General features: G+C 34.7%; 1 protein-coding gene across 1 annotated transcript; it reads right to left on the bottom strand.

Annotated features, from left to right (window-relative positions):
- Positions 1-31,651: 31,651 nt before the first annotated feature.
- RASEF (RAS and EF-hand domain containing) lies at positions 31,652-135,281 on the bottom strand. Its single transcript, XM_051966453.1, has 17 exons — positions 134,457-135,281; positions 91,004-91,150; positions 87,980-88,070; positions 82,602-82,697; positions 80,889-80,966; positions 79,683-79,798; positions 76,193-76,261; positions 74,956-75,043; positions 73,724-73,815; positions 64,957-65,191; positions 64,489-64,626; positions 64,216-64,363; positions 61,500-61,581; positions 60,101-60,215; positions 50,435-50,554; positions 46,454-46,530; positions 31,652-34,767 (listed from the first exon to the last, which is right to left on the bottom strand). The coding sequence occupies exons 1-17, from the start codon at positions 134,882-134,884 to the stop codon at positions 34,662-34,664; spliced, it is 2,226 nt and encodes a 741-aa protein (XP_051822413.1). The 5' UTR covers positions 134,885-135,281; the 3' UTR covers positions 31,652-34,661.
- Positions 135,282-144,179: the final 8,898 nt, after the last annotated feature.

The raw sequence follows: 144,179 nt of genomic DNA, 5'->3' as shown, positions 1-144,179 counted from the left end.
CTGATGGGCTGTCATTATAATCAGTTCTCTTCCTTACTTTTTAAATTATATGGAGCATCCATCTCAGGCACCTTCACCTTCAGAGTGAAGGCTCTTCATCTGGAAGCTAAATTCAGATCTAGAGCCAAATCTGCATTTTTAATGGAAAAAAAACTAACTACATCAACTCTTCAAGCTATTGATCAAACCTTGATATTCTCATATGTCTTGAATTGAACCAAAGAATATTGTGCTTTAGTCACTTTCTAATAAAGTCTATCAGTTGCTTATTAAGCAGAGGAGACATAAAGAATGATGTGCCATTTTCTTCCCATGTAATTATCGTTGAAATGAGAGATATTATAAGACTTTCTACCTACCACTGGGACCCACAGACATAAGCTGCAAGAGGGCAATGAACAATGAAGCAGGCAGTTGGGGAGAGATGTTTGTTTACATATACATATGTGTATATATGTATACACACACACACACACACACACACAAAGTAGTATGACTCAATACAAACATGCCAGTTAGGAACAGCTCCAAGAAAATGGTCAGAATAATAAGAGTCTCCAGTTTAAATAAACAGGTAGGAGATTTCAGTTGAATTTTGTGAGCAATCCTAGAAACGCAAAATGGAGAGAGGTACACAATAAATCATAACTTTAAAAGTCTGTATTGAGAGGGAGGAATGGTATAATGTATTATAGTTTCTTTTGACCATTAAAGAAGAAATAGGTTATCATAAGAACACTATCTTTGTCCTCAAGAGATAAAAAGGAAGGAAAAAAGTTTTTCTTCTTTCATATGGATCCTGAAATTACTATGTGGACACATATAAGCAATTGCATTCAAGATGTGATTTGCCTTGTTACTGATTATTTTTTTTTGTTTCTTTTTGGCAGTATCTCTGATTTTATTCTTGTGGAGATTTCCTGCTGTGAAAATGCCTTCCACTGATGCAGACCAGTAATCTTAGAGAGTTGACTTAGGCACTAAAAAGTCAAATGACTTGCCCAGCATCATATAGCTAGTATGTATCAAGAACAGAATTTTAAAACAGCCTTATTGATTATAAGACAAAGTTTCTAGCCTCTAAGAAAACCTTTTTTACTTTAAGTTAAGAATTTCCATTAAGAGGAAGCATACTCTTTTTCTTCTTACATTAATTTGGCAGAACATGCTTATTTACCCTGAATGAATGGGGGGAATATTGTGTGGAAGTGATAACTAGAAATCTTTTCTTCTCCACACAAAGGAAAAGTCCTACTAAATGTTGTCCTCTAACCCAAAAAGGAAACAGAACTCTTGAAGAGTACGTGATCTATTTAAAGAAGAAATATGCCTTAATGCAGAAAATCCAAATATTTGTGAAGTTTGCAAGTTAAATCAAATTAACTGACAAATATTCTTAAAGGTTTACCATGCACTCAATGGGTTAGGTAGAAGACAGGGTACCTGCACTCACAGTGATTTATGAGCTTGCTAATCTATCTTGATAATATAGAAGCAAGGTCCTTTTAATTATGTTATATGAGCCAGTCACTAGCTAGTTCAAACATACACCTGGGGAATGGAGCAGAAATTGACCGTGCAATTTTCAGAGAAATATCTTCTGCTTATTTCAGTATTCTGCCAGCAAATTGTCTGCATCTTTCCATTACTAGCTCATCATGAGATTACATGATCACAACACAGCAGTTCTTAAAAGGGGGCAATTTCAATTATTATGGAAGGCTCAAAACATTATCATTAAGATAAAAACATAGTAGGTGGCAAAATCATAGGCTAGATGTTCATATGAAGCAACTAATTATTATCTGCAAGGTCCATATTTTCCTAATTATAACATCATGATCAGTAAAGTTAAGGTTTTGTCAGCTGTCTTTTAGAAACTCAGCTTGGAAAGCTTATGTAACTATAAAAGTGAACCGGCATAATCATAATGGATATGTCTTATGAGGAATGGTTGCTACGAAAACTGAATAAAACAGTACATGGAATTTCTTCTTTTTTTTAATATATGTTCATTGAGAAGCAATTGATTTTAGAACTCATGCAAAAAAAAAAGCATAATGAAAAAGAAAATTAAATGTAAATTTCAATAGAGAAATCTGGATCTTGTCTCATTGGGACAAAATTTTGGACTTTAAGAAGAGTAAAAGATGCTTTTAACAACCATGAGATAACTGATGCCAGTTCCAATGATCTTGTGATAAAGAGAGTCATCTACACCCAGAGAGAGGACTGTGAGAACTGAATGTGGATCACAACATAGCATTCTTACTCTTTTTGAAATTGCTCCTTTGCATTTTGTTTTCTTATTCATTTACTTTCCTTTTTGATCTGATTTTTTCTTATGCAGCAAGAGAATTGTATAAAAGTGTTTACACATATTGGATTTAACATATATTTTAACATGTATAACATCTATTAGATTGCTTGCTATCTAGGGGAGGAACTGGGGGGAAGGTGAGGAAAATCTGAAACACAAAGCTATGCAAGGGTCAATGTTGAAAAATTATCTGTGCATATGTTTTGAAAATAAAAAAGGTTTAAAAATAAACAAATACAAAAATACCCCCAGATCTCAGTATCATCATCTATGAAGTAAAGGGGCTGTACTATGTAGCTTTTAACATTCATTATGGCTTTACATCTATGTTTTTATTATAGCACTTACTCTGGAGGTATTCTCCCCAAACCTAGTCATACTGGCAAACTAGGATGCCAGAGTACATAAGCTACTTACATTTCTCCTCAAGATTCTATAGTTTACATTAAAGATTTAAGATATCTTTTCTGAGCCCTAACCAGTGTTTTCCCTTCAATGAATATCAATTGATATTAATAAGTCATCATATATTAGTTTTTGTTTTTAAATAAAGGATTATTTACTGTGGTGATATAGTTGGAATAAACTATTTGTCTCCAAAACCTTTGACACCCTCTTTTGCCAGCACATACAGAGAAGTTTGGGAGAAATGTAATAAAGCTTGATAACATGTAACAAAAGGAAAACCCACAGTTCCTAGAAGTCTTTTTGTTGGACTTCAAAATATTACCTTTAGGTATGGTATATCTTTTTTTTCTGAGCTCCATGAAGGCTGTGAATCAGCCTTTCTTTAAAACACCCAATCTGTCCTTAACCCATTATGAGATAATGCTATCAGCCATTGCTATCCCTTGACACTATTAGGATACTGATGAAAAAGTCCAAATCTCAAATCCAATGAAGTTCTTGAAATCTTCTTCTGCCCAACATAGGGGGCCAGACGGGGAAAGAAGCCATGTTCATGTTTACGATTAAGGTAATACTCCTCCCTTCTTCATTTTTTTTTCATGATTTAACTCAAAAGCTTTCACTTTGTGCTACCACATGCTCAAATTATGGGATTCTTAAATAGCTTGCTCTTTTGTAAATAATTCACAGAACCTAACCAAGTTTCCTTTACAAATCTAAACACACTTCCTATTCAACATCACTTAAGTTCATTCAGTGGCTTTCAAGGACATATAAATTGATCAAGGACTTTTCCACACAGTCTAAAGCCTATTATTGAGTCATTCAAACAAGAAGTGTTCTTACCTAGCTAAGGTATCAGGGCATAGCATCTTGACACATTAAGTTGGGTTGAGTGATTTGACTGATGGTCTCAACCATATAAGATCCTTACACTGTGATCTAGTCCTGAAATTACTTTCATACATATAAGAAGTAGGTCTTTTGCTTATAATTAAATAACACATTAGCAAGAAAATCAGATGCAATGAAAATTTGGGGGGAAGGGAATGTTTATTCATATGGGTCATTATCAGATATATTAAGTGGCATGTAATCTTGCCTCTTAAACGAGGATAAACCATAACATAAATGTGATGTTTTAAACCTGAATTCTGTGAATTAAAAAAAAATTGATTTTAGTTTATGCAATTAAAAACATTACTGTGGGAAAGGTTCACTGGAATGGCAAAAGAATGCATGACAAAAAGGCTTACAAACACTTTATATAAACAAAAGGAATTTGTATTTTTCCAAACTTTCATTTCCTAAGAAATAAAGAGATCTAATTAAAAAAAAAAAAACCTCTGAAAAACAATAAGGATAATTTACACTTAAATAGTTACTTAAAGTTTGCAAAGTACTTTATAACATAACAACTTCATATTATAAAATGTATTAGTATTATCTTATTCATTTTACAAATGAGAATTCTGCAGTACAAAGAGTTTAAAATGACTACTATTATAACATAACTAGTAAGAGTTAGAGACAGAATTTGGAAATCTCTTTCCTAATCCCCTCATCCAATAAGGTTTCTTCTTTACCACTCTTCTATTATAATGAACCAAATTTAACTGTGCAGAGTAGTAACCCTTAAGAATGACAAACTCTAGAGAAAATGTTCTATAATGAATGAATAAATGAGGATAGGAGAAAGATCTCTCTTCCTTCTTCTTCTTCTTAGAGACTTAGTGATCTAAAACTCCTATATGCCTCCATTCTCTGTTTGGGAAGTGAAGGGAGAAACACCAGTGAAAAACTTCTAGCCAAAGAGTAATTATGAAGCCAGTCTGACGTAACAGAACAAAGACTAGCCTGAAAGTTAACAGATCTGGATTCTAGTCTCACCTCTAAGTCTCAATTGCAAGATTCCTTTTTGTAAAATATAAATTGCAGCACCTGTGCTTCCTACCTTTCTAGAATTTCTTGAAGATCAGAGGTGATAACAGTTATGAAAGTTCCTTGAACAATATAAAAGGTTATGTAAATATCATTATGATTAATAATCAAAAAGATGTACTGACTTCTATTGTTATATTCATTTATAAGCTTTGTTTTGAATGTAACTTATACTAATCACATTGTGGGTGGTAAAAGATAGAAAGAGATGGAAGTTGCAGGGAATCATGATTCACTTGTGTCCCTCTCTCTCCTTCCTTTTGTATGGCAACAGACTGACCATGTGATGCTCCATCAATTCTAACCAATCTCCTATGTTCTGCTAGGTTAAAGACAGCTTTAGTGTTTAGAAGGCATCCCTAAATTTCCAAACCACATGTCTGTGGCAGCTATTAGCAACTCTCCTTACAGGATGACATTACAGTTGGCAAAGTACACAAGAGGGCAGATTAGTATGTGCTTTTATTTTTTAATGAGCAAAAGAAGAAAATAAACATTTGCTAACTGGAAAATATTAATCTGTTTAAAAATTAAACATTAAAAAATTAAACATTAAAGCTTTAAATGTTCACATTACATCTTGGTGTAAGTTACTTAGAAGTTCTGTATTTCATAATTAAACATCTCTCTACCATCTCCACCCCTAGAAATCTTCTTTTAATAAAAAAAGGAAAAGTTACTTTCATTTTCCATTTTTTTAAAGGATTAAGCTTTGCCATTCCTAAAAGGATTTAACTGTCTTTCTTTGATTTCTGCGCTCTTCCTTTCAATATGCAGAAAGGACTAAAACCTTCTTTCTTGAAAATCACATAAATAAGTTATATGATCATAAAGTCAGAATGCACCTTTGAGATCCAACCCCATTTTGTAGATGAGGAAGCTAAGTCCCAGAGAAATGAAGGGACAGAAGATGGGATAAGTACCCTGTCCATGGATTCTCAGTCTAGGACTAATGATTAGGATATTGAGAAATGTTATTGGAATAAAAGAGGTGACTAGACATTCTAAATTAAGTGAAGTAATCTTATATTTTACTTCTTAATATTCTTATTAAGGACCTATTGCCTAAAATGTTTGGCATTGACAATTTATTTACTAATATTCTTCCTTCCCTTTACTTGTCCTGTTTCTATATTTCCCTTTTTTTCATTCCTCCCCTTCTTCTCCTCATCTTTTCATGACTGTAGCTACAATCATATTTCCATAAAGCAACATTTAATTTACTTCATCATTTATGAAGCTCCAATCTTGCTCAGGGTTCTGAGCTAGTTACAGATCAAATAGTGACATGTACAACATGGTCTCAGTGACTTTAACATCTAATGTTGCACTATAGCAGGAAAAATTGGGGTTTCACAAAAGGAGATGCTGCAGACAAGATGGAAAAATGTTTTATTTCTGTTTTAATACCCTCCAATCCTAGCTGCTTCCCAGAGCAAATATATTCAATATTTATTCCTCCTTTTATACCACTCTCACAAAAAGTGAATGAAACATGGAATTAATATGAAATAATTGTTGTTTAAAAATAGAAAATAATATGAATGGAAAATGTGACCATACTAGGGAAACAAAAAAAATAGTAAAATATATCAAAAATTAACTGTGAATAATACACTTATGAATCCAAAATGAACAATGTGCCCAGCTACTTTTAGGTTCTATGAGAACCTAGGACTAGTACTAAGACCTAATGATCCATTAAAAAGAAAATAGTAAAGTCAGAATACCTGGTTTTGAATCTCACATTTATTTGCTACTTATATAGAGATGTATACTGTATATGTAGATGTAGATGTAGATGGGCTAATTACTTGGATAAGATGAGTTACACTCATCTATAAAATAAGCAAGTTAGATTTTGGGGTACAAAATCCTCTTTTTTTCCTCTAGTTATGTATCAAAATCTGTAATATATCTATCTCAAAAATATAAAATAGTCTGCAGTGAATGATTTGAACATTTGCCTTCAATAGTTCAAATGATACAATATTCCAAAGGGCACTAATTTTTTTTTGAAAACAAAGTACGTCTATTTATCAACTAACAAAACAAAAGATATTTCTATCAAATGTATTACTAATGACTATCTCAGGCAAAATGTCACTCAAAACAAAAGACCACTCATACATTATTGAGAGTATACTTTCAATATCAATTTCCTCAAATGTTTCTTAACATTTTATTTTAGGGAAAAGACATTAGAAATTTTAAAAGAGTAACTGCGCAATAAGACATTGTCATCTATTCCTTTATTTTTCATAACCCTGATCATTTTGGATGGCTATTATGCTATATTTCTCATTAGATCCAGAAATAGCTGGGAAAATTGAGAAATAACACCTGTCTTTGAGCCCCTGGATAAGTCAGAGAGCTGAAAGTGAGAACCATGATTCTAAGGATTTCTCTACCTTTTTTTCCAGGTCATTTGTTGTTTTGGTTTTCTCTTGTTTTCATATGATCCCAATTTAGTTTAATTTTTAGCATTTTAAACCCAGACTCCTTTGACATTTAAGAGAAGGTTAGAGTTCACTTTTTTCCTCCCTTTATGTGCCTCTTACAACTGAGTTTGCCTGGAATTTTCTTTACCTGAAATATAGTAATATTACCTCGTCTATTGAAAATGATAGAATTTCTTTTTTTGGTCATTTTCATATTATCACCATATTATACATGTGTTCTTTTTTTTTTTTAATTTAAAGGTTTCTTTGATCAAAGAAATGAAGTACATTGTTCATGCTAACCTATTAGCCATGGCATGTGTGTAGTTAGAGAACTTATAAAATTTGACCATTTTCTCATCTAAAAAAAATAGTAGCATGTTTAACTAATATTGGATTACTTGCTGTCTAGGGGAGGAAGGAAGAAAAATTTGGAATACAAGGTTTTACAAGGGTGAATGTTAAAAACTATCTTTAAATGTATTTTGAAAATAAAAAGCTATTGTTATTTTTTAAATAGTGGGAAAGTAAGTTCTATTGTGAAGTTTAGTGTTTTTCAACATTTATATCACTTGGTCCCCTTTCCAATTTGGTCAACCCAGCAAATTGCCTATCTAATGTCATTAAAGATTTTTTAATTGTCCTGAAGAGACAATCCCCCCCCCAAAAAAAATCCCTACCTCTTATTTGGTAGCCCATGTAAAAATCTTTCTGTACACATTCACATATTTAACTGAAAGAAATAAAGTTACATTTCAATGCAATATTAAGATTTTCATTAGGTTAATCTAAAATTTTAGAATGACCTGGAAAATCAGTTTAAATTTCAAATGATACTTCATGAAACACTGTTGTACAGAATAATGAAACCAAAGAGAAAGCATTCATTTCTATTTCATATTATTGTCTGAGAAACAATATGGCATTGTGAACTAATAACCAGGTGTGATGCCAGGGGGACTTGAGTTCCTATCTGTACAATTACTGGCTGTTTGATCTTAGACAAGTCACTTTACTCCTTCTAAATTAGAGATGTCAAACTCACTTCCAGGAAGGGTGTGTGGAGAAGGAAATTAGATGAAAATGCAATTGGGAAATAATAAAAGAAATAAAAATTCAACATATCTCATCTTTACTTGTGGGTTTTCTAAGTCAGTATGCAACCCAAAGAAATCCATTTCTTTTTGAGTTTGATACGCTAAACAAATCTAAAAATTGCAAACAAAGTGTAACTCTGAAGTGTTAGAGAGAGTGGCTTCACATGGGAGTTCTCTACACTCATGAACTCTACACTCTTTATGTTCTCATACTGTTATTTAGCATAATACATCTAAGAAGCTGTCTAATGAGCTTTCCCATATTTCACTTATTGCCTCAGTTAAACTAAGACCTGTCAAAAACCTTAACTTAAAAAGGCCAAAGTCTCCCATTGCATCCAGGACATCTCCAGGCATCCTGATCCTGATGGCTCTGGAGGGGAAAGTAAGACAGATAGCCTTGCACATTTCTCCCTCACAAATCAAATCACCTATCTGATGCCACGGTCCTCTTGAGAATGAAGTAGAAAGAGCAACAACCTTGTTTCACCTAAGAAAAATAATGACAGCAACAAGCTCTTTGATCTCACTATGAGGGCAAAAAGAATCATTCTATATGCTTTCTTTAAGTGATATATTTTTATTACTCTCCAATTGCAGGTATTATAGACAGAGAAGGGATTTTCCTTTTATATGTCTTGTTTTTCTAATATGGGGATTTTTAGCAAAAGAATATTTATTTGTTTTTACCTATTTAAGCACGTTATTTGGCATCTTGAATTCCTTGGCATCTCTCTATGCAGGGAACTGATATTTTTAAACATGCTCTGCTCTCAACATTTTGTTCTTGATACAGAGAGATAGAATACAATCTTGTGATAAGACAGAATTGAGAGTCTGTCTCTGTTATTAACAATTCTGCTACCAATCCCATGTGTGATTCTGGAGAAGCCACTTAACCTCCTAATGCCCTGATTTTCCATCTGGAAAATGGAGAAGTAATAATAAGAGAGACCTCTGTCACAGGGTAGCAATGAAGTTTCATTATTTAAACTTTTTTCCCCTCCTCACAACCAAAGTTTGAATAATAGGACTCTAAAATTAGAAAGGATTTTCAAGAGCATCTCATCAAGCAAACCTTTTCATCAAACAGGTAAGGAAACAAGGCTAGAAGGGTGAAGCAATGTGTCCAGGTCTCCCTGCTGGTTTGGAGAAAAAAAAGGAATCAGAATATGGATTCCTGACAACTAATATGTCAAATTTTACAGACTTATGATCAGCACCTAGGTGATGCCATAGTGTGTCAAGTGCAGGACTTGGAGTTAGGAAAACTCATCTTCCTAAGGTCAACTCTGACTTCAGACATTATCTATGAGACTGGGCAACTTTTAACCCTTTTGCCTCAGTTTCTCTATCTATAAAATGACCTAGAAAAGGAAATGGCAAATCCACTATCTCTCCAAGAAAACCTCCATTGGGATCCCACAATTGAAAAGTAACAAACAATCCACAACTAAGAGATCATTTAGAATTTTTAGCTCAAATGATCAGTTTGAGTGGATAGATCTGACTTATCCAAAAAAATCAACAATAAAGAAATAGGTATATTTTAGTATTTTCAACCTGTACTAAAGTCAATTTTCTTTGCTCTTTTTGAAGTTCAAAGTGGAGAGAATGTGGGTCATATAAGCCTTCTTTCCATCAACAGAAATAGAAAATACTTTGATTTTATCTTACAATATAGTTGACAGCAACCTCCTCTCCAGCCTGAATGCATCATGTAAACCTAAATGTCTTCTCTTTGCACTGAGGTAAGATCTTTAAAATGTAATTTATTATTAAGATATCTTTAGGTGCAAGGATAAGCCCAAGTATCTGTACACATAACCTGGAAGACCCAATCACTCACATTTCAAATAGTGCAACAACTGCTTCATGTTACAAAAGGAGGGGGTTTTCAATCATACAGTGCATTTATTCTACATTTGTTAAAGCTTAATTAGCCTTTTGTCTCAACCCGATCTCTTTTTAAAAAAATGTTTGCTATCTTTGCTTGCTATAAATATTCATTTCAATACATAAAATATACTAAGCAGCTTTTTGTCTGAATTCTATCAAACATAACCACTGAAGCGTGAGGACTATATAAGCAGTGGAGCAGAAGACCATGCTATTACATGGATAAATGCTTTAGAGTTACTGAGGCAACACAAAAACAATCATAGGAACATGGCAACTGTGTTTGAGGGAGGAGGGGAGGAGGGGGAAGCTCATAAATAGAACCAAGTAAATCCCTATAATATTCTATAAAACTGATATAGTATATTCAGCTTGATTGAAATGATTTAAATGAATCATTCCGCTGTGTATGAGATCCTTTTTTAAAATGTACAAGGAAATCGGGGGAATTTAGCAATTGGCTACATCTGAAAGTTGTTGTGGAACGATTCTCCTTGGCTTCAAACTAAAATCGAACAATGGTGGTTGACTTGCTTCACTAATAATATAAATCATGTTGGGGGGGGGGGTGCCCCTGGGAAAAGTAAAGCCACATATCCTATAGTCTGTTCATTGAAACGCGCAAAATATTGCCCAGCCCAAAATGTATATTTAATGTAAAAGCCTCCCTCAGTAAAATAAATACTTAGGATAATGGTTTCAGAGCTGAAAGAGATCTTAGAGGCCATATTCCAATCATTCCCTCCTCATTTTAGACATGAGGAACTTTGTTGTTATTGTTTAGTCATTTTCAGTCAAGTCTTACTCTTCACGATCCCATTTTCAATTTTCTGGGCAAAGATACTGCAGTGATTTTACCATTTCCTTCTCCAGTTCATTTTATAGATGAGGAAACTGAGGCAGAGTTAAGTGTCTTGCCCAGGGTCACACAGCTAATAAGAGTCTGGGGTGAGATTTGAACTCAAGAAGATGAATATTCCTGATCTCAGGCCAGCACTATGGCATTGACTAGCTGTCAAAGAGGAACAAAAATATTAAGTGACTTGTCCAAAAAAGGCTTTAGAATGAGCACACTTTCCACATTCCCAAAATACCAAAGTGCCCAATTTTTTTCTTAATTGGATCCATTCTTATCAAAATTTGTAGGACAAACAAGGTGAGGTGCTCACAGTTAATCAAATGCTTGCCAGTTGGTCACTAAGCAAACACATCTGATCTTCTAGTAAGCAAATGCTGCAGATACCTTTACAAACCAAATCTGAGTTATTAAAAGGCAGCTTTAGCCAGTGGAGTAAATACTGGATTGTCAATATGGACCTCCATGTTCTCGGCTATAATTACCGTGTGATCTTGGCCAAGTCATCTCAACAACTTCTTCACCGATAAAATGAAGACAATGGATGAAATTATTTTTTCTATCCTTAATTTTTTTCATTCTCTATTAGTTTGATTTTTGATCCATTATTTAGAGCTTCACATTTTAAAAGAAAAGGGATCAAAACGTTTAGTTTAACCCCAAAGAAGGTGAATCAACAATCTCATGAATTAAACATCCCATGAACTCCATGAACCCCATGAATTGGGGTTCTTTTGAAATGCATTGCTAAGCTGATGAGGTCTTTCTTCTTAATAACCATTTATTTAATAAAGCCAATTCTACCAAAAAAACAGTAGAAGGTTTTGCAAAGATCTTCACAAGTATTCAAAATAGAACAATAGAAACACAGAATTTTACAGCTAGAGGGGACAATGAATATCCTCTAATACCCTTGTTGACAGATAAGGAAATTGAAGCCACAGAAGGGAGAAAACAAATCTGAAATTGTCTAAATTATTTATTCTGTATTGAACATGTATTCACATGAGTTAATCCATATTTAATATAAGCAGGTTTTTTAATTAAATATAGATTAACTTATGTGGAACTGATGTTCTATATAGGTGATACAGAGAATAGAGCACCAGATCTGGCATCCAGAAGAGTTGGGTTCAAACCCAGTCTCAGAAATCTACTGGTTTTGTGTCCCTGGGCAAGTCACCTGTTTGCCTCAGTTTCCTCATCTGTAAAATGAGCTGCAGAAGGAATGGCAAACCACTCCAGTATTTTTGCCAAGAAAACCCTAAATGGGATCACAAAGGGTTAGATATGATTGAAAAATGATTGAACAACAGCAAAGCATTTACTAAGCATCTGCTATCTACCAGTCCCTTTGCTAGGCTCTGGAAATACAAAAGGGAAAGGGAAAGGGAAAAGGAAAAAAGGAAGGAGAAAGAGAAGGGGTGGGGCAGGGAAAGGGGAACAGCAAGGAGAAAGGGAAGGAGAATTGAAAAGTGAAGGGGAAGGAGAAGAAAAGAAAGACTGGTAGGAATCTAGACTGAAAGAGACCTGAGAAATCATCCAGCCACACTAAATTATGTTAAAGTTAAGAAAACTGAGGTCCAGCAAGGTTGAATTGCTGGCCACCATTGCACAGGTAGTAAATATCAGAAATGAAATTTAAATCCAGGGTCTCTGACACATAGGCAGCATTCAATAAACCCATGATCAACTGGTCCAGGCTAATGCTCTCTCCTTTGTACCACATCGACTCAAAGACATAATATTTTCCTAGAGAAAACATTACATGTTCCTCGATACATCAGAAATGTTCATAAATAGGGGTCTAGTTATTTAATTGGCATAGGGTACTAATAGGTGAAGAAAATTTCTCTACTATGTAGATTATATATTTTTTATACTTTCTACAGTTAAGTAAATATAAAATATGCAAAGTAAATAAAAAAGTAATTTGGGGATAGAGAAACATAACTAACTGGAAGAACAGAGAGAACTAAGAAAGACCTATTAGAGTTCAGGACTCAAAAAAAAATGTAATCCTGAGGCAGGCAAGAAGGCTGCAATGTTCCATTGGGTCATATATAACTCATTTTTATCAGGTCAAGACAGTTTTGAAGTGTCTCTAGCTACAAAAACCTATATTTGCTTCTTTGTACTGCATTTTCTAATAGCCCCAACTTATTGAAACCAAATAAAGGAGAAACAAATTGGCTTTAAGGTGGAGACCCTAATATGTCAGTTTTCACCTAAAGTACATTTTCACAGCTGAGTGGTAAATTCCTCTAAAAAGAAAAAAAGAAGAGGAAAAAAAGACAAAATCCTAATGGAAAGCTGACAGACCTTTAACTGAAGCCACATGAATGAGGCACTATAATAACCTCCTTCTTGTGATTGCACTTATTTTTTTTAATGATTATTTTCCCTTCCTGCCAACCTAAGCCATTCTCCTAAAGCCAGAGGGGGAGGGGACAGGGTGCTAAATTCACCCAACTATTCTCTTGGCCTTGGCTGCCATCTGGAGGTGTGAAGGCAGTATTATTTCATGGCAAGACAAAATAGGCAGATGAACATCTGTTTGGCTTGCTAGGAAACTTTACCCCATCAAGAATCCTTTGAGGGTATAATTGCATTAAAAAGAGAGTGGAAAAGCTTCTTTCACCCTAATACCTAAAATATCTTAATACCCTAAAATATGATTTAATGGAAAAATTTTAAGAAGAAAAGCAATGTATGTTCAAAGTAAATTATTATTGTTCCCTTACTAAACAAAAGTGACCTTAAATAAAGATGAACCATAAGGCATTGTTGAGATTTTTCTAAAAACAGGGCCTATGGAGGCTCCTTGGAGAGACATAAGTATTCTATTCTCTCCACATAGTTCTTTTCATTACAAAGGTTAGATTTGATTTGTAGCCTGAATTGCAATGACAGAAAATCATTTAGAATTGATCGTTATAAAAGACTGAACAGCTCCATATGGTATGATCTCTGATTTGATTGTAAAAATAAAGCATGTTCCAAAATGAGTCTGGCTCGGCTTAGAAGACAGTCGAGGTAGGAAGTCCTGATGGGGGAGGGTGGGCAGGAAAAAATAGAGGACAGTGTCCTACAAGGCTGCTCACTTGCTGAGTTCTGCAAAAAGCAAAATGTGACAGAATCTGCGGGTAACTATTGTCACTGTTTTGAGGGAAGCCACTTACAAAAGTGTCTTTCTTGACAAGGTCTTTCTTTGTCTGATTTGCAGTCAAGGCCAAATGATTCGTCAAAGCAAAAGAAACCAACTTAAATTAACATAAGCGACAGGTTATGGGAGCTTTCTAAATTTTACATAAATGGGAGACATTTAGCATGGTGGTAAAAGATAATTTTGACTTTTGAGAAAGTAATGATGTATTTAACATGGATAATGATCATTCAGATTAAAGATAGGTAGACAAGCTGAGAAAGAAAAATAAACTCTAATTCTCAGAAAGGAAGGAAATAAGCATGTTTATTCAGCACCTACTATGTGCCAAATGCATAACAAACATTATTCCATTTGATCCTCAAAACAATTCTAAGAGATAAGATAAGTGCTACTAACAGAGATGAAGGATTTTCCACACAGATTGCAAATATCTGAGATCACAAAGCTAGCAACTGTCTGTGACAAGATTTGAATTCAGGTTTTCTTGATTCTAGCCAAGAGCTCTATTCACTGTGCCACTTATATGCCTCAAGAAAACCCATCTGCCATTTTGTCAGGAAGAAATAAAAATATTTTCTATTATTTCTATTAGCTACTCCAGTGTCCAATATTGGCAGGTTATGATCCATAGGAATCACAGAATCCACTACTAGTAAACAACAATAATAAGGCACCTACTGTGTACTGGGCACTGTACAAAGTACTTTTACAAGTATATCATAGGGGAGGATTTTGGGAAGATGGAAAAATAAATTGGTAAATTTCTAGTTTCCATATTTCCCCCACAAATAGAACAAAGCTGCACCTCAAGGTGAACACAGACTGGAAAAAATTGAAGAATACTTTGGGCAAAACAGGGGTCTTCCAGATACAACCCAAAAAGATCTGAAGAAAGACCCCAGGGCCAGGGCTTAATTTGTGTGAAGTGCAAACACCTATGGGCTAGCTTCAAAAAAATACCAAGTGGGGAGCCCTGGAGCTACCTGAGTAAAGCTGGAGCATCACTAGGAATCACAGAAACCTTCACCTTCTAGACTATGTGCCTAGTGGAGGTCTGTGTCCAGGAAGACTGAGTGAATCTCAGCTGATTAGACCCAGCTGTGCTTTCCAAAGGTGACCCTGGATAAGAAGGAACTAGCACCTGGTGAGTGCAGAAGCAGTGAGGCAGGGAAGCTGCAGGGTGCAAGCATTTGCAGGAAGAAGGACTTCTTGGTTTGGGGTTCCAGGTCACAGGGGAAAGCTGAAGTGAAGCTAGGGGTACCATCCCTCCCCACCCCATGATGAGAGGTATAAGAATTAATAGTTCTTTTTTTAAATGAACTAGAAAAGAAGAAAGAGGCCTAGATATTGGAGAAAAGACAGGAATTTGCCCAACCTCTCCCCCAAACTGCTCTAAATTCCTTTAAGTAATGACTCTAAAGAAATTTTAGTGCATCAGAACATCCAAAAGAACAGAATAGAGAAAGGCAATTTAGAAATCCAGCAGAAAATCTATGACACCAGAGTGGGAATCCAACATAACAATCTTGGTGCAGGGCATACCAACATAGCCCTGGCCCAGGAGTTGATTAATAGCTTGTTCTATTTCTTTTTCTGAAATGGGACTATTTAAGCAATTTACTTCCTCCTCTGATAATCTGGGAAGCCTATATTTTTGGAGGTAGTCATCCATTTCGCTTAGGTTATCAAATTTATTGGCATAAAGTTGGGCAAAGTAACCCCTTATTATTTCTTTAATTTCCTCTTCATCAGTGGTAAGTTCTCCTTTTTCATTTTTAAGACTGCCAATTTGATTTCCCTCTCTCCTTTTTCTAATCAGATTTACCAAAGGTTTATCAATTTTATTGGTTTTTTCATAAAACCAACTCTTAGTTTTATTTATTAGTTCAATAGTTTTTTTTACTTTCTATATTATTAATTTCTCCTTTTAATTTTAGAATTTCAAGTTTAGTAATTGATTGGGGGTTTTTAATTTGGTCTTTTTCTAACTTTTTAAGTTCCAGGCCCAATTCATTGATCTTCTCTTTTTCTATTTTATTCAAGTTAGCCTCTAAAGATATAAAATTTCCCCTTATTACTGCTTTGGCTGCATCCCATAAATTTTGATATGATGTCTCATTGTTGTCATTATCTTGAGTGAAATTATTAATTGTGTCTATAATTTGCTGTTTCACCCAATCATTCTTTAAGATGAGATTATTTAGTTTCCAATTACTTTTTGGTCTATTTACACCTAACTTTTTGTTAAATGTAGTTTTTATTGCGTTGTGATCTGAAGAAAAAGCATTTACTATTTCTGCCTTCCTGCATTTAATTTTGAGGTCTTTATGTCCTAATATATGGTCAATTTTTGTGTAGGTTCCATGAACTGCTGAGAAGAAAGTATACTCCTTTCTGTCACCATTCAGTTTTCTCCAGAGATCTATCATACCTAATTTTTCTAATATTCTATTTACCTCTTTAATTTCTTTCTTATTTGTTCTGTGATTTGATTTATCTAAATCTGAGAGTGCAAGATTGAGATCTCCCACTATTATAGTTTTGCTGTCTATTTCTTCTCGCAACTCTCTTAGCTTCCCTTTAAGGAAGTTAGATGCAATACCACTTGGTGCATATATGTTTAATACTGATATTGCTTCATTCTCTATAGTACCCTTAAGCAAGATATAGTTTCCTTCCTTATCTCTTTTAATTAGATCAATCTTTGCTTTTGCTTGATCTGAGATAAGGATGGTTACCCCTGCTTTTTGACTTCACCTGAAGCATAATAGATTCTGCCCCAGCCTTTTACCTTTAGTCTATATGTATCTCCCTGTTTTAAATGTGTTTCCTGTAAACAACAGATTGTAGGGTTCTGACTTTTGATCCAGTCTGCTATCCACCTCCTCTTTATGGGAGAGTTCATCCCATTCACATTTGCGGTTAAAATAACCAATTCTGCATTTCCTGTCATCCTAACATCCCCAGATTATACTTTTCTTTTTCTTGCCCTCCTTCCCTTCTTCCCTATTGATCCCACTAAAGTCGCACAGCTCTCCCTCTTTAGTATCCCTCCCTCCTCCCTTGGAATCCCTTCCCCTTTCTTGTACCCTTCCCTTATTACTCTTTTTCCTTCTCCCTTTTCCTCTCCCACTTTTAAATGAAGTGAGAGAAGAATCCATGTAAAACAAACATGTCAATTGTTTCCTCTTTGAGCCAACTCTGATAAGAGTAGGATTCACACAATGTTCCTCCCCCTCTCTAAGTTCCCTCATATATGATAGGTTTCCTCTGCCTCATTGTCGCATGTAGTTTCCCTCTTTTTATCTCCCTTCTTCCCTTTTTCTGGCACTATCCCCTTTCCATTTCTACTTCCCTTTTTTATGTTATATCGGTAAAATCAAATTATACATATGATTTTTATGTATATTCACAACAGAAATACAATTCTCAAGAGTTCCTTTTACCTTTTTCTACTTCTCTTGATTCCTGTTGTTGAAGATCAAATTTTTTGTTTAAGTCTGGTTTTTTCCTTAGAAACAGATGGAATTCCTCTATTTTATTAAATATCCATCTTCTTCCGTGGAAAAAAATACTCAGCTTAGCTGGATAGTTTATTCTTGGCTGCATTCCAAGTTCTTTTGCCTTTCAGAATATCTGATTCCAGGCTCTTCGATCCTTTAATGTTGAGGCAGCCAGATCTTGTGTGACCCTTATTGTGGCATCTCGGTATTTGAACTGTTTTTTCCTGGCTGCTTGTAAAATTTTTTCTTTAGTCTGGAAATTCTGAAGTTTGGCCACAATATTCCTTGGAGTCTTTATTTTAGGGTCTTTTTCAGAAGGTGTTTGATGAATTCTTTCAACGCCTATTTTCCCTTCTGGTTCTATTACTTCTGGGCAGTTCTCTTTGATGATTTCCTGTAAAATAGTACCTAGGCTCTTTTTTTTTTCATCATAATTTTCGGGTAGTCCGATGATCCTCAGGTTATCTCTCCTAGATCTATTTTCCAGATTTGTTGTTTTTCCCAGTAAATATTTGACATTTTTTCCAATCTTTCATTTTTTTGGTTTTGCTTGACTGATTCTTGATGTCTCAATGAATCAGTCATTTCTATTTGTTCAGTTCTAATTTTTAGTGAGTTATTTTCTTCATTAGCTTTTTTTTACTTCTTTTTGTATATGTCCAATTGAGTTGTTTTGCTCTATGGAATTTTTTTCCATTTCACTAATTTTTTTTTTAGTGAGTCATTTTCTTTTTCCAATTCGCAAACTCTGTTTTTTACCTTTTCCAATTCACATTTCAGGAAGTTGTTTTCTTTTTCCACTTTATCAAATTTTTCTTTTAATGAGTTATGTGCCTTTTCTGTACTCTTTTGCATAGCTTCTCTTTCCTTTCCCCATTTTTCTTCTAGCTCTCTTTTAAGGTTTTGAATAGTCTCTTCAAGGAGAGCCTTTTGTATTGGAGACCAACAATCGTCTGGAGACTGTCTGCTATTAGTCTTTTCAGGGTTGAAAAGCTGTTCTCTTTCTGGGTAGAAACTATCAATCGTTCTTTTGATTTTTTTACTCATTTTGTTAAAGCCTGTAAGGTCTGCCTTCAGAGCCAGGAGGTTACCAGCTTCCTCTGCAGAGCAGTGAAAGGTATATGGAAGGGTAGCTGTCCTGTCGACCGGCTACAAAAAGCAGCGAGGTACTGGAGTGCTCTGGGAAAGAGTCCCCACCAGAAAGTAACTCAGGCCCGCAGGGCCGGGCTGGGAAAGTGCCTTACAAAGAACCCCAGCTGTGTGAGATAATGACTGCCCTGGGGCTAGACACTTAGCAGTGAGAGTTTCACTTCCCAAGCCAAACCCTGCCCTGGGGCTGTGGGTATTAGCAGCTGAGCAGTGAATGGATTTGCAGGGACAGGAAGTGTCTGCCCGGGGAAGCACAGTCTGCTGGGGAAGTTCTATTGCCCCAGGCCGAGCCCCCTGACACTGCCGATTAGAGGCTGCCCAGGCTGCCCCACTGTCGTGCAGATTAGTAACTCCCCCCCCCCCCCCCCCCCCCCCCGCAAAAGCCCCGAACTCCCGGATGTGGCCACAGGCCTGCGGTAAAGTCTGCCTGAGTCACTTCCGGGTTTGAGGGGTTACAGCCAGATCTCCTTAGGTTCTGGTGTTTTGTAGAGGACCCTCTGTTTTAGGCTTTAACTTCTCTGCCAGTTTACTGCTTTGTAATCAAGGCAGAGCAGTTAGCCTATAGCAGAGTGGTCCCTATAACTTCTCTAGCCACAGAGATCACCCCCGCTCCTGGTTTGCTCAGGACGCTAGCCTCTCGCTGCCTGTGCTAGTCTGTTCCTGGCCCCTCAGGACAAACCTTTCCTGGCGAGCTTCCGAATCGGCTGGTAAGTTGTAGTGCTTCTTATCTTCATGAATTTAAGCAGTGAAGAGTTATTTTTGAGGCTGGATTAAATATTTGGTTATGAGGGTAATGAGAGGAGCTTAGAGAGTCGTGTGTGCCTGCTCCGCCATCTTGGCTCCGCCCCGGAAGTCCCACTCTGTCTTTAAATGAGTGGGATGACTTCTCCAGACTCTCTTGCCAAACCTCCCTTTCCTTTTCTCATTTTTCTTCTAGCTCTCTTGTGAGAGCCTTTTTAATTTCTTCTATGAGAGTCATCTGGGTTGAGGACCAGATGATATCCTCCTTTGGGGATTCACCTGGAGACAGTCTGTTTTTAGTCTCCTCAGAGTTTATAGTCTGCTCTCTATCCATATAGAAGCTATCAATGGTTAAGGTCCATTTAAATTTTCTGCTCATTTTGTCAGAGAAGCAAAGAGGAAAAATAAAACCAAAACAAATGGATCCTGCTTTTTGGTGGGGTGAGTGGCGGGGGAGGGGAGGGGGGAGAGCTAGATGGTGTTACCAAGCTTCCTCTACAGACTGCGGGAGGCAGCAGCCAGGCACTAGCAGGACAGCAATGGTTGTGCTGCGCCTACGCTCTGAGACTCCAAGAGCATGCTGAGACAATGGGGGAGAGGTGGCCCAGTCCCAAAAGACCCTCGCTGTTTGGGGGTGTATTCTTCACCCCCTGTGTTTTTAGCTTCTCTGCTTGTCTATGGGCTTGCTGCCAGGGCAAAGTATCCAATACTGTAGTAAAACTCTCCCCACAGAAACTGCTGAGATCACAACCCATCCCCTCTGAGCTGCTCAGCTGTGAGCTGCCTGCTGAACTCTTGCTGCCACTGCTTGCCCTCAGTCTGTGCCCAATCTAAAAACTTCCCCACCCTTGAGCAAATACAGACCTTTCCTGTCTTCTCTTGGTAATTATTTGTGGGGTTTTTTTTCAGTCAAGCACTAATTCTGAGGTTTGTCATTAATCAAATTTTGAGAGAAAATGCGGAGCCTAAGCAGATGTGTGCCTTCTCTCCACCATCTTGGCCGGAAGTCCATGATTCAGACCAATTCCAATAGAATTGTGAGGGAGAGAGCCATCTGCATACAGAAAGAGAACTATAGAAACTGAATCTGTATCACAACATAGCATTTTCACTTTTTTGTCATGGTTGCTTGCTTTTTGTTTTCTTTATTTTTTTTCCTTTTTGATCTGATTTTTCTTTTGCAGCATGATAATTATGGAAATATGTATAGAAGAATTTAAATACATTTAAAAAAGATATTACCTTGGAAGAACAGAAACTTGAAGTTTTCTAGAAGTTTTTGAAAACAATTACACAAAACTCTTGAAGCTTGAGATGGTGTGTCCTCCACCCTTGAAGTAGAGCCCTACTTTCAAAATGAGTTAAAAATCAAGAAGTATACTAGAAAAATTAACAAATAACTCAAAAAAAAAATCTGCTCACAGAAAGTTACTATAAAAAATAAAAAAAAGACTCAGAAGACAAAAAAGTCAAACATCTAAAGCCTCCAAGAAAAATATGAATTGGTATCAAGTCATGAAAGAGCTCAAAATTTTTTTTTGAAAAGTCAAGTAAGAGAAGTAAAAGGAAAATTGGGAAAATAAATGAAAGTGGTGCAAGAAAATCATTTTTAAGAGAGTCATCATCTTGGTAAAAAAAAAAAAAGAAACATAAATAAAATACTGAAGAAAATAACACCTGAAAAAACAGATTATACCAAATGGTAAAAGAGGTATAAAAAAATCAGTGAGGAAAAAAATGCTTTAAAGAGCAGTACTGGCCAAATGGAAAAAGAGGCCCAAAAATTCACTGAAGGAAAAAAACATCTTAAAAAGCAGAATTGGCCAAGTGGAAAAGGATGCTAAACAAAATACTTAAAAATTAAAATTAAGGAAATGGAAACTGGCTTTATGAGAAATCAAGAAATAATAAAACAAAATTAAAAGAATTAAAAATAAAAGATAATGTAAAACATATCATTGGGGAAAAACTGACCTGGAAAACAGATCCAGGGGAGATAATTCCAAAATTATTGTACTACCTGAAAGCTGTAATCAAAAAGAGAGAGAGAGAGAGAGAGAGAGAGAGAGAGAGAGAGAGAGAGAAGGAAAACTTCTCTGATATTTAGAACCCTACTGCAAAGTAGGAGGGGAAGAGAATAAAAATGAAGAGTGATAGAAAGGAGGATAGATTGAGAAAGATAGTAATCAGAAAGAAAACACTTTTGAGGAGGAAAATACTTAAAGGTGAGAAAGAATAGAATAAATGGAGAGTGAGGAATGAAATGGAAAGGAAAACATGTAGCGATTGTAATTGTGAACAAATTTTGAAGCAAATTTCTTCAATAAAAGTATCATTTCTCAAATAAATAGAAAAATAAATCAAATTTATAAATCTAGAAATTGAAAGAAACCATATATCACTTCCTGAAAGAGATCCCCAAATGAAAACTCCAAGAATATTATAGCAAAATTCCAGAACTCCCAGGTCTAGGAGAGAATATACAAGCAGTCAGAAAGGGACAGTTAAAATATCATGGAGTCACAAACAAAACTAAACTGAATATAATCCTTTAGGGGAGGAAATGGATATTCATTGAAATAGAGGACTTTCAAGTATCCTTGATGCTTTAGCTTTCAGAGCTTTAGCTATCAAAGCTAAATAGAAAATATGACTTGCAGATATAAAATTCAAGAAAAGTATAAAAGAATAAAGAGGAAAGGGAAATAAGGTACTTAATATGGTTAAACTGTTTACATTCCTACATGGGAAGATGACACTTGAAACTCATAAGAACTTTCTCAGTTATAAAGAGTATATATAGACAGAGGGCACATGTGTGAATTGAATATAAAGAAATGCTAAATTAAAAAATAAAATTAATGGGTAATAAAGAAGAATCCGCTGGGAGAAAGAGAAAGGAAGGGGCAAAAAGGAGTAAATTATCTTATATAATATAAAGATGAGTGAAGGGGAAGATTTGAGGGGGGGGGAATGAGTAAACCTTACTTTCATAAGAACTGACTCAAAGATGAAATAATATGCACACTTGATTGGGTATAGAAATCTATCTTAGCCAATAGTAAAGTAGAAGGGGATAAAAAATGGGGGAGAGGTGATAGGAGACAGGACAGATTGGGGAAAGCTGTAGTCAGAAGCAAAATACTTTTGAGGAGGAAAAGGATGAAATAAGAAAGAGAATAGAATAAGTGGGGGATGAGGAAAAGAATGGAGGGAAATACATCTAAAATCATAATTGGGAAAAAATGTTGAAGCAAATTTCTCCAATAAAGAACTCACTTTTCAAATAGAGAATTAAATCAAATTTACAAAAATAAGAACCATTCCTCAGTTGATAAATAAACAAAAGATATGAAAAGTTTTCATATGCAATAATCAAAGCTATATACTGCCATGTTAAAAATTCTGTAAATCACAATTATAAGTTGGAGATATGCAAATTAAAGCCATACTACCTTATACCTATTAGAATGACTAATATGTCAGAAAAGGAAAATGATAAATGTTGGAGACATTGTGAAAAATGAGACATTAGTGGACTGTTGGTGGAACTGTGAACATTCAACCATTCTTTTTTTAATTAACACTTTTTATTTTCAAAACATATGCATGAATAATTTTCATCATTCACCCTTGTAAAATTTTGTGTTCCAAAATTTTCCCTCCTTTCCCCTCATGCCCTTCCCTAGACATCAAATAATCCAATATATGTTAAATATGCACAATTCTTCTATACATATTTCCACAAATATCATACTATACAAGAAAAATCAGATCAAAAAAGAAAAAAGTGAGAGAGAAAAATGCAAGCAAACAACAACAAAAAAGTGAAAATACTATGCTATAATCCACATTTAGTTCCCACAGTTCTCTCTCTGGTTACAGATGGTAATCTTCAGCACAAGACTATTGGAACTGGCCTGAATCATCTCATTGTTGAAAGTCACATCCATCAGAATTGATCATCATATAATCTTGCTTTTGTCATGTATAATGATCTCCTGGTTCTGCCCATTTCACTTAGCATCAGTTCATGTAAGTCTCTCCAGGCTTCTCTGAAATCATCCTGATAATCATTTCTTATAGAGCAATAATATTTCATAACATTCATATACCATAGCGTATTCAGTCACTCTCCAACATATGGGCATCCACTCAATTTCCAGTTTCTTGCCACTACAAAAAGTGCTGACAAACATTTTTGCACATGTGGGTCCCTTTCCCTCCTTTAAGATCTCTTTGGGATACAAGCCCAGTAGAAACACTGTTAGATCAAACAAAGGGTATACACAATTTGATAGCCCTTTAGGCATAGTTCCTAATTGATCTTGATGGTTGTGATCAACCATTTTTTAGAGCAATTTGGAACTATGCCCAAAGAGCTATAAAACCAAGCATACCCTTTGATCGGAGCAATACCAATACTAGGTCTGTATAAAAAGAGATAAAAAACGAAACCAAAACCAAAAAGGAATAGCAACTATATATGCCAAAATATTTTTTAAAGCTCTTTTCTGGTGACAAAGAATTAGAAATTGAGGGAATGCCTATCAAGGAATGGCTGAACAAATTGTACTAAGTGGATGTAATGGAATACTATTATGCTATAAGAAATGAAAAGCAGGATGCTCTCAGAAAAAAAAAAAACTGAAATGACATAAGTTGATGTCTACAAAGTAACAATAATATTATAAAGTGATCGGCTGTGAATGTTTTAGCTATTCTCAGCGATACAATGATTTAAGAAATTTGGAAGGACTTTAGAATGAAAAACAATCTCCATCCCCAGAAAAAGAACTGAAGGTATCAATACAGATTGAAGGATACTTTTTTAAACTCTATTTTTCTTGATTTTTTTTGGTTGTTTTTTTTTTCACAATATGACTAATATGGAAATATGTTTTGCATGACTCACAATATGACTAATATGGAAGTATGTTTTGCATGACTTGCACATGTATTACCTATATTGAATTGCTTGCCTTCTCAATGAAGGAATTGAGGAGGGAGAAAAAATCTGGTACTGAAATTTTAAAAATGAATATTAAAAATTTATTTTACATGTAACTGAGAAAAATACTTTAAAAAAGAAAATAGTGAATCTCCATTACAATTAAGGACATTATTTCACCATACACTATAAGTCCAATTTTCATAGATTTAATAGTCAATCAAAACACCCATTATCAAAGAATGTGCCCTAAATTTTCATATGCACCATAATGTTGGTCTATTTTTTCTCAGTGTTCAGGGTATGACATATTACACCAAATGGTTCATGTGTTTATGCAATTTTTCATGCATTTCTCTATTGGAATCATTACAATACATGGCCATTTTCAAATTTATACTGTGATTGTACTACCATTTAGATAGACTTCTCTCCTGGATTACCTTTTTCTCTGAAGAAAGAAACAAACAATTGTATAATATGACTTGCAGAATGGGAGTAAGGAGAGGGCATGATCAGCAGTCAAACCTCAGGCAAGAGCTTTTGAGATCCCTGTTCTAACTCAGTGAAGAACTGATAATTCCCTCTTTCTTCTCTATGGAAAACAAATAAAGAGCCAGCCCATGGGGATGTTTTTAGTCCTTCTCTTATGTATGCTAGAGAATTCCTACATCTTTAAAGCAAGGTCCTCTGCTTTAACTGCCTGAAAGGCTTCCTCCCTATTTAGAGGATGAGGTCTTCCAGGACACCATCTAAATGTAAATACAGAGCTCAACACAATCTGAAATGACACCAACACCTTCCTGTCATTGCAGTTCAGTGAATACAAGACAATGGGAAATACAAATATTTCATACAGTTTGGCATATGTACATCATGTATAGGAAATCTTGGACCATTTTCCCTCCATTGTCTTAAGACTGAATACATCAAGAGATCCTAAATATATAGAAAAGAGAAAGGAGGAGTGAGGAAAAGAGGGAGATAGAAAAAGAGAGTGGGAAAGACAGAGAGACAGACAGAAACAGAGACACAGAGAGTCATAGAGAGACAGAGAGAGAAGTCTGCATGTTTCATAATATTTATGCTTTCAATCCTGCAAAATACAGAAAAGAGCTTCCTTGTTATTTTATGAAAATACTGACACTGGAAATGTCATTTAATTTAGTCAAAGTAGTTTTCATTATAATCATACATAAGCTTGGTAGGCAAATAGTCAAATAGTCAAAACTGGGTAGCATATTGAAGGTCATCCAGATAACAACTTGATCAGTGACAGTCATACATGAGCACATACCTTTCACCAGGTCCCAAATTTAAAACACACCCTGCACAGTTGGAAGACATTTGGAATTCTTTTCAATTTCACATAAAAGGAAGGTCCCATATCTTTTGTCTTCCTGACCAGTACCTAGTATCAGGTTGTCCTCAACAGTATAAATGCTTTATGAATGTGCAGTTGACTATATCAAGTCAAACTCTCTATCAAAGGTTTGGACAATTAGCTATACACATTGTTTAAAATAAGACAGGGTTCAAGAAATACTTCAACACACACACAACAATCAAGTGAACATGCCTAACCAGTTTGGATGCCTACTCATCCTATCCTTCATAAATGACTTAAAAATAAAAATATTAGTCAGTAAAGTTTGGTTTATCTTTTAAATATTTTATGGTCTTCTCCAATTATCTCAATATTGTAATAACTACTCCTTCCCAGAAAGATAGAGCAGAAAAATATCTAACTCTATGGAAAAGAAAATAAGCAACAACATACATAAAGTTAGATTTGCCTGTTAGCTTTTTAACATGCACATTAAAACTTCGCATGAAAATAACTCAGAAAAATCATTGTTTTTAAAGATAGAAAAAACATTGAACATGAGTGATAATATAAGAAAATAGAGTCACAGCCAAGATTCTTTACAAACACCACAAACTAAGTCAAGGCTGTATGAATTATTTAGGGTGAATAAGTATAGAAGAGAAAGGAGAGTAAATGATATTGGAAGGAGCTCACCATCAGCACCTGGTAGCTTTATTTTTCTTAGTAGACTAGGGTTTAAACTTGTGATTTCATTGGTTTCAATAAATCCAAATAAGGAAATTCTCTTTGTTGCAGAAAATCAGCATGTTTTCTACAGTTTGGTAGTCTTAGAGAGTTGTCTAAGCTACTGATCAATTCAGTGATTTCTCCAGCATCACCAGCCAGTATATATCATAGGTGAGATTTGAACCCAGGTTTTCCTGATTTTGCAGCAAATATTTTATTCAATACTATATCAGGCTACTTTTCAAAAAGTCTATAGGAAAGTACTTTCCCTATTTTAACTAATTCATTTTGGTAATAAGGTGTCCACAGGTTCTAGGCTTATTAAGGGATCAGCACCCTCTAAATTTAGCCTTGTGAGGCAAAGTCCTAGTGACACCACCCGAGTTAAAGCTCTTTAGGAAAACTCTCCATTGTAACTATACCCTGATAAATAAATAGGGAAAAACTTACATTTTAAATTGAGAAATAAGTTGTGGCTCAATTTTTCATTAGCTCTGGACATTGGCTGAGAGTATATCAAAGAACTTTTGAAATAATGCTAGCTTTAGAATTCCAAATTTAAGCTAGAAGCTTTGGTATAAGCCTACAAGGGTCAGAGTAAACAGAGCTCTGTCCATTTTAAGTCATTTCTATCCTTTTGTACTTCCAATCCTACTGAAGACAACTCCCAAATGAAACTTTCAAAATTCATGTATTCTTTCTTACAGCAATAGGGGCTACAGGTTAACATTTAACCTTCAACCTAGTTGAGTTAGCAAAGAGTCAACGAGAACTATAGCTGTGCTAACCATTTGGATTCCACTCTCCCATCAGACTTATCTTTGAGCTCCATATAACAACAATTATTGTGTTATCCCCATAGTGTTTGACAGGAAGAAGAATGTCACAGAACATGGTGTCATGTTATATAGCACTGGCAATAATGTGGTTCCCATAAATGAGACAGAGCAAATGCCACATAGCAAAAAGGATGCATGGCAACAGAGGTAACAGGCATAACTACACATTTTCATTGTTTCAACTTCCCATAATGCTGACCTGTGCCAACTATTCCACTCACAATAAATCTTACCCCACCCTACGCTATGTCTTCCTGCTCTAATTCCATATCTTTTTGGTTTGTCCCCTACACAAAAGGTGAATAATAAAGCAGGCTGGCATTAATTAAAATTGTAATTAATGTCTGTATTCAGATCTTTCTACTCTCTGATTTTGGTGGCATAGTAAGGAGTGTCCTAGATCAAATCACTTCTCCCAAGCTTAGTTTCTTTCTTTTTCCTGAGGCAATTGGGGTTAAGTGACTTGCCCAAGGTTACACAGATGTTGTGTCTGAGACCAGATTTGAATTTAGGTCCTCCTGACTTCAGGGTTAGTGCTCTATCCACTGTACCACCCAGCTGTCCCTAACCCTAGTTTCTTTATGTGCAAAAACGCAATAATAATACCCACCTCAAAGAACTTGTGTAAGGAACAAATGAGTGAACCAGACATGGCTTTACACATTTTGAAACTAGATGCATGTTAGCTATTATTATTATGGCTTGCCTTTTATCTTCATTATTTTCCTTTTCCTTGCCCCTCAGCAGTATATTTCTTATTTAAGAATTTTGCTTGTGCATGGATGTATAAGCAGCATTATATTTTATTTTTTTAGTTTTATTTTTTATTGAAGCATTTTGGGTTTTTTTTTTGTTTAGTTATTTTTATTTAAAAAGCTTTTTATTTTCAAAACATGTGCATGGATAATTTTCAACATTAACCCTTGCAAAACCTTTTGTTCCAATTTCCCCTCCTTTTCCATCCCTTCCCCTAGATGGCAAGTAATCCAATATATGTTAAACATGGCAAAATATATGTTAAATCAAATATATGCATATATTTTATACAGTTATCTTGCTGCACAAGAAAAATCAAATCAAACAGGAAAAATTGAGAAAGAAAACAAAATACAAGCAAACAACAAAAAAAGAGTGAAAATGCTATGTTATGATCCACACTCAGTTCTCACAGTCCTCTCTCTGAGTGTAGATGGCTCACTTCATCACAAGATCATTGGAACAGATCTGAAACATCTCATTGTTGAAGGGAACCACATTCATCAGAATCGATCATTATATAATCTTGTTATTGCCATGTACAATGATCTTCTGGTTCTGCTCAATTCATTCAGCATCAGTTCATGTAAGTCTCTCCAAGTCTTTCATCTTGCTGATCATTTTCAATAGAACAATCATATTCTATAGCATTCATATACAATAACTTATTCAGTCATTCTCCAATTGATGGGCATCCATTCAATTTCCAGTTTCCTGCCATTACAAAAAGTGCTGCCACAAATAATTTTGCACGTATAGGTTCCTTTCCCTCCTTTATGATCTCTTTGGGATATAAGCCCAGTAGAAACACTGCTGGATCAAAGGGTATGCACAGTTTGATAACTCTTTGGACATAGTTCCAAATTGTCCTCCAGAATGGTAGGATCTGTTCACAGTTCCACAATATATTAGTGTCCCAGTTTTCCCACATCCACTCCAACATTTATCAGTATCTTTTTCCATCATCTTAGCCAATCTGAAAGGTATCTTAATTTGCATTTCTCTGATTAATAGTGATTTAGAGCACTGGTTTCACTTTCATCTGAAAATTGTCTATTCATATCCTTTGACTTTGGAAAATGTCTTGAGTTCTTATAAATTTGGGTCAATTCTCTCTATATTTTAGAAATGAGGCCTTTATCAGAATCTTTGAATGTAAAAATGTTTTCCCAGTTTATTGCTTCCTTGCTGGTGTTGTCTGAATTAATTTTGGTTGCACAAAAACTTTTAACTTAATATAATCAAATTTATCTATTTTGTGTTCAATAATGAGCTCCAGTTCTTCTTTGGTCACAAATTCCTGCCTTATCCACAAATCTGAGACGTAAACTATCCTGTGTTCTTCTAATTTTCTTATAATATAAATCTTTATATCTAGATCATGAATGCATTTTGACCTTATTTTGGTATATAGTGTTAGGTGTGGGCTGATGCCAAGTTTCTGCCATAGTTTCCAATTTCCCCAACAACTTTTGTCAAATAACGAATTCTTATCTTAGATTACTATAGTCATTGACTATTTTGTCCTGTGAGCCTAACCTATTTCACTGATCTAATACTCTATTTCTTAGCCAGTACCAAATGTTTTTGATGACTGAGCACACTATATTTTAAATAATATTAGGAGAAACTATTAGATTCTACCTATAATACTGAGTTCCATTTTAGATACCATATTTTGAGAGACATAAGGCATATCTATAAAAGGATGACTAAGAGGGAATTTCTACCACATCATGGTAAAAAAAAACAGTTATTATTTTACTGGAAGATGAAATTATTAAGAAAAGCATTAATATGTTAAAGAAGGAGTAGAGGGGCACCAGTCCTGAAGTCAGGAGGACCTAAGTTCAAATCTGGCCTTAGACACTTAACACTTCCTAGCTGTGTGACCCTGGGCAAGTCACTTATTCCCAATTATCTCAGAAAAAAAAAAAGAAAAAAGGACTACAGATTTGCCCTATTCCACAAGCCAAGAGAGAACTATTGATGGAAAGAAATGTTCAACTCAACATAGGAAAGAATTTTTTCAAATTAACAATGGGCCAAGCATGGAATAGTGTATGACTTAGAATGTATAAGTTCATCTAATTCAATTCCTCATTTTACAAATGAGAAAATAGAGAACCAGAAAAATGAATTAATTTGTACATGTTTAAACTAATTGGATTGCTTATTATCTGGGGAGTGGAGGGAGGGAGAAAGAAAAAATTTTGGAACAGAAGGTTTTACAAACGTGAATATTGAAAACTATCTGTGCATGTTTTTAGAAAAATAAAATACTATTAAAAATCAATTAACAAGCCTCAACACACATAATTGCAAGTAACAAGATCAGGCTTCAAAGTTAGGTCCTCTGATTTCAAATTTAGTGTTCTTTTCAAGACATCAAGCTAACTCTTTTTATATAGGGTAGGAAGTTGGATTAAATAACATCAAATACCATTTCTAATTCTAAACTCTATAATTCTTAGAAGGAAAAAATGGTTTGATCACATAAAACAAAATGCAGTCAGTTCTACAAGCAGTTTGCTCCCTTCTAATTATCATGTTGTATAATGATTATGCATATAATTAAATGTGCATGAGATTTTGTTTTATTTTGCAATGGTATTTTATCATATCCATACTACAGAGATTTGGTTTATTATGCAAAATGTATGTACTTGTATATATAGTCTTTTGGCAGTTACAATATTTTCCCCTTCAACAATCATGTCATGCATGTAATGTAATTATTATTATCCCTTTTACAGAAGAGGAAACTAAAAAGGAATTTGACTTTACAAACTGGCAAATATCTAAGCCAAGATTCAGAGCCAGTTCTCATAATTTCAGTTCCACTGCTGATAACTGTTTTTACTCTTTTAGTTCTTCAAAAATTTAATGGATCTGAATTTCACCAATGTATGCCTCCTTTCAGCAATGCAGAACATAATCCATCCATGTCTTTGTATCCTACATGATAGTTATCCATATCCTGCATTAAAAAAGGATAATTTAAACCCATCTCAACTTGCCAGGGTCTTCCTCTAGTCCTCTTGGTGTTCCATAGATGCCAATGGTTCACAAGAGCTACTCACTGATTATCCTAGTTCTCAAAACATAACCCATGTCTTCTGGCCCTACAGATCCTTTCCACAATCAAGTATATTCTTCAGTTGCTGAGTGCCATCATTACTTATGACACTGCCTCTAGAGAGAACTAACTCTACAGAGTGGATGCTCTAAAAGTTGAGGCACAAGAGTCTTGATCAATATAACCAAGTCTTCATAATGGCAATTGCTCACCAAATTGATATGATATTGTTCCTGTTGACCAACAGTCTGTTCAAGTAGATTATTTGAACCCAGGAACAAATATGGACAAAGGATCTCTAGTCCTGGTCCCATAGTTTGGCTAAAAGTAATGAACACTCTTTTCAAAGTATACTTATGAGGTATTTTCATATAGGGCTCTTTCCAGAATTAAAAGACCACTAAGACAATCCAGGGGGGGCAAAGCAGGAGAGAACATTCCAAAAAGCTAATTAAAGCACATTTTATTAAATTTGCAATACATACAACACATCTATGGCTCCACAGAGATAAGAAATGATATAAAAGTATATTTTATGGCATAATTATGAATGTTCTGAAGAAAAGTAAAAATGAAGGAAGTTCAATCCATACCTTAAAAATATAAACCACAGAAACCAGAAACATAAAATTATGACTCCACACTCTGAGACCTACTTCATATAGACATAGAATATTTCTTACATACATATGTACACTCATATATAAAATATAGTCATTACTAAAGCTGATCACTGTACAAATATGAAAATAAATCTTTTATTTTAAACTTTATTTGCAAAAGTAAGGCTGGGAATTAGGTTGATACAAATCACATTAAGTATTAAATGAGAAGAAAAATGCATTTTGTGAAAAAATAAAGGTAAAAATTATGATGGAAAAATGGAAAAATATGATGCCTTATAAGGCATTTTCCTATTCAAATGCCAGGATTCATGATTTTAAAAAAGGATATAGTATAAAATTGATGTGAAGTTTGTAGATTCAGGTATGTATTTGCAAAAAGAACTAAGGAGATAAGGATAAGTTTATTAAGTACAACTTTGTGTCTTATGTTTAAAGCCTTAAACAAATATGTTATTAAGGGTAAAAACAACTTAAGTTCATTTACTTTTGGTCAAATCTACATCCTTATACTGATCCCTATATTTGTGGAAACAGAATTGTTGGTAGATTTGTCATATTTCAACAGAATTAACTTCTAGATGTTGTTTCACAATCTGATCATGTTATTAGAATTTTTCACCTAACTCCACTTTGAATCAAGTTGTTCATTTAGCCCTGTGGCCATATTTTACTTTTGCTAATAATGAATGAGTAAGATGACTTTACAAAAAAAAAAAAAAAAAAACAAGAGAGTAAATACTTCTAATAAATACAATCTTATTTACAGACTATTAGACAAGTATGAAGAGACATTCCCTTGGAAATAAATAGGCGCCATAAAATAAGGTGTATTACATCACACAGTTTGGGATGATGAACATCCCAATGATATGCAAAAATTCTAAGTCATTTTATTTACATCACCTGCATTCCATCAGTAGTTCAAACATCGTCAGAAATAAGTCATACCATTGGAGGGCAAAAGGATAGCAGCAACATCTTGGCTTGACTAGACTAGTGAAAAATAAAATCAAAAAGAACTAAGACATCTATACATAAATTAAAGACAGTATGACACAGATAAGACATCTTATTTGGCCAAAAATTTGCTCTTATGCTGATGCACCATTATCAAAAGTAGACTCATTTTTTAAGAACTAAACCCATAACAGTACATTAAAATTAAAAATAATCTTATACTGCATCAGAGTTAAATCAGAGCTTATTATTAACTCTTAGTTAATAAACCAAATTTCTTGTTAATGATAACAGTTTTCCTTTTAATTTTCTCCACAAGCCTTGAATCTACTTAAGTCAAGATCTTTCCAAAAATAAGTAAATTCAGCTCTATTTAATAAATAACTGAGATGAAGACCTAGTTTCCCTTTTTAAATGTCCAAGTTGAACTCTATAAATAGATGAGTCCTATAAATGTAAAGATTTTTCAAATTAATTGTAAAGAAAATCCCCAAACCACCTTATTCAACCATATTTACCATAAGATTGGATGTGTTTTCTCCACAACACCATGGTTCTCATATTGAGAGTTGTCCTATTTCCTCTCATAAACATCAAAAAAAAAAAAAAAAAAAACAAAACACACACACACACAAAAACCCTGAAAGCTATATTCATTTCTAAAGAAAAGACATGTGCTCTTATGGTTTTCTAGAATGGATATAAGAATTATTACAATTCATATATACTCACAATGTCAAAAAGATTTTTAGCCACTTCTCTATATTTTAAAATAAGACATGTTGTTATGAACCAATTTTAAAACCCTGAAAAAATTTAGATATCTTTAAATATCTATTGTATCTAATAAAATGAATATAAATAATACTAAAATTGGGGTATTTAAATTTTCATGAGGGATTTTTATGAAACTATTCAAAATTTCTAATAAGCTTAATATAAGTTCAATCTACCAACACAAAGGTTTTTTCTACAACACTTTCAATTTTTTTAAAGTGCAGAGTGACGTCCAGAAAATCTTCCTCTACAGAAATAGTTCCCATGAATCAAAATGTTTGCTCTTTTTTAAAAAATCCATTGCTTTTTTAAAAAATTGATATTTCAATTAATAGCATAGTCCGAGACTAATCTATCAATCACTTTTAACTTTTAATAAATACTTCTCTTTATTCTTAACAGTGAGAAAATAATACTCTTGCTATATCAAAATAATGAGTTGCTGGAACCTTTGTAATATAACTAGAAGTTATATTGGTTCTAAAGAATATAGGTATGATAAATCTTTCTTTACTTCAAATCATGAAGTCACAGGTATATGGAGTTGGAGATTATTTAGACCAGCACTGTCATTTTTTTTTTACTAAATAAGGAAACTGAGGTACCAACATATTAAGTAACAGCTAAGTGTCTTAAAGGTAGTAGCAGGATCACAAATCTGATTCCCAGACCAGGGTTATTTCCACTACATCAACTATTTAAATATGTCAGATAAATATTGTTGGAAGTAACGGAAAAAAATTATTATATTAAAAATCGATTTAAATAGTTTCTTTGCTAGTTCTGATAGGAAAGTAATGCTACTTAGTCTTTTTTGAAAAATAGTTTATCTAGTAAAATTGTATTAGAACTTGACTACAGAATGCCTGATGTCCAAAAAGTGTACAGAGAAATCAATTTTTGAATTCCCATAATCACATGAGAAAAGGGGGCAGAGTGAGCAGAGGCTCCACAATGAGATGAAATACACCACTGTATAAAGGACCTATGTTATGTAAATATCCATATTCTAGCTGTCAGCTGTATATGCCATGCCATTGCTCATGATAACAATGATGTTCAAAAATAAGATTTCATAGGTCCAAAATTTTCTGATTTAACCATTACAGCAATTCTTCATCTGTGTTGACTTTTTTGCACTTGGACCACTCAAGTTGGTGATTGATTTGCTGTCATCATCATCAGCTCTTTTTCTCACTTCCCTTAAAAAAAAAACACAAAAAATCTAAATTAACAGAATTCACTTTTATTTACCTAAGGGTACAAATAACAATGAAAATCTAATATCCAAAACTAAGGTAAGTTTATCTGTAATTTTGTATTTCTTTTATATTTTTCCAAAAGCACTACATAACTTGTAGACTCTACAACATGTTATTTAACATTCATCTTCCAGAATCTCTCTACAAGAGAAATAGTCCCTATGTGCTAATCATACGTACATATATATGTGTATATATATGTATATGTATATAGACATATTTACATGTATACAAATGAAATGGGTGTATATGCACAATCTAACTCAAAGTTTTTATTTTACAGATGAGAAAGTGTATCCTCTATCTAAAAACAACAGGTTACATTTCAATGGTATATTTAAAGTTTATAAAGTATTTCCCTTTGCAACAACTCTATGAGTATTTAGTGCAAATAGTATTATCCTAATCTCAGAGTTTAAATTATTTACTTATCGTAATTCAAACACATGTATTTTGATGCCAGTTTCTGAGGCTTTTGGAGCTTCATGACACTAAGTCTCCATCTCCCAGACAATTACCAAACACTACTGCTTCATTTTTTATTTCTCCTATAAAACCTTTGTCTTGAAAAACATGACATTCACCACATCACTTCCCTGCTCAAAAAGTTGCTATAATTTCTTCCATTTCACTCTCTGGGATCTAGCAACTATTTCATATCCTGAGCCCTTAAGACTCTCTCATTAACTTGGACAGACATTGTTTATATGACTTCACATTCTACAACTCAAAAAAATCTTCTGTTTTAATTAGACCAGCTTCCTCCCAGTCCTACAAACATAATATGCTCATTCCTCAACTCCTTTACTCATTCTATTTATTATATGGAATGCTTTCTCTATCCCTTCTCTCTGGATACCCCAAATTATCAAATCTTCTAAGACATAACTTATCCCATATCTCTTCCATAAGCTTTTACCAACTAGTTTAACTCTCATTACTCTCTATTTTCTGTCGTCTTGTGATATTAATTTCTATATATTTCTATATATAATTTCTAACATGTAATCATATATAATTAGATATTATTTTCTGTCTTACCTTCCTCATTAAAATTTTAAATAAATTAAAATTTTCAATCAATGTAAAAAGCACCTTTAAGAGCTTACTATGACTTAAGCACTATGTCAGGCATTGGAAATACAAAGAAAAATTCACATATTCCCTTCCCTCAAACAGCTTATATTCTAGTAGGAAGATATACAGTTATCCCTTCCACATCACAACTTTCCTCATTGTGGTTCTGTATATTCCAGATCAGCATAAAAAATTAAATGGGAATGTTTTAGGAGTTTTGCAGACATCACAAATGACATGTGAAAGCCAAGAAATGACACAGAGTTTTTGACCAAATACTTAATCCAAATTTTACAGTAAGGTACTGTAAACAGCCCATGAAAGTAAAAGTAAAAAATTCTGACATCTCTGATATGAAGGGAGAGCCAAAAAATTTTATATATATTTATAGATCTCTACAGTATCATATCTTTAACCACCATGTGGAAAGGATAACTCTAAAATGTTCACAGGTGAATAAATATGGTGTGTATGGAAAATAAATACACAGAGATGAGAAGGGCAGGAGACTAAAAACTAGGAAGATTATGAAATATCACATGCTGAAGCAATTGAGTTGAAAGTAGAAGGGAATTCCAACTCTTGGAAATAATGAAAGAGTATTCAATGAATGTGATAGCCAAGCAAAAGCATGGAGATAGAAAATGGAATATTATAGAAAACATCAACTGAGCCAGTTTGGCTAAAGTATAAAGTGTGTGAGGCATAGAGATGCATAATTACTCCAGAAAAGAAGACTAAGAATCATATCAGCTAAGTACTTTTACAAAGGAGATTGAGAAGAATTGGTCAAACAGTAAGGAAGACAGCCCTGGTAGGGAAATAGATAGTATCTGGGGAAGCTGGGTTATGCAGTGGATAAAGTTCTGGGACTAGAGTCAGGAAGACATCCTTCTGAGTTCAAATTCAGCCTCAGACACTTAATAACTATGGAATCCTAGGCAAATCACTTAATCTTGTTTGTTTCAGTTCTCATCTGTAAAATGTGGTATAGAAGGAAATGGCAAATTTTTCTAATATATTCATCAAGAAGCCTCAAATGAGTTCATAAAGAATCACACACTACAGAAAAACAACTCAACAACAAGATAGTATCCACATACTTTAGAGACTTAACTCTTCTCGGTTAAGACTGAGAAAAGGCTACAGAATCAGAAAGAGCAATTTTAGTGCAGTTCAGGAATACAAAGTATACTGAGAGATGTTACAAAGTGAGGTGAGAAACTGGAAGCAACAAATATAGGTAAGACTTTTTTTCAGAACTTAACTAAGGAAAAAAAGGAGAACTATGGGAGAACTATTATGAGTGCACAATCCAATGAATTTTTTTTTTAAATAGAGATCTGAGTGTGTCAGAGATCGTTATATTTCTCTTTGGCATCCAATCAGAACTCAGCATATAATAAATACTTTTTAAATTGAAGGTCACTGTTCACACTTAAAAAAATACAGATGTGTGACTTTTGCTTTATTTCCCTCAGTACAATTAAGTAAAGACATGCTTAATTTTAAAGACACTTGATATTTTAAAAATTCAAACAAAATAGCTAAATCAGATTATAAGAATATATTTTATAAAAGAATTCCTTTTAAGCTGTATTGCAACATTGAAAAAGATTCAATCTTTAAAATGTTTATTTGTTCATAATCCTTCAAAGAACATATTATAAAAGGCAAAGCCCAAATTTTGAATATTTTATCTATACAAATATGTAAATATGTAGGATTTGAACACTAGAATTTTCCTAGAATTCTCCACATCCAAATTTCAACAATATTCTGGTAATAACAACATTGCCAGTAAATGAGCTAATGGTTAAGGAAAATGTCCTACCAAACATCTAAAGAAAGACCATTTCTTGGAGATTGTATTTTTTAGAATATGATGCTTCCAAAAAACAAATATTGTAAAATAAATTACAGCTTCAACAAGTCATTCCTGGAGTTTCTTGCAAAACAAATCCAAAATCTCAAATGTTCCAAGGCCTCAATAGCAAACAGATTGTAAAGTAAATTTCATGAAACATCTTGTGAGAATTAGAATAGTACATTCCATGACTGTGGAGTTGAAAATTATCTGAATGATTCATTTGGAGGTCCATAAAATGAGAGTTTATTTGCCATAAATTATGAATAGGAACCATCTAAAAACTCTAAGTCATTTTCAAACCCAGATTATATCTCTACTTGCCTCCACCTGCCTCTTTAAGTCTAGTTATTTTGACAAGCACATGTTTAGGGAACAGATTATCAAGTGGAATCATGCCCAATGTCACTGGTTACTACTGCAGGAGGCTTTTTTTCCCCTCTATTCCATCTCAACAAAAGAATCCACATAAACATGTTTTAGTATGCAACCAGACCAACTCAGACCTAGGAACTTTAAATCAATAGAATATGAAAGTGGTGGGTGGAGGTAGGAAATCTCTAATACATGAATCACAAGTAAGTTTTCTGTCTCCTTGAGTTGTCTAAGAGTTTTAATTGTCAGTGTTATTGTCATTTGGCCATGAAATAATGGAAATAAAAGATGTCTTGTGATACGTTAGTTAGCAAAACATCTTTGAATACCAGGTGTTTTAAAGCAAATAAATATAAGCTAGTTTCCAAACTGTAAAAAGTCATTGCAGGAATTGATTAAATATGCTATATCTATTAGTAGATAGCCAAGAAGGAATCAGCCTTGCCTATCTTTATGGTATAAAAGAAAATGAATGCTGTTCTCTGGGTGTGACTAGGACACTTTGGAAGTCACTTACCTTTAGCTGGATCCCAGAATAAATTTTTGCATATTATTTTACTGACTCATTCAATGATCTCTACTGTATTCCTTCAATAAAGTCCTCCTCTGATATGTCATTTTGGCCTGAAAGTGATACTCAAAAACTATGTCAAGGAATTACAAAGAGGTCCTACACCAAACTTATAAAAGAATTCTTCCACAGGAATAGTCTAAATTCAAATAACATGTCTGGCAGAGAGCTGTGAACACTCCAATAAAATAATAAAAAAATTAAAAAGTAACTTGAGAGGGAGGGGTTTTATCTTTTTTAAGTTTTGTCCAGGGCAACTAACTCATGGAATTATCTACTAAAGCACAGAAAGCTTGCAATTTACTTAAACAGAAGTCCAACAAAATCATTAATATCCTTAACTATTGAGTATCTAAAGTATTACCTAAAGACATCAACAAAAGTAGACATATAAAGCCTTCAGCTATTAAGTGTGTTCTCTAAGACAGTTTCCTCATTTAAGAATTTCCTAGACCATTGTAATCATAATTCCAATTTGTTTCCCCTCTTTAATTCTGTCACACAATAAAGCACTCTGGAAACTGTCATTTGTTAATTAAGCATAGCCCTAAAGTAAGTTACTTCTTTCAAACCCTTAAAGCACAATATACCAAAATGACTAGAAATAGTAAGCCATTTCCCTAAAGTAAGCCACATCCCTAAAGAATAAACTAGAATCATAGATGTTTTTTTCTTGGTGGCATACAGTAAACATTTAATTCCTGCTAACTGACTTGACCTTAGAAGTCAGTCCAATCCCCAGATGAGGAAGCAAAGTTCCACAGAGAATGCCCAAGGTCATTCAATTACTTAGTGACAAAGATGGACTAGATCTAAAATCTACATTCCCCGTACCACATCATACATTTGTGCCCTAATGCAGATAACATACCACAAAGGAACAATCCATTCTCCATTGAATCAGTGAAGTGCTTTTCCTAAAATGCAGATATCATCATGTCACTCCCCTTACCCAATGAACTCTATAGGAAACTATGGTCTTCAGGAGCATATATGCCCTGGCATTCAAAGCCCTTTCTAATCGATCCCTCTCCTACCTTTCCAGGCTTCTTAACCTACGCCCTTGAGAAGTACTCTTCAATGACTGTCCTCCTGGTTGTTCTACAACAATATATTCCATTTCTTGGCTCTGGGCATTTTCTCTGACTATCCTCCTCTCCCATGCCTAGAATACTCTCCCTTCTCCACTTCAACTACTAATATTGACTTCATTTGAGTCCAAACTAAAATGCAACCCTGTACAAGAAGGCTTATCTAGCCCATGTCAGTTCCAAGGCTTTCACTCTTTTAATCATTCCATATGTATCCCATATAAAGTTTGGTTTACATATATATAGATATATAGATATATATGTATATATTTATATATACATATATATCTATATATATATTTGCATGTCTCCCCAAAATGTTATAAACTTTTTGACAGAAGAAACTGTCTTTTGCATTCTTTTTTTTTAAGTCCCAGAACATATTTAACAGAGTGCCTAATACATATTAGAAATCTAATAATTTTTTTTCTTTTATATTGTAGTAAGTTTATCAACAAATGTTTATCCAATTGAACTAAAATGTACTCTCTGGGGAGTATGGAATAGTTTATCTGTCAAATCTATGGATAAAGAAAGGATTCGTGACCAAATAAAAGAAAGATAAGATTGTAGAATGTAAAATGGGAAATTTGATTAAATTAAATTAAAAGGAGTTTGTACAAACAAAATCAGTACATCCAAGATTTGAAGAAAACTAGAGTGTTGGGACGAGAGAACCTTTGCCATAAATTTCTCTGAATGAAGCTGTATTTCTCAAAAAAAAAAAAAAAAAAAAAACAGTGAAATTGATGAGAGTACATGTTATTATGCAAGTGATAAATGGTGAAAGGATATAGTGGATAATTCCATGAGTTAGTTGCCCTGGACAAAACTTTAAAGTAAAATGCAGATTTTAGGCACAAAAAAATAATCAAAGCTATCTATAGTCATAAAAAATGCTCTATTATTATTAAGTAGAGAAATGCAAATTAAAACAACTGTAAAGTATCACCTTACATCTATCAGATTGGCTAATATGACAGAAAAGGAAAATGACTAATGGTGGAGGGGATATGAGAAAATGGGCACAGTAAAACATTAGTGGTGGAATTGTAAACTAATGCAACTATTCTGAAAAGCAATTTGGAACTCTACTGAAAAGGCAATAAAACTGTCTTTTAACCCAACTTTATCATTAATAGATCTGCATGAGAATGAGAGTGAAAGAGAGAAACAGAGACAGAGAGGGAAGAGGTAGAGAAGGGAGAAAGGGAGGAAAAGAAGGAAGTTAGAGAGGGAGGAAAAGGGAGAAAGAGGGGAGGGAGGGAGAGGACAGAGGGAAGAAGGGAGGGAGAGAGAGGAAGAAAGAAGGGAGTGAGGGGAGGAGGCAGGGAAGAAAAAAGGAAGGGGATGGGGCAGGAAGGAAAGGTGGAAGAAGAAGGAGACTAGGAGGAAGGAAATGGAAGCCTAACAATGAAAAATATCAAATGGCTCAGCCACCCTCTCCAATCAGTTTTGGTTGTGACTTTTTTTTCCAAGTCATAATTGTTTGCATACTATTTCCCCAAAATATTGTGATTTTCTAGAGGACAGGAACAACCTTTTGAATTTCTTTGCATCTCCTGTGCTTAGAATTGTGTCTGGCATATAATAGGCCCTTAGTAAGTATTTATTGACTGACTACTAACTATTCTCTCTTCTTTTAAAGGTTCATTCCATACATCTCTATCACTTTGTACAGATTCTTGTTGTTACAACTGATTAGCCTTCAGGTCACTCTTTTTTTCCTTTCTTCAGTTTATTTTTTATATTGACTTCTAATTAAGAAAATCTATTTTCTCTCCCCTCAAATTCTTACTCCATTGGGAAAAAAGGAAAAACACATTCCTTGTAATAAAAATACATATATAAGCAAAATGAATTCCCTTATTAGCTAAGTTCAAAATTTATGTTTTATTCTATACCCTGAATCCATCATCTCTCTGTCACAAGGTAAATGGGATACTTCATCACACATCCTCTGAAAACATGGATGATGATGTATTATTCAGCATCAGGCTCAGTTTTCTTCTCTTCCCCAAACCCCACCCCCACATCACTAGCACTTGATATTTGAATAGACATGTGAGTCTCCCCTTGAACTTCCTGTTCTCAAGATCTGTTACTTTCAACCCCTATCTTTACTACATCTTAGTCAATGACAGGGTAATCATATTTAATTCTATCCATCACCTGTAATTTTCTGCTTCCATGACCCTGAACTTTAAAATTACCTACTTTGATAATCATTTCTTGTTCTTTCATCTTTCCCTTTTTTCTCACTTTTTCTAAATCTATCATCTTCATCACAATTGTTTGTCCCAATTCCTCTCTTAGATTGACACTCCTGTTCTTCTTTCCTCTCCCTATGGAACCTTAAATCTGTGTTTAACCAATTCAAACCATATACTCTCTTTTTACCAGAAGTACTGATCCTCCCTGAAAACTCCATATACTACTAAATAACAAATGCTTATTGATTGGCTATTAAAGAAGATGCTGTTTTCTTTAATCTGGTGTAAAAGCTTGTGCTAACAAGGACACATTTCTTTTCTTTGAAACAATTTAAGCATCCTTTTTTGGATGTTATAATGTTCCCCTATATGTGCTACACTTGCTCTTGACAAAACCTCTTTTCAAAAAACACATCTTTATCTTATCTTTTTAATCTCTGGAGAGGAGAATGTATCTGAATGTCCATATATTTTTGTAACATATATACATGTATATGTGTGTATAAATGTAATGTACATATACCACATATATTATATGTGTATACATTATGTTTTGTGTGGGTTTTATCTGCTAATGTCACAGACTTAAGTCCATCATCTACTCGTGGTGTATGACACACTTTCGAGTAGAAACAAACTGCAATTTACCTGTTTTCATTAGGCGTATGTGAGCAGTAACAGAACCCTAAAAATTCTAGCAACATTTCCCTTTCATTTTTAAATTCCTAGAAATAATCACTATGCGTGCTACTTCCACATCTACTCAAATGCTTGCAAAGAGGCTTCTGATACCATCCCTTGGAAAAATTGCTTTCTCCTACAAGAATAACAATCTCAATACTAAAAAAAATGGCTTTTTTCTTTACTCTTCATATTCTTTGACTTTTCCAAAATTTTTATGATGTTGACAAGCCCCCCTTTTTGTATACTCCTCTTTACCTTTGTCTTCTTCTCTGCACTTTTCCCATTCAGTTCTCCTATCTGTTAAATATTAAGGTTTTTTTTTTCAGTTTCCAAAGGTTTTTGCTTCTCTCTCACTCTCAACACTTCTCTTGGTTACCTCATTGTATCAACATGGATTCAACTATCTTCACACAGGTAGTCTACATTTAGCTAATGGTAATGTCCCTCTAAATTTTAATTCTTCATCAAAAATTGTCAGCTAGACATCTCTAATAGGCTGTCCCATTAATACTTCAAATTAAATATATCGATAATAGAAATTTATTTTTCTCTAAAACTTACTACAGCATCCTCTTTTCCCAAATTACTTTGTATTATTTTGCATACATTCTATTTATATATCTACTGTGTTGTTTCTCCCATCAGAATGTAAACTCATAGAGGGCAGGAACTGTTATTCATTGTCTTTGTATTTCCAGCAGTTACCATGTCTTTTCCCAAGGAAACCTGGACTCTTCCCCTGTTTCCCTGATCTCTGATAGGTGAGCTTTTTATCATAACTGAACCAGAAACAAGCCTCCATTTCATTTCCCAGGCATTTCTAAATCATGCCAATTCACACATGCCCCATCCTCTTCAAGTAGTATCTTTTCCTATTAGAATGGAATCTCCTTGAGGACATGGACTGTCTGCATATATATCCCAAATGCTTAGTCTAGTGTCTAGCACATAACAAGTACATAATAAATAATTTTCCATACATGTGTGGACCTGGCACATATTTTTATTGGTGCTATTTAGTTCAGTCCTGTCTGACTCTTTATGACCCCAACTGGGTTTTTCTTGGCATGGATACTAGACTGGTTTGTCATTTCCTTCCTCCAGATTTTACAGATGAAGAAATTGAGGCAAAGAGGGGTAAGTGACTTACTTAGTGTTACACAGACAAGAAGTGTCTGAGGCTATATTTGAACTCAAATCTTCCTGATTCTAGTTCCAACAGTCTATCCACTCCACCTAACTGCCCTAGAACTGGCATACAGTAAACACTTAAAAGATATTGATTGATTGATGGATTGATCTTGACTATCTCCATTTCGTTGAGGCCACTCCCATCCTTCTAACCATCACAGCCTTGACTCTTCATACTTACTCCATATATCTATAATCAGTTTTTAACCCATCATTTCTATATACATAAAAGCTCCAAATTCCATCCCTGTCTCCATATCAGTAGTGAAGATTCTCATCAGCATCTATTTGGCTTACTGCAACAGCCTAATAGTTTATCTCTCTGCTTCAAGACTCCTTTCTCTGATCTATCCTGCATTTAGGTATTAATATAATTTTCCAAAGACAGAGATTTAACCACATCATGTTGCTGCTCAAACTGCTTAAGCTAATGCTTATGGATAAACTCCTCCTTTTGGCATTTAGTATCCTTCCCAATCTAGTTCTCCAACTTAGAGCCTCATTGTACATTAGTCCCCTTCACACAGGCTATAGTCAAACTGACCTAATAATTCATTATACTCAATATTCCATTTTTCATTTCTGTGCCAGGACACATTATCCCCAGGCATAGAACACAGTTCTTCCTCACTGCTACCTCCTAGTCTCTTTTAAAGCTTAGCCAGACAACAACTTCTATTGGGACATCCCTAGACCCCCTAGCTATTCCAAAAATTATCTTATATGCTAATGTATTGGTTTTCTATATACATTATTGCATATCCCTACAGAATATATAACTAGCTAGAATTCACGGTGGATAGAAATGGCCAGATTTGAAATTAGGAAGAATTGAGTTCAAATGTGGCTTCAGATATTTACTAGCTATATGCACCTTGCCAATTCACTTAACTTGCCTTGGTTTTCTCATCTGTAATATGAGCTGGAGAAGGAAATGACATATTGCTCCAGTATCTTTTCTAAGAAAACTCCAAATGAGGTCATGAAGAGTCAAACGTGCCTGAAACAGCTGAACAACAATAGAATATATGCTCAACAACAACAACAAAACTTTTTTTTTGCCTTTGTATAATCAATATCTAGTAAAAACTTAAGAAGTAAAAATTTATTGATTGATTCCTTCCACTTGGATCTAGCCAGGTCATTTAAAAAAAAAGAAATTATATTTTTAAAAATGTCATGAGACATAAAATGTCGTATTCATCAGATCTTTTAAAAATCAACAGTATCAAAGAGAACCATGTTATCTAGTGGAAATAACATTATTAGGATTGAAGAAACCTAATTTCTAACTCCAATTCTCTCTTTAAGAAATAGAAGTCACTAATTCCTTTAGGCCTCAGTTTTCTCATTTTTAAAATGGAGGGAGTAGATTAAGTAATGAAAAAGCTCTCTTTCATGAATCTTTAAAGGTCTGTGATCAGCATTTTAAATAGTAAATACCTAGAATTAAGTGGCTACTTGCATTAAATTACCAGCTTAAAATAGGTTAACTTGTTCAAATTGTGAATATATTATCATCAGAGATTTTTAATCAAAGAAAAGATAATGTCTCTGAAAATCTACAAAGCATCTTCAGTACTGAAATTATATCTTACTAAGTCTACCATTTAAAAACAATAGGCCTGATCTTATTTTTTCATCTATATTTTAATTTTAAAATATTTAAATTCTTGAGAGTTGCTCATAGATCAAATTTCCTCTCCATAATGGTTCTCTCCATTAAGTGATGCCTCCCCAAAACTAAGCTGAATTTGATATGGGTAAAAGTATTGAAACTAACAGTTAATCCTGTTATCTCCCCAGATTTTCCAGAAGAATTAAAATGCTTACACTCAAACCTATTAAATTTAACAATGACACTTTTATCATAACAAAGATCAAAATTAATATCACTTTCACAGATTAATAATTACTCAGAAACAGTTTTGACAAAGTAGTTTCAAAGTGGCAAATCAGTAAGACAAAATGTGGGGTAACAAAAGGAACATTGGCCTAGAATCTAGCAGAGTTAACAATCTAATCCCAACTGGCCAAACAATCTGTGTGACTTCAGGCAAATCACTTCTCTGGGTTTTAATTTCCTCATTGGTAAAATATGGAATAAGAAAGTTGGAAGAGACAACTTCTAAGGGCTTCTCTTCCTCCCCCCCCCCCCATCTAGCATGTTCTCTGAAAATTACTGGGTATTTTTTATTTTTGGAATACTAAAATATGTCATAATGGTTGGTTGTATTCATAATGGACTGTTGTATTCAAAATCAGGTTCCTGGAAATGAGTCACAGAAGTCAACAATTAGCTTTACAGTGACATTTTAAAGAAATGTCAACTGTACCTCCGATGCACCTGTTTTGCTTGGCACTGAAAGTTATTTTTTTAATGCTACCTATTCTCATGAAATATATGTTTATTTACTCCTTTCTTGCGATCACAAGAGGAGAGTGTTTTCTAACTGATATTATAATAGATGGTTTAGGTCAGGGAGTTTGACCTAAAAACAGTTAAAAACAAAAATCAACCAAGCATTTGTTTTTCAAAAACAAGATAGATATTTACCGTGCCAAATGAAGAACAGCTTCCACAACATTGGAACCTTCTTTAGCACTTGTTTCACAGAATAAGGCACCATAGGTCTAGAGAGAAGAAATACATTCAACAGTTATATGAAAGGTCATGTCTTTCTAGGAATTTTAGCATTTTAAATGCTTAAGAGTAACTAACTTTATCTGAATACATAGTCATAACTTTTTTATTTCAGTTTTTAAGGGATGAATCATAATTTCCCAAAGATTTTCTAAGACTCTGAATGTATGAGGAAAGAAAAGCAGGGTTATATGGATTACAGACACAGTTACATATGGATTATGTGCTGGAATTAAGGTCGAGTGCTGGAATCAAGTATGAGAAGAACTAAGTGCAAATCCAGACTTAAAAAATGTAATAACCATGTGACTTAAAAAAGTTATTTAACTTTACTTAGTCTCAGTTTTCTTCATCTATAAAATGAAGATAATTGTACCTATCCTTTAGGTTATTGTTAAGGATCAACTGAGATTATAAGTGTAAAATGTTTTGCAAACATTAAAATTATATATTTTTTATTATCATTGTTAAAACCTTTATTATTGATGATAATGATGTTTACAAGAAATCAATGATCTTTTCTTGGACTTTAAAATTCTCAATCCCAACATTCTCATATTTGAAACCTCAGGATTACCTCAGACCCATTCCCTTACTGTCATGCCATATACCTCATCAGCTAAGAAGTACACTCAAAAATATTTCCACAACATCTCTTGCATTCATTTCCTCTTCTTAATGCCTACTGTCAAGACTCTATTATATATAGTCTCTCATCTGAATTACTGAAATAGCTTCAACATATTTGTTTACTCTCTCCCCAGCTCTCCCCATACACTCTCCCCAACATCCTTCCTCATTATCAGAAGCAAAACAATATTTCAATAAATAATTAATAAGTGTTTATTAGCACCTATGTGCCAGGCACTGTGCTAAGTGCTCTTTCACAGAATCTGGAAGTCTGAAGAGATTGACTTATGCAGGAAAAGAAAAGCCAACAATAGCATGTGACACTGACCATCCAACATCTATCTGTAGACTTCCAAATAAGGAGAACCCAGCACTTCTGAAAGCAACCCCATTGCACTCTTGAATCCCAATACCTAATACAGTATCAAGCACACATCAGGTTCTTAATAAGTCCTAGTTGGTTGATTAGAATAATTGTTAAGAAGGTTTGGTATTTGGTTTTGTTTTTAAATATGACATCAAGACTCAATTTGCCTCTTAGCAATTCCCATCAATTGTTCTTGGGTCTGGAGCCAAAGAGAATGTGACAAAGGTATTTCAGTGATCAATGTCTGTGTTCTTTGCTCCCCAAGTCCAAGGCAACACATCTCTAAATGTATCTTTCCCAATGCCTCTGCCACAATAAAGTCTGTCAATACTTGAGCCTTATCTTCTGGTTAAATACCAGAGATCTTTCAACTAAGACTCATTTGACATAGAATCCAGGTCCTTCCCCATCTGGTAATTTTTATCTGAAAACTCTCTGGCTTACCATTGTGTTAAATTGTGCTACCCAGAACTGAATCTAAATGAAGTCTGACTGGGACAGAATAGAATTCTTGTATCTTAATTCCTGGAAGCTTAAGATGACATTATGCTTTCTTATGCACAGGTCTTGTCATCTCATTACATTTTTCTTTCACTGATTACCTTCTACCTATCAAATAAAGCTTAAATTACTTTTCTTATCATTCAGGGTCTTCCACAAACTGGTATCTTTCCAGCCTTATCTCATATAACTGTCCTTTAGGTACTTTTTGTTTTGGACTATTTCTATCTGCTGAGCAAATAGGAAATGTTCTCCTTGTTTTGGTTCATGATGATCCCCTTTCCTGAAATATTGATTCTCTGTTTGAGTAGTGCATAAAATATAAAATACTAGACTCAAAATCATGAAGATCCATGTTCAATTCCTTACTCAAATAATTACTAGCTATATAATCTTAGGCTGAATCATTTAATTTCTCTCAGGACTCAATCTTATCTATAAAAAGGGGATAAGATTCACTGGCCCATGTGGTTGCTGTGAAGTTCAAATCAAATGAGATAAAATACACAAAAGTGCTTTATAGACATAACACTAGAAGTGCTGGCTATCATTACTGATATTGTTGTTGATGTTTTTGTTGGTATGTTGCTGTTGTTGAATTTCGAGGCATTTTTTAAAGTTCAGATCAAATGTTTTTTCTTTGCATAACACCTCTTATTCTGTTTTCCATTTGGCAACACTCTCATTCCAAATAGACTTCTCATACACAGCATTTGGATAGTTTTTAGCAGTCTTAAAGACACTCTTTTTGTTGGTGGAGTTCTGATTTCATATCGTTAGCATCAGGCAAAAGGTTTTAGACTAGCTGGTGCTTAATACCTGGTACCCCAAGAACTTGGTACTGTTTTAAACAATGCACTCCTAAAACTGCACTAAGACTTTAAAGACACAACATTTTTAATTCTCCAGCAAACTACATATGATGTTAATCTGGGTGGAAGATGATGACTTGTTTATGTTCCCTGCTTCTCTTCTCCCCTAAATGCTGGTATTTCACTCCAACTCATCATCTAAAGTACTTTTCTTACCACAATCCCTCTGAGATAATTAACAGAAGGCTCATTTTACAGGTGAGGCAGCTGAATAAAGCTCATAGAAAGGGAGTTGTCTTATTTAAGGTGACATGACTAGTACAAAGCTGAGCCACAACTTCAGCCAAGATTTTTATACTCCATGTTGGATTTTTCTACAGTGGAGCTCTGGCCCAGCAATAAAACCTCATAGTAGGCAGATATGTAAGCAGGAAGAAATGGCTGCTTCCAGTGACTGACTGCCCTAGGATTGCTTCATCCTTCATATTTATATCCCCTTATGCATGACACACAGTAGGTGCTTAATAGATGTTTGTAGATTACCATTCAGTGATCCTCAGGAGGGCTAAATAAAGAAGGAGCAAGGAATTCACTTTTTTGTTCCTTTGAATTATTTCCCTTTATAATTTTCAATCAGACTACTATACTTTCTCCCCCTATATAATCTCTCCCTGGCCCTTACCTTCTGTTTATGTCCTTCAAGGGTAACTAGGATACAGTGGATAGGGTGTCAGGCCTGAAGTGAGAAGGATCTAAGTTCAAATTCAGACTCAGATACTTATTAGCTGTGTGATTCTGGGCAATTCACTTAATTGTTTGCCTCAGTTTCCTCATCTGTACAATGAGCTAGAGAAGGAAATGGCAGCCCACTCCAGCATCTTTGCCAATAAAACCTCAAATGGGTTCATGAAGAATTGGACACAACTGACAAAAAGACAACAATTAATGTTGCTGATTATTGTCTCTATGTTATCATGCAATCTGAATTACTAATGTTTCCTTCTCTCATGCTGAACACATAGGGTGCCATGTGTCTACTATAATTATTGGTCAGGAATTTATCAAGCCACTCAGGTTCTTCATATCCTCATTTGTAAAATAAATTAAGGAACATGCCTTATCACCCTATGATTAAATGGACAAAAGGATACCAAAGAGATCAATCAATGAACAAGCATTTACTAAGCAAGTACCATGTGCCAGGTATTGTGTACCAAAAAATTCAAACAATCCTTACTCACAATAAGCTTATGTTCTAATGGATAAGTCTAGAAGACTGATTCAAAACTGCTTTATCTACAAGAAACAGAGCTCTGCACATAGTGAACAAAACAGAAAGAAGCTTATCAAGAAAATCAGGAAATCTGACTCAAAGTACAGCAGTGTGGAGCCATTACAGGTTGAAATGACATCCACATATGTAGACTGATTTCAACATCTTGTTGACCCTCGAAGCAGTCACAGTTGTATTCAGTGTGCTTAGATCATTGTGTGCCTAACCATGACTTAAATGGGTAAGATAATCTATACTTTTGCATCTAGATTTAAGCTCTCTCCTAATTTGTATTCAGCTGTCGATCTTACCATGGCCAGTTTTTCTCCAAAATGTTTTGGCACACACTTCTGTCCCTGGGCCAAAGCTGTTTCACAAAGATCTGCCTTATTTCCCACCATCATAATTGGAATTGTTTCATGGGCTGCATCCTGCAAAAGAGAGAGACAGACAGAGACAGAGACAAAGAAAGAGAGGAAAAACAACAAGAAAAATAGAGAGAAAAAGAAGGAGTCAGGAGATCTGTTTATATACAAACTTCTGCTTTTTACTAAGTTAATAATAAAGGTGACATGCATTAGCATAATTGCAGGTTTACAGATAAAAATCTAACTTCTTATTTTAAACACAAAGGAAACAGAAAGCAAGGACTGAATCAAAGAACATCCCATCATTTAAATATTAAATTAGGCTGTGATTCACATTGTAACTACCTGGAATCACAGCTTGAAACAATAGTAATTAGATGGCAACTTCCATTTACAGCCAATACATAATACACAGTCAATCTAGTAATTATCTTGTGACATCAATGGAACTGGATTTGATACTTACTACCATCCGGTTCATGGAGGGAGGGGGGAAGAGGAGGAGAGAAAGAAACACAACAAAAAACAAGGGCCTAATAGTCATATTTATTTTTACATAGAAACCACTATTCAGGGTAATGGGTTGAGATAATGTACAAAAAGCTTTTCTTCCAAACCTTAAAGCACTTTATATAACATTTTCTATTATCATACAATCCTCAAATCACAGGACATGTGAATTAAGTGCACTTACCACTAGTCCCACTTCTATTACAAGCTAAGGTTATGTATACAGGGTGTTCCAAAAGTTCTGATATAGTTGTAAGCTTTACTAGGTTAGATCTGCACATGTTGTATTATATAGGTATGCACACAGAAATATATTCACTCTCTCTGTCTCTATCTCTGTGTCTATCTGTCTGTCTGTCTCTCTCTTTCACACACACATACACACACAATTTAGATTTTTTATGCATGGTTCCTACTAAACTGTCCAATGGCAGAAATTATTTAAGGTTCTATGTATCTAGGAAACCACAAAGTTAGAAGGGGGCAGAGTAGTAGTATTGTATCTCTCAAATGTGCCAATCATCTCTACTTGAAGTCTCTCAATATTTGTCTTTAAATTCATTTGGACAATAATATTTTTTTAAAAATCTTCAATGGTTTTTCCCATTCTATTTCTTTCAAAGACTCGTTAATAGATAAATCCTTTTTGTACTGGAATATCCTCACTCTGTGGAATCCTACAAACCCAGAGAGTAATCAACTTCTATCATGTTAGAACAATCTAAGAATTCTAAGCTCAGGAAGACACCATGATAAAGTCATCCCAGCTGGACTGCAGGTTGCATCGAACTGGGTTCATATTTGGTCTTCAGAGTAGGCTGAAGTTCAATGTACGGGAATTTCAAATTTCATGCAGTTCAGTACAAGTTTAAATACAGGCCCAAGACCACAAATCATTTGCATCATTCAGGAAGCCCTAAAGAACAAACAAAGCAGCAGATTCCAGACAAGACAACTACCATCACACTTAATCACTATCTCCCTACAGACTCTGATAGAAACAGACCTAACTTGAACTTAAGAGCATGAGGAAAAAAATGATATCTCTCAACACCAAAACTGCTTTCAGCCGAGGCTCCCACAATCCCCATAGCCATCACTAAGAGAAGAGATCATTGTGGAGAAAGGGCCCACCTTTCTTATCAATTCCTGCAATTGTTGACCAAATGCCACTAATAAACTGGTAAGGACAGGAGCCTTGAAAGTGGCAGTACCCCAGCTCCTATCAGGTCACTAGCCCTACTTCCAGGATAGTTCTCACAGACATCATCTGAGGAGTCAACTACTGGAAAGAGCCAGCTATACCCACCAACAACCAACCAACATTAATCAAGCCAGCCAAATTGAAGCAATGAGTTGCCCAGAGAGAGAAAGAAGGTAACAGGTGTCAATCAAATCAACCCACCACTATCCTGATCATCATCTTCCTTCAGACCCAGACAGAGCCAGCACAAGACTCTAAAATCAATAGTCTTGAGAATAGCAATGTTTCAAGTATCTGCAGATATCATTCTGGGAAGCAATATCTAAGGAGATACAATCCAGCAAGTATTAATCATGCTACTGAAGATCCAGGAAAGAAAGATTTTGCCACCAAAATCCTTGGCACAATCAAATGGTTCAACACCAGAAATGGATTAATTAATTTAATAGAATTACATTATCAATGGAAATGACATTAAAGAACAGGTATCATTACCATCCACTTTGCTCCTGTATCTTAAGGGACCATGGGACCTTTCATTCTTCACTTGTAGTTTAAATCTCCCATATATGTTTTTTTTCCATTAGAATGTGAGAACCTTGGGAACTGGGACAGTCTTACTTTTAAATTTATGTCCCCAAAGTGTAGCATGCTGCTTTGTACTTTGTAAGCACTCAATTAAGGCATCATTTATTCACTGGTTCGTTCATTTATAGTTCCCTGTTATTGATAAGAGCCATTACCAAATATGGCCCCAACTAACTTTTATGTTTTATTTTCCACTGATCTACTGAATAAAATCTTTTTCTTTAACAATGATTTACTCATTTCCTTGAAGAGGTTATATTTATCCTTTTCTATAGCTTTGCTCAGTGTACCTTCTATCTTCAATATTCTTTCAACCAGATTTCTAAATCCCAAACATCCTTCAAGGTCTACACTAAATGTTCTCTCTTCTGTCAAGACTTCTGTCACCAATTTGTCCTCTAGGAACCTTTTTTTTCTTCTATAGAATCTGAAAGAGAGATCAGTGTACTGGAAAGAACACTATAGACTTAAGTCATCCCAAAAATGAGTAAGAAAACATGGGTCCCAATCATAGTACTATCATTTTAATGCTTAAAAATCTCTGAACTTTTGTTCTCTCATCTATACAATAAAGATGATATGGATGCCTATACTGCATACTTAAAAGGATTTATTCTGAATATCAACTAAGAATGCATAGAAATCCCTGTTTTAATATTAGTTGGTAATGCTATTTGCTATTCCTTTAGTATTTACTGCAATTTTTATATTATTTTTTACACATAAAAGAACTGTCTTTCCAAATGAAAGATTGTGTATGCTTTTTACATCTTTGGATCCCCTGTGACTCTCTCCCTCAACTTGGTACTCCATAAATATTTAATTCACTAATAAGTCATCAGATAAATAAATGGTTCCAAAAGCAAATTAGGATCTGAAATCTGATTTAAGATTTTACAACACAAAGGCTACTTCCTATCAACAAATACAAAGCCTACATCAACTCCCAATGAAGTTCTTATTAATTTATATGGACTAATCAAAAACAACATGTATATTACATTACATTCTTTAACCCTTTTTAGTAAATCAACATACCAAATTCTATCTATTTTCACCTAAGTCATTCAGGTTGTATAAAGAAAGAAATAATGCTTTTAAGTTAGGCAATCATAAGACAGATGGCTCATCTGTCAATGGCTCATCAAGTCAATCATTTTTCTGATACATAAATCAGATGTCAGATTATATATGATTTCATCCCTGGCTACAAATTCAGGCAGTAATCTCTGATCAAAAATTATCCCCTTTCGATTCTGATCACAGCCAGGGGAAACAATAGTGCTGCCAATTTGGTAACCTATTTAAAATGTGTAAATATTTAACAATGATGGCAGCTTAGATTCAGGAAACTTCAGCCATTTAACGTCTGGACTATTTTAAATACTACAGTTGACCTCAACCACTTTGCATTATTTAATCACAATCCAAACAACTGTTGGGTAAGAAATTTCTTTCACAATTTTGTTTGCTTTGTGTGGTCCCTTAAGTTATGGCATTTTACTATTTACAGCACATTCATTATTTGGTGGGCATATATTCTCAATACTTTATCCACTATTCTACCCTAATTTATCCAGGCCTTTCTATTCTATGACTTTTACGCATGTCTTTCCATGAACATTTAATTTAGAATCTTTCCAATACATGCTTAAGTCTGCCTCTGGGTCTCTCATTACTCACTGAACTCAAGCTATCTATATGCTGTTTCCTATTCTCACTGCATGATAGGTCTATCTCTTTTTCTGAACATAAATGTACCTGATGACATCTATTATACTACTCTTTGCATATGAATCATTCCAGGCAATATAATGAAGCTTGCTTATTAGGATAATAAGTGTAATTTTTTAAGTCACTTGGAAATTTTATTCTTCTAAGAATATATTTCATAAACCATGGAAGAATAATTATGGGAGATATTAAAACTGACATTAAAAAGATGACCTTTTGCAAAGGTGGATAATTTCAGGTCTCTTAGTGGCATCAATTTCTCAAATATGATCTAGCCTAATATCTTTCTTTTATTCAACTCAGACCATAGCTCACTGATATCAACTGATGAACTTTTTACTATAGACCAAAAGTGGCACTAGTGACCAAAAATAATTTCTAATCTACCTTTTGTCTTTGTATCTTTTATAGGTTGCATTCTTGCCTGGGATATACTGCACTCCTCACCCCCCTCTCTGACGTTCTCTGGTTTCCTTCAAAACTCAGCTCAAATCTTAAAGAAAGGAAAGGGATCTGTATGTCAAAATGTTTGTGCCAGCCCTTTTTGTAGCAGCAAGAAACTGGAAAGTGAGTGGATGCCCATCAATTGGAGAATGGTTGAACAAATTACAGTATATGAATGTTATGGAATATTATTGTTCTGTAAGAAATGACCAGCAGGATGATTTCAGAAAGGCCTGAAGAGACTTATATGAACTGATGCTGAGTGAAATGAGCAGGACCAGGAGATTATATACTTCAACAACAATACTATATGATGTTCAATTCTGATGGACGTGGCTCTCTTCAACAATGAGATGAACCAAATCAGTTCCATTTGTTCAATAATGAAGAAAACCAGCTACACCCAGTGAAAGAACTATGGGGTATGACTATGAATCACAACATCGCATTTCCACTCCCTCTGTTTTTGCTTTTTTGATTTCCTTCTCAGGTTATTTTTACCTTATTTCTAAGTCTGATTTTTCTTGTGCAGCAAAATAACTATGTGTGTGTATGTATGTATGTATGTATGTATGTATGTATGTATTTAACAAATACTTTCACATATTTAACATGTATTGGTCTATCTGCCATCTAGGGTAAGGGGTGGAGGGAAAGAGGGGAAAAGTTGAAACAAAAGGTTTTGCAATTGTCAATGCTGAAAAATTGCCCATGCACATGTTTTGTAAATAAAAAGCTATAATAATTAAAAAAAAACCTCAGCTCAAGAACTAGATTCTACATAAGGACTTTCCTGAATCATCTTCACACTAATTTGCCAGTGGTACTGCTGAGTAATTGTATTTTTTCCACATATATTTTGCTTTTATGTGGACATATACTTGTCATTTCCCCCAATAATATACAATAGAGATGATTCTTGATGATAGGGAATATTTAATTTTTTTTCCTTTTTATCCCTAGAACTTATTTTAGTCCTCAGCACATATAATAAAGAGCTCATTAATACACTGGAATCATGAATGGTCAATGTATTCATCATAATATCTACAACTTTTAAAATTGTCTTTACAATATTTTAATTGCATAAATTGTTTTCTTGGTTCCATTTATTTTATTCTTCATCAGCTTTTAAAAAGTCTTCAGGATTGTTCATTTTTATCATTTTGATGTTCTGTTTCTTTTTACTTCACTCTGTGTCATTTCATATGCATTTCAATGTCTCTTTGAAATCATCTATTTCCTCACTTCTTAAAGCATATTCATATGCCTCAATTTATTTAGCCATTACTTAATTTCTGAGAAACTCCTTAGTTTCTAGGGGGTTTTGCTACTATAAAAAAAAAAAAAGCAAGTGCTACTTTTGGGCATAAAGGATTTTATCATCTTTGCCAATCTAATGGACATGGGATTGAATCTCAGAATTATATTAATTTGCATTTTGCTAGAAGTGGTTTGAAACACTTTTTTTAGATTTCTGCCTTTGAGAAATGCCTGTTCATATACTTTGACCATTTATCGAGATGATTGTTATTCTTATAAATATAAATAAACTATGCAATATAAATAATTATCTTGGAAATAAGGCATTTATCATAGAAATTTACTACATGGATATTTCACAGTTAAATTGTTTCCTTTTTAATCTTAGATTTATTTAATTAGTTTGGGGGGATTTTTTTTATTTTTATGTATTCAAAATTAGACATTTTATCTTCTGTCACCCTCTTTATCTCTCGTTTGGTCTCGAGCTTTTCTTCTATTCAAATATCTGAAAATAATGTGCAATTGACTATTAACACAAAGATGATAAATTTACAATTCAGAATCAGGCACTGATATTTGTGAATGCAGCCAATAGGGTTCATTTTGCTTGATAAAGCAAACTTGCTACAAGGAATTCATTTTTTCCTCTTCTTTTCAGTGGTGGGTAGAAAGGAGAGAAACTAGATTTTTCATTTTAAAAAAACTTAAAAAGAGAAGTTTGGGGGTTTACAGGTAAGAAATGTAGCATGTACTTTGAGATGAATTCATTGAATTGTCTAATCATTTTACTTTGTCACAAGACTGTTGGAGGAGGGGGAAATCTGGAAATGATTGTAATGTACAGAAACATCAATAAAAATTTTAATAGCTTACTAATTAAATTGCTTGCTAACATTTAGAATTACCTTAGAATTAAGTTATTACTCACCAATCAGAGCCAATAGTTTAAAACTGTAATTCAGAAGACAGGATCATCAACTATGAGAGGCTGTACAGGTCATAGCTTCATTCCTATCCTCATATACAGAATGGAATTATCAATGCCATTCCCATTTAACTTCAAGATAATAGGAAAATAAAAGGAAAGCAGTTTGAAAGTAAAAGCATCACATCAATTCAAAGAATGATATTATTTTCATTGAGTTTTTTTTTCTTTTTGATATTCCATTGTAACAAAAAAAGATGATTTATGTTCATGGACAAATAAGAGATAGAGAGGATCATAGAAGATAAAATGGATATGTAATATAATTATGCTACATGACTATGTAATTATATAATTATTACATAAAGTCATGTAGTATAATTATATTATACTATATATACTATGTATTATTAATATAATATGTAATATATGTATATTACATATTATATTAATAATTGTATTAAGATAATTTATTTTAATTGTGGCTTCCTACCCCCAGGTCTGGAATACCTCTCACCAAACTTTGCTTTTAGTTCTTTTACATTCTTCAATGCTGTTCAATCATGCTTGACTTTTTGTGGTCTCATTTAAGGTTTTATTGGCAAAGACATTGGGGTTGGTTGCCATTTCCTTCTTCCTCATTTTACATATGAGGAAAATGGGACATACAGAGTTAAGTGACTAGTCCAGGATCACATAGCTTGTAAGTGTTTGAGGCCAGAACTGAATTCAGGAAGATAAGTCTTCCTGTCTCTAGATTACTTGTTCTATTGTACCATGTAGCTGCTCCCAAGACTCAATCCAAATGCCACCCTCTCGAAAAGGCTTTGTCCAGTCAGTCTCTAAAATAACTAGTTCTTTTTCCTCTAAGATTACCATATATCTATTATAGGTAAATATTCTAACTACTTTGTTATTTAAATGTTGTGCTCAAGAACAAGGAATATTTTTGCTTTTCTTTGTATCCCTAACATTTAACACAGTACTTGACAAATTTTGTACTTCATAAATGTTTGACTGCCAGCTCTGAAACCTCTACCCACATACCCAAATTCTTTGACATTTATTAAAAACTATAGCACACTTATCATTCAAATAACTTTCATTTTGTTTCATACTGTTTGAACAAAAAATGGGACTCGAAGTATATCTTCTGATATAATTTTAATGGTGTATCTAAACTAGTCATAAAAAGTCACCTCCTTCAAATGCTGGGATTTTTTTAAATTTTAGAATAAAAAAATAAGAAAGGAAAAAATGCCAAGTTTACAAGTTGAAATAGGGATTCTAGTCCACTCAAAGAGATAAAACCACTGAAGACCATTGTTATTCACAAAGATGAATACATCTGGAAAGACCAGTGTGTGGCTTAAATATTCTTTCTAAATTGCTGAGAAATAAAGGTAGTCTTTTGGTTTGAGGCTTCTATCATACCTAAGACTATTTTTCAAGTATTTCTTTCAGACATTCATTCACTAGTCTGAAGGATAACCAATATCTGTAGCCCTCTTCTGGTATGGAGTTAGCAAGAAATAATACTGAATTCCATCTCTAATCTCATCCTTTTGACATATTGTAAAGGGTGTATATCCTCAAAACCCAGAATTGTTCTCAGAAGCTCCTAACATTCTGGTTAATTGAGAATCATATTGTGGGTAGAAGAGATGAACCCCAATAATGTTATTTGAAAGTCTTGATATTCAGATTGATCCTCTATCTCACAAGATGATTTGGTAGCTTTTCATCCATGACAGGAGAGGAGCCTGACAATTAAATTTCTCAAGGTTTTATCTTTGATGTTGCCTTTTTGTAAATAGATTTCCATGATATGTTTAATATATATGATACACATCTGTTTACTTGTCTCTACTCACATGGTCCCACCATCCCAGTTTAGGAACTCATCAGTTGATTGGTTCCAATCGAAATGTTCATATGACCCACTTATGTCCAATTTATGGTAGAATGTTCTGAGAGTGTATTGGTCTGATCAGTCATAGTCAACATTGTATATCTCAATTCCATCTGCCATTTTGGTACTCTTTGAGAATTAAGGACAACTACCAAGACTTTATCACATATAACTGAAATGCCTGGTTGGGTCTTCCTACCTCAAGTTTCTCCTTTTTCTAATCTAATTTACACTCAACTGCCAAAATAATTGTCCTTAAGCTTGAGTCTGACTCTATACTTCCCAGCTTGAAGAAATTCCAGTGGCTTCCTATTAGCTTTAGAATCAAACACTATATTTAGCATTTAAAGCCCCTCATAACTTGGCTCAAATCTACCTTTTTAAACTTTGTATGTGTGTGTATGTGTATACATACACATATATTCACACACACACACACATACACACACGTTGTTATTCATTCTTTGTTCTAGAAGATAATAAAAAACAACAGGAGCGTGATGTCTTGATGTGAATGTGTGTGTGTGTGTGTGTGTGTGTGTGTGTGTGTGTGTAAAAAATTTTTACTCAAGCACTATATAATTAAGCCAAACTGACCTCTTTGCTATTCCTCACCTGTGAAATTTCATCTTCTGTCTATGCTTTTTAACAGAACACCTGGATACCAGAAAGTACTCCCTCTCTACTTCTACTAAAAAAAAATCTTAACTTCCTTCAAAGCTCATCTAAAGCACTATTTCTTAAATGATTACTTTCCTAATCCCTTTTAGTGCCTAGTGGTTGCCCTCCCAAATTATCTTTTGTTTATTTTGTTCTTGCTTACACAAGCTATCCCAATTCAAGATATTAAAGCCTAAAACTGCACTGAGATTTTTGGGACAGTCTGAATGTACATGATGTCTCTCTGACTACAAGAAGATGGGTTTCTTGAGGACAGACTATTTTTTTAAACCTTTGTATCCACCATATCTAGATGGAGCCTAGGCCACAACAATTATTCGAAAAACATTTGTTGACTGATCTTACCTGGATAGTATCTACCCATTCTCGTACATTTAGGAAGCTTTGCTCACAGGTCACATCATATAACAGCAGCACACCATCTGCTTTTCTAAAGTAGGATTTTGCTATACTTCGGAATCTTAAGAGAAAAAAAATGTATGTAAGCAATGGGTTCTGGTAAGTTAATTGAATGCTCTCATTTCCCACTGACCTGTCTACTTCTTTTATGTCAAAGAAAGGTTTCTTCACTGTACGGTTCTGCACACATATATTGTATCTAGGATATATTATAACATATTTAACATGTATAAGACTGCCTGCCATCTAGGTAAGGGAGTGGAAGGAGAAAAGGGAAAAGTCAGAACAGAAGTGAGTGCAAGGGACAATGTTATAAAAATTACCAATACATATGTTCTGTCAATAAAAAATTATAATTAAAAAAGAAAGTTCTCTTCCTCATATAAATATTTTTTTAAAGCATACAACCTGCAAAATAGCCTCTAGTGCTGTTCTTCTCAATGTCCAAATAAGCCAGGATACAGATATGGTCATTCTAGTGGAAGTCATAAGCACAGCTATTGTTCTGTCAGAGTTTTAGTACCCTGTACTCCTATGCACTAAACCTGATGCCACAGGAATATAGCAAGTGAGTTTGAGACAAAAAAAAGTTAGAGGGTGTTAAGGATTAAAAAGAATGAGAAGGTTAGCAAGGCGTGGTAGGGAGAGATAGCTCATAAGTGGCATGTCTTAGATCTGCTTATATATGTGATGCTGTCAGGATTTCATGCAGATTTGTCACAATTGACATTTGAAAGACTACCTAAGTTATACATCTTTTAGCTGAAATTCTAAAAGGCTCATTTTGTCCTTCAGATGAAACTGATGAATTCTATTCCCAGTGAACTAGATGGGATAAGGAGCTACTACCTTTTAGTCAATGGCAATACATACAATTCTATAGAAATAGGTCTGTGCTGATGAGAATCTCTGCCCTTGTACAGAGAAGAGCTGAATTTCTTGAAGTGAAGTGAAGTCAGAATCCTCACTGTGTAATGGCAAATACATAATTTTAAATCTTTCACAGCTAAATAGCTGCCCACATTAGCATTTCATAAAGTGAAGTCTTCTTGCTTGAATATTTCTTTAAAAAAAAAGATACCCTGGAGCCTTCTTAAACAAATAAACTTAAGGGTTGCTTTAAAAAAAAAAAATTCTTTGCCTACCAGATAAAAAAATGAGGCAGAAGAGTAGGGAAGAAAAAGAAAGGATTGGAACATGGAGAAAATAGTAGTCAGATTTTAAATGAAACTGAAAATATATATATATATTATAAGAGAGAGAAAGAGCAAACAATCCAGTAAGCATTTGTCACTCTATTATCACATATCTATATATAACTATGAAGTCTGTGAATAATACTTGCCTCTCTTGACCAGCTGTATCCCAGAGCTGTAATACTGTAGGTTCTCCATCCACAATAAGTGTCTTCATTTGAAAATCAACTCCTTTAAAAGAAGCATAAGATCCCAGGATAAGTCTTCAATATTTTCATTTTTTATTTTAAAGACTACTTCAAGATATGACAGATATCTATATACCACTCCAGCATTGTGTTACAGTAAAATACAAAGTCATCATAAACATAACTCCATTGACTTAATCAGCTTGGAATACTTGTGAGGTTTATTTCCAATAGTGATGATGGATAATTAGTAAGCCATACATACCTACAGTTTTGCCTCATTTCCCATTCTGGTTTAAGACTAATTTGGGCATAGAAATAATCTATGGCCATGGGACAAAAAAAAATTTTGTTTAATAAGTTTGCAGTTAGACTCTTTAGATTTGTTTCCACTAACAGAACATACTGCAAGGACCAGAATTAAATATCAAAATAGCATTAAGAATTAAATTTAAATGTAATTTTAACCTTGTGCACTGGAAGAAACAATTTATATTATCCTGTCAAATAAAATATAAATAAATTGATAGACAAAGTCAAAAAGAGGAACAAATTTAGAAGAAAAAAAAAGATAAGCTCAGTTTGGGACATACAGAGTTTGAGGAAATAGTGGAACTATTTTATGGTCATTTAAAGGTGAAAGTATGGAGCTAAAAGTGAAGGGCTAGAAACAAGTTTAGGAGTCATCTGTATATAAATAATAGTTAAAGTCATGATAATGCATAAGATGGCTAAGAGTATCAGTAGAGACATAGAAAATGAACCAGGTAGACTTGGAGACAAAAAGAAAATGAGAACAGGATGGTGGGTCAGGTGTCAAGAGTGAAGAAAGTATTTAGAAGCTAGAACAGAGTAAAAGCATGAAATACTACAGAGAGGTTATGATGAAAGCCTTAGGATACAATTGAATTTGGTGACACTGAGAAGAACAATTTTAAAATTTAATAACAGATATTGTGGAAGACCAGTTATAAAAGATTAGGCAGAGAATGAGTGATCAGGAGAAGCATAAAACAGAAAAGTTTTTGAAGAAGTTTAACAAAGGAGACAAGGAAAAAGAGAATAATGAGATGAGTTAGGATTAGAAAACCTAAGCAAATTTGTAAGCATGTAGCCTGAGAGGGATTGTGGAATAATAGATTTTTAGCTGGAAAAGACTTTTGAAACCAAAAATTTCACTTAGAATGACTCTAAGTCCACTGTTCTATTTTGGTACTGGAGCAAGGATCCAAGGAAAAGAAGATAGAATAGAATTCAAGATTCTAATAGGATAACCAACTTCATGGATTGGGGACAATTCTTTGATGACCAGAAAGACAAGGGGTTATGATGCTAAGAAATTTTGAGGAATATGGAAGGACCTAAGGAAAGGTATCAATCTTCAAAAAGAATGTGGCAACTAATGAATTGCAATTAATTGAATGTGCAGACATGCAGAAGTTTGGCTTAGACCAGCGATATAAGAGAAAGGCTTGGAACAGTCAATGACAAATTGGACATTGAGTTTATAAGAGCAGGGTATGATGAATAGTGAATATCAGAGGTCTTACTAAAGACACCAAATTAATAATGGGTACAATCCATAGCAACACAAAAGTCCAGAAATAAAACTGGAGAAAGTATATATTAAGGGTTACCCAGAAAGGATCTCAGATGATGTGGCAAGTCAGATAGTAAGAAAGGAAGACAGAAACAAAATAAATAACTATGTAGTTAGTATTGGGTAAATAAAGTCAGAGTGGTAGAAACAGACTGAGAGAACGGAGATGAATCAAGAGAACAAAGATCATCATTAAAAAAAACAATATACTACAAAATGAGAATCAGAAGAATAGGAAGCTGAGGTCAGGGAATAGAATTTTAAAGTTCAGAATGTTGAAAATACATTTCTGAGAAGTGATGAAGACCAATACGTGATAGTAATAACATATACCTGAAGTACAACATACAAGGTCATTGTAATGGAGAAGACAAAAAAATTTTTGTTTGGGGATGTTAGAATATTTCAATATGGGAATATTAAATATTTCAATATGAATTCTAATGTCCTTCAAGCCTACTACCAGGGAGTAGAGTACAGAGAAAGACCATAGACCAAGGACTGAATTTATTGCAAAAGATGGGGGAGTAACCAAGAAGTCTTTAGAAAAAGGAGTATAGCTGGGTAAAAGGTTACAGATGGTTGAAGGGTAGAGGGGAAAGTCTGAAAATGATAGTGAAGAGTAGAAAGTATGAAAACCCATTCTCTCTTCTTGCCATGTGGATGTCTTGAGCTTTGGAGTTGAAATTCAATGAGCTAAGCCAATTGGATGTCTACACTAAGTTTGGAATTAATAAGGCTCAATCTCAAGAAGAAGGGTTGACCAGGTTATCAAAGAAGAATGAACAAGCACAGGTAAAATCAAAGCAAGTCAAAGCTCCCATGTTATTTAGAAATGGACTAGGATATGAATCATCCCTGTATTTTCAGCCTGGGTGAAGTAGAAACCCAATTTTAAAAATAGAAATAAAAGAGAAGCATTTTATAAGATAGAGGAATTTTTGGAGAACAGAAAAGGGATTCCAAGGATTTCCTGATGTGTTAAAGTATTTTGTGCATGTGTGATCCCCAAGAGAAGTTAGACAATAGGAGAAGGAAAGCATTCTTTTTCTTCAACAGTTAAAATAGGAAATGTACCTAGAGTGGCCCCGGTGTTTCCTCGAAATTCATTCTTACAAAGCCTCATAAGAAAACTAGACTTCCCCACAGCAGCATCTCCAGCAAGAACAATTTTATATGCCTTTTCTGAGCTAGGATATTTTTGGCTGTCATCAGCTAAGTTTGCCTAAAAGAAAAATCAGAATGAGAAAAATTTAACTACTTTTTCCCCTTATCTTTCTAGTTTGTATCAGGATATAGAAAATTACCAGAGGGCATTAAAAAAAGATATCCCACAAAAACAGTATCTACCTGCGGTGAGAGAGCTGATATGGGCTTTCTTATAGAAGTACCAAAGTTCCCTTCAACAACAGATTCTGAGGATTTCCAGTCTAGTATTGTACTGTTATTGTCAGAACCATAAGCCTCTTCATCTCGTATCTCTGGAACCTGTCACCAAAAAAAATGTTATTTTTAAAAAATAAAAAGATGCATTTAAACAAAAAGATATATCATACAAATTATATTGGATGCCATCAATCAGTATGTGTCAATCTAATGAGGAAGACAAGGATCCTCAGCTGTGCCAATTCAATAAGAAAGACCTTCTGAAGTCAGGGTAGAAAAACTATATTGTTTTATTGATTCTGTTTAACATTTATAACTTCATTAAAAATCCTTTTGGTTTGTGTGAACTCTTGAGGCTAGTTAATTTCAAACAGGGGGTTAATTTTTCTTTTCATCAAAGGTCTTAGATGATCAATGATTTCCAGGACTTACATCTGTATCAGACGCATCACCCCCAAAGCTCTCCTGTGTGCACTGTGACCTTTGAAAACTCCTTTGATGCTTGTCTTCCACCTCAAAATCATATTCATTAGCATCTCTCAAAGTCGACAGACCACTGTCAAAGCAACTCTCAGGCAGGCTATCAACCTCACAGCTTATCCTTTGCATTGGATCGCAAAGGGCTAATGAATCACAATCCTCATCCACGTAGGAAGAACGTGATGATCTGATTATAAATAGGAAAGAGGATAAGTGGTTTAATGAGGAGTTCAGAATGCTCAAAACAGATTAAGCAGTACCAAGAGTAATTTCAGGTTTGGAGATATAACTTCCCCTCTCCTGATTTTTCTTTTACAAAATACATTTTCTTTTTTTTTTAATAGCTTTTTATTTACAAGTTATATGCATGGGGAATTTTACAGCATTGACAATTGCCAAACCTTTTGTTCCAATTTTTCCCTCCTTTCTCCCACCCCCTCCCCTAGATGGCAGGATGACCAATACATGTTAAGTATAAATTAAATAAAAAATAAGTATACATCAAAATATGCTTTTCCTTGGTGGTGGTGTTTTTTAGATCACTGTTGTTTCTGGAAACACTTCCTGCCCACCTCTCCTCATTCCTACCACATACATTGAACCCTACTTAAAAAAAAAAAACCAATTTTTAAAATTTAAAACAAATACAAAAGTAGCCTTTTTTTGAAGTGGCAAGGAACTGGAAACTGAGTGGTTGCCCATCGGTTGGAGAATGGCTGATTTAGTTATGATATATGAATGTCATGGAAAATTATTGTTCTATAAGAAACAATCAGGAGGATGATTTCAGCAAATTCTGTAAAGACTTACATGAACTGATACTAAGTGAAATGAGTAGAACCAAGAGAACACTGTACACAGTAGCAACAATAGTATGTGATGATCAGCTATGATGGATTTGCCTGTTTCAAAAATGAGGTGACTCTGGCCAATTCGAATAGTGTTGTGATAAAAAGAGCAATATGCATTTAGAGAGAGGACTATGAGGACTGAATGTGTGTCACAACATACTATTTTCACCTTTTTATTGTTTGCTTGCTTGTTTATTTGTCTTTTTTTTCCCCTTTTAATCTGACTTTTCTTATGCAGCATGATAAATATAGAAATATGTTTAGAAGAAACGCACTTTTAACCTATATTGGATTAGTTGCTGTCTAGGACGTGGGATTTGTAACACAAGGTTTTGCAAGAGTGAATATTGAAAACCCTCTATGTATTTATTTTGAAAAAGAAAAGGCTATTATCATAAAAGAAAAAGAAAAAAACACTGTCATGTACACAGAAAAATATATAAAAGAATTTAAAATATATAACAAATTTCCATTTTAAGAAAGCATATATAATAATAAAACACATTGTATTCAAAACAGTCCATCTTTGCTTTCTTTTAGATTTTGTTTTAGTCTCTGCTGTGCATTTTTTACTTTATTCATTTTCTCCCTTTTCTTCCCCCCAAATTTTTCCAAGCAGGCTATAATTAAGCATGGATATATTTATGTCTACAAAAAAGAAGACTCGTTAAGCAAAAATATGGAATAGGGTAACCACTTCTGATATCAAAATTATATATAGCATTCTGTTCTATTTGTATCCTATCTTTCTGTCAAAAGAATCATCAAACATTTATTTAATTCCTACTATGCTCTAAGTACAGAAACTTGGTTTCAGAGAGCAAATAATGAAGCATCTCTTCTCTCAGTATTTAGCACTGACTTAGAGTGCTAAATGCTGAGAGTAGAGATGCTTCATTATTTGCTCTCTGAAACCAAGTTTTCGGTTGCTCAGTTAAGCTTGCTTTAGTGAGCTTTCTATTTACCTCTCTGCCTTCACTATAGTTGGTGCTTAATAAATGCTTGTTGGATTGACTTGGCTTTTCAAGATCCCAGTGTTGCAGTGCTGGTCTTGGATTCCAAGTCTAATGTTCTTTTCAAAATATCATGTTACCTCTCAATGAAACATCTGATTCAGGAACATTTAGATCATACCAAGCATGTAATTATACAGAAAGCCGTGAAAATCAGAACTTGCCATATAAATTCTAAACCTAAAAGGAATGCCAGATTATTTAATTAATGTCTTTTTTGCTGCTCTTCACCACTATTTTCCTTTCATCTAATTTTCCTGTCAGTCTGAGTTTAGAGGGAAAGTGAATCAAATGAAAACAGTTACTTATCTTCTCTTACTACCCCTATAATCTATGGAAAACAGAAATTGGGAGGAAACCATTTATGTGCTAGGTACTATGCTAAGAGTTTGACAAATTATCTCAAGTAACAAATTATCACAATTAGCTATTCTTATACTCATTTCATAGATGAAGAAAGTAAGGAAGACAGAGGTTAAATGACTTGACCCCAAGACATATAGCTGGTAGATATATAAGGCCAAATTTGAACTTAGTTATTCCAGACTCCAGGCCCAGAGCCCTATTGGCTAAGTTACCTAGCTATTTAGTAGAGGGTATCTCGGGGTAGAGAGTAATGCCAGAAAAAAATGAGAAAGATGCAAACAAACTTTGTGAAGAGAAATCACTTTTTGTGAACCTAATGATTTTTTTAAAGCTGCCTGGAAAGGCGATTTGGGAAATGATACTCTTATCTAAATATGCAATATAACTAAACCAACTGATTTTTAATGTGCTCAACATTTACTGCAGTGCTAAAGGTTCAGTTTGAAATTTTTTTCTATCCAAAATTTTCAATAACTGATGAATCCAGTGATAATATAGTTATCAAATGTGTGGATGGCACAAAATTAATTTTAAAATTTTAAAATTAAAATTAATACCTACCAGCTAATGGACACACACATATGTATATGCAAAGAGAGACAGAGAGAGAGAGACAGAGAAGGAAAAGGAGAAGGAGAAGGAGAACGAGAAGAAGAAGAAGAAGAAGAACAAGAAGAAGAAGAAGAAGAAGAAGAAGAAGGAACAAGAAGAAGAAGAAGAAGAAGAAGAACAAGAAGAAGAAGAAGAAGAAGAAGAAGGAACAAGAAGAAGAAGAAGAAGAAGAAGAAGAAGAAGAAGAAGAAGAAGAAGAAGAAGAAGAAAGAAAAAGAAGAAGAAGAAGAAGAAGAAGAAGGAACAAGAAGAAGAAGAAGGAACAAGAAGAAGAAGAAGAAGAAGAAGAGAAGAAGAAGAAGAGAAGAAGAAGAAGAAGGAACAAGAAGAAGAAGAAGAAGAAGGAACAAGAAGAAGAAGAAGGAACAAGAAGAAGAAGAAGGAAGAAGAACAAGAACAAGAAGAAGAAGGAAGAAGAAGAAGAAGAACAAGAACAAGAACAAGAAGAACAAGAACAAGAAGAACAAGAAGAGAGATGTTATGGAAACATTCTATAATTTCAGGTGACAAAAAAATTTTTGTTTTAACTCCAGCTATGATTTCATTAGTATAGCAAGATCCTATTAAGAAAACTCCTTCTCAACGGTGTAGGTCAGCACTTGCTTCTTTGAACTTTATAGTCTCAGTCTTGCCCAAGAGGAATGATAGCTGAAATGTCTTTCCCAGAGTAACATAGACAATAAGTTTCAGAGGCAAGACCTGAATCCAGGTCTGCCTGAAGTCTATTGATCTCCTAAATCAATATGCACTTTCACTCTACCTCCCTCAAATTAAATTTAATAGGGAAAAATACAAAGTTCTGGCTTTGGTTCCTACCCTCTCTGAAAAACAGAGAGAAAGGGTGCAAGGGAATTTGTGGCTAGAAAATAGCTAATTTAATCCCCCCAAAATAGATGTAGGGAATTTTTAGAGAACAAACAATTCCTATCCTGTGATTCCTCAATATAATGCATCCAATCAAAAAAGAAATACTAACTTCATTGGATTTATGATACAATCAATCTAAGTATATCCTTCAACATGTGATAAGAACACATATTCTTATCTTGTACAATTCTTGCCTATAACCTTCTATACAACTTTCATGGAGGACCTACCCTATGTGATGTAAGTCCTCATTTTACAAAAAAGTCATCTACATGAGCCTATCCATTACATTCACATCCAATAATTTTCATCAAAGATATCTGAAGCTGTGACAAAATTCTAATCATAAAGATGTACATTTAAGAGAGTAGTTGATTATGGACCAATAGTACCTGGTATCTTCTTGCTTGCATTTTGAGGAGTAAAATTACCATATGAAATTTGTTTTCCTAATCCTTTGCCTTCTTCTTATTATTGACATATTATGAAAACTAAACTTTCAGGGGTTTTTTTGTCTTTCAAAATTGTGAACAATTCCCATAGATTTGGGATGGAAAATGCCATCCTCCTCCAGAGAGATATCTATGGAGACGCATGTAGATTGAAGCATGGTATTTTCCCCTTTTTTCTGTTGTTGTTTGTTTGTTTTCTTTTCTCATGTTTTTTTTTTCCTTCTGATACGATTTTTCTTGCACAACATGATAAATATGGAAGTATTTTTAAATGAATTGTATCAGATTGCATGCTGTCTTGGGGAGAAGAAAGGGAAGAGAGAGGGAAGGAATGGAGGATAAAATATTTGGTGCACAAAGTTTTACAAAACTGAATGTTGAAAACTATCTTTACATATATTTGGAAAAATAAAATAGTATTTTAAAAATCCTACAAAATTGTGTCACCTCTAAAAATTTCTATATATTCAAAATAATAAAATGAGAAAATTATAAAAACACTTAGAAATCTCTTTTCCATCTAGTTATCTTCTTTACAGTACTTCTACAAAGTAACTTGGATTCTCCTCTCAGATTAATATCCCTGTCCTCTGCTCCTAAAAATGGATCAGATGTAGCTTAGTGGAGAGAGTATTGGACTTGGCGTTAGAAATACTGGGTCCCGTCTATGACTTTTATTAGTTTGTATGACTATAGACAAGTCACTTAATATTACTTATCCTACTTTTTACCCATAAAAAGAAGAATTAATATCTATAGTACCCAACTATAGAGTTTTCAAATGAGATAATTACCTGAAAATCCCTGTAATCTGGTTTCTACTTATACTAAACATTTCAGTTCTCAAAGTTTACCAGGGACTGCCTAATAAGAGATTCAGTGGTCTTTATTCAGTCATCTTTTTTTCTCAACCTTTTTACAAGTCTGGATATTTCCTTAACTATCTTATTGGCTACTTTCATGTGGCTTTTGTGACACTGTATTCCCCTGTTCTTTCTTCTATCTCTCTGCCTTCTCTTTCTACTGGCTTCTCAAAACTGTTTTGAACTCTATAAATGCAGGAACTCTCCAAAGGAATATCACAGGAATGTATTTTTTATAAATATTCTATCTCTTGGCAATTTTATTTACTTCCAAATTCATTTAAATGAAGGAAGCTAATTGACACAGTAGACAGAATGCTGGGCTTGGAGTCAGAAAGAGTTGCTTCATACACTTAACTCGTTTTGTGTCCCTGGGCAATTCATATAAACTCCATTTGTTTTAGTCTTTCTCATCTGTAAAAAGGGGATAATAATAGCACTTACCTCCCCATATTGTTGCAAGTATTACATGAGATAATAAGATAAAGCATAGTGCTTGGCACAAAGTGTTATTTAAATTTTAGCTATTTGCTATTATTGTTGTTATTATTATTTTCATTGTTAAAATGAGTTCAAAATGCTTTTCTATATGATGGTCATAGAGACCCCTTCCCGAATATCAGATGTTATTATTTTGGTAAAACCTGTTTACAATTCTGATCTAAGGACCTTACAACATTTTTTTTTAATTTTTATTTAATAATTACTTTATATTGACACTCGTTTCTGTTCCGATTTTTTTTTCCCTCCCTCCCTCCACCCCCTCCCCTAGATGGCAAGCGGTCCTTTATATTTTGGATAACAACATTAATGTAATATAATGTAATATAATAATGTAATAATGCCCTTTCAAATTTAACAGATCTAAAAATAAGTTCAGTCCATCTCTTCCTTTATATTTGTTTTCTGCTTCTCCCATTTATGCCTTTAACATTTTATCTATGTTCCTGTGTTTGAATTGCTAGTTTTATCAATGATTCTCTCATTTCTCAATTCTCCTATTTGTTCAAGTCCTAAGTCTAATCAATTTTATATCTTCAACATCTCTGGAATCCATCTTCTAATCTCTATTCTATTACTACCACCCTAGTATAGGTCATCACATTAGTTATGTACAAGATTCTTATATCTTCTTTGCAGGTAATTCCTCTTCTACTTTCTCCCTCCTTTCGCTCTCCTCCATACATCCTGTTAGTTGCAGAATAATTATTTACATATAGATTTCCTCATGTTCCTTCTTTGCTCAAATATTTTCAGCATCTCCCTTTTGGCAATCTTCCTAACATTCAGGGATGCCCTTCTTTCCTCCACTGAATTTTTATTCTTCCTTTAAAGATTACATTAAATGTTACATCTTCCAGGAATTCTTTCCTAATATTCCTATACTCTTCTCTCACCATTAATAACAACATACTCCTTCAGACCTCTCAAAGATATTTTTCTTTCGTAATTGTATGCATTATGGTTACTTGCCTAATGTCTTCTATTATATTCTAGTCTCTCTATAAGCAGAAGCTATGTCCTTGATGAACTTGACTTCTTCTCAGTACTTAGTACTGTGTTCTTTAAATAGTAAGTACTTAACAAATATTAATTATTTTGCTCTGTCTCTGTCTGTTCATCTGTCCATCTGTCTCTCTGTCTGTCTGTCTCTTATACACACACACACAAACACCCACAAGCAAACAAACATTTGAATAAGTATTCATCTCTAAAACATTTTAGAAGAGAAAAAGTTCTCTCCCAAGTTGAAGGGTATACATAGAAAGATGATTAGAATAGCAAAGGGACTTTGAAGCTCCTGATATGACACCAAGGGACATATAGAACCATGTCCTCATATAGCTCATTCTAGAAGTGGAAAATAGATACATTGTTCTCCATATTTAACAGGATTCCACATGAAAAGGAATTAAAATTTGGAGCAGAAATGGAAATCATTTTTTCTCTTCAAATTCCAGTAGGAATTCAAAGTAATATTTAATCCTCAAAATACCAGAGATACAGTGTCAATTACTCACAAAGTTTAAACTATTTTGCTTCATTATTTGATTAGAAATAAAAGCATCTCTAGACCACCTAGAAGGTTGAGTAGCTGAAATGAAAGATAAATTTAAAATCTCTAGGAAGAATGCTATCAGAAACCATCTCTCTTGGCTTTAAGCATATGAGATCTAAAATTTTAAAAACTGGAGATTAAAATAATAGTTTCAATATCATAAACTACATATACCAAGTGCTGAGGCTATTATCATACTGTTGTCATGTAACTGATCTGTAGGGACATTCAATCTAATTCTTTCTGTAGCTGGATTATAATACCGCTGGTATCCATACACCTTTTCTTGCTACATTCTAAATAATCATCACAACAAATAATAATGTCTCAAAGAAGAAAAAAATAATTTTCTCTCCATTTATCACTTACAAAAAAATGAACGCAAAATTTTTTGGAAGGTTCAAACTTTCAAACTACAAATTTAAAAAGCTGAATTATTTTCTTTCTATGCCAATAATATTTAAGTAAGATGAGTCATTAGTTAGGCCAGTGTGAAAGAAGGAAGAGGGAAATGAGGGTTGGAAAGGAAGGAGAGAGAGCAGGGAAGGAAAATAGGCAGAGAAGTCTTGCAGTATAGTTTTCTTTTCTGCAAAATGGGAAGTGTAACCATCCATGGTTGATTTTTGTCTTTCATGTTCAAAGAGGACCAAAATGAAATTACTATGTCAGGGTCTAGATACATCGTGTCCAACTGTGGCTAATTAAACTAATATGAACTCAGAAGCTCTACCACATGTCAAGCACAAATAAATCATATGAACATTTACAGTGGAGGTGTCCCTAAATTCACACATCTCATGTTTCTTTTGAGCTACCACAGTTCTTCTTTGCTCCTATATCAGAAGCTTGTTGAGACAATTAGGTAATAGTTGTGAAATACTTTAACATTTCAAAGTTCTACATAAAGTCTAACTTATATTAGCAGGAGATAGTATGTTGTAATATGGGGGTTTCAAACTCATAGCCCTTGTAAAAACCAGATTAAAATATAATTGGAAAGTGTTTAACAAAATAACAAGAAATATGAAAAACATGGGTAATGTTCCTTTGTGTTTTTCTAAGTCAATTCATGGCCCACAGAGATCCATTTCTAATTGAGTTTAATATTACAACTGTAGTGGGCTAAAAGTTAGTTTAGTAGGCAGAACTGAATTCAAGTCCTGACACATGCTAGTTTTGGGACCATAGATAAATCACTAAATTACTTGGGAATCTCTCTAAGATTTAAAGTTAGATCTACATCAGGGGAACTGTTTCCACATGGGGATTTCTCCAAACTAAGGAAATCAGAAGTCCAGACCTTCATCCCCAAATTTAATAAGTTATATATTCAACAAATCAATAAATGTTAAGAATATCAATAAATACATTAGTCAGAAATCTTTCAAAGGACAAAAAGATATCCCAAATGCTTTCAGTTACCGTGCTACAATACTTGTTAATGACTAGTTTTAAGAAACAAGCCAGGTAAAATCTGAAGTTCTAGCCAAAATCCTATCTATTATCTTATTTTCAAGGGATATGATGAAGAAAGACTAATAAAAATATTGTCATTCTATTTCTTACATGAAATATTTTGCTTCTTTATGTAACTAGATCCAAAATTCAAATGTAAAGATAGCAGATGTTTACCTACCGGTCATACCGCAAATTCTGAGGTGAATGATTGCCATTAAATTTGAGACTGCCTCTAGAAAGCGTGCTTCCTGGCGAAATATTATGGATACGCTGTGGGGGGGAAGCCATTTATTAATCAGGCAAGTTTTTGCAAAATAGCAAAGAAAAATTTATGTGTTGGCTTGCTATTGTTTCCTTCTTATTGTTCAGTTGTTTCAGTCTTGTCCAACTGATCATGACTCTATTTTGGGATGCAGTAATTCCAAATAATCCAAATAGGATGATCTGCTTGGTATTGTCTTTTTTGGTATAAATGAATTTTAAATTTCATAGTTACATGTCTAATCACATTCAGTTTTGAAATTTGACATGACCTTTTATTCCAACTTTCTAACTCTTTCCTTTTAGACCTTAATGGGTTTAGGAGAGGCTTTCTTTTCCAAAGCCCAAAACACAATATGTGGCAGAGAAAAGCCATTCTGGAGAAGAGATAGACTCAAAATGCTTTTCTATTAAAATTAATGCTTGCTTTGACCTGGTCAAGTAACAGTAAAAGTTTTTCAATAATAGAATGCTAAAGCCCAAAAATATCTTTGTGATCATAAAGTTTAACACAATCATTTTACCAGATGGCTAACTGAAGAATCCTCAGTTACATGGCTAGACAACTGAGATCAGAAAATAATCTAGGATTATTTCTCAATTTCAAATATTTTCTTTCTTTACACAATTCCATAGAATTGCTCAAAACAGAATTTCTCTCTATAATAAATATTAATTTATAGAGAATAAAAACTAACATCTGAAATATTAAATACACAGTAAGCAAGAAGACTTGGGCAAGCAGCTGATGCAGTAGATAGAGTGCCAGGGCTGGAGTGAGGAGGACCTGAATTCAAATCCAATCTTCAGACAGTTACTACTCGGGTTACCCTTGGCAAATAACTGTTTCCCTCAGTTTTCTTATCTGTAAAATGAGCTGGAGAAGGAAATATCTTTGCCTAGAAAATCCCAAATGGGATCAAAATTCCAACATGCCTGAAAATGAATGAACAACAAAAGAAAACAACATCCAATAATGTTGGCAGAAAAAAGGACCCTTTTTAAGGGCTAGCCTCTTTTTTTCTTTTGATAAAATTAGATCACTGTTATGTATTGGTAAAAATTAGAGTCTTCTCCTAAAAAGATAGACTTTTAGAATACTGTATGCTAGACAAAGTGCAAAGTAGATTATAAAAATATAGCACATACCAAGGATCTGTTGTTGTATTTACTAAAGGTGTTTTCCAGTGCACTTCTTAATCCATCATTACTGTCATGTAGTTTTCTGTTGGCTGTTCTACAATTAAAAAAATTTAATTTAATTAATTTGATTAAATTAGAATTAAAAAGGTCTAAAAGGAAAAGCTTAATTTGTCAAATGATGAAATACAAAATACGTCATGGTATTTCACAAACCCTCATTTTTTCCTCATACTGAATCATTAATATCAAGAAATGGAAGACATCTTAAAACTATGTAGTTTAATCACATTATTTTAAAGAAAGAAAATAGAAGTGAGAAGCTAAATAGCTTCGCTAAAATCACAAAGTTTATGAGAGCCAGAGCTGGAATTCCAATTTAGTTCTCCAACTTTAAATCTAATGCCCTTTCAACTAGATCAGGCCTTTAGGAAGATTCTAAATATTTCAGAAAGGGCTAGTATTCCCAATGTTATTGCTGATATAACTAGAACACTGGCAGTGTTAAAACTGACATGCTCAGTGGCAAATCTAGCCTAAATTACCTCTGTTCATTAAGACTTAAATAGTTATCTTTGGCATAGCAAAACAATTAAATATCTGCCAAAGCCAAAAAATGTGTCCTCTTTTTTCTATGTTTAGTTCCCCATTTAAATGAGGTGAGTATTGATGTATGCCTCCAAAAGTAGATTGTCCTTACAGTCTTTAGATAAATGTAATTATTAAAATCATTGGAAAAGCAGAGATGCAGGCAAAAGGAATTCAAAGAAAAACTCCCTATGATATACCTGCCTTAAGAGAGAGACATATATACTTCAACACATAGATAATCTAAATAATTGGCAATAAGTTCTTCATAAACTATTCTTTGCTATCTGGTTTACTGAAACACGGAGAATGGTCACTATTTTTTGGAGAAAAGGAATCAGCAGAGAATTCTTTAATAATCTTAAAGGTGCATTAAAACTTTGGGGACACCCTGTGTATCCCAGGAAGAAACAAATCCCAAAATCACTTTTGGAGACCCATCCTCTGCTTATTGAAAAAGCAATGCTTGATTTGCAATTCACTTATCTCAAGGAGCCAAGTGATTGTACTGAATAAAATGTAATGATGAGAAATACATATTTACCTGCATTTCCATTCTTAGGATTCAGTCTATTGTTCTGCTGTACATATAACATAACATTTATGAAAAAAGAACAGTGAAAATTGCATATAATGAAGATAATTTATAGGTACTTACTGAAGCATTTCAATTTGCCTCTCAAGGCAATCTCTATCTTCAGTATATTCTCTGATTATTTCCTGGTCCCTGTAAAATTATATTCTGCATTTAAATGAGAATTTTTGGATAAGCTCTCTATTTCCAGTGATTTCCATTCTCATCCCATAGGACTTTCTCTACCTCCTTCATGATTTCACTTCCTGCATCCATATTTCTCCTCCCTTTTTTCATCCTCATCATTTCAAAAGTCAATTTCATCAACCATCTGATACCCTGATATCAGAATGTTTTCTGTATTCTAGATGAAAGACCTTTATTTTCATTCCATATCTGCCATCCATAAGTACAGCCACATTTTGTAATTATCCTCTAGAATATAGAGATTTATATACATATAAAACTGTGAACGATCTTAGAGGTCAGAATATGAAGGTTTAAGTGACTACTTCAAAGTCACACTGTTTATATGTATCTCAGATAAGGTTTGAATTCAGGTCTTTCGGCCGCCAATCAAACTTAGCATTCTATCCACCAGGCTACCAAGTTGCTTCTGTATTTTCCAACTAAAATCTTTCCTAATACCCCCTTCATTCTCACACTCATTTACTTTGCTTCCCACACTCATATTGAATGGAAAGGGAAAACATCTAACCTCTTCACTAGTTCCCATGAGCATTAATTGCCTCACAGCTACACTTGATGCAATAATCAATCTGTAATACATTACCAGTCAACATAGCTCTCACTCTACCTCTCTTCACCCTCTTAATTGTGTCCTTAACTGCAACAGTCCCAAGTCTCATATTACATATTTTCTTCAAATCTACACTCTTTACCCCTGCTCCAAGGTCATAAAGTATTGATAGAAGAAAGCATGTGTTCTTCTGACTACAAAAATATGCTAACAGATTCACCCACATTTATAAGATTGGTTTTTGTTTTCTTTTTATATCCACCATGAAATCTCCCAAAGTTTCTCCATTATTTTCAAACATCACAGTCTTCTTTAATCTGTGTTAACATAATCAAATTCTCCTCCTACAGACTGTGATACAGTTGATCAACATAAACTCCTTTCTCATCCCTTCTTCCTATCTCTTTGTTTCTCCTCCTCCTCCCTCTATTCCTCATTTCTCACTCTCTCACTAGCTCTCCCCTTTCCTCACTCCACTTTATTCCACTTATCCTCAATTATGACTTTATATCCTCCAATCACAGAATAAAAACATTTCATTGCTTTCCCTAGACAGTTCCTCCAAATCTCTCAGTCCTGTGTCATCTTCTCTTCCTCTAAGACCTTCCTTCTTCCATAATCCCCTCTTCTCTTTAGCATCATTTGTTCTTTCTCCCAAGATTTGAAACAAATATCAGTCTACTTTATACAAAAGGGGAAAAAAGCAAATTTTACATGATCCTGTTGATCTTTCGTGACATTTTTCCTTCCCTAATTTCCCCTTCTCCCACTCTATCCAAATTCTATCAAGTGTTCTACAATGAATGCTACTCAACACAAACATTTTAAGAACAATTTTATCATTAGCACTGATAATTTAATTTTATAAGGCAACCACTATATTGTGGTAACACTAATAGAGACCTGACTTCTGAGTTAGGAAGATTTAGGTTCAGATCCCATCTATGACATGTAAGCACCAGCTGAGTGACCCTGGATAAGACATTTAAAGCATTTCAGTGCCCCAGGAGCTGCACTGGTAAGGGAGTTTACTCAACAGGAGCCCCAAAATAATCACAATTTGAATTTAAAAATTGTTTCATAAAATTACAAAAAGTTACACTTTGAATGTAGTTATCTCTCCTCAAATTTTTTAATCTCCCTATAATTTAGTTTCCTTTTTTGTGCTGAGTTAATACATCCTGTGTCTAATTTGATGGATACAGGGAAAAAAACAAAAATACAAAACCATGAATTTTTCAGAGAAAATGCTTGACACATTGTTGTTTTGTGGAATGTAACTATGAACATGAACACAGCCTATTTGTTTTTTCTAAATTTGATTCTTCAAAATAATTCTATTGAGACCATTTTATGTAAATTTATAACACTGTTAAGCTTCAGAATAGAAATAAATTAGCAACTATTTATTGAACTTCTTAACAGCCATCCAGATAGGACATCATGCTATCACTGTTACCACATTTGGCATGGTTATGAGGAACTAAGCAGAAAGAAAGGCAATTCTTGGATGGGAAGAACAAGGACATCCTGATCCTTTGAGAAATGGTGTTAGTGACTCAAATGGTGTCATTGTTACTCTTAAAGCAATTTCCATGAATTGTAGGGAAGATGAGCCAATTTATGTAGCATTTGAATATATGTAGCTAATAGCAACTAATCATAGGATAGGAGAGAAATCACTGTGACTTATAAAATTGGAGTTATATATTAACTAGTGATGTACATAATAAAATTCATGTAACATATGTGATTTCCAAAAACTGTGTGCAAACCAATTTAGTAAGTTAAATTGTATTTCCTTGGTGAACCACATTACAATTTCAAGGAAAAAACTATCTTCAATTAAAATATTTTTGAGCAGATAGAGATTAAGTATTACATTGGCTGCTGAGGAAAGGAGAAGAAATACAGAGATGATGTCCCTGCCTACAAAGGAGCTGCAGTTTTAACTGGCTAATATTTTATTCTATTTCTCAGCTGCTAGTTTATTATTAATCTGCTTTTTAGAAAGTCAGACATATTGTTACATGCATATCTAGAATTGCTGCTCCTGGGCAGGCTGAGGCTGGTGGAGTGCTTAAGCTTGGGAATTCTAAACTGCAGTGGGCTAAAGGCAATTGGAAGTCCTTTCCAAGTTTAGTACTAAAATGGTGAGCACTGGTTAGGGAGCAGGGTTTATATCAGGCTGCCTAAGGAAGGACAAAACTGTCGCAGTTCAAAAGCAAAACAGATCAAGACTTCTGCCCTGACCTTCAATGTGATCAAGCTCATGAAAGCCAGGTGTAGTTCCATGCTGAGCAAGACATAGTTTTCAAAAACAGGAAAAAAGAAGAAACTCATACATGCTAAGGGCATAGTTATTTAAAGAGCTCTTTTTGTAAACTTAAGATTATTTTTGATTTAAAAAAATCAAAAATAATTAGATTCCTTCTTAATTTTTTTTCCAGAGGCAATTGGGGTTAAGTGACTTGCTGAGGGTCACACAATTAGGAAACGATAAGTGTCTGAGACCAGATTTAAACTCAGGTTGTCCTGACTTCAGGGCTGGTGCTCTAACCACTGCACCATCTAACTCCCTCCTCCCCCTCCCCCTCAATCTCCTACCCCTGCTAATTGTTTTTAAATTATTTCCTTTGCATTTTATTTCCTTAAAGGAATGGCAATGTTACAATTCTATCTAAATAGCCATTTATCAAGTCAGAAAGCAAAATATTTGCAGATACATTTAAACACATATACATCCATAACAACATTAAAGTACATGCTAAATTTTCCCAATTTAAAAAAAAAAAAACATGTGAAATTCCATACCTTTCTGAATTCAGACTTTGATCAGCATAGTCACTTTTCAAGGCATCTAATTCACTCTGAAGAAAGGCTATATTTGTTTGTGCTTCTAAGAGATCTTTTTTAACTTTCTGATTTTCCTAAAGTAAAAGAAAAGTTTATTTGTGACTATGCTCTTCAACCAAGGAAAAAATGGGGAAAAGACATCTCTGAAGAATCATGTAATGCATTAAAGGAATATGAATGAAGGTCTCTTTTTAAATGTCTTTGTAAAAGAAAATACTTTTCAAAATATGAACTGCGTCATTACATAAATTTCAGACAATACAAACTCAAATGTACTACACAACTCAAATGTTTTAAACTATTCAAATCCCAAATTCCTGAAGTGCCTTCTCCATTTCTATTCTCTTCATTTTTCCAGAGTTTTAAACACACACACACACACACACACACACACACACACACACACACTCATACTCATACTCATATTGATACTGGTGGAAAGGAAAAAAGGTATATATTTTTTAAAATATTCCCTAGTAAAATGAAAATCTCCTTCAGAAATTTAAATATATGTGTGTGTGAGTGTATAAAATAAAAAATTGATCACTACTACTAAATAATCAATTATGTATTTTAAAAATATAACTACTATATAGACTATCCAGTCCTTGGAGATTCTTTAATTATTTATGTTGAATATTATCACAATCAAGAGATTAGTAGTAACATTTTTATGAAAAAGAAAAACTATTATTAATCAGATAGGCATCATGGCCTAGAGGGTGAAGATCTGTCTTTGAAATTAAGAAAACCTAGATTCAAAGCCTACCTGTGATATATATGGACTGGATGAGTCTGAGCAAGTCACTTATTAAACCTCTTAATGCTCTAGTCAACTTTTAAAGATGTAACTCACAGAGAAAGTGTCTACCTAGAACAATAGATGGTATTTCCTCATTCAGGGATTCCTCATAGCAAAGAAATTACAAATCTGAATCCCTTTTCCTATGAAGCATTTACTACTTCTCCCTAAAAGTGACTGTGACAAGGGAACTTCCTGACATAAAAAGCACTTTTGTCCATAGGCACCTTGGAGCAATTTTTAAATAAATGCTGTATGCATTTTAAGCCTGTATTCCTATAACCATGAAATAACAGCAATGTTGTGTTTTGAAAAGGATCATCCCACATGAAACTTCCTTAAAGAGAAAAGATAATTCTTACTGTTGACAAATCATAAATTCTTTTCTTTAATGCAGCCACATCTTCTTTCTGACTTAAGGTCTTTGATTGTTCTTCGAGCTGAAAGAGAAAATAAAATATATCTATGGATGATCAACTGAGTTGAGGTTGAGTTAGTTAAGGTTCACATCTCTGCATAAAATGATGTCATTTCAGAATACAATACCATATAGGGGAATTTTTTTTTGAAAAAAATTAAGAATTCATGGCTAATATTTGCTGAAATTTTGATTTTTATTCATACCCACGTCTACTACAACCAAGGCTTTGTGTTATTTAGCTCAGTGATATGAGAAGCTATAGAAACTTGTTGAGGAGAAGAGGAAAGAAGGAAGAGAGGAGAAAGAAAGAAGAAAATGAGGAAGAGAGAAAAAAATAAGCAGCAGATGTTAAAGCTTAAGGCAACACTAAGACCGTTAGGGAAGCCTATACATGTATTTGTTTGTTGTTGTGGTTTAAGTTCAGTCATGCCCAACTCTTTGTGACCCCGCTTTGGGGGTTTTCTTGACAAAGAAATGGTTTGCCATTTCCTTTTCTAGATCATTTTACAGATGAGGAAACTGAGGCAAGTAAGATTAAGTGATTTGCAGAGGGTCACACAGCTAGTTGTGTGTCTAAGGCTGAATTTGAATTTGTGATGATGAGTCTTTATGATTCCTGGCCCAGTGTTGCCCCGCTGATCACATTTGGTTATACAGATATAAAAAATATTTATGGAGAATATAAATGTTATATAAATGTATATACACTCACAAAAGTATAGATAGATAAATAGATAGATAGATAGATAATGTCAGTAGAGAGAAGTTCTACACATTCTATATCTCAAGATGAACATACTCTATTTTACACTTGAAGCAGCAAGCAAAGTGACAGTGATAGTCTTGGAGCTAAGACCTGGATTCAAGTGACTTACATTCTGTCTTAGAAAAGTCACTATATCTTTCAGTAACTCAGACAATTCTTTAATCTTGAAGCTATATCTGTGATGTCCCTGTGCATCTAGGGAAGAGTTTTCTGTACCAGAAATTACCAAACCTGATGAAATCAAATGTCTAGAACAAAATAAACTTCTTCCTTTTTGAGGAATGAGCTACTCTAAAGCAGAAATTATACAATTTTTACCAAGTCTCTACTGGAGAAGGAATTGGCAAATCATTCCAGCATCTTTGCTAAGAAAACCCCAAATGGGGTCACAATGAGTCAGACACAGCTCAATAACAACATAAAGTCTCTATGCTTTATAAACCTCTAGATCACTTCAGCAAAGGACTCCAAATAAGCTACAAATTTAATCATCTTGTAGGTAAAGGTTCCCAAATAAATTATATTGATTATATATGTATGATACATATATATATATATATATCATATATAATAAATTGCTTGTTATCTTAGGACAGAGGGAGGAGAAGAACAAGGGAGGGAGGAAGAAAGGAAGAAAATTTAGAAAACAATTGTCTTTACATGTTGTTTGAAACTACTATAAAAAATAAAGTAGGAAAAAAGTGGGGAAAAAAATCAGTAGATGGGCTTAATAACACACTTTGCCTTTACCTCATGTTTTAAATTGTTTTAATGCTTGGTTTTACAAAGAGAAGCCTATATTCCCTCCAGGCAGATGTTCAGATTCACCATCACTGAGGAGAGTTAAAGAAAGTAAAGGTTGAAAGGTATGGAAACTTGGCTGCTCACCTTTTTGAGTTTTTTGATGGTCACCTGAAGATCTCCTACTTCTACTTCATACTGACGTTTGAGATCATTTAGTGCCTCTTCAGCTTTTCGTTTTTCCTAAAAGAAGAAGCATTTCATTATAAAATCAAGTGCCCATTCATCCAACAAACATTTAGTCAGCTCCTCCTCTGTGAAGGGGCTTATGTTAGATACTGGGCACATAAAAAGCTTAGATAATAATAGCTAGCATTTACAAAACATTAAGGTTTGTAGAAAACAGTGCATGCATTATCTCATTTGATCCATATGACCATGCTGTGAGGTAGCATCCATTACTATTCTAGTATCCATTAATAATTTTACAGATGAGAAAATAGAGGCAGAGAAAAGGTAAGTAACTTTCCTAATAATTATCTGAGGAGAAATTTAGGTCTTCCTGATTCAATGTTCTTCACCATTTCTTAAAGTTCACTGCTTCAATAAGACATGATCACTGCCCTCATGTAACATAATTTAATAGAAGACAGAAACTACTAAAACATGCCAATATTTTGGTTAAACAGGTATAAAATGAACTACTATGTGAGATCTAAAGGGAAGCTAAGTAGCATAATGGATAGTGTGTTCAGCCTGGAGTCAGAAAGACTCCTCTTCATGAATTCAAAAATGATAACCCTGGACAATCACTTAATTCTCTGCCTCAGTTTCCTCATCTGTAAAATGAACTGGAGAAGGAAATGGTAAACCATTCCAGCATCTATGCCAAGAAAACCTGAAATGGGGTCACAAAGAATTGGACTTGACTGAAAAATAAATGAACAACAATGAAGTCCCCCACAGCTCCACATCTATAATATGATAGCCCCTGTGATATTTATAGTCTTATCTTCTCTGATGGTTATAAAGATTTTCCTCCCTAGGACACTCCTTAAATTGGACAAGAACAAAAGGGCCATTATGGCTTGAGCCATCAATTGTCCACATGACATTCCAGGTTCAGAAAGCAAAGATAATCTCTTGAAGAAAAAAAAATTTCCAATATCCAGCTTCTCCTGATTCTAATTACTTCAGTTATGTTTATTAAAAGAAAAACATCTTGCAAATGAGGCGGGGAGAGCCACATAGTCCTTAGCTGAGCTACAAATAATGAACCACAGTGGAATCCCAAAGAAAGCTATGTAATCACCTTCTTTGCAGGACTGACATATTTACATTCAAACAAAATTATGTATCCCAGTAGCCAGCGCCTATCACCATGATAGCAAATCACTCTGAAGCCAAGTTGCTCTGACAAAGGCACTGTGTTACCATGAGGAATACAGCAGGGGAAGACATTTTTAAGAAATGTTAAACCCCAGTTGTTCTCAAATCAGAATTGTGGAACATGTCAGTTCAATGCAGGAGATGAATGTGAAGGTCAGGTTTGACAGACAAGAAGTGTGAACAAGTAAACCTAAATTACAGCAAAGGGGGGAAAAAGGCTGATGATGTGCAAGGTTTTAAAGGGCTCTCAAAATGAAAAGAAGTGAAATGTCAAGCAAGAGGGCAGCAAAGGAAGTGAGGGAGATTTGTGCACCTCTAAGTAGAGTTGTTAAATTATATTTCAAAAATCTCTTGAGGCAGTCCACTAAATAATAAGCTATGACTTTGGAGAGCAATGAGCCATAACTTCAGGCCATGTAACTGTGGAATTCCCAGCACCCATCCCCTCTGATAAAACCTGCAAGTATTCTCCATATGATATTTTCATTTACTTAATTCTAGTGTTTTCCTGACTCCTAATGGTATGTTGATGGCTAGGAATAAAAGAGAAGTTCATGTTTTACTGAAATTTGCTCTTTATCTGATTTCAAATTTGTCTGCCAGAGTAAAGCCAGGTGGTATGGTGCATAAAAGATTAGACCTGGAATCAAGCAAACTTCAGTTCAAACCTGGCCTCAGATATTTTCTATGTAAGTGATTCTGAGACAGACTTAACTTTTCTTCCTCAGTTTCCTCAACTGTCAAATGAGGACAATAATAATAGCACCTTCCACCAAGTTGTGAGTTAGAGATGAAATAATATTTGTAAAGTGCTTAGCACAATGCCCATGGTAGGTGCTTAATAAATGATGCTTTCCTTACTTCCTTTGTGACTCTGGGCAAATTACTTAATTTCTACCTCCCTCAGTTTCCTCATTTATAAAATAAGGATAATAATGAATCTCTCTTCCAAGGTTGCTGTGAGTATGAAATAATAAATTATTTGTGAAGTACTTTGAGAATCTTAAAGCAGTATTATTGTTTATGGTTACTATTAATGTTGTTGTTAGTTCTCCAAAGCATTCTGTCAAAAGATCCTTTAGGTGCCCTCATTTCCCTCCTTTCTCTTTTTGTAACATGTTTAAACACAAGTACTTGCGTTTACTAATTAGTAAAAAAAAAAAAAATTCCTTCCAGCTTCCCCCAAGTCACAGGAATTATAGGGATTTTACATCTAAAACAAAAAGAGACCTCAGATCATTCAGCCCAACACCCTCAATTTTACAGATGGTGGAACTGAATCTCAGGTTTATTTAAATGACTTCCTCATTATCAAATAGGCAATACTCCCAGTGGCAAGTTTTCAACTTGCATCTTCTGACACCAGAGTCCATACTATATTGTTTCCTTCCAAATAATATAATCAGGTTTTAAGAAAAAATAATAGGAAAAATCTTGAAAATTTAGCAAATTGTCTCTGCTTCTCATTTTCTACTCTATTAAAGAAAAGCAGGCCTTAATAAAAATACAGTCACCTAGAATGTTTTCCCTTGAGCCCAGGTACTTCAACTGTGATTCCATTCTTGAGAAAGATAGTATTCTTTAGTTATAGAATCTAGGTTCAAATTCTAGGCAGCTTTTTCAGTCATATTTCCTCTGCCAGTGTCATTTTTCTCTTTTCTTTTCTTTTTCTTTCTTTTCTTCTCTCTGTCTCTTTTTCTGTCTGTTTCTCTCTCTCTATCTCTGTGTGTCTTCCTTTGTCCCTATCTGAGTGTGTATCTCTGTCTGTTTCTCTGTGTCTCTCTATTTCTGTCTGTCTGTGTCTGTGTTTCTCTCTGTCTCTGTGTATAATCTCTGTGTATATGTCTCTGTATGTTCTTTTTCTCTTTGTCTATTTCTCTCTCTCTTTCTCTCTCTCTCTCTCTCTCTCTCTCTCTCTCTGTCTCTGTCTCTGTCTGTATGAATGTCTCTGTCTGTCTCTCTGTCTAACTTTCTCTCTCTTCATATGTATGTCAGTATGTGTTTGATTAAAGTAGGGATTATTAACTTTTTCTGTGTCACAGACCCCTTTGGGAATCTGGCAAAACTCATGATCCCTTCTCACCAACTTTTTTTTTTAAAACTTAAAAATTAAAGTCATAATTGAAATATTTGCTTTCAAAAGCAACATTAAAAGGTGAGAGTAAAAAGTTCCATAGGGTGAGTTACTCCACTTAAGTATCCTTTCATGGAAAGTGCTTAGTGTTTTTTTTTTTCAGTCATGTCTGACTCTTTGTGACTCCATTTGGGTTTTCTTGGCAGAGATACTGAAGCGATTTGTCATTTCTTTCTCCAACTCTTTTTAAAGATGAGGAAACTGAGGGAAAGAAGAATAAGGGATTTACCCAGATTCTCTATCCACTGCACCACCTAGTAGTCAAATTCCTTAGTACAAAGAACTATCATTATTGTGATGTTTTTCTGAATAATGAACTTCTATAAAGCTATTTAATATTTTTTTACATTCTTTCATCTGATTCTCAAAACAGACTCGAGGCAGGATATGGGCTTAATCATCTTTACAAATGGAGAAATGGAAGTTAACTGCCTCTGCTCACCCAGTTTCTCACCTGGGACATATTTGTGCTGGAATTCAAATTCAAATCAAATTAATACTAAGGGCAAGAAGAAACTTCATAACTCTAAACTTTTAAATGTCATACCAAAAAAACAAAATAATGTATCAATCCCATTGGAAGGATTTCCTATAAACTATGCTAATTCTTGCTTTTCCCTACTCCACAGTTACCATTAATTTAACACACTTGATCTACAGTAACTGCATAAAGAAAATAGAAAGAAAGCTGAACTTGAAATAATCTGCAAGATGAAGACAATACTGTCTACTTCCAGATAGCTGCCATGAAGATCAAATGCAATAATATGCCTAAAATACCTGATAAACTTTAAAGTGCTAGAAATATCAAGTATTTTATTATGACCTCCCCTTTCTCCTGGTTTATTTTTAACCTATCAAGGCATACTGAAATTTAAAAGAAAGTCTAAACTTCTACTTTTAAAAGAAAGTCTATTTCCCAATTTTTCAGTTGATGTGTCATGCAAGCATCTATAAAATAAGCATGTTAATAAAAGGCAATGTAACCCAAGAATAATAAAATGATTTTTCATTTGTATAACATTGATAGAACATTGGTCTTAGAATCAGAAAGAACCAATTTCAAAATCCTACTTCTGTCACTTACCCTGGAGCAAGTCACTTTGTAGACCTCAGTTTCCTCATCTGAAAAGTTAAGGGGATGGACTCAATGACCTTTTGCTCCAAATCTATGAGTTCATATTTTCTATTCAAAGATCTCTTTCCATTTATTAAACTGAAACTGCAGCAAGCATTTGCTATGCATTCTAAAGCAGAGTGAAACCAAGGTATGTTAAGTAATGACTTCACCAAATCTCTTCAATAAACTAGTATCTTAAAGAGGCTTCTTCATTTCAAATGCAGAGTTTGGATCACTCATCCATAGCTACTTAATACATCACACATTTTACTGGGCATAAAAAAATGAAAATACCTTTCAAATAATTCATAAGGAGCAAATTATTCTGATCTATCCAAATGTATTTCCTTTTAGCTAGACAGAGCAAACTAAGATTTTAAATGAGATGGGGATAACTATCAGCACGACAGAACCTAAATCTCTTAAGTGCTGTGTTCACCAAGGTTAAGTATTTTACAGGGAATCACAGAATGCTCTTCCAAACAGCAGTGCAATAGTCCCAAAGTAGATAATCTCCATAAAACTAAGACAATAAAAACCAATTATACTATTTCCCTCCAGAAACATTTTATTTTCTTTGTCCCCAAGGCAAAATCAGAACAGGGTTTCATCTTCCTTGCTGCTTACCCAGAGAAAACAGCAACAGTAGGAGTCCTAAAGTCTAGGGCTAAGTGTATTGTGAAAAACAAACAGGCAGTGGGAATACTGGGCACCTGTAATCAACCATTAATTTCAATACTGAATTCTAAAGGCATATAAGGCATTGTTATCCACTATCAGAAATCTAAGTACAAGATGCTAGGTTCTAATATCACAGGAGGCAGTGAGGGCAGTTGTCTTCCGCATTTACATTTGGAGGAGAAGGCAATGCTATACACTTACATCTTTCCTTGTTTTATGTTCTGTGGCTTGGATCCTCTGGTCCATCTCTTCTTCTAGCTCACTCAACTGGATGGCTGCTTTGTCCTGGGCTCTGAAAATTTTAAAGGGCACATCCTCTGATTCACCTTTGTTATTTAAAAACACAATAATGAGAGAGAATTTTTTTCATTTCCTTCACACACACACACACACACACACTTTGAACTCTAACCATCCTCTAGAGATATTTCACCAAACATCAAACCACTGATGCCAGCAGTTAATTTTTACAATATTTGCTTCTTTAAATCATGTCACCACCAAAATCACCAATTGTGAAAAGCTCACATTTCATTGGCACTAAGATTTACAAGGCATTTCTCTTCATAATTAGCCTCTGAGTGACACAAAAAGGTATTGTTATTCTCATTTAACAAAGGACAAACTGAAGCCTGCAGGGATGGAGTGATATGTTCAGTGTCACAAAGGGCATAAGCCTTTCATCTGGGATTCACACTCCAAGTCAAGCAAGTTTTGCTAGGAGGACACTGAACAGTAAAGGTAAGTAAAGGTTCATAGCATCAACTACATGCCAGTCTCCATGTCAAGTATTTTACAAATATTATCTCGTTGGATCCTGACAGCAACTCTAGAAAGTAGATGCTGTTAGTATTTGGGTTTTACAATTGAAGAAACTGGAGTAAACAGAGATTAACTGACTTTTGCCCGAGGTTACACAACTATCCAGATTTTACTAATTCCAGACCCTGAGACCTAACAACTGCATCATCTACCTATACAGGTAACAAAGGTATATCTGGGACAACATATTTCAGAACCTAATAGCAGCCTCCATACCAAGTAATCCAAATTGGTCTCATGCTAATATTCCAGTTTTCTTACCATTTAATTTTCTCCATGTAGTCGATGATTCAACTATATTAGTCTTGTTACACAGCATGATCTCCAAGTCTTTGTACCTGCTATCCACTACGCCTATAATGTTCCTCTTCCCGTCCCTTATCTTCTGATTCACTTTAAGTCTCAGCTCAAATACCATTTTTTGCAGGAAGCCTTTCCTGGTTTCTTCTCAACACCAGTCTCCTGGCAGGTGCTTTTTCTCTGAGATTACCTTCCATTTATATTAGATCTATATTATCTATAAATATACTATATTTGTATGTTGTCTCCCCTATTAGAGGACTGCCTTCTCTCTTTATATTCAGTGCTTAGAAGAATCTGGTACACATTGTGGTATTTTTGTTGTTCAGCAGAGTTTGACTCTTTCTTGACCCCATGCACCATAGCATACCAATATTGTCCTTGGGATTTTCTTGACCAAGATACAGGAATGGTTTGCCATTTCCTTTTCCAGTAATTAAAGCAAATCGAAGTGACTTTTTCATTAACAAATAATTATTAAATGTCTAAGGTCAAATTTGAACTCAGGTTTTTCTGATTCCACATCCAATGTTCTATCCACTGAGCCACCGAACTGCCTCTGTCTAGTATAGAGTAATAAACACTTGCTGACTAACTACAACATTTCCAACAAGTGGTCATCCAACCCGTAAAACTCCAGGAAGGGCTATCTTCAAAGACAGCACAATTTCTTCCTAGTTTCTCCGAGTTTAAATTATCTGTCTAAACAACTACTTTTAAATTTAGCATCATCCATCACTAGAGAAAGGACTAACAGATTCAATGCAGGTCAAAGCATAGTATTTTTCATTTATTTTCTTCATGGTTTTTTTTTTGGCCTGTGTTTTCTTTCACAACATGACTAACACAGAAATGTTTTGCGTGATTGTAAATGTATCTTATATGAAATGTGTTACTGTCACAGGAAGGGGAAAGAAGAAAGAGGGAGAAAATTTGCAACTCAGAATTTTAAAAAAAACTAATGTTAAAAATTATTTTTACATATAATTAGAAAAAATAAAATATTTTTTAAAAAATTAGTTTTAGCATCTATTCTCAGCTGTCTTAATTATAATTCAAAGCTACTTTTTCAAAGAATTGTGATTGTTAGTCCCATCTGCTTCTAATTTCCTTACCAGAACCACTTTCCTTAAAGTTTTTAAAGAGGCCCGAACCTTATTCTTTCTCCACAGTTTGAAAAAAGCCAGTGGATTTAGAAGACCATTCATTTCTTCATAAGACCATTATGCTTTCAAAATCATTATTGATCCTCACAACAACTGCATGAATTATGTAGGAAAGATATTAATCAACTAATCAATAAGCATTTATTAAACATCTACTACTTTCCTGGCATTGAGCTAGGATTCATTTCACAGATGAGAAAACAGGAAGTAAAAGCATTTCCCATTCTTGTAATTAATAAACAACAAAATGCAAAAGACGAAACTGCAAAGGGGAATTCCTTTCATTAATATTCCACTAACAAATTTTGCTTTAATTAATTCAGAAATTTAAAATTTTTAATAAAATAAATATTTTTGAATAAAAGCATGTGATATATATTGCAATTTTAACATTATTTCAGAGAGGCAGAAGTTATGAATACGGGTTCCACAGACCCCAGTGGGAGGAAAAGTGGGCCTTAATATTTTTTCAGATGATCAATAAAGTGAAAATTATTTTCACAATAATGCTAAGATATTTTCATTTCTAACATGGTAAATATTAACAGAAATAAATCATATAAATAAAAACTCTCTGGGGTCTTTCATGATTTAAGACTGCAAGGGAATCCTGAAATCCCAAAGTGTAAAAATTGCTGGCATAGAAAATGGACAATCAACTTAGGGATCAGGAAGACTTGAGTATAATCTCACATATAACAGACATATACAGGCTATGTGACCATAGGCAAATCACCAAGATCCCTCGACCAAGAAGTTCTCTAAGACTTTAAGTGACAGAGCAGTTGCTAATATAAATTGGGTGAAAGGGCTTCCTGCGTGTTCCTTAAACCAATGAAATTTGAAGGAATATATAGAAATATAAATATATACATATATAAGTGTATATTATGTGTTTATATATACATACAGCATACATGTAATTTTTTTCCACTACCTTTTCACTGCGATAGCCAGGTTTTCTATCTCAGTGCTCTGAAGTCTGATCTCTCGAATAAAGTTCTTGATAACATGTTCATAAGGTTGAATTAATCTTGGCTCCAAAATGTTGATGTTCTGATACAGAATGCTAACTTGTTCTTTTCTGCCAAAGGAAAAGAAAGAAAAAAAATTGAGCACCCATTTGCATAAGTTTATCAAAAAGGGGAACAAAACATAAAAGTAGTAATGAAAGTGGCATATGAAACAGTAAAGGTGTCTATAATAAAGAGTAATAGGAAATATAGTCCAGGGGGAAGGCAGACCTAATTCTGGATAGAGGTATTTACAGGGAAAGGATAAGATAGAACCAATGAAGGTTTTCTTAATAGATTATACATACATACATACATATGAGCAGAGCTAATACTTTTCACCTTTTTCCACATCTTTTTTTTTTCTTCATTAGCATATTATTTCATTTTTCTATCTAGTACATCCATTTCTGGACTGCTTACTCGCTCAAAAAATGAATCTATTTTTCTTTCTTTGATCCCTTCTAGGAAACCTATCTTGATATTGTTTAACAATGTTAACTTATGATTCTACTTACTACATTTCCTAAAATGAAAGATATTTTGTCATAGGAGGGGAAGGAGAAATTAGTTTTCCAGAAAAAAATTAGCAATTTTGGGACCTAAAATAACAAAAGTAAAATTCACTTCAAATAACAATTACTTATCATAGAATTTCGAGCTGGATTTAGAGGAGACTTTAACACAATCATTTCACTTTGAGGAGGTGGAAAATGAAAGTAACAAAAGGGAAGTAATTTCTAATAGCAATGAAGAAGAATGGAGGGAAATAAAGGAGGAAAAACTAGAAAGAGATATAAGGAAGAGAAAGGCAAGAGGAGGAGGGAGAAGGAAAGAAAAGAGGAAGGAGAAAAGAATAAGTAGGACAAGAAAGAAGAAAAGAGGAGAGGAAGGAAAGAGACAAGGAAAGAGAGGGGTAAGGAAAAAAGGAGAGAAAAGGGAGAAAAGAAGAGAGGAAAAGGGGAAAAGAGAAGGGAATTGTTTTAAGAATAAATTAAGGAAATATTTGTAAAGTACTTCAAAAATCTAAAGTTAAAGCAGTATGAAATGCCAATTGTGATTTTTTTCCCCTGAGGCAATTGGGGTTAAGTGAGTTGCCCAGAGTAACATAGCTAGGAAGTGTTAAGTGTCTGAGGTCAAATTTGAACTCAGGTCCTTCTGATTTCAGGGCTGGTGCTCTATCCACTGTACCACCTAGCTGTCCACTGTGATTTTTTAAAATAAAAATTTGTCATACCTTAGAAGGTATTTTTTTTCAGTGACACAAATGCTATGCCCAGGCCTGAACATACTAGAAGTCCTTTATTTTCTATGACTTACTTACAGAAACAGACTTCTTGCCCTTTTTTGCAATCTCTCATAAACTCAAGCTCTCCACTCCTGACATCTTTCACTTTTTAATAATATTTCAAAACACTAGATCCTGTCCATGCTGTCTGGCAGACTACACAGAACACAATAATTTATGAGATGTGGTTAATTGCTCCAGTCTTATGATGATTTCTACCTGGTTAATTTTCTAGCTCCTATAACATTTTCTCCCGCATGAATTGCTCTAAGTTACTGAGACTGCATTTCACAGGTTCTGAGCAAACAGTAAATTAGAAATCAAACCAACAGTTTGGTTTCTGCTACATTGCAAGCATTGTAAGACATTTGAAACATAGACCATTGTATTTCCTCATATACTTTATATGTAGTAACAAGTTAAAGAATTCTAAAATAAGAGAAATATACGACCCATCAAAAACTACCACTTCACTCATGAAATAGAATGTTCCTCTATTGATACATAGGATAGTCTATAAGGCTTAATATCACAATACAACTTTTGGGACACTCTATCTGTGAACTGGATTAAGTCCAGGAATATTTGTACATATTTGTTTGCTGATTGGTTCCTCCCTTAGACTGAAGTTTCATGAGGATAAGACTTTATTTTGCCAGTTTTTGTATCTTGAGCACATTGTTGTCATGCAGTTATGTCTAATTTTCATGACTTTTTGAACTACAGCAAAACAATACTGTCTATGGAGTTTTCTTGGCAAAATGATTTGCCATTTTCTTCTTCAGAATATTGTGACAAATAGAATTAAGAGATTAAGTGACTTGCCCATGGTTAGATGGTAAGTATCTAAGGTCACATTTGAATTCAGGTCTTCCTGATGATCCACTGAGCTACTTAGTTGCCTCTACCTGGCACATAGCGGATGATGTATATAGCAGATGATACATGTCTCTCTCTGTGTGTACATGTATGGGTGCACATGTATGTGTATATCCATATACACATAAAACACACACACACATATTATTAGACTCCATTGGGCTGGCCACATTGTTCAAATGCCAAATGTACATTTGCCTAAAAGACTATTTCATGGAGAATTCTCACAGGGCAAGCACTCACAGAAAAAGCAATATAAGGATACTGGCAATCTCTCATAAACTTTAGAACTGATTTCTAAATCAATTTTTTTTACACTGGCATAGGACTGCCCAGCATAACACAACCTCATCAGAGTGGGTGTTGTGCTCTTTGAGCAAAGCAGAATTGAATCAGAAGAAATGTGAAATGTTCAGAGTTAGAGAAGCCATCCCAAAGGGTCACAGGGACTATTTATGCCCAATGTGGCAGAACACTCTGAGTTTGTCTTGGTCTAATCAGCCACAGTCAGACACATTATAACTCAACTCTAACAATAGTGATGTCATTTTGGTCCTCTTCAAGAACTAAGGACAACAACCAACCAACCAGATGAGGGTTAAAACCATCTCTTCAATTTAAGACACTTTAAGAGTAGAAGTTTTGAACTTTTAGCCAGTGGACTTTAAAATTCTATCTGGAGCCAGATTAAAATTTAATTGGAAAATGTTTAACAAAATGAAAAAATATAATGCAACATACATAATGTTAACTTGAGATTTTCTAAATCAATATTCAATCTACCAAGATCTGTTTCTTTTTGCCTTTAGCATCACTAATCTAGAGGCCCAGAGTTACAGAACCAGTATATATGATGGGCAGAATGTGAACCTATGTCTTCCTGGTTTCAATATCTATTTTCTAGGTAAACTGCCTCCATGATATATAGGGTGATTTCTTATAGTTTAGCAGATTTTATGAAGTTGAAAAGGCTTACAGCATCATTGTATCTTCCATCAAAAGCACTTAGCTAAATTCAAAATTTGGCTATTGAGTGATGAATGTTTTGTAGCCCCAGTTTCTACTAAGCCCACCTTATGAAGCCTAAAATAATCTCAATCAAAATCAGAACCCACACTTAAATTAGTTATCTTCCAATTTATTGAATTACAAATCAACAGTGAGAAAAAGGAAAATTTTTGATTTAAGAACCCAGCCTCTCCTTCCTCTCTCTGTCTCTCTTCCTCTCTCTGTCTCTCTGTCTCTCTCTCTCTCTCTCTCTGTCTCTCTCTCTCTCTTCCTCTCTCACGTCCTCTCTGTCTCTGTCTCTCTCTGTCTCTCTCTTTCTCCCTGTTTCTCTTTCTCTCTGTCTCTCTGTCTGTTTCTCTCTGTGCGTCTCTCTGTCTCTCTGTCTTTCTCTTCTCTCTTTCTCTCTGTATCTCTCTTTCTGTCTCTATCTCTGTCTCTGTCTCTCTCTCTCTCTCTCTCTCTCTCTCTCTCTCTCTCTCTCTCTCTTTCTCACACACACACACACACACACACACACACACACGCAAACTTTTACACACAAAATACAATCCCTAAGGGAAATATCACAGGGTCATACATTTGGGAGTCACGAGCCTTAGTGACCACCTAGTCAAACCTTTTCAGACAAGTTAAATGACTTGATTAAGTGTCAGAGGAAGAATCTGAACTCAAGTATTCCTGACTCCAAATCTAAGCACTATCCACTGGACCAAAAAATGATAGACCTGGAGACAGGGGATTCTGAAATGAGGAAATTCCCTCTAAATATAATTCTACAATTGTAGCTTAATCTGGATATCTTCCTCTCTCTCTCTCTCTCTCTGTCTCTCTCTCTCTCTCTCTCTCTCTCTCTCTCTCTCTCTCTCTCTCTGTCTCTCCCAGTCATTTCATGGCTGTGAATAAAACATTATTATTCAATCACTTTCAATCCTGTCTCACTGTTTCTGACCCATTTGGAGTTTTCATAGTTGAGAGACTGGAAGAATTCACCATTTCCTTTTCTAGCTCTTCTTACAGATGAGGAAACTGAGGCAAATAGGGTTTAAATGACTTGCCCAGGATCACATAATGAGTGTTTCAGGTCATATTTGAATTCACTTCTTGGCTTCAAGTCTAGCTCATTATCTATCTACTGTGCAACTTAGCTGCCTCCAAATAAGGTTCAATTTGTTTCAATTATTCAGTTCACCTTCTTTCTTCATCCAGCAATAGTCAAGATCTCCTCAGATCCCTGTTCTCCAATTCCCTTCTCATTGCTCAAATATCAACTTCAAACTCTATTTCTCCTCCTACAATCAAGCAGAACATGATAATTCAGGATTCCCTTGATACTAAAATGTTGAGGGTAAATAGGTAGAAAAATCCAACATTTTATAATGATCCATCAGTTTGCATTAAATCATAAATGAAGTGCACAACCCAAATAGGAAATTAATTAAGGATGGCCCCAGGGTGTCCACATGGCTACAAACTCTGGCCAGTTTCCTCATCTACAGAACCAACTTATTTTTGCCTGGGGCTAATCACCAAGTCAACCAAAGTGCACAAATAAAGCATTAAAAAAAAAATAGTTGACTGAGGCAAATAATGTCTTCAGGGCTACTTAACATAGGGAGCTCGAGCCCTTCCTATGAACTCTATTGCTCTTGGTAAAATAGCTAAGAGTTATTGTCACCAATACAAATAATATTTATAGATAGCAAAAACAAACAAACAACAACCCACATTCATAGACTGCACTGACATTATCATTGCTTTGTTATTTATCCCTTATTTAATACCAACAATGTACCAAGCTTAGAAAGCTATCTGCCAATGCTGTCCTCTCAGATAACATGACAAAAATCCTGCCTCCAAGTATGTGAAGGGCCATCATGTGGAAGTAGTAAATTTGCTCTATTTGGTGCTAGAGAGCAGAATCAAGAGACAAGGGGTAAAAAGCAACAAAAGAAGACAAATTTTGGGGCTTTATGTCAAGGAAACACTTCCTAACAGTTATGATGACTGCCTCAAAATAGAATGGGTTACTTGGAGAGATCAGAAGTTCCCTCTTATTAGAGATCTTTAAGCAGAGACTAAATAAGCACTAGTCAGTATAGGGATTTCTTTTCTATCTGGGTTGATCACAGAGCCCCCCCCCCTTCCAACTCTCAAACTCTGTTCAAAAAAAAAGAAGAAGAAATCCATTACTATTCAACTGACAAGGAATAATAGTTAATAGTAATCTCAAGAGCAATAAAATAGACAAAGGAGATCATGGTAATGATATAAATTTAAGGGAAAAGGGAAAATCCATTTGCTTTTTGTTCCTTTACTATGCAATTTAGAAATTATATTTTATTGTTTGTTGATAGCAACTTAGGAACACAAATAGCATAATTCTGAATTTATGGTATATTTTTCAACTCCCTTTACTCAAAGCAAAAGAAGAGAAACATGCCATAAACACAAAATCTGGAAACATAAAAACAGAACCTGCTCTTGTTCTTACTTTCTCAGGGAGATCGCAATCAGGGTTCCACAGGTTCTACTACATGTCTCTTTAGCTATTGACTTACTCATTTATGGAAGAAATGAGTAGGGGAATTTAGATTGAAATTGAGGACCCCTGATTCCCATATAACATGCTGTGCTAGGAGGATTATTCTTCTCCTTATTAAAGGATTTTCCAGTTTAGGAAACATTCACTATAAGGTTTTCTTTAAAAGATCTATTTCTTTGGTGCAATCAAATAAAATTTGAATTCCAAAAATTGAGGGCTAAAAAACCCTTGTGTAAAACAAAGCACCCAAACATTGGCTTTTCTCAGTTATTTTATAGTTCACCTTCTTGATTCATCTATGAAATAAATGATGGACTATTTAAGTGAACCTGAAGTCCATTTTAACTCCATGGAGCACTATAGAAATTTGAAGATCTTAGATTAGAAGTTTAAGAAATATGACCCTTCATACATAAGATTCATATGTTCTGCCTATAAAAGTAGCTGTTCATCTCTTCCACATCCTCCCAAAAGTATCAACTTAAAAACCAAGATACTGTGGAATGAATAGTGGGGTCAGGAGACCAGATTTACAGTCTCAGCTCCACTAAAACTCAACCTATCTTACTTTCCACCAGTCACTGAGATAATTAGTAAACTAGTAGGCAGAGTCAGAATTATGAAAGTCTGAGTTTAAATTGTGCCTCAAACACTTATTTACTGGTAACCTTTGGCAAGTAACATTGCCCCAGACTCAATTTACTCATCCATAAAATGGGGATAACAATAACATCCCATGACTGTTGTTAAGATTAAGATAAATATATGTAAAGTGTTTTACAAACCTTAAAAGCATAATAGATATGTTACCTATTAATGATGGCAATGTTTTCTGTACATCATTTTCCTAATCTTTAGAAAGAGTTTTAGAATATATGACCTCTGAGACTTTTCCTGTTCTGAATTATGTCATTTCTTTGAAAATGTAATGTGGGCAGGGAGAAGGGAGGAAAAGAGAGAATGCAAATGGAAGAATTCCTTTTGTTCCATTTCCAAGAATGCTATAGTTACTGAATTCTTTTCTTGGTGTTTGTTTGTTTGGGGCTTTTTTACTGACATCAAAGGTTAAACAAACAGATGCCAACATAACAACTGTACATACTGCTCTCTTTCTGTCTGTGCCCAATATAATTAAGTTCACATCAGAGTTAGAGGAATAGATGCCAGCCAAACTGATTGACCAAATAAGACACTTCATTATTTCTCAGTGCCCTGTCCTTGCTTCTTAATGACTAGACAACAAATATCCTTCTAACTTTTTAAAGATCTAGTACAGCATACCTGGTCTGATGTAAGATCAAGTCTCATAAGGTCAGATAGAAAAGTCACCGAGACTATTTTTCCTCTATTAAGACACTGTTCACTTGGAAGAGTGATCTAAATTTGGACCTAAAACACATTTTTCATTGATTTTGCACATTAGTCTCCAAACTTCTGAAATATCTTGTCTACTCTAGAAGATGCTACAATTTTGGCAAAATATGTTAAGTATCTGATGGATTTCATATGTGTGTTCACATATACACTCACACATGAACAGTAAATTGCTGATTTCTATTAGTTGAGTTTCTTATACCAGGTGTTCCTTACACTAATGAAATCATAGACCATAGACATTATCCCTACCTCCAAAAAAGAAAAGAAAGAAAGAGAAAGACAAAAAGCAACTCCAACTTTCTGCAAATTCAAACCAATAGTATGAGATTTCTATATCAATTATCAGTGGAAATTATTGGTTACCACATCATCTTTAGAGTTTGAAGAAGTTAAAATATAAATCATATCAACTATGTGACACAATGGATAGAGTATCAGACTTGGAGTCAGGATGAACTGAGTTCAAATCCAGCTTCAGACACTTATTAGCCATATGACTCTAGGCAAGTCACTTACCACTGTCTGTCTTATTTCCTCATTTGCAAACTGAAAGGAAAAAGAAATGGTACAACATTCCAGTATCATTGCCAAGAAAACTCCAGATGGGATCATAGAGATACAACTGAAATAACTCATTCATAATAAATGAGGTATTTAACTGACTTGTATAATTATATTGTCATTAACAGACTATATAATTTGACTTACACAAAACATGTTAATATTGTGGCCCCAAAATGTATTCCTAATTTAAATGTTTTAATAGAATAAAAACAACTTAAAATAGCTTTTCACGGACCTAAACTGTGCTATTAAGAATCTTGAGGTTTCATCTATGTGAATAAAGAACAGAGTTTTCAATGCTAAGAAAAACTGAGTAAGTGTTTCACTGTGTTCTTGAGCATGTTTTCTTGTCCTAAATATAAGACATATGCTCCTTTAATAACCCAATGCCCATTTCATCAAAGCTAGGTGGTGATGTGGATAGAACTCTAGCATAGATTCTGAAAGGCCTGAATTTGAATCTGATTCTAAGGCATAGCTAAGTGGAACATAGAGTCCTGGGCTTGGAGTCAGGGAGACTTGAGTTCAATTTGACCTCAGACACTTATCAGCTATCTGACCCTAGGCAAGTCAATTAGTTTCTGCATCTGTAAAATAAACTAGAGAAAGAAATGTCAAACCACCCCACTATCTTTGACAAGAAAATCCCAAATGGAGTCACAAAGAATCAGACATGACTGAAATAAAACAATAACAAATTGATTCTTATATATGAGCATCTATCACAGAGAAAGAAGTAGTTAAATTTTACCAAAAAAAAAAAAAAAAAAGAAAAAACAACTTGATAACAACTCTAAACTAATTCTACATGAGCTTAAATACTGAATGACCATAAGACAGTGATACAAAGCATAAAGAAAAATGTTGAAAAGAGCAGTGGAAAAGGATGTGAAGAAATGAAAGAAGACAAAGGTTTGCAGACTTATCCCACCTACATGGTAAATGAGTATGAAGCTCCTATATATACTTTCTTCAAGAAGAATGATAAGGCACTAGACAGAGTAATCACTGAATAATACTCAGAGGAAAAAAAAGAAATTGATTTGATTCTAACAGGAAACAAATATTTGTGAATCATTTTTAAAACAACAGTTTGTCCAACCTAAGGATAAAGAACAAAAATGAACTGACATCATGAAAATTAGGGAACTTAAACTTGATATATCTTAGAAAGCTGTTAATGGGCCAAACTGAGAACTGTGCAAATGAATACACATTGACAGAGATTAGCACAGTTTCTTAAGAACGTTCTACCACAGCAAATCAGTTGCCAAGAAGAGGAAAGAAGACTAGCAATTTTCTTCATCAACAAACGCTTGGTCTGATTGACAAGAAAAGGGATATGGCAGGAATCTAAATGTTTTTGTATAACATTTTAAAGGAATATGGGAAGATATGTGCAGCAATACTTCAAAAAGAACAAAAAGCAATATGAAGGAAATCAAGTTTGCAGAAAGATTTATTTAAGGGTCATTTAAATCAGGCTATCCTGATATCATTTAAGGATAAAACTGAAAAGAAAAACAGAAGAAAAACAAAACAAAAAGGATCCCCCAAGATTTCTTTAAGAAACCTTTTTTTTATCAATGTCAATAGATTTGTATTCTAATATTACAGTTGCAATTTTTATAAAAGAAGGTAAAAATAAAATTTAAAACAAAGTTAAGAACAACTGGATTAAATCAAACATACACAGAGGAAATCCATGCTGGACATGACAAAATTCCAAAGACACTGAAAGATCAGTTCTCAAACAATCCAAGAGGAGAGAATATTAAATGTTTGAAAAGGTTGGAAATCATGGACTAACATCAACAAAAGGCAAATAAAAGCTAATAACACCATGCACACTTATATGCCCCATGAAAATCTTTGAAGAATAATTTATACACATATCAAAGACTTCCACAAAATCATCTTCCAATGATTCATTATAGTATAGAGGTGACTCTGAGGTCACAAAATCTATATCAAGGAATCTGTATTCTAAAAATCTTACCATGCTACAAATATTTTCAAGTATGGTTCTACTCATAAAGCAAGTCTATTTTCTGATCACCTAATCAAGCTATGTACTAAGCTATGTACTCCCTCTTGAGAGATGACTAATAGCCATTTAATAGTTATTTCCTTGACTGTGTCAATCCATCAAAAATATACAAAATGCTCCCCATTTTTGTATGGCCATCCCCTTTTACTTTTTTAGTGATGGTAGCAGAATGAGAAGAACATAGATGATATAAGAATCAAAGTTTTTTTAGGCTATTGAATTAAATTAAATTGAATTAAATTATTGATACTCTAAATGTAAAATCCTACTCCAATGACCAATGACCATATTACTGGCAGAAGCAAATCATATCAATCTTAACATTCTTACTATAACCAAAACCCAAGATAAAAAGGAAACAGCAAATAAAGAATGGAAATGGAAAAATAACTGAAGGATTAACATTAGTTGCTAAGGATGAAGAGGTAAGGAATTTCTTTGAAGTACTTGAGAGATAATTGAAATGAAATCAGCATACGTTCTGGTGACTTGGTGATTTCAATGCAAAGGTAAGGAAAAGTGAGAATGTGAAGAAATAGTGAAAATCATCATTCAGAAAGAATGGAAGTTCAGATAATGTTGAAGGCATTAAAGATAACTATGATATTAATATCTTGAACATTTTTTTCAAAAAAAGAATTTGGAGGCAGATGATGTGCTAAACACCAAACAATACTGCAATAAACAGAAAAACAAATTGTTTTAACACAGGGAAAAAATGTATTATGTGAATCATCTATCTGTGTACAGTCAGACCATCACCATTTCAAAGCCAAAATGAGAATCAATAAAAACCAAAGAGTAGGGAAAGCTACATGGTGCAGTGGATGGAGCAGCAGCCCTGAAGTCAGGAGTACCTGAGTTCAAATGTGACCTCAGACATTTAACACTTCCTAGCTGTGTGACCCTGGGCAAGCCACTTAACCCCAATTGCCTTAGCAAAAAAAAAAAAAAAAAAGCAAAGAATAATGTTGAAAAGGTATAGTACATAATCAAAAAAAGTTATTTAAGTATTTAAACAAATAATGACAAACAAATAATACCAATAATTTGTATTGGTGATATAATTGCATAATAATTTCACAAAGTTTCACAATATATTAATTAACTGCTAAAGCAAAGAGAACAAGTAAATCCAGAAAATGACAGCATCAATAAATTTTTGACCTATTTGCCTAAAATTATATCAATTTAAAAATCTCATTTTGAAAATATTACAAAGCTGGATAATAAGACAATTATGTGCATTGTTGTTTCATAAAGCAGAAAACAGAAAAGTAAAATCAGTTAAAGTCTGGTCACATAGCCAACTAAGCAAAGTCATGCAAAGGTTATTTAAGGACAAAACTGGAAAGAGAACAATATGCGGAAGAGGAACTTATTACATTTGAAGTATACACAGTCCAGGAAAATGCTTAGAAGGGAATAAGAAATGATACTGAAGAGAGGAAAAACAAATAAAATGTAACAAGAGTATGTAAATCTATAAAAAAGATTACAACTGTATCGTCATTCTGGGATCAATATTCAAGGTATACCACCATACCTTGGGGAAGGTAGATTTTATTGCTGGAAAAAAAAATACTGTCAATCAGTAACTACTGGCCTATAATATGATAGAAAAGGAAAGTTATAAGTGTTGGTGGAGATGCAGGAAAACTGAGACACTAATGTACAGTTGGTGGAGTTGTAAAATAATCCAACCATTTTGGAGAACATTTTGAAACTATGCTCAAAGGGCTCTAAAACTGTTCAAAAGCATCTATATTCCAAATAATTTTTTTTAACTGAGGTAGGGGAAGGACTTATTTGCACAAAAATGTTTATAGCAACTCTTTTGTAATGACTAATAATTATAAATTTAGGAGATGCCCATAAATACCCTCTCATCTATATAAAATCTTTATTAGTTATCTATATATTCATTAATATCAATCACCAATAATATCAACCACCAATGAAGACATCAGTAAGGATTAAGTGAGCTTTTTGCAAATGATATTAAACAATAGATCACAACGTTACCATTTCACAATTAAAGCAGATCAGATTTTTGTAGTCTCACAACTGAATGAAAAGGACAGAGAATATAAGAGCCTTTTTATGTTAGATGACAGTAAAAATTATTTCATTCAACAGAATAAAATAAAGCCTTAAAAAGTAACTCTTCCAGAAGGGTATGTCTCTTGCATATCGAAGTCATATGAGATAATTTGAAAGCTATAATAATAGACATAATTACTTGATGACCTTCCAATTATTAATGATATTTTAAAACAGAAAAGTATACATTTGCTTAAGGTGCTTGCCACTGCCAGAGAAGAATTCAAAAGAGGGAGTTCTCTACAAATGGTAAGACTCACCATATGTAAAGTCAACAAAGTATGGTCCATCATGGCTATAATGTGTTGCCTCTTGTTATACTGGTCACATAATCACTCAAAAGATGTTAGCCTATTTGTACAGGAAATGTCTATTATTTACAGATTGTGATATACAGCTGGATAAGGAGCTTATAGAACTGGTCCATTCATTTGTATGTTTTTAGACAGGCACTACAAAAATCTGGTCTACTCAACTTGTTAATTATAAAATGGCAAAATTATGATCCATTATTGAATATCACTTGCAAAGACAATAAGCTTGACCAAAAATTAAAGAGTTACAAAAGAATTTGAATTAAATTTGAAGAAATTTGTAGGGTTTTAAATGATACCTAAAAATCCCATTTTTTTATTCTTCTAGTTCAGTAGTATGCCTCAAGCAAAAAATGAGTACATTGAAAAAGATGGTTTTCAAGGTACTTTCCAGCTCCAGATCTTGCTTTAATCAGAACAGCTTTATTCTAACACTACACTCAGAAGTGACAATGAAGAAATAGGAATTTTGGTGGGGTTGGGAAAGTATCAGAAAATTTTTAATGTGACCTAATCCTTTACTTTGATAGCAAAGTGGCAAAACATTATAAATGATATGATAAAATATGGTAAACAAACAGTGATGCTCTTTTATATAAAAATTTTAGGGATCCTACATCAAGTAAATGGTTATTTAACTTTCTAATGTTCTAATGTGTTCTCACATACACATATATAGTGCCTTCCTTTCAACATGCAGATATTTTGTCCTCTTTCATCTTCATTCCCATTGGGAATTGTTATTGTTGGAAAAGTTATCGATCGTAATTCTAATAATGGAAAGCTCTCATTCATTTTCACAAGCTAGAGAAATTTTAGTTCTGCTAGCTAGATTTTTTTTTAAAGCATGCTAAAGTACACTCATTAATCTACTCCAATCAGTCAGCACAACTTGAATTAAAATTAGACAAGGTAACTAAAAAAAAAAAAATTCTGTTCTGTTTTTCCAATACCAACACAGATGATGTTCACTAATACTCTAAGCCTTTTAGTGTTCCTTTTGGGGACTAGTCTTCTTTATTTAAGAGGTTTCAAAAAGCCCTTTGCTACCAGAAACTGTCCATTTCAGTTTGTCACTAGTTCTGATTCTTCCACTTAGGGGCATTTGGGTTAATGGTCTTTTATTAAGTCAATATACCTTGAGCTAGAAGGAAGTTTAAAAAAAACATTACTCAATTATACATTAATATTAAATGCCTTTTTTTTTTTTTTTGCTGAAGCAATTGGGGTCAAATGATTTGCCCAGGGACACACAGCTAGGAAGTATTAAGTGTCTGAGGCCATATTTGAACTCATGTCCTTCTGTCTTCAGGGCTGGTGCACTATCCACTGCCATCTACCTCCCCCAATATTAATTGCTTTAATCAGAACAGCTTTATTCTAACACTACACTCAGAAGTGACAATGAAGAAATAGGAATTTTGGTGGGGTTGGGAAAGTATCAGAAAATTTTTAATGTGACCTAATCCTTTACTTTGATAGCAAAGTGGCAAAACATTATAAATGATATGATAAAATATGGTAAACAAACAGTGATGCTCTTTTATATAAAAATTTTAGGGATCCTACATCAAGTAGATGGTTATTTAACTTTCTAATTATATCTCCATAGAAGGATCCACCTTTTACTTTCTATGTCAGTCATATAGCAGTCATGAAGGATAATTGGCATCAGCTCTATTTTCTCCTGCAGAAGAGACTTGCCAAACTCAGCTATTTCTGCTTATGATTTTTTACTGACCAGGGCATAAAAGTTACAGTGACCACATACAAAGTCTCTCTCCTGGACCAAGCTCCTCGGGACCTGAAGGCTTTAGGTTTAAGGAACTACTCTTGAGCATAGGAGAAATGATGTAAGAGAGAAGATAGAGAAAATAGGGTCTTTTTCTTCCCAGCCAAAAAAGGTTCAGTTGCCAAAATGATTAGCAGATTTGGTAAACTCAATCTGGATTTTGAGGTTATTAGAGAAGGCAGCACTTAAAACAAAAGTCAAGTATTTATTCAACAAATCACTTATACTGAAGATTCCTGCCCCCACCCCACCTCCAAAAAAAAAGTAGCAGCATAATCTACAGGTCACTCATTGACAACACTCAAATTTTTAAAGTCTTTAATTCTATCCAGTGAACCTGCCCTCATCCTGCCTGGTCTTATTTTCCCTTCAGTTCCTGTCCCCTCCCTGAATTTTATTAGAGTTCTCAAAATCCTGAGATTATTTATGCTCATCAATCAATCAATAAACATTCATTAAATGCCTACTATATGCACATACTTTGAACCTTCTCCCAATATCTTATCCATAGATAAAGTAAAAAAAAACACATTTTTATTATCAGGAGAAAAAATGTTTGAGAAAATGAAAATATTTACCTTTCTGTTTGTATTTTACAGCTTGAAGCGATCAACAAACATGTTCTATTTGAGTCTTTATTAACATAGGTCACTCGCTGAATGTTTCTCCTTTAATGGATCCTAGTCTTCAAAATTACTTCAGCAATTAATTTATAGTCTTTTTTCTCTATTTTTATGTGCTATCATCCATTATTTAATTTCATGTTGATGACCTTTCATAGTCTCATGATCCCTTGACCTTTATTTCTACTTTCATATTATTCCAGAGTTGTCATCTTACCTCAAACTACTCTACTTCCTAGAATTTGATCTCATATTTCCTTCTCCCACTCTCTTTTGTCCTTTCACTAATAGCACCCCCTAATTGCTCCAGAATCTATGTTTGATGCATAGAGGAAGGAGAAGTGAATATGGTGTTATTAAGTCAAAGCTCAAATCCCAACTCTTTGGGATCTTGGGCCTAAAACTCAGCTTCATCATTTGTAAAACAAGGGATAGAAAGATCTCTTTAAATTCTAGTTCTATGTTTCTATGAGCCCTTGTTTGTCTAATTCTTGCCTAGTTTTGACCCAATCACTTCATGGCTCCTTTTTCTCTCTATCTCAAGAGATCTTTCCTACTTACTTATCTAATTTCTTCCCTAATAAGACATCTCTACCATATGGTTTTTTCTTTATTATTTTCAAGGTAATGAATGATGTAATTTCAACTGAATTCTTACAAACTACATAGACATTTGTTTAATCTTCTTATCTATTCCTTATCTACCTTCTCAACAGCCAATATTCCAAACCTTTATCTTTTTTCAAATATATAATTCTATCAATGCCAACTTTTTAAGCAGTCAGGGGACTCAATGGATAGTTTTGTGCCTAATGTTAGAAAGACCAGAGTTCTAATATGGTCTCAGGTTCTAGTTGTGTAACCCTAGGCAATTCACTTCACTTCTATCTGCCTCATTTTCCTCTAGTAAAATGAAGATAATAATAGCACCTACCTCCCAGAGCTATGGTAAGGATCAAATGAGATATCTATAAAGTACTTAGCATAGTGCCAGGCCTGCAGTAATAGTAAATGCTTGTTCCCAACCTTCCTTTCTTCTTAGTAAACACTCTCCTTTTAGTTTACCAAAAAAGATAAAAGACATCAACTACTTTTGCTATCTTTCCACATCTTAAAAACTGAATTTCACTTATCCTCTCTTTCTTTTCTTCTGTCTCAAAAGGATGAGGTATCCCACTACCTACTTGCCAGAGCTAAACCTATTTCATTGATCTCATATTATTTTGCTTCTAGATCTTATTCCAATAACTAACATTTTTCTCATATTCACTCTTCTCAGTCTTCAAACACATTAAGACTCCTTTAGCCTTAACAAATAAATCACAATTTCTTAATGATTCTGTTAATCCTTCAAACTAGAAGATAGTATGATGCAGTAGGAGACCAGTATCTACAGTCAAAGAATATGTGTTAAAATTTTGCTTCTGACATTCAACTTCCCTAGCCTTCAGTATCTTCAACTGTCAAATAATAAAGTTGCAATAAATGTACTGTGAGGTCTTTCTGGTTCTAAGTCTATGATCCTATAATCTATTTTCTTTCAATTTTTTTTTTTGCAAATTTCTGGATAATGTCAAAAGTAGGAAAATAACTTTGCCTAAGATTGCACAGGCAACTGGTAAAATGAGAAGTTGAACTGCTACTCTTATTGTAAATTTGGTTTTTTTCTCACTATAGAATATGTTCTCCATCATTAACTGCTATAGCTGGCTTCCATACTTAAAAAAAAGTCAATTGTCTCTTTTCAGTTTTATTTCCCCTAAGACCTCTGAAAAATGTGATACTGATGAAGAAGCAGCTAAATATTTCATCACGGTGAGCAAGTTTTCAAGTTGCCAAGCTAATAGCACACACTGGCAGACCATTCGTGGAGGGAGAATTTGTTAAAGAATGCCTTCTTTCTGTTGCCAAAGAGATGTGTCCAGAGAAGGCCAATTTATTTAGTACATTGAGTCTTTCAGGACCTACAATTACACAGAAGATTGAAGAAATGGGAGACAATATGCATCAGCATTTGCAAAACTCCATAAAAAAAAAATTCATATTTTTCCTTGACACTCAACGAAAGCAATGATGTTCGTGATTCTGCACAACTTCTAATTTTTATTCATGGGATGAATGATTATTTTGAAGTCATAAAAGAGCTTGCTGCACTGCAAAGCATCAAAGGAACAACTACAGGAGAGGATATCTATGAAAAGGTTTCCCAAACTATGAATGGTTTGGAGCTAGACTGGGCTAAACTAGCCAGCGTGACAACTGATGGTGCTCCTAGCATGGTGGGGTCTAAGAAAGGAGTAATTGCTCACATTAACCAAGAGATGGACAAACATAACCATTCCCATCCAATAGCCATACACTGCCTCACCCACCAACAAGCGCTGTGTGGTAAATCACTGAAGTAAGACTCTATTATGAAAATTGTGGTATCTTGTGTTAACTTCATTAGAGCTAATGTACTAAATCACAGACAATTTCAGGAATTTCTGTCTGAGCTAAATGTTGAGTATGAAGATGTTCTATATCACACAGAAGTCCATTGGCTGAATCAAGGGAGAGTTTTGAAACATTTCTATGACTTACTTCCACAGATTACAACTTTTCTGCTTTCAAAAAACAAAAAAGTACCAGAGCTCAATGATGCAGAAAGGAAATGGCCCTTTGCCTTTCTGACAGATGTAACAAAGCTACTCAACAATTTCAATATGCAACTTCAAGGAAAGAGGAAGCTCATCTGTGATATGCAATCACATGTCAAAGCATTTGAAGTAAAATTAGGTCTCCTCATCAAACAAGTGAAGAACGAAAATTTCTGTCATCTCCCCACAACTCAAAATCTGTTAGCGGAAAAACCGCTGATTGCATTCCCAAACAAAACATGTGTGGATTCACTGGAAAAATTGCAAAAGGAAATCCAATTTAGATTTAAAGAACTTCATCTCCATGAACAGGCATACAGCTTTTCCGTAACCCATTTTCTATTGACAATGAAAATGTGGATACAATTTACCAAATGGAATTGGCTGAACTGCAGAATTGTGACTCTCTGAAAGACGCATTCAAGTCAAGCAGCCTTCATAATTTCTATGCATCTCTTCCATCTGAGACATATCCTCATCTCAGGAACTATGCACTCAAAATGGCAACCATCTTTGGCAGCACTTATGTCCATGAGGAGACTTTTTCTAGAATTTGAAATCTCCAACCAGATCAAGATGAACAGATGCACACTTGCATCACTTGTTACGACTAGCAGTAACAAATATGGAACCAGACATTGACCATCTCATTAGCCAAAAGCAGGCCCATAGTTCCCATTGAAATACTGGTAAGTTTGTTGATTTAACTTTACTTCATTTTAAATACTGTATTTGTTCCCGTTTTGTTTCTTCACTTCAAAATAAGATATATGCAGCATGCATAGGAATTTGTTCATAGTTTTTGTTTTTACTATAGTCTGGCCCTCCAACAGTCTGAGGGACAGTGAACTGGCTCCCTATTTTAAAAATTTGAGGACCCCTGAATTAGAAGATGCTAATCTCTCCATCTCTGCTTAGTTAATTTTTTCTTCTTTCCGAAAGCTGGGCCACCTTATTATGAAGACTTCCTTCATCTTGAAATTTTTTTGTATCATTCTCTTTGAGCCTCTTCTATGCACTTATTCCATTTATTTGTGTATATTTAATCTTTGCTATTTAGTAGGATTATAAACTTCATAAAAGTTAAGCACCATGGATTATTTTGTCATTGTATACCTGGTATCTAATAAAATGCAATGAAGATTTAATGATGTCTTAAAAATTGTGCTGACTTGAGGTCCAGCTTGGGTCTTCTAATCATCTTAGTTTTGCTCCTACACAAAGGTTTCTATTGTATCATAATGAATTCTTATATTCTCTTCTGCTTCCAAACTCTTATCTTGTAACATTAGGTAGCACAATGGATAGAGTGCCAGCCTTGGAGTCAAAAAGCCCCAAGTTCAAATCAGTCAGATACTTATTAGGTGGATGACCCTAAGCAAGTCAGTTAACCCCAACTGCCTCCACAACAGCAACAAAAGAAAAGAAAGAAAATAAGCCTCTATCTTTTTGATATATTCGATAACTGAAGACAATTACCTAAGTCCTGTTCTGTCTACTTCAACTCTGACATCTGAAATTCTCAAACAAGGATAGTTATTTTTAATTCCTGGAACCCCTTAATTCCACAGTTTTGTTCTAATTTTCTTTGTCTTGTCTTGTTTGTCATTAAGTTAGATGACTTGGAGACACAAAAGGAGTATCAGTTCAGAATGACCTTTAGAAACGGGGAAGTTTAGCCTTGAGATCATAAGCCTAAAAGACACCATGATAGTTATCAAAGGATTAGAAATTTAAATTTGGAAAGAGGCAAGTAGATGACACAGTAAACAGAACGTTAGACTTGGAATCTGAGAGACCTGTGTTCAAATCCTGAATCAGCCACTTACTAACTGTGTAATACCAGGTAAATGCTTTAATTTCTCTGTCTCAACTTCTTCATCTGTAATTGTATTGTAGGTATCCACCAACAAAAATGATATTATAAATGAATATACAAGAATGATTCTTTTAAATCCAGCATCTTTGAAGAAAATTCTTTTTTTTTAAGAAGTCAGATCAGCAAATATCTATTAAACACCTACTGTGTGTGAAGCACCATGTCAAGCACTATATCACTAATTTAAATATAAAGTTAAATTTGCCTTGTTAAAAAAAAGTTTCATTTTTAGGGAGAAAACTAAATTAAAAGATATTTTATGATTCCTTGCCTTCTTAAGTAGCAGATAGTGAAGACAATTTAATCTATCCTGAGTAACTCAGTGTCTTTCTCCATATTATGCTTTTATAGAACGTAGTTGTACATATATTAAAATTTTCCTTTTTCTTCTTCATAATCTGACTGTTAATGCTCTTGTCCTTAGTAGTTCCCTTGACCCACGTGCAGTCTGCAGTTTCCAGTCTGTTAGGAAATGAGGAGTGAGATAACCAAACTTTTTTTTAAGAATCATGGACTAAAAAAGATTTAGTAACACTCTGAATAAGGGATTAAGGGTCTCAGTATTATTATTGGGAATTTTTATGAGGGTTGTTCATTCCAAGTTCAAGGTTCTTTTCAAGAGAACAACAGCTGTCAAGTAGCCAGAAGACAAACTTTCATATATATATATATACATATTTATCTTTGATTTATATTTACATATATTTATATCTGCAATATTTTTATTTTTTTATTTACCAAAAAAAGAAAAAACAAAACAAAACAAAACATTATGATGTATGCAGCAGAGAATCAAGGATTCAAAATATATAACAATAAATTTCCTCAAGAAAACATATATAATAATAGAAGACATTATATTCACAACTGTCCTTTTTTTTTCTTTGCTTTATAGTAGGTTAATTTTATTTCACACTGTGTACTTTTTATTCTACTCATTTTTCCACTTTGAATGGAAATTTTTGATATTTCTTCAAAAGACAAATTATAAATTAACTAAGCTATGCAATCACGTTCCTATTTTCCCGTGCCTTTTCTCATTGGCAAATAGTGCCCAGGATATGGGGAGGGGAAGCAATTCTGGGAGAGTGTAGAGCAGACTGACTCTGCCCTTATCTCTCATACGTTGAAAGCACATGTCTCAGGGTCAGTAACAGGAATGTCGTTGTTTAAATTTGAATCTAGGTATTGTTTCCCCATTCACTGTAATTTTCCAGTTTAGAATGTAAGGTCACACTCTCAGGCAATGAGGATGAGCCAGATTGGGAGGGTGGGTGGTTAATGTCGCATCAGGGAGCCTATATAATCTCCCTTCTGTCTGCACTCAGGGGTTTCATTTTCACTCCTCCAAGTGGTGAGAGTGACTCTCCACTCATGAGAACTGCATAAACCTCCTTGAACCTTGAGGAATCTCTGAGATTTATTGGGTGAGTTGCATAACACCCACTTTTCTTTCCCCAAGCAGACTACAATTAACCATGAAAGACACACACACACACACACACACCCCTGTACAAATATCTATATACACAGACATATCCCTACATGCATACATATACACCTGAACATATACATATATACACATATGCATTTATACATAGACATGCATCTAAAACAATATTAATATTACTGAGATATAATGTAGATTTCTCTCTTGATTAAGGCTTAGACTTTGAGATCAATGATTACTAGCCCTACATTTTTAAAATAAATTTCACTCCTGAGCCTCATTATTGTTTGTATATATCTATTAGTTTACATCCCTGCAAACTTTCTTTTAGTTCTGTTCTGCTCCTTAACTTGTCTTGGTATTACTTAACCTCCTCTTACTCATGGATCTCTTCCTTATCTTCTCCCCACACTTTTTCCCTCCCCTTTGGTTCTTTCCTATTAATATACATACTTTGCTCTATTTCCAATAATCTAAATACTTCTTTATACTCCACTTTATCCTATTCCCTCCCTCGTATTTATTTATTTTTTGGGGGGAGGGGGGAGGGAGGCACCAAGGCAATTGGGGTTAAGTGACTTGCCCAAAGTCACACAGCTAGGAAGCATTAAGTGTCTGAAGACAGATTTGAACTCAACTCCTCCTGACTTCAGGGCCAGTATGATATCCATCGTGCCATCCAGGTGCCTTCCCCCTTTATTTTTTAAATAGATTTTGGAGGGTGCCATACCCTACATGGTGTGTGTGTGTGTGTGTGTGTGTGTGTGTGTGTGATTCCTTATATAATCCATTCCAAATGTGAGTAGGTTGTCAGACTACCAGCCTTCCTCCCCCTTCTAATGCCTCTGTATCATTTCTTCCTCTGCATCTCATTCATAGAGGATAATTACTATTTTTCCTTTTCCTAGATAGTTTTGCTTTTAGTCAGGTCATACTCAGCTCTGCCCCAATCTTTCCTTTGAACTACTCAATTAATGATGTCAATCTTAGACATATCATTTATATTTCCACATATAAAACATTAAATTTGTCATTGTTAAGTCCCTTGAAATTGGATTTTGAGCATAGTTCTTGTAGGTTAAATTTTCTGTCAAGTTCAGATTTGGGGTTGAGATAAAATCCTGAAAATCTGTGAGTTTATTAAGTGTTCATATTTTGAGGGGAGGGGGGTTGTTGTTGTTTTTCAATATTATGGATAGTTTGCAGGATATAAATTTTTGGCTGCTGGCCTAGTCCTTTTGATTGACAATATACAATAGTCCAGACCTGTGGGTCTTTTTATTGTAGCTGATGAAAGATATGTACATTCTAATTGTAAACTCCAGTATATCTGAATTGGTTGATTGTTTCTTTTCTTTGTTTCTTGTAAATTTTTCTCTTTGATCTGGGGATGGAAGACAAACTTTTAACTTAAGGAGAAAAACAATTCTTCAGCACTCAATTACCACATCCCATAATTTTTATAGTTTACTTTTAGTGATAGTCATTTTGTTTTCCAAAGAAAAATTAAATATTTTCACTGAGTCACCATATGACAAAGAGTTATGTACTCTTTACATCCAATTCATAGTATGGGAGGGGGTGGGAGGAGGAAAGAGAATTTTCCCTTTTTTTCCCAATTCCCAAAGGATTTCTTAAACTATACAATATTTTTAAGCTACAAAGTGGTGATGAGGAACAGAACTTTAAGCAGTCTATCCTGCCTCCATTTTCAGAACTTTCCCATTTCCACAAAGAAAGACAAAACAACTCCAGAGACTGTCTTGATTACCTAAGACAAGACTCAATCATCTCATGCAGCTGCTCTTACCAAGTAGCTGTTCACATAGCACAACTGAGTTTGTTTTTACTTGGCACTTCCCTAACTCCCTAGACCCTGCTTTTACTTCCTTCCCCCTCTTCCTTCCAACTTTAAAAAGGTAACTTCACCCAGAGTACCTTGCTTAATCATTCTTCACATTGCAAATCCATCCCCCATCACCTGCTACCTAGATACTTTATTTAGCTGATATTTCTTCAGTAGAAATCTTCAGTAGATTTCTTAAGAATCCAAAGGGGGGAAAATATTTTCTGCACAGGCAGTTAAGTCCTGCAGTTAAATGATTTTTTTCCCCAATGCATAGATATTTTGAACATATGATAGACTTTAAAACATCAGTCATTGTTAGAGACTTTCCTTCTGAGAATTGCCATGTATGCTATATCAGCTGGTGGGATGGACCCAGGAGGTAGAAGGGGGCTTGGCCTCTGAGGCAGGAGGTTGTGTCTTACAGGTGTTAGACCTTTTCTTAGGGCACAGCACTAACTCCAGGTGTCTCCCTTCTGCGGATCCACCTACAGTGCTGAGTGGGCTAGACGCGGTAATCCCAGAGGAGAGTGGATATAAATGGCCAGCTTTGAGTCCATACGAGAATGATGCAGAGAGATTCAGGGATGCAGAGAGAGAAAGAAAGCAGAGACATACATACACTTGCTCTTGCTTCCTGCCAACTCCGGCTGAGATTACCAATAAAGAAAGGCTGTTTGTCACTTTAACATCAGTCTCATCTCCATGTTTATCGGGGACAGTTGGTATGTATGGCCCTGGCAATCAGTAACCCCTCGGAGCTAGGAGGTTACAAGCCATTTCTTAAATGTCTAATATGTACTAGATAACGAAGGATCCTTGATCAAATTTGCCATTTTTTAGACTTGGCATTGTTCAGTGATGGCAACTAGATGCTAATATTGTCATACTAGCTCATTTTTAATTAGTTAATACTTAACTTGATATTGAATACTAGAGAAATTAGCAAAAATAAATTATTGTATCCTATGTAATTCTTCTATAACTGTAGACAGTATATCATCTTAAATGCCATGTTGTTAGAAGCAGGAAGTCCTATTCCATACTCTTGACAGCTGAGTTTTCCCCTGTCTGTAATTAAGGCCGTTTATAGAGGGTATAAGATCATAGACATAAGTGTAGAAAGAACCTCAGATGCTATCTGTTCCAAATCTCTGAAACTGAGGTCAGTCGGGTTAAATGAACTGCCAAAACCAGAAGTGTCAAAAGCAAGATTTGAATCTTTCTCAATGAACAAAAACTGATTGTTTACATACTCCCACTGAAAAATAAAAGTGAAAACAAGTAACAGTTGTACATAGTTAAACAAAATGAATTCCTGCATTGGTCATGAAAGCGACTGATTGGGTGAAGTTTTCTGAGCTTGAGACTGAGTCACATGATCCCTATTCCCAGAGTGGGAAGATCAAGTCTTGAACTCTGAGTTGCAGGGAGTTTATTGATTGAATTTCTGTACATTTACTCTTATCCAATGGAGTGAATTGAATGAACCAAATGGTTTTCTTTCTTTCTTTCTTTTTTTAATTAAAGCTTTTTATTATGCATGGATAAAGGTCAGACCCACAGGAAGTGACATGATCCACAGGAAGCAGACAACATTGGTCAAGGATGGTTCCATCCTTTTTAATCTATCTAATGAAAAGGCTTGGGTCTTTTGCTTTTTAAATACCAGACAAGCCAGAAGGTGGTCAGGTTCATGAGCACATGGGTGGGAGCTAGGAAGCCTCCAGGGTGTGCTGGGCCTCTCCCTGCAGGAACTAAATAAATGCTTTCTCTTTGTATCTGAAGATGTCTCTGATTAGTTGATTAGTTAATTTGGGGAAAAGGGTCTAGCACCTGTGCCACACAGTCATGTGGAAATATATATATACCACCTTCTGTATCTTAAGTCCATTACTTAATCCAACAGTTTTCCTTTTAGTCATTCTCCTCTTCAAGGAAAACACCACCAACATGAGAATGTCTCCAAAAAACTATGTACTACAGTACAAAGATGAGACCATTCAGTATGTTCTGCAGCTTCTCCAGATAATAATAGTACTCTGAATAAAGATGAAATATTCTTAAGGCTCCTGTAGAGTATCTTACCTATTTTTACAGTGTCCAGTGACCTGGAGTGAATTACTTTTTTTATTTGGCTATAGCATCAAAGGGTAATTGGCTTTGATTAAAATGAGGTAAGAAGGCCAAAAAAATCCCATTAAAATCTGATTTTGTGCATTATTCAGGGATCACTAGATCTGCAGGTTCACTATACAATAGCACATTGAGCATAGTAAAAGCAAAAACAGCAAACAATCCTCCGACTGGCAAACAATGTCTCCCAAAGCAACCTGAACCAGACCCTGGGGAGAAGGGTTAAAAGAAAAATCCTTCCTTTTTGAAAAGAGCCATCAATTCCATTCACAGGGCTCCCCTTCATCCCCAGTAAAAGCAATTTCAGTGAAACCCTTTATTTGCATTTATCTCAATTTACATTTTCCCACAATTGATGTCCTTTTCCATATCTTTTATATTTCCTACCTTGTCAGTGCTCTGGTTCCTGTAATTTGCATTTCCCTAACTGTACACTCATTTCCCACAAAGGCTTGTTAAATAGCACCATTGTTTGCTAAGAAATTGGTCCTGAAAAGCACTCTAAGAGGCATAAATAAGGGCTTAAGACCTTCACAGATGCCTCTAGAGCTTATGCTCAAGCTAACTAGAGGAGAAAGCTTTAATATCTGTGCCTTAGGGGTAAAAACTGTTCTGGTACAAAGAGAATCTGTCAAGGCCATCTTATTCAAAATTTACAAAACAACTTTATTAAAATGCTATCCAAAGTATTCTCAACAATAAAACAAAAAATACAGTATACAAAATTTATTAATTTCTCTACATTAATATTTCCCAAGTTCCTGTACATTTGAACACTTTCAATAAGAAGTCAGAAAATAGAATCCAAATCATTTTCAGAGTACTTAGGACATATCTTGGATGAGATATAGAACATAGAGATTAACATTTTGCCCTTAAGTTTACATTTGCTGGAAGCAAAGAATAATTCAGTTAAATATGAAATACTTATCTTATATGATAAAATCAATACATCAAAATTCCGAACAGACACTAGGATCAAGTGAAGGTAAAATTGTGAAAAGACTTAACTCAATCTCTAGAATCAATACCTCCTCCTGGATCCCTTTCACAAGTGGAGGGAGACTATTTCCCCTCAGGTAACAAGACTCCTTTCCTTTAAAGAGTATTCATTATTTGGCTAACACTAAGGTTCAATTAATGTCAGTTATACGGTGTGGTTTTTCCCGGAGGCAACTAGATAAAATAGTGAATTAGGAGTGGAGAGTCAGAGGGATGGATGGTTTAGAGTCAGGAAGATCCCATTTAAATCCTGTCTCAGATACTTACTAGCTATGTGATCTTGATCAGACTCTCTAGCTTTCCTATCTGCAAAATGGTCATAATATCACCTATTTCCCAAAGTTATCCTAAGGATCAAATTAGATAATTTATGTAAACTGCTTTGCAAAGCAATATTAACTTAAATGAGATTCACAAAATTTGGGAAAAACAATCAGCTGAACATATAAATCTTTAATATTTGAAATCAATGGGATTTGGGGATACCAAAGTGGTTCTAGGGGATTCTAGGGGAAAACATAACAGTGAGGAGGTCTCCAGACCTTACAGTGCTATAGTCTAACAATCTATCCTTTAATGATTCTAAAGTCTTCTAGTCTTAGGATAGTACTACAAACACCGCTGACTATCAGATAATCTGCTGGTCAGTGATAACCAAATTCCTGAGACAATAGTGAATAAATCACTCCTGTGTTCTACCTCCCAGTCATGAAATTAGCATATCGGTGACTTTGAAGAATTGGATAAAATTGTCTCCTTGCTTCAGGTCTTTTGAAATTTAGCCAGCTTTAATTGATGTTACAATTAGAATAAATTTTGCCCATTGACTTGGAGATGAGTTCAAGCCAGCAAATTCTTTTGAAATACCTCAGACACCAGTCTGTGACCCTAATCTCTTGGGGTTTCCTTGGGAACCTCAACAGTACAATGCATAGAGTGGCTGAATAGGGTGTCCTGCCAAGAGTTAGGAAAAGTCCTTTTCTGGAGTTAAAATCTGGCCTCAGTCACTTCCTAACTGTGTGATCTGGGACATGTCACTTCATCCTGTTTGCCTCAGTTTCCTGATCTATAAAATAAACTGGAGAAGGAAATGGCAAACCATTCTAGTATCTTAGTTAAGAATATGTCAAATGGGGTCAGAAAGTGTAGAGACATAGCTAGAAATAACCAGAGAACAACAATGGGACTCTCTCTAGAGGATAATACCTTTGAATGGAAGCCTTTTTCAAATCTCTTAAATCAAAACTCCAAAGGCAACAATCTACTAGTAAAACCAGACTTGAGGCAACAATTAGTAGTTGGGTGAAAAGCTCTGATAACTTGATTAAAAAGTATCTGTTTTTATTCTAACTTCCCACTGTCACTAATTGAAGCTTTAGACTTTTTTGCACTGGCTCACTGAAAAATACTAACTAACTAAAAAAAGTAAAGATCTGGAAAAGTTGTTTCCATATTACCTATTTCTATCTCTTTAAAGCCAAGCTTCTTTGAAGAGTTGTTATTATGTGGCATTTCCCCCTTATTAGCAATACATTTTAATATCTGCCTTTCTGATAAATATTTGGTCCATTTTCCACAGCTGCCTATAAGTACAACTTTAACCTACTGCAAATACTATTCATCATTTTATAGTCTCAATTTGGAGACTCTCTGAAAAGAAAGAATGAGAATATACAACTTCTAAAATGTGGCATTTTATTTAGAGTAAAATCATGTCCCTTCTTTCTAAGGCAGAAGTTGGCCAGTATAACCTGGAAGAAAAATGGTAGCTGATGAAAAAAAAAATTGTTTTATAGAGAATGTCATTCACACCAACCAGCACAGTATTTTTTTTTTAAGCTGTTAGATCATTGCTATCAGTTCCACTTAGTTCAATATTTCAAAGATCTGTGATTTCAGTTCTGCTCCTAATGTAGTTGTTATACTTCAGGAGATCTTGATGAGTTACTAGACTTTAACCCATTCATCATCTGATGGGCAACCCTATGGTGATGAATCTCTCTAATTTAGCTAGGTTGGTCCTAGGATGATGAACATTCAGTGCCATCATTGAATCTATACCTAGTTGAAACTTTTCCAGTTTTATAGGCTCCAAAAGCTTATGCTTTTTTGGACCAGTCATCAATAATAACCTAAGCTTATGTCTATATCCCAAACAGCTAGATAACTTAGTGGATAAAATATAAAGCCTAGAGTCAGGAAAACTCATCTTCCAAAGTTCAAATCTGGCCTCAGACATTTACAAACTGGGCAACTCTGGGTAAATCACTTAACCCTGTATGCCTCAGTTTTCTCATCTGTAAAATGAGCAAGAAAAAGAAAAAAAAATCATGCAGTATCTTTGCCAAAAAAAAAAAAAAATGGGGTCACAAAGAGTTGGACATAATTGAAATGACTAAACAACATCTCTACACCACAATGAGGGACTGGAGGATATTGTTGCGCTATGATTTCATAATTCTAGGCAAGGCTCATTAAAAGTATATATTTTTATAGACTAACAGCTTTAAAAAACTATTTGGCTCTGAATACCCTTTGATCCAACAGTGTTTCTACTGGGCTTGTATGTTAAAGAGATCTTAAAGGAGGGAAAGGGACCCACATGTGCCAAATGTTTATGGCAGCCCTCTTTGTAGTGGCAAGAAACTGTAAATTGAATGGATGCCTATCAGTTGGAGAATGGTATATGAATGTTATGGAATATTATTGCCCTCTAAGAAAAGATCAGCAGGATGATTTCAAAGAGGCCTGGAGAGACTTACATGACCTGATGCTAAGTGAAATGAGCAGAACCAGGAGATCATTGTACATGGCAACAAAAAGACTATATGAGGATCAATTCTGATGAACTGACTCTTTCCAACAATGAGATGATTGAGGCCAGTTCCAATGATCTTGAGATGAAGAGAGCCATCTACACTCAGAGAGAGAACTGTGGGAACTGAGTGTGGACCACAACCTAGCATTTTCAATCTTTTTGTTGTTGTTTACTTGCATTTTGTTTCTTTCTCATTTTTTTTCTTTTTGATCTGATTTTTTTTTTGTGCAACAAGATTATTATATAACTATATACATATATATATACATACAAATATGTATATATGTATATATATATATACATTGGATTTAACATATTTTAGCATGTTTAACATATATTGGGTTACTTGCCATCTAGGGGAGAGAGAGGGGAAGGAGGAGAAAATTTGGAACACAAGGATTTGCAAGGGTCAGTGTTAAAAAATTATCCATGCATAAGTTTTGAAAATAAAAAGCTTTAATTAAAAAAAGAAAGAAAGAAAGAAAGAAAACCACTTGGTTCATTAAATTCACTCTTTTGGATAAGAGTAAATGTACAGAGGTTCAATCAATAAACCTGTCATGTCAGGCACTAGGTCCCTTAATATCTAACAATAGTAATAATTAATACTTACAGAGAGTTTTAAGGTTGCAGAGCACCTTTCTAGCGTTATCTCATTCTAGCCTCTCAAGAGTCCTGGGTTATACAGGATGATTTCAGAAAGGCCTGGAGAGACTTACATGAACTGATGCTGAGTGAAATGAACAGGCCCAAGAGATCATTATACACTTCAACAACAATACTATATGATGATCAATTCTGATGGACGTGGTTCTCTTCAACAATAAGATAAATTGTGGTATATGAATATTATGGAATATTATTGTTCTGTAAGAAATGACCAGCAGGATGATTTCAGAAAGGCCTGGAGAGACTTACATGAACTGATGCTGAGTGAAATGAGCAGAACCAGGAGATCATTATGTACTTCAACAACAATACTATATGATGATCTATTGTGATGGCCTGGCCATCTTCAGCAATGAGATGAACCAAATCAGTTCCAATAGAGCAGTAATGAATTGAACCAGCGAAAGAACTCTAGGAGATGATTATGAACCACTACATAGAATTCCAAATCCCTCTATTTTTGTCCGCCTGCATTTTTGATTTCCTTCATGGGTTAATTGTACATTTTTCAAAGTCTGATTCTTTTTGTACAGCAAAATAGCTGTATGGACATGTATACATTTATTGTACTTGATATATACTTTAACATATTTAACATGTATTGGTCAACCTGCCCTCTGGGGGAGGGGGTGGGAGGAAGGAGGAGGAAAATTGGAACAAAAGGTTTTGCAATTGTCAATGCTGAAAAATTACCCATGCATATATATCTTCTAAATAAAAAGCTATAATAATTTTTTTAAAGAGTCCTGGGTTGTAGATGGTGTAATTATCTCAATTTTAAAGATGAAAAAACTGAAGCAAAAAATGCTTACATGACTTGTAGTTACACACTTTTGAATTCAAGTCTTTCAAATCCCACATTCTATCCATAGCACCACATGTACAATAATGAGTGAAATAATTCTTACTTACAAGGAGCTCACATAGTAATCCAATAAATAAACCCTTCAAAAATAGGCATTTAATTTTAAAATGATCTGACCTCCATTCAATTATTTAGCCAGTATTTGTTTCTGATGTAAAAGAATAGTCATGGTATATACTAGAATATACCTATGGGTAATCTAGAGTTGACTGTGTCTGCAGGCTGTTAAACTAGGGGCTACTTTTAGCAAGAAAAGAAAGGAAAAAAAGAGGGAGTACTATAGCACAATTCTTGCCTCTTTCCATAAATCTTCTTTACACAAATAATATATTAAAAACTAAATATATAAACAATTAGCACTTTACTTTTTGCAATTTTTTTCCTGTCAACACTTCTATGAGTCAAGTATTTGTTATTATCCCTATTTCATAGATAAAATATCAGAGAAGTTAGGCAATCAATCATTAATAAATTATCATTAGGATTCATAATTTTCTTTAGGTCTGAAGCAAACATTCAAATTCACATCTTCTTAGTTAACTTCCAACGTTCTGTCCTTTTTACCTTCACTCCAAAATCACTAACTTTGGATATATGCGTACCTTACTTAAAGCAAGAAAGGGACAGCTAGATGGTATAGACCTTACTAGGGATAAGATCAGGAAAACCTGAAGTCAAATCTTGCCTCAGATACTTATTGGCTGTGTAACTGAGCAAATCAGTTTACCTCAATTTCTTCATCTGTAAAATGAGCTGGAGAAGGAAATGGCAAACCAGTCCAATATCTTTTCCAAGAAAGATCCAAATGGGGTTACAGAGAGTCAGATATGTCTAACAAAATGACTGGAAATCCCCTTTTTTCATTCCCCCTGTGATGACCCCATATTTAAAATCAGCCAGAGTCAGGAATTCAGGTTAGGGGAAAATCGTTGATCTTTATTCTTAGTGGAGGTGAAGAGGGATCGAAGGTGAAGGGGGGTCGCGATAGCAATGTGAGCAGCTGTGTCAAGACATCAGCCAGCAGTCTCTCTTTCTGCTTCCTTTCCTGCCCCCTTGCCTCCACCCACCAAAATCGTCATTTCCTATACAACACATCAGGACTTGCACAAAGAGTGGGCTGGGGCCATTCTTTCTCCAAGCATATATATATTAATAGAATATGGTCCAATTACTATTTAGCCTCACGTGCTTGGGACCTCAGTGCATCAACTCGAGTCTCAGTCCATTACATTACCCCAAAATGCCTTGTTTGATAACTCTAGAACAGTAAAATAATCCACCCAAGAGCATTGGATATGGAAAAAGAGATCCTAGGATCAAGTGTTAGGTCTTATCTACTTGGATGAAAGTCACTTACTTTCTGTAGGGCTTCACCTCTTCATCTATAAAATGACGTGTTTAGACAAAATGCTTCCTATAGTGTCTTCCTGATCTATAGCTATGAAATCACCCTTGGCAGTACAGTCAGCCAGACGAGATGATCCAATTTTATAGCCTGGTTGTAAATCCCCTTATCTTAGATATAGGTCATTCCATTCCACTTAGTGTTTGCAGAGAGTTTTATTCCCATGGCATCCACCTACTTGTCACATCAAAATTATTGGAGGGTATTGTAGGAAGAAGAAAACAAGGATGTATAAGAAAAAAATCCAAAATAACTGATCCTTTTCATTGAAAACAATATTACTGCTGTTAAAGAAGGCATTTCTTTGATGGTTAAACATCCTAAGAACAAAATGACAAAAGATTTGTCCAAGGATGTCTGGTGCCTACAACACAGATAATGTAGAACACACCAAAGTTCAGAAACAACAATCATTGCCTGGGCGAGGTCTCAAGTTCAAATCTAGTCTCAGACACTTACTAAATATGTGATCCTGAAAAGGTCACTTAAGCTCACTACCTCCCTAGAAAACAAAGATTTATTGCTCTAGGTCAATGTATTATACAAACAAGCCTCAGTTTCCTTCTAATAGGGAAAATAAATGAGCAGCAAGGTAAGAATTATGTCAGTGCTAAACCTTGCCTAGTAAAAAATGCTGCTAAAAATAATGATCTTTCTCACCCTGTGTCTATATTTGGCTTAGCAGGCTGCAACATTTTGAAATGATGGCAAAACTAGATGAAAATGTAAATGGAATATATTTAACAAAAATATATAATAAAACATAGAAAACATAAGTATGTGATTTTCTAAGTCAATGTGTATTATGCAAGCTTCTTAAGTGCAATTTGGTGGCCCTGTTTTTGCTGAGTTGGACATCACTAGTTTAAGAGCTAAAGAGGTTTGCTCTGCTATGTAGGGAGGTACTACATATAATTTGTCATTGGGAAGATGCTTTAATCTACTTAAACCCATCCTTCAGGAGAGGAATTGAAGCTAAGAAATTTGTGATTAAATGATCTATGCAGTTACATAATTTATATCAGAATGGAAATTTGAACACATACCTCCAAACTACAAATACAGTCCTCTCTACTGCATTAGGTTCTTTTTATCTTGCTCTGCTCAGTCTTCTCTGCCTCCATTCTAAATTTCCATTCTGTGTTTTCAAGACCTTTAATGCTAGACATAAGGGTATCTAAGTGATACAGTGGATTGAGTGCTGGGCCTGGGCTCAGAAAGATCAGAGTTCAAATTCACCCTCAGAGTGCTATGTAACTCTGGACAAGTCACTTAACCCTGTTTGCTTCAGTTTCCTCACTTGGAAAATGAGCTGAAGAAGGAAATGGTAAACCACTCCAATATCTCTGCTAAGAAAACCCCAAGTGAGGTCACAGAGAATCAGATACAACTGAAATGTCCTGCTTCTAAACAACAATTAACTCCATTACTTGGGAAGATGGACTAAGAGGAACATTAAAATGTCCAAGGAAGATAAACACATGATGGTTCACATAGATACTCCTTTTGATGTTATTGGAGGCTCAGCACCAAATGATAAGAGTTACTGGCACCAAATGTTGGGGTTCATCCATGTGAAGAATTCATAATGGCCATTCTCTTTGGCAAAAGATAGGTTTATTAGAAACTTATGAAAAGAGGTTACAAACAAAATGAAGACACAATAGACACCAGGAATGGTAAATATGAAATAGAATTGGGAGAATGTGCAGTTAGTAAGGAAAGGGGTTTTAACAATTAACAATGGAAAGGACAAGTTTCCCAGGGGAACTCACAATCAACCTGGAAAAAGGAAATATTCTTTCCTAAGAGCATGAGGTGGGAGTATGCCTTTAATTGTCACACTCAATCCATGGGGGAGTTGAGCACCCTAAAAGAGTTAAGTTAAGTAGAAAGATACCATGGTGATGAGAAGAAAGATACAGGAGGCAGAACTCCCTGGTGGGCTAACCAGAAAGACTAACACATGGATGGGCCATGGACAGATTTATAGGGAAAATTTAAACCTTGGGGTCTGATCTAACTTGGTTTTCTGATTGGATCTGGTAAAGTGGGTTACCCAAGCCCTCTACAGGTGGATGTGACTATAAGATTGAGCAGATCCCCATCAGTGCCCTTCCCTGCTTGCTTCAGGAAGTAATTTTTCAGTACGTTAGGCTTTCTTCACCAACCCTACTTAGTGACCTCAGGACCTCATCACTTCCACAGGTACAGGTTTTAGGACAATCATACTTACTCATTCTTTACAATTCTTATTCACATCATTCTATAAATTCTGTATCTAGCACTGAATTTGAAATTATGGAAAGTTAGTTCAAATCCCAGTTTCAATATTTACTTAGTATTTGTGTAGCTTTGGATAAATCAGCCTTTCTGGGTCATACTTTCTTTGGTTGGTTGGTTGTTGTTCTTCATTCTTGAAGAGAGCCAAAATGACATCACGATATTAGAATCCAGTTACAGTGTATCAGACCAATACAAGCTTGGAATGCTCTGCCACAGATCAGAGACAAATAGTCTCTATGAACATTTGGGGTAGATTCTCTAACTTTGCACATCTGCATTTCTTCTGAATTAATTCAATTCTGCTTTGTTCATAGAACATAGCACTTTCTCTGATGAGGGCCAGCCATGCAGACACATGTCAGTGTCTCCTATGACATTTTATAAATAATACAAGGACACTCTCTAAAATCTCTCTTAAGAATTTTTAAATTGGTTGTATGAGAGGAGTAGACAAGATGGTGTCTATGGCATCTTTCAACTCTAAAACTATGGCCTCATCATCCATAAAGGAGCTGTTGACCTTGCTCTGCTCACTGAATATTCTGTGAGTATCAGGAATCAAACTATGTATTAGGAATTTCCCTTCTCTTCTCTTCAGACTTCTCAGAAGATAAGTTCTGGCTAAATTTCAAAATACTATGATCTTAAATTTAAACCAGATTTCATCAATGAAGCATATTTATATGTTGTTAATATTACTTACACTTTAGCATTTTTAAAGCACTTTCTCATCCCTTATTCATATAATCCTGATACTACGTCACCAGAGCAGTTTTCTCATCCTGTTTTACAGGTGAAAACAATAAAGCCCAAAGAGAATTTATTTATTATTGTTGAATAACTTCAGTGTCCAATTCTTTGTGACCCCATTTGGGGTTCTCTTGCCAAAAAAGACTAGAAGAAAATGCTTTCCATTTCCTTCTCCATTTCATTTTACAAATGAGTAAACAAACAGGATTAAATAACGCCCACAATCACAAAACTACCAAGTATCTGAGATGGGATTTGAACTTGGGTTCTCTTGACTATAGGACTGGCACTCTATCCACTATAGCATCTAGCTACCCAGAGAGAGTTTAAGATATTTTTATAAACTAATACAAAGAAAGAAGTAGGAGACTAATATACACAATGACAGTAAAAATCAAGAGTATTTAACCTGGAGTCAATGGGGACAACCAAGGATCTGTGGATGTCGGGAGTCTCAGCGAAACTGGATTTATTTATTTTCTAAATTTTCACAAACTTTTAGTTTCTTTTGCATTTCTATATAATGTATTTTATGTACTTTAAAGACATTATTCTGAGATGGGGTCCATAAACTTTACCAGATTGTCAAAGAAGTCCTCTCTCTCTTTCTCTCTCTCTCACATACACACACACACACACACACACACACACACACACACACACACACACACATTAAGACCTCTAGTAAAAATGGAAATTGAATTAACTCTGTCTCAGTTTCTTCTGCTATAAAATGTGCGGGAAAAGGAAATGGCAAACCACTCAAGTTTCTTTGGCAAGAAAACCCCAAATAGAGTCACAAAGAATTGGATACAACTGAAAGAATAACTTCTTGACTGCAGGCTCAGTGTGATAGTCATTATACTACTCTTAGCTCATTATTAGGAAACTAATAGAAACCACTTTACCCAATTTTATGAAAAACAACCTGACAATTTAAATGAAGTTAATGAATGTTTACAAATAGATAAAATGTTACAATTAAAAGAACAAAAAATGGGGAATTTGAATAACATAATCTCAGAAACCAACCCCCAAAAGAAATATGAAAAAAGCAGATCCAGTTGAATTTATAAATGAATTCTATAAAATATTTTAAAAAAACAATTAATTCAAACTGTTTACAAGAGTAAGAAAGAATCCTAACAAACTTTTTCTATGATATAAATATGCCACTGATACTTAAACTAAGGAGACAAAGCAAAGAAAAATACAAATAAAAATCCTTAATGATATTGACACAAAAATATTAAATTAAAAGTGAAAAAAGAGGTTTTTTTTTTAATTTAAAAAATATCATACGTAATGACAAGGTTGGATCCATACCAGAAATACAGGATTGGTTCCAAACAAACAATAAATTATGTCAGCTGCAAGGGAGTGGGGGGAAGATGAAAGAGGTTCATCTTTGACACATTCAGGGCTTTCCTGAATATTCTGGGTCCAATGTTTTTTGGAAAATAAGGCAAATCAAAAAGACAAGTTCAGAGGACTCCTTAAAAGCCCTTAATAACAGACACTCAAAGGAACAAACTAATACAATTGTAAAACATTTTTTACAAATTTTTTGGTAAAATTTTTACCAAAAAATTTACAAAATTTTACACCTAAATAATCGAAGAATAGTAATTGCTTATAATTGGACTTTACAAACATATTTATTTATTCAGTGCCAAAACTAAACTGACAAAAATTACTTTAAAAGATTAAGGGGAAGACTAATGAAAGCCACCTAGGATGGCTAGATAACACTAATTATAAGAGAAACTAATATTTCATATCATATTTATCAAATTAGTAAAGACCAAAAAAAAATTACAATTATTGGAGGTACTAAAGGAAAACAAAAATATTGATGCACTGTTGGGATAACTTAATTTCCATTCCAGAAAACAATGTGTAATGTCCCCAAATTCCCTACACATTTAGACCACCAATACCATCATGAGATCTATAGCCCCAAAGATCACAAATTTTTTTTTGGCTGCCTTTTTCTGAATACTTTAAACTCTGGAGAAGATAATTGCAGATTGAACTCCGTCAAGTAAGTAATCAAAGTATAGAAAAGAGACAAGTTACAAGTCTAGCAAAAGTTATATAAACCATTAGTTAATCTCTCTGGACATAAAAGTGCTAATAGTTCACAATAGTTTATACATTGAACACACAGTATCAACTCAGTAAATATTTCTTGAATTTAAGTAACAAAGGCCATCTATTTAGGAATATGCCAGATACTTAAGATTTCACTAACAATAGCAGCAGGGTTATTGGAAATTATTCTACTTCCTAAAAACAGCAAGTTCTTTTGCCTGGAGAAAAGATATCTGATATTCAAATCAATAATGATTTCTCATAGAAAGCATGGAAGATGTTCAGGATAAACATTCAGCCCTCATGTCTTTCTTTTGCATATTCATTTAATACCTGAGTAAAGCATGAAGCATATTTTCTCTGGCCACAGTCTCCCCATTAGGAAACATTTTATTGGTCCGCATTAGTAGCTTCACAGGGAAGAAAGAAAGAAAGAAAGAAAGAAAGAAAGAAAGAAAGAAAGAAAGAAAGAAAGAAAGAAAGAAAGAGAAAGAAAGAAAGAAAGAAAGAAAGAAAGAAAGAAAGAAAGAAAGAAAGAAAGAAAGAGAAAGAAAGAAAGAAAGAAAGAAAGAAAGAAAGAAAGAAAGAAAGAAAGAAAGAGGAAAGGGAAAGGAAAGGGAAAGGAAAGGGGAAGGGGAAGGGGAAGGGAAGGAAAAAGGGAAGAGAAAGGGGAAGGGGAAAGGGAAGGGAAGGAATGGAGGAGGAAAACTTTTAAAATGCACAGATGGAAGGTTAAAAGAAAATAATGTACAAGCTTTGAAAGTTACATGTAGATTTTATTATGCATTTTAAAAGGGAAAGTAAGTAGTATATTAGAAAAAATTGCACCATTCACTTTTTCTCTTCTAGTTTGAAAATTAAAATGTTCACTTAATATAGAATGTTTTAAAAGAATTCATGGGGGGCAGCTAGGTGGCACAGTGGATAGAGCACCAGCCCTGAAGTCAGGAGGACCTGAGTTCAAATTTGACCTCAGACACTTACATTTCTTAGCTGTGTGACCCTGGGCAAGTCCCCCCAATTGCCTCAGAGGGGGGGGGGGAAAAGAACACATGAGAAGAGGGGGATATGAGGGAAAGTATAGGCCCTGACTCTGAGTCCTTAGGTCAATGAATGAACTATATTTATAGGAACAGAGGAAGCCAGTAATGAGAGAAAATGACAAAGTAATGTTTGATGGAATGAGTCTCAGAAAAAAAAAAAAAAAAAAAGATAAAAGAATTACTCAGTTGACCCAAAAATTTAAAGTTGAAAAAAATAAATATGACATAGAACAAAATGACCTCATTTTGCAGATAAAAAAACTAAGACTCTGAGACTTTAGCTAAATCATCCAATATCACACCAGTAGCAATTGACTGAGGCAGGTTTTGATCAGATACTCAACTCCGTAATCAGTGTTTTTCCCATGATGTGAATTAATGTTTAGAGGAAGAAGGAACATTCCTTGAGAAAGGGAAGGCATGGCAAAGCCAAAGAAATGTTGAGGCCTGGAGACAGGAAGATGAGAGATCTTAGGACAAATAAGTCATCTAATAAATTATCTAATGTCCTGCCCTCATAGTGTTTACCCTCCTCAGTTCCAAAGATCTTCACACCTCTATTTACAAAAACTCACTTTAAGGAAGAAATACTAAATTCTCTATAGGGAATAGGGCCTGGAACTGTGATTTCATCACTGTAGGAAATTCCCATATGAAGAAATTCCCTCTATCAATCCAAGTTTTCTCTTTCATTTACAATTTCAGAGCATTGTTTAGAGCAAAGGTGTCAAAAACATGGGCATCACTCCACAATCCCAAGTTAGCTTAAACTGTAAACATTTAATAAATTAAAATGAATAGAACATAGATGATATTAATATGTGGTTTTCTAAGTCAATATATAGATCAGATGTATCTTTATGTACAATATAGTGCCTCTCCTCCTTTCTATTTGAACTCAACACCCCTAGCCACTCTTGAACTCAAGTCCAGGTCTTCTGCCTTCACATTCATCTTTTTTTCCTTCCTCTACAAGCCTTCTCCCTCCTCCCCACTCCCACCCCCCACCCCCCATCCCCCCACCCCCCCCCCTGCCATTATACCAAACTATCATCAAAAGTTCTTTCAATTCCATTCTCCTCCCATTTTCTTGTACCATCATTTTCCAGATTCCCATCCATTTATTATCTCATTATCCAAACAAGGGTCTAATTTGTCTTCCCCATTGCTTATCTCTAGTTTTCAGAGCAGCTGAAACTCTACTATCAAATTAATCCTCAAGATACTTAGCCATAAGTGAGCAGAATCAGAAAAATATTGTATGTAGTAACAAGATTACATGATGATCAGCTGTGATGGACTTGGCTTTTCTCAGCAATGTGGTGCTTCAAGATAATTCCAACAGAGAGAGAACTATGACAACTGAATATAGATCAAAGCATACTATTTTCACTTTTTTGCTTTGTTTTGTTTTGTTTTCGAGTTTGCTTTTTCTTCCTCATGGTTTTTTCCCTTTTGGTCTGATTTTTCTTAAACAACAATGCAAATATGAAAATATGTTTAAAAGAATTATATGTGTTTAACCTTTATCAGATGACTTGCTTGCTGTCTTTGGGAGGTGGGGAGAATGAAAAATTTGGAACACAAAATCTTACAAAAATGAATGTTGAAAATTATTTTTATGTGTACTTAGAAAAATAAAATACTACTGAGAAAAAAAGAAGACATTCAGTCATGTTGATACTACTTCCCATAAAATAACTTTCAGTAGTTCCCCAGTGCTAACTAGATCAATTTAAGATCAATGGATGTGGACTTTCAATCCTCCTGATTTTAAACTACCTTACTTTATTTTACTTCATCTCCTGGATTTCCCATGTTCCCAACAAACTTTACTATTCATTATGCTCTGAACATTTCCTATGCTTCTCTATATCTTTCCATGGCTTTAACCACTACTGGAAATTCTCTCATTCCCAATCTCTGCCTAATAAAATTTTACAAGTCCTTTAAGATCCACTAAAATATATATATAGTTTCCTCCTCTGAATTACCATAAGACATCATAGACTTGGTACCTCTTATGTAATTATCATATTCTACCTATATCTCATTTTTAATAGAATTGAAAGGTCCTTAAAGGCAGACCACATACCATCTATATCTCATAGTAATCAGCAGTAGGAGACATTAATAAGTAATAAAAAAGAATAATGGTAATAATAATCATAATAGTATTTATACCATTCTTTAAGTTTTGCAAAACACTTTATAAAAATTACCTTATTTTTTTTTCCTTGAAACAACCCTGGTACGCAGATGTTCTTTTTTATCCCCATTTTACAGATGAGGAACCTGAGGCCCAGAGGAGTTAAGTGTCTTGCTCAGGATATACACTTAGTAAGTGAATGTGGCTACATTTGGACTCAGGTCTTCCTTACTCAGGGTCCAACATTCTCCCTTACTGCTTAAATGAATGAAAAAATGGATACTGAATGAATCCATTTTGACAAGCCATAATTTTTAAATCACTGAGTGAAAGAAGGGCAGAGAGGAGAAAAAGGCTATTGAGTAAAAATTCTATAGTGAAGTGGCATATATATATATATATATATATTGCTTAAGCCCTCAAGGCAAAAACAATCTCTTCTATTAATGACTATGACTTTTTATAATGTACCTCACGAAGTCATTTCTATATAGAAAATCTAAGGACTGATGGAAAAAGAAAAGAACTAGTTTGTTTCAGGAAATCATTCTAAATTCTCTGTCATAGACACCTGGGGTAAACCAAACCACACTTGCCACTTCCCTTTGACAAAGTATTTCTTTTTCATTCTGCAATCTGTAAGATAGGTATCATAGGAAAGAAGACTTATGCTTTTTACAATTGAAATGAGAAGACCTGGATCCAAGTCCCAGCTCTGTCTCTTATTAATTATGGATATTTGGATATTCACTTAACCCCTCCCAACCTCAATTTCAGTAGGAGGGAGAGGAGAAAATGTCATTGGGGCATTCAATAATCCTGGAGGGAGTGTGCATTGTGTGCTTAGTTGTATGATAAAGTTAGATGACACATAGTTCTTGACTACATTAAGTTTACAATTGAATACACTTGTCCTGTGTGAACATAATCAAATGAGACATTGTGTTAAAATATTTTAAAGTCATAAGATATAAAGTATTATTCTAATGTATGAGAGGCAACATGATGTATTGGGAAAAGTTTACAACCAAGGCACTGCTACTTATCTGTCAAATTCTGGGCAAACAAATTAAACCTTAGGGCCTCAATTTTCCTACTATAAAATGGAAGAGAGTAAAGTTCACATTAAGCTAACTCACTGAATTGAGGAAAGTCCTTCTTAAATTACAAAAAGATACAGAAATATGAGCTATATTAAGACACTTAAGTCAGAAACCAAATCTCAAATCTTTGTGCCCAGTATACCATCCAGCATTTGTTATATTGAATAATATAGGATTATTTAAAACATTTATATATAAATTTTGCTATGTTAATATTATCATAGTGTACTACTTTTCTTTCTACTACATATAATTCAAGTGCTACCTTAAATATGAAGTACCATTTGTAGGGAAAAAATGATTCATAAACAACAACAACAACAAAAAAATCCAGAAACCTTGGAATTATACCAACTATACTTTGTCAATTCTAGAATAACTATGTTTTTCTCTAATGTGCATCTTCACAAGGCAAAACATTATGCCTCATATTTTCTCTAACAATTATTATTGGTAATATTTTATAATTAATTATAATGAATATAATATTATTGTTTCCATTTTACAGATTAAAAAAAGGAAACCTGACAAAATTAAGTAAAGAAAGATTTACAGTCATTATTCCAGTATTGGTAAGTAAATTAAAACTTCTATCACAAGAAGTGTTAGACTACATGTATACCTCTGAAATTTTATGATTTAAATTTTTATATCATAAATATGGTAAACAGAATTAAGCTCAATTAATTAAAATGAATCAAATTTTACACCTCAGTACACAATTCATTAAGTACTTAGCACAGTACTTGGCACATAATAGGCATTTAATAAGTGTTCATTGGCTGACTACAGGAACCAGTTACACCTAATTTAGCTCATGTTACCAAGAAGTGAAGGGGGTTTTATCAGGAAGTGCTGTTCCATCTTCAGGTTTAGTAAGGAGAAAGAAAGCACCAGGAAATGAATTAGGTTTCCAATTTACCAAATACAATTGTTGGCTGCCATGGTTACAATCAGATGAAACAACTCAATTCAGTTCTTTTCCACTTGAACAAGTATAGGAAGGCAAATATTGTACTTGTTAATCTCAAGTCTGAAAGGGGTGGTGCTTAAAAGACAAACTCAAGCAGGTGACACTGGAGTCCATTAAAGTTAAGAAAGTTCGAAGTTTGCGGAAAGGCACAAGTTCGGTTGGTACAATTATCATGCACAATAAAGATTGCTTTGGAAACAAATAATTACAAATTTTCTTACATAGATATATAAGTGTTACTCATTTATTAATTTTAAAAGACATGAAAAATTTGAATAAAGGACACTTATTTAGCAATCTGTAGTTTTTCAGAAATTTTAATATATTGATTTTTTAAAATGATTTACAGATGTGATAAGAGTTCACTCTCTCATTACTAGGGTCTGTTCCCTTTATTTTATTTTTTTCTTTTTTAACTATTGTTTTCTCAACTAGCCAGGATCAAACTAAGAAAGAGAAGAAACAATCCAAAGGAATGAGAAATAAAACCTCACCTTTTTTTAAACACCACAGTCTTTTCAGGGTTTGAGATTTAAAAGTCAATCCCAGTTCTATCTCTTTTTTACAAAATCACCAAGACTTTAAGCTGGAAAGAACCTCAGAAATTTATTCAGTCCCCCTGCCTGATTTTCAAAAGAGGACAATTTTTAAAAGTAACAGAACAATTTCTTCCCCTACATTGACTAATTCTTCTGATATTGCAGTAAATCATTCCTTTAAAAAGTTACACTGAGAACCACATTGGATCTAGCAGGGGAAGGAAGGGGAAGAAAGAAATGGGATTTTCCCTTAAAGACAAATCTGAACCCTAGAACTTGGTGCGACAGACAGAGCCCATTCATTCATTACTTGCTTTGTTTCCTCCCAGATATAGTTTCTTTTCACTGTTCTTTCAGACCATATATAATTGCGTCATGTGGTACATTTTTAGGGAGCATTTAACCAACCAAAATGCCATTCCACAATAAAGGAGAGAGATGGCTAATTCCATCTCACCAAACATCCAAACAAGAAAGCCGAAAAGTTTGCATTTCAGAAATTAAAGATTAATGGAGACATCCCGCAATTCCTTGGAAGAGATTAAATTCTGAAAATGTTAGTTAAAGGGGCTATACTGTATGGTTAGAGACCACTCAAATTTCCTAAAGAAGGGGTTGTTTCCCCCCCAAAAAAAAAATTGAAGAGTATTCTTGTCATACTCAACATGTTGTGCTTTAAAATGAGGGGAAAACACCACAGATAGCATGGAAAAGGTTCGGGGGAGGAGGGGAGTAGTCAAAAATCACTGACCTTGAAGTTAAAATACCTGAATTTTAGACGCAGCTTCCACAACCTCCTTGAATCTTAGTTTCCTGATCCGTGAATTGGAAGTAATGGTTTCACTAAGTACCTCGCAGAGTGGGAATGTGCTTTATAATTTTAAAAGGCAGTATGAAGATGAGTTATTAAAGTTCACCTGTCTCTTCAGTGTAATTAAGAATGCATTTTAATCAAAAGGGTCAGACATTCTCATACACAATTCTTATTCTTTGAACTTGCTTTCTCAGCTCAGTTCTACCAAATGACTGAAAAACTGAAATGCAAAGGATCCGGGACAATGATGAAACTTTTAGAGGGAAAAGGTAGAGTTCCACCTGAGACGTCGGGGGAAAGGAGGAAAAGATTGAAAGAAGAAAACCCAGAAGGAAAAAAGACAGTTAACGCTTTCTCTACCCCCGTCCCTTACTTACCTAGGGATGAACTTGGCTTCCTCCCCGAGCCGGACTTGGAAGTCTTGCCACGCTTGTCCCAAGCTCTCCATGCCCCAAGGAGCAGTCAGAACGGCTGCCTCTCCCTCATCGTCTTCCTTGTCCGTGTCCACCGCAGGTGCAACCTGTGCCAGCTCCAGTTGCGGCGGACGCTCGCCCCAGCTCTGCCGCCGCCGCCGCCGCCGGCTGGCCCCTTGGAAGCCCCTGGCGAACTCCTGGAAGGTAATCGCCCCGTCGCAGTCAGCGTCCAAGCGCTGAAAAATCGCTTCGGCCTCTTCGGGCCGGACCTTCAGCTCAGCACATAAGGCACTGAACTCTTCGCGTTCGATACGTCCAGAGCGATTCGCATCGCAAGCGTAGAAGAGGGAACGAAGCCGATGGATCTCCTCTGGCTGGCTGGCTGCCTCCATCACGCCACGGTTCGGTCCTGTTCTGTCCCAGGAGGCTAGGCAACTCCTGCAGGCAGCAGGCACCTACTGAGGCTCGTTGCCAATCCCGCCCCCTCCTCCCGCCCCCTGTTTGAGAGTGGCGGAAGATCTGGGGACACCTGCTGGGACTGCCGGCGAGTTTGGCTGGCCGGGCTAGTTGTGTCACTTGAGAAAAAGTCCCGTCAGGACAAAAGCGCTTCTGTAGCTGAACTTCCAATCAGAAACTCCTGCTAGTCGGTTACCCCCTTGGAGTGGTATTCTGCAGATCGGGGTAGAACTTACTCTTCTCTAACTCAGCAGACTCCCGAAATAATAGGAAGGAGATCCACCCAGGTCTGGGCCCCCTAGCAGCACCAGCCCAACTGAGTGAGAGCGCAGCTGCTCCCAGGCCAACTTTCCCAAGGAGCGGCTCTGCAACTCCTCCCCGTTTAGGACTTCCCCAACGACTAGGGCGGAGTGTGGAGTCTCCGATACCCTAGCCTTCAGAAGCTTTCTTGAGAGGCAGGGAGGGGCAGGAGAGACGGGGGAGGGAATGACGGGGAATCCTCTCTTTGTGTGTACTGCTAAGAATTGGGAGTGGGGAAGCGGCAGCGGCGAGATGGCAGGTGTAGAAGATCTGGGAGGAAGCAACTTCTCTCTGGGAGAGCCTCAGTTTGCTTTCGCCCCAGCTCTCAGCCAGCTGTTGGGCTGTAGGTCAGTGTACATTGTGATCCAAGCCAGCCAAGTGCTTCGCGTGCCAAGGCTCTCTGCTGGCTGGAGCGAGAGGAGGAATTGAACAAGAAAGGAAAAGGAAGGGGGACAAAAATTACATCCTTATCAGCAATTTCGTCAGCCTAGTGACACTCAACTTTCTCTATCCCAAATCTTGTGATGCTACTTTGCCAGTCTTGCTGTTTCAGGTCTTTTATTGCTCTGCATCACAGGAAAATTGGGGCAAAATCTTGCCTAATACCCGGCAATTTGCAAATGCATGAGATGTTGCCAGATTATAGTATCTGAACAAACAGATTTATGGTTCTGTAGTATCAGTATTGGAAATCCAATAATTTAAATAGATAAGTATGTATTATACGGAAGGAAGAGAAGAAGGAAGGGAGGGAGGGAGAGAAGAAGGAAGGAAGGAAGGAAGGAAGGAAGGAAGGAAGGAAGGAAGGAAGGAAGGAAGGAAGGAAGGAAGGAAGGAAGGAAGAAGGAAGGAAGGAAGGAAGGAAGGAAGGAAGGAAGGAAGGAAGGAAGGAAGGAAGGAAGGAGGGAGGGGGGGAGGGAGGGAGGGGGGGAGGGAGGGAGGGAGGGAGGGAGGGGGGGAGGGAGGAAGGGAGGGAAGGAGGGAGGGAGGGGGGGAGGGAGGATGGATTACTGTCCACAAGGTGCTTACATCAACATGATGACAAAATGAGAGATACTATAAGGTATAACATTCACCTTCTGAGTCTAAAAACCAAAAGAACAAAGATACTCTTTTCCCTAGGTTACTGAAATTTTAGTGATTATTTTCTATTGCTTCCTTGTGGCCCAAAGGTGACTATGCCTGTTGAAGAGAATGCCAGCAGGAGGGAAAGTTCCAACAGGAGCTGTCTTGAGAGGAAAATGTCATGTATGATTCCTGGACAGTGTCTGTTATCAAAGGCCATCTTTGCTAAAAACAGAGATATCAATGTCAAGTCTAGAAATGAGAACTAGAAATAACCTTTATTCTGGAACAGCCCCCTTCTATTTCTGCAGGAAGAATGAGAAATAACAATAAATGGGGGTAGGAAGGTTATGATAAAGGCAGGTTTAAGGCCATAAAATAACAATAACTTAAATGTTGGTACTCCAAATGTGAGATCGTTGTCCTATGATCATAGATTTTGAGCTAGAAAAATCTAATTCTCCTATTTCACAGCTGAGGAAAGTAGGACTGAAGAAAGCTAAATGATTTGCCCATATATCTGGGCATGTATTTAATAAATATCTGAAGTTAGGTCTTCCTGATTCAAAGCTCAAAATTCTGTCAAGTTGCTTTTTCTAATTGAAATATTAATACAAATCCGAGATTTATGATTGCATTATGTGGTTACCTTTTCTACTACAAAAGAATCCAGGGGTGATAAGAAAGGTGCAGATAAATAGAAAGCGAGATCACAGTTTCTCTTTGGAGAGACAAATAAAAAAGTTAGATATGTTAGTTTCCTTCTATGTCTAAAGACAAAAAAAGAAAGAGCACATCCTTCCTTTCTCCCTCCCTCCCTCTCTCCCCCCTTTTCTTCCTTCTTCCCTCTCTCTCTCTCCCTCCCTCCTTATAATACATACTTATCAAATTAAATTATTGGACTTCCAATATTCCAAATGAAATGATTGTCTATTTGATGAGTTCAACCCAGAAGTGATCAAAGAGAAAAGCAGGGAAAAAATGTTGAAAAATATGGCTTAGGATGAAGAAACAAAGTAGGCTAAAGAATGATCAATGATACAAAGTATAGCTTTGCATCTTTTTTTAGGAGGAGGAGGAGGACGATGAGAAAGAAGAGGAGGAGAAGGAGGAGGAGGAGGAGGAGGAGGAGGAGGAGGAGGAGGAGGAGGAGGAGGAAAAAGAGGAGGAGGAGGAGGAGGAAGAAAAAGAGGAGGAGAAGGAGGAGGAGGAGGAGGAGGAGGAAGAGGAGGAGGAGGAGGAGGAGGAGGAGGAGGAGGAGGAGGAGAAGGAGGAGGAGGAGGAGGAGGAGGAAGAGGAGGAGGAGGAGGAGGAGAAGGAGGAAGAAAAAGAGGAGGAGGAGGAGGAGGAGGAGGAGGAGGAGGAGGAGGAGGAGGAGGAGGAGGACGAGAAGGAGGAGGAGGAGGAGGAGGAGGAGGAGGAGGAGGAGAAGGCGAAGGCGAAGGCGAAGGCAAAGGCGAAGGCGAAGGCGAAGGAGAAGGAGAAGAAGAAATAAAAAGGGAACCAACTCAATAGAAAGGAAACAACAAACATAGGAAAACCCAACTATGTAAGTACAAAGAGATCAAATAACTTGTTAAACCAAAGATGAAAATCAAATTAAAAGAAAGGATAAAGATGAAAATAATTGTACATAGCCTGACCTGTTAAACTAATGATACTGAAAAAGAATGAATAAAGGGACTTAGAATGGCAAGGGTTATAAAACTTTCTTACTAAAGTATAACTAATATGAAGTACTTAAGGCTATAATGCCAAAGAACCCTTGAAACCTTTTCAGCCAATAAAGTGCTGCTCTCCTTGCTAATCAAAAAGATATGAAAGCTAAGGGCAACACTAGTTAGAATATAAACTATTTTATGAAACCTCAACTAGTATAATGGCTGAAGATTAAGAGCAAGTGTGGCTTCATAAAACATTGAGAAGCACTGCAAAGAAAAATATATTTAGAGACACTTTGTCATGCATTTAAGGCAGAATTCCACTTAAGGTAGATCAAAAGATTATCAAAGGGTGAACCTAAAAGTAAGAAACAAAACAATAAATGGGAAAGATCTGTCAATATCCCTGTAACAAACTGTTTTCTTTGTCAATTTTATTGGAGCTACCATATTTATACTGTATCATTTCAGATCCCTGTATGTTACATGAGAAAGCAGTAATAGTTTTAGAGAATATGAAGAAGAAAGGGCATTTGTGGTCCCATCTAGCTTTCAAATTCTGTGATTCTGTGAAATATAAACAGGGGAGTTCTCTGCAGGAAATGACACATTTTGAGAGTGTCAAAGATCACTTCAACTCACAATATATGAAAGAGACAAAAATGTCAAACACCTAGAAAAAATCACAACCAGTATTACTACTCAATAAATGTGATCAAAAGAACATCAATAATGTTATCCTATATACTCTATAAAAAGAAATTATAAAAATGATACACAGAAAACATTCTTACTAAAATTTGAAAGAACAGGTAGATTTTTGCAAATGACATTTCACAGCATAAAACATCTTCCTTTAAGTGATAGAGAGTGACAGCAAATATAAAGTCCTACTATCTATTATTGACTGACTCTAAAAATTACTTGATTTAGAAGAGCAAAATGAAGGCACAAAGGTTTTTCAATAAGGTATCAGTTATGTACATGTTAATATTCTTAATAGATGCTAATTTTTTCTGATCATTCTCTTATTAAAAGCTAACCAAATAAATTTTCTGCAATCATAGAGATAACCAGGTCAGAGTCCAAATAAAAGAGAGATAGAGGCACTCCCTAAGGATAATAATGTCCTCAATATGTTCCCTTTTACTAATGGTATTGTGCTGATTTCAAGCCCTACAATACTATAAAGCTTTCCAAATGAGATTCAGGACCATTCAAAAGAATTCAGCATAGCAATCTACATGGGAAAAACCAAGTTAAAAAATAGACATTTTCAGATAATTATGATAATAATAATAATAATTACAAAGCACTCTACAAATACTGTCTTGTTTCATCTCACTCTGAAAAATAGGTGCTGTTGTTATTCTGCTTTTCTGGATTTGTTTGTAAACTTTTTAGATCCCTAATGCATTTGTGAAGGTACCATGTACCACTGAGGTAAAGGTATATTCCTTTGATTCTCATTCAGTTTTCTTCAGAGGTCTATCATCTCTAACTTTTCTCCTTGATTTCTTTCTTATTTATTTTATGATTAGATTTATCTAATTTTGTTAGGAGAAAGCTGAGGTCCCCCACTACTATATTTTATTGTTTATTTTGTTTCTGGTTTGTTTGTTTGTTTTTCCCAATAGTATTTTATTTTTCAAATACATGTAAAGATAGTTTTCTTTTTTCTTTTTTTTTTTTTTATTTTTTTAAATTTTTTATTTAATAATTACATTATATTGACACTCATTTCTGTTCCGATTTTTTTCCCCTCCCTCCCTCCACCCCCTCCCCTAGATGGCAAGCAGTCCTTTATATGTTGGATATGTTGCAGTATATCCTAGATACAATATATGTTTGCAGAACCGAACAGTTCTCTTGTTGCGTAGGGAGAATTGGATTCAGAAGGTATAAATAATCCGGGAAGAAAAACAAAAATGCAGATAGTTCACATTCGTTTCCCAGTGTTCTTTCTTTGGGTGTAGCTGCTTTTGTCCGTCATTTATCAATTGAAACTCAGGTCTCTTTGTCAAAGAAATCCACTTCCATCAAAATATGTCCTCATACAATATCGTTGTCGAAGTGTATAATGATCTCCTGGTTCTGCTCATTTCACTTAGCATCAGTTCATGTAGGTCTCTCCAAGCCTCTCTGTATTCATCCTGCTGGTCATTTCTTACAGAACAATAATATTCCATAACATTCATATACCACAATTTACCCAGCCATTCTCCAATTGATGGGCATCCATTCATTTTCCAGTTTCTAGCCACTACAAACAGGGCTGCTACAAACATTTTGGCACATACAGGTCCCTTTCCCTTCTTTAGTATTTCTTTGGGATATAAGCCCAATAGAAACACTGCTGGATCAAAGGATATGCACATTTTGATAATTTTTTGGGCATAATTCCAGATTGCTCTCCAGAATGGTTGGATTCGTTCACAACTCCACCAACAATGCATTAGTGTCCCAGTTTTCCCGCATCCCCTCCAACATTCATCATTATTTTTTCCTGTCATCTTAGCCAATCTGACAGGTGTGTAGTGGTATCTCAGAGTTGTCTTAATTTGCATTTCTCTGATCAATAATGATTTGGAACACTCTTTCATATGAGTGGTAATAGTTTCAATCTCATCCTCTGAAAATTGTCTATTCATATCCTTTGACCATTTATCAATTGGAGAATGGCTTGATTTCTTATAAATTTGAGTCAGTTCTCTATATATTTTGGAAATGAGGCCTTTATCAGAACCTTTAACTGTGAAAATGTTTTCCCAGTTTGTTGCTTCCCTTCTAATCTTGTTTGCATTAGTTTTATTTGTACAAAGGCTTTTTAATTTGATGTAATCGAAATTTTCTATTCTGTGATCAGTAATGGTCTCTAGTTCATCTTTGGTCACAAATTTCTTTCTCCTCCACAAGTCTGAGAGATAAACTATTCTATGTTCCTCTAATTTATTTATAGTCTCGTTCTTTATGCCTAGGTCATAGACCCATTTTGATCTTATCTTGGTATATGGTGTTAAGTGTGGGTCCATGCCTAATTTCTGCCATACTAATTTCCAATTATCCCAGCAGTTTTTTATCAAATATTGAATTCTTTTCCCAGAAGTTAGGGGCTTTGGGTTTGTCAAACACTAGATTGCTATAATTGACTATTCTGTCTTGTGAGCCTAGCCTTTTCCACTGATCCACTAATCTATTTCTTAGCCAATACCAAATGGTTTTGGTGACTGCTGCTTTATAATATAATTTTAGATCAGGTACAGCTAGGCCACCTTCATTTGATTTTTTTTCATTAGTTCCCTTGAGATTCTCGACTTTTTATTGTTCCATATGAATTTTGTTGTTATTTTTTCTAGATCAATAAAATATTTTCTTGGAAGTCTGATTGGTATAGCACTAAATAAATAGATTAGTTTAGGGAGTATTGTCATCTTTATTATGTTCGCTCGGCCAATCCAAGAGCACTTAATATTTTTCCAATTATTTAAGTCTGACTTTATTTGTGTGGAGACTTTTTTATAATTTTGCTCATATAATTCCTGACTTTCCTTTGGTAGATAGATTCCCAAATATTTTATGGTATCAACAGTTATTCTGAATGGAATTTCTCTTTGTATCTCTTGCTGTTGGGTTTTGTTGGTGATGTATAAAAATGCTGAGGATTTATGGGGATTTATTTTGTAGCCAGCTACTTTGCTAAAATTATGAATTATTTCCAATAGCTTTTTGGTAGAATCTCTGGGGTTCTCTAGGTATACCATCATATCATCTGCAAAGAGTGATAGTTTGGTTTCCTCATTGCCTACTCTAATTCCTTTTATATCTTTCTCGACTCTTATTGCCGAGGCTAGTGTTTCTAATACGATATTAAATAATAATGGTGATAGTGGGCAACCTTGCTTCACTCCAGATCTTACTGGGAAAGGTTCCAGTTTTTCCCCATTGCATATGATGCTTACTGATGGTTTTAAATATATGCTCCTGACTATTTTAAGGAAAAGTCCATTTATTCCTATGCTCTCAAGTGTTTTTATTAGGAATGGATGTTGGATTTTATCAAATGCTTTTTCTGCATCTATTGAGATGATCATGTGGTTTTTGTTTGTTTGGTTATTGATATAGTCAATTATGCTAATAGTTTTCCTAATATTGAACCAGCCCTGCATTCCTGGTATAAATCCTACTTGGTCATAGTGTATTATCCTGGTGACAATTTTCTGTAATCTTTTTGCTAATATTTTATTTAAGATTTTAGCATCAATATTCATTAGGGAGATTGGTCTATAATTTTCTTTCTCTGTTTTCAGCCTACCTGGTTTAGGTATCAGTACCATATCTGTGTCATAAAAGGAGTTTGGTAGGACTCCTTCAATCCCTATTTTTTCAAATAGTTTATATAACATTGGAGTTAATTGTTCTTTAAATGTTTGGTAGAATTCACATGTAAATCCATCTGGTCCTGGGGATTTTTTCTTAGGGAGTTGATTGATAGTTTGTTCTATTTCTTTTTCTGAGATGGGACTGTTTAGGATATTTACTTCTTCCTCTGTTAGTTTGGGCAAGCTGTATTTTTGGAGGTATTTTTCTATTTCATTTAAGTTGTCGAATTTATTGGCATAAAGTTGGGCAAAGTAACTCCTAATTATTGCTCTAATTTCCTCTTCGTTAGTGGTGAGTTCTCCCTTTTCATTTTTAAGACTAACAATTTGATTTTCCTCTTTCCTTTTTTTAATCAGATTTACTAAGGGTTTGTCTATTTTGTTGGTTTTTTCATAGAACCAACTCTTAGTTTTATTAATCAATTCAATAGTTTTTTTACTTTCAATTTTATTGATCTCACCTTTTACTTTTAGAATTTCAAGTTTAGTGTTTGACTGGGGGTTTTTAATTTGTTCCTTTTCTAGCCTTTTTAATTGCAAACCCAATTCATTGACCTTCTCTTTCTCTATTTTATACAAATAGGCCTCTAGAGATATGAAATTTCCCCTTATTACCGCTTTGGCTGCATCCCATACATTTTGGTATGATGTCTCATTATTATCGTTTTCTTGGGTGAAGTTATTAATTATGTCTATGATTTGCTGTTTTACCCAATCATTCATTAGTATGAGATTATTTAGTTTCCAATTATTTTTTGGTCTACTTCCCCCTGCTTTTTTGTTGAATGTAATTTTCATTGCATCGTGGTCTGAAAAGGATGCATTTACTATTTCTGCCTTGCTACATTTGAGTTTGAGGTTTTTATGTCCTAATATATGGTCGATTTTTGTATAGGTTCCATGAACTGCTGAAAAGAAAGTGTATTCCTTTCTGTCTCCATTACATTTTCTCTAGAGATCTATCATATCTAGCTTTTCTAGTATTCTGTTTACCTCTTTGACTTCTTTCTTATTTATTTTCTGGTTTGATTTATCTAATTCTGAGAGTGCAAGGTTAAGATCTCCCACTATTATAGTTTTACTGTCTATTTCTTCTTGCAGCTCTCTTAGTTTCTCTTTTAAGAATTTAGATGCTACCCCACTTGGTGCATATATGTTTAATATAGATAGTGCTTCATTATCCATGCTACCCTTTAGCAAGATATAGTGTCCTTCCTTATCTCTTTTAATTAGGTCAATTTTTGCTTTAGCTTGATCTGAGATCAGGATGGCTACCCCTGCTTTTTTGACTTCACCTGAAGCATAGTAGATTTTGCTCCAACCTTTTACCTTTAACCTGCATGTATCTCCCCGCTTCAGGTGTGTTTCCTGTAAACAACATATTGTAGGATTCTGGCTTTTAATCCATTCTGCTAACCGCTTCCTCTTTATGGGGGAGTTTACCCCGTTCACATTTATGGTTAGAATGACCAATTCTGTATTACTTGCCATCTTGTTAACCCCGGTTTATGCTTTCCTCCCTTCTTTCCCCTTTCCCCCCCTTCCAAGTATTAAGCTTGTGAGCACCCCTTGTTTCTCACAGCCCTCCCTTTTTAGTGTCTCTCCCCCCGCCTTAGAGTTCCTCCCCCTATCTTACCCCTTTCCCTCCCAGTTCCCGTATTCCCTTCCGCTTAGCTTATTCCTTCCCTTTCCACTTTTCCCTTCTCACTTTTCAATGAGATGGGAGAAGTTTCACCATAGATTGAATATGTCTTAAGATTTTTCACTTAAAGCCAATTCTGAAGGCAGTAAGATACCCACTATATTCATCCCCCTCCATTCTTTCT

This window comes from Antechinus flavipes, chromosome 1, assembly GCF_016432865.1.
Source record: "Antechinus flavipes isolate AdamAnt ecotype Samford, QLD, Australia chromosome 1, AdamAnt_v2, whole genome shotgun sequence".
NCBI classification, from domain to species: domain Eukaryota; kingdom Metazoa; phylum Chordata; class Mammalia; order Dasyuromorphia; family Dasyuridae; genus Antechinus; species Antechinus flavipes.
Note: the sequence above shows the minus strand (reverse complement) of the source record. Positions and strands in the feature narration are given on the sequence as shown.

Coding starts and splice junctions, on each gene's coding strand:
- RASEF (XM_051966453.1), bottom strand. CDS start 134,884: ATGGAGGCAGCCAGCCAGCCAGAGGAGATCCATCGGCTTCGTTCCCTC. Junction 91,151..134,456: donor GAAGCCAAGTTCATCCCTAG/GTAAGTAAGGGA, acceptor TTCCTTTGGCAG/AAAAGAACAAGTTAGCATTC. Junction 34,768..46,453: donor GCTGTTCTTCATTTGGCACG/GTAAATATCTAT, acceptor TTTTTTTTTAAG/GGAAGTGAGAAAAAGAGCTG.